The 144179-nt window shown below is 38.2% G+C and overlaps 2 protein-coding genes and 1 pseudogene across 7 annotated transcripts; all 3 read left to right on the forward strand.

Moving 5' to 3' along the window:
- The first annotated feature begins 15618 nt into the window (after positions 1 to 15618).
- Positions 15619 to 85288, forward strand: LOC126754631 (actin-binding LIM protein 3-like). 6 transcript variants are annotated; one of them, XM_050466742.1, is made up of 3 exons: positions 15619 to 15718; positions 16084 to 16792; positions 84655 to 85288. In XM_050466742.1, exons 2-3 carry the CDS (start codon positions 16675 to 16677, stop codon positions 85050 to 85052), a joined length of 516 nt encoding a protein of 171 aa, XP_050322699.1. In that variant the 5' UTR covers positions 15619 to 15718; positions 16084 to 16674; the 3' UTR covers positions 85053 to 85288. The 6 variants fall into 6 exon arrangements, with proteins under 6 accessions (XP_050322699.1, XP_050322702.1, XP_050322703.1 ...); XM_050466745.1 differs by lacking the exon at positions 16084 to 16792 and adding an exon at positions 83788 to 84230; XM_050466746.1 differs by lacking the exon at positions 16084 to 16792 and adding an exon at positions 83936 to 84230.
- A 3853-nt stretch (positions 85289 to 89141) lies between these two features.
- Positions 89142 to 89338, forward strand: LOC126757674 (small nucleolar RNA U3; annotated as a pseudogene).
- A 7427-nt stretch (positions 89339 to 96765) lies between these two features.
- LOC126755726 (ATP-dependent DNA helicase pif1-like) lies at positions 96766 to 98864 on the forward strand. Its single transcript, XM_050468470.1, has 3 exons — positions 96766 to 96850; positions 97424 to 98685; positions 98859 to 98864. Exons 1-3 carry the CDS (start codon positions 96766 to 96768, stop codon positions 98862 to 98864), a joined length of 1353 nt encoding a protein of 450 aa, XP_050324427.1.
- Positions 98865 to 144179: the final 45315 nt, after the last annotated feature.

Below are 144179 nucleotides of genomic sequence, written 5' to 3' on the forward strand. Positions count from 1 at the left end.
TGCGCAATATAATTGCCCCAGAAAGTCGAAAAATCGACTGCTTTCACGCAACATTGGATGATAATGACATCCTTGAGCGAAGTTCGTAGAGCGACTCAAAAATAAAATTAAGGGAATTCAATCAGAATTTAACCAGTGCGATACGTTAACGCACCTAGAACTCCAAAAGGCAAAGGTCGCACTAATCGCATCCACTCAAATGCGCTACTTCAGCCGCGATATCTCATTATTAAGAGAATCAAAACCCATTGATAAAAGGAGTTCAATCTTGGTTCTTAACCCATTCTTGGACACGAAAGGCCTGCTTCGTGCGAATGGTAGGCTTGCTAACTCAAGCCTGACGTACAACGAACGCCACCCTCTAATTATAGCAGAGAAATCCCAACTTGCCACATTACTCCTCAATTATATCCACTTACTCATGCTTCACGCTGATATAGTCCGTCAAGAGTTCTATATTCCCGTCTTAAGCCCCAAATAAAGAAATGGATTTTCATGTGCAAGATCTGCACTATGCATAAGGGGACACAGATTATGGCAGCACTTCCACCGGAACGCTGCAACTTCGCTCTGCCTTTTCACAGTTACAGGTGTCGACTTTGCTGGGCCTTTTCAGATAAAGGCGTCCATGCTAAGGTCCCCCACTCTAATGAAAGGCTATGTGGCTGTCTTTGTCTGTTTTACGACAAAAGCAGTGCACCTAGAGCTGTGTACGAATCTGACAAAGGAGGCTTTTCTCGCGGCATTCGCTCGCTTCGTCGGACGACGCGGCTTCCCATCAAAACTGATGAGCGATAATGGTAAACCTTCATTGGAGCCCAAAGAGCCACTGAAAAGGAGTTTGTGGATTTTATCAAACAAGTCTCACCAGAGATTGTACAAAGGTATGCTCCCCAAGGTATAAACTGGCAATTTATCCCCCCAAGCGCTCCTCATATGGGTGGTTTATAGGAATCAGCAGTAAAAAGCTTTAAATCCCACTTCAAAAAAGTAGCTGGAAACTACAAATTTAATTATGAACAGTTCATTACACTGTTAGTGCGAATTGAAGCCGTTCTCAATTCACGGCCACTCACAACCCTCTCGCAAGATCCCTCTGACTTTACAGCCCTCACACCAGGGCGTTTTCTCAAAGGAGCACCCATTCTGGCCACACCTGAGCCAGGCGTGGGGTCGCTATCCTTATTAAATCAATGGGAGAGAATAAAAGTTCTCCATCACGATTTCAGCCGCCGATGGAAGGAAGAATATATAAAGGACCTTCATAAAAGGTACAGGTGGAAGAGTCCAGAAAAGGCGCCAAAGCTAGGAGATTGTGTCATCATCCATGATGATTGTCTACCCCCTACAGAATGGCGGCTTGGCCGCATAGAAAACCACTCTACGGTTCCGACGGTCATGTACGAGTCGTTGATCTCCGCACTCAAAGCGGTATATTAACAAGACCGCTCGTGAAACTATGTTTTCTACCACACATTGACGAAACCGCAAATAACGAAAAAACCGCCGATACTACCGTAACGCAAATAAAATAACCAAAACCACGACGTAATAAACCAAACTCAACTCAAACGCAAAAAAACTCGTTTAAACTAATACGAAAACTAATGCAATGGTCGATCTACGTGACGACCCATTCATGCCATATAACGTGGCACAATCGCCATATAAATTTTAATGAAACAAATTTATAACCATACTACTCCTTCCACACAGATTACAATGGATGTGGATATGCCAACTGTGCCAACGCCAACGGTGAGGTCAACCATCACCGTGCCGCGCCCTGTGGCAACTCCAGCGCCTCGAACTCCAGCGGCCACCACCACTGCAATTGCACCTCGTAGCGGCACGCGACCACTACCACCGTCCGCAGCACCCGTAGGGGAACCTCAGCGCAGCCGATGTCCCCTGTATCGGCGCCCACACCGGCTACAACACTGTAGCATTTTTCGAAGCATGCAGCCCATGCAGCGGCAGAAAGTAGCTCAGGCTCACGGGCATTGCCTAAACTGCTTGGCAACGGTACACACCTCCCAGGAGTGTACATCGATCACCCTGTGCCAACTGTGCAATAGGCCGCACCATACTATGCTGCACCGCACCCCAAAACGGCCCGTAGGACGACGGCTCGCCACGAGCCGATCACAGCAGCCCAGTCGGCACCGAAGGCTAATAGCCCCACCATCTTCCAGACCGAGGAGAATTGAACCATCTCCGCCGCGCCGGCAGCCTCGTACACCACGCCGCTCCACTGGCCTTAGCAGCGTTGTTGCCAAGCTGCAGCAACTACAGCGACTGCTAGGCTAATATTCGCCTAGGGGGGCCGGGATGGCTAGATGAGTAAGCTCTCTCTTCTGAACACCCGACACTGAACAACCACACGACAACACACCACACTAACGCGGTCCACATATGAAGACACCACACATGCAGACATTCCACAAGAAGACACCACCCACTACTACACACGTATATACACCACACATGCGGACATCACACCACAACTCTACACTACCCAACAATCAAAACCGACCGCTCGAGAGGACGATCTTCCCTTTTTACATCGATCTCGCACCGAGCAAAGGTCCGTCGCAGCATCATTTTTATCTTTTAATTACTACCTTTGTACTTTAATCTATTCCGCATCCGAAATATATTTCGCGGTAATAGAAACCCAAAATCGAGTGTCTATTTTATTAAACATTTGCCGGTTAGATAAAGTGTTGAGTGCCGAGGAAAGTGGTGACAGAAAGGTGCAGAATAAACAGTCGGTGTAAACTGTAACTTGAGTAAAAACTTAGATATCTTGATGAAACTTAGTAAGTAGATCTCCTAATACAAAAGAAATTCGAGTTTGTAGATGTGCGTAATTGGACCATCGCTACGACCACAAATTGTAAAGTGCCATAACTAAGCTGTCGGGGTGATCGACGTGTGTTTGCCGGTGTGCCAAATAAAATAAAAACTATTAGAATTCGGATAATTGACAATTCAAATTTGTATATTTGAGGGTGTGTAATACATGTATGTATGTGTTAATAAATATTATAAATTGTGTGGGTACAAATCCGGGGTTATTTACATATATATATATATATATATATATATATATATATATATATATATATATATAGGATGGAGTCATGTGTAGAAGTTCACGCAAGTGAGGAAAGTTCTCTGATCGCCATTCACTTGGGAGTGGCCAGAAACGATTCTTTTACACATTGCTCAAGCAGCTCACTACTTCCGGTCTTTGACCAAGTATCCTCTGGGTAGCCTAAGAACATCCGTTCGAAGGCGAGCTAAAGTGAGAAGGCGAAACATTCCCTACAAGGGTTGTGCGCTGGGCTTGGGACCCGCCACGTAAAAAAACAATACCAATGAAAATGTTAAAACAGCCTCGGATGAGAGACCCCCCTTTTGATGACGACCATGGCAAACGGAATAAGGACTACGATTTAAGGGCATGCACCTGGAATGTCCGGACCCTTAATTGGGAAGGTGCCGCTGCCCAGCTGGTTGATGTCCTCGCAAAAATAAAGGCTGACATCACCGCCGTCCAAGAAATGCGATGGACGGGACAAGGACAGAGACGAGTAGGTCCTTGTGACATTTACTACAGTGGCCATATAAAGGAGCGCAAGTTTGGTGTTGGATTCGTGGTGGGAGAGAGACTCCGTCGCCGAGTACTATCATTCACTCCGGTGAATGAACGTCTAGCCACAATCCGCATCAAAGCGAGGTTCTTCAACATATCGCTGATTTGCGCCCACGCCCCGACGGAAGAGAAGGACGATGTGACCAAAGATGCCTTCTATGAGCGCTTGGAGCGCGCTTATGAGAGCTGCCCCCGCCACGATGTCAAAATCGTGCTTGGCGACTTTAACGCCAGGGTGGGCAAAGAAGGTATATTTGGCACTACAGTCGGTAAATTCAGCCTCCACGACGAAACATCCCCAAATGGGTTGAGGCTGATTGACTTCGCCGGGGCCCGAAATATGGTTATCTGTGGTACTAGATTCCAGCACAAGAAGATTCATCAAGCTACCTGGCTGTCTCCGGGTCGAAAAACTACCAACCAGATCGATCATGTTGTGATAGATGGAAGACACGTCTCCAGTGTTTTAGATGTGCGTGCGCTCCGAGGTCCTAACATCGACTCGGACCACTATCTTGTTGCAGCTAAGATTCGCACTCGCCTCTGTGCAGCAAAAAACGCACGCCAACAAACACAAGGAAGGTTCGACGTCGAAAAGCTGCAATCACAACAGACAGCCGAACGATTCTCTACTCGGCTTGCACTCCTGCTCTCTGAGAGCACTCGTCAACAACTCGGTATAAGGGAACTGTGGGACGGCATTTCAAACTCCTTACGTACAGCTGCAACCGAAACCATTGGTTTTCGGAAAGTGCAAAAGAACAGCTGGTACGACGAAGAGTGCCGTGTCGCAGCGGAGGGAAAACAGGCTGCCTACCTCGCAACGTTACGACCGACCACTACACGTGCGGGATGGGATAGATACCGAGAGTTGAAGAGGGAAGCGAGACGCATTTGCAGACAGAAGAAGAAAGAGGCCGAAATGCGTGAGTACGAAGAGCTTGATAAGCTGGCCGACAGGGGTAATGCTCGAAAATTCTACGAAAAAATGCGGCGGCTTACAGAAGGTTTCAAGACCGGAGCATACTCTTGTAGGACCCCCAAAGGTGATCTAGTCACTGATGCCCAGAGCATAGTTAAATTATGGAGGGAACACTTCTCCAGCCTGCTGAATGGCAGTGAACGCACAACACCAGGAGAAGGAGAACCCGATTCCCCAATCGATGACGATGGAGCAGACGTTCCATTACCCGACCATGAAGAAGTTCGAATAGCAATTGCCCGCCTCAAGAACAACAAAGCGGCAGGGGCCGACGGACTACCGGCCGAGCTATTCAAACACGGCGGCGAAGAACTTATAGGGAGCATGCATCAGCTTCTTTGTAAAATATGGTCGGACGAGAGCATGCCCAACGATTGGAATTTAAGTGTGCTATGCCCAATCCATAAAAAAGGAGACCCCACAATCTGCGCCAACTACCGTGGGATTAGCCTCCTCAACATCGCATATAAGGTTCTATCGAGCGTATTGTGTGAAAGATTAAAGCCCACCGTCAACAAACTGATTGGACCTTATCAGTGTGGCTTCAGACCTGGAAAATCAACAACCGACCAGATATTCACCATGCGCCAAATCTTGGAAAAGACCCGTGAAAGGAGAATCGACACACACCACCTCTTCGTCGATTTCAAAGCTGCTTTCGACAGCACGAAAAGGAGCTGCCTTTATGCCGCGATGTCTGAATTTGGTATCCCCGCAAAACTAATACGGCTGTGTAAACTGACGTTGAACAACACGAAAAGCTCCGTCAGGATCGGGAAGGACCTCTCCGAGCCGTTCGATACCAAACGAGGTTTCAGACAAGGCGACTCCCTATCGTGCGACTTCTTCAACCTGCTCCTGGAGAAAATAGTTCGAGCTGCAGAACTAAACAGAGAAGGTACCATCTTCTATAAGAGTGTACAGCTGTTGGCGTATGCCGACGATATTGATATCATCGGCCTCAACACCCGCGCCGTTAGTTCTGCTTTCTCTAGGCTGGACAAGGAAGCACAGAAAATGGGTCTGGTAGTGAACGAGGGCAAAACGAAATATCTCCTGTCATCAAACAAACAGTCGTCGCACTCGCGACTTGGCTCTCACGTCACTGTTGACAGTCATAACTTTGAAGTTGTAGATAATTTCGTCTATTTAGGAACCAGCATTAACACCACTAATAATGTCAGCCTGGAAATCCAACGCAGGATTGCTCTTGCCAACAGGTGCTACTTCGGACTGAGTAGGCAATTGAAAAGTAAAGTCCTCTCTCGACGAACAAAAGCAAAACTCTATAAGTCGCTCATAATTCCCGTCCTGCTATATGGTGCAGAGGCTTGGGCGATGACAGCAACCGATGAGTCGACGTTACGAGTTTTCGAGAGAAAAATTCTGCGAAAGATTTATGGTCCTTTGCGCATTGGCCACGGCGAATATCGCATCCGATGGAACGATGAGCTGTACGAGATATATGACGACATTGACATAGTTCAGCGAATTAAAAGACAGCGGCTACGCTGGCTAGGTCATGTTGTCCGGATGGATGAAAACGCTCCAGCTCTGAAAGTATTCGAAGCAGTACCCGCCGGGGGAAGCAGAGGAAGAGGAAGACCTCCACTCCGTTGGAAGGACCAAGTGGAGAAGGACCTGGCTTCGCTTGGAATATCCAATTGGCGCCACGCAGCGAAAAGAAGAAACGACTGGCGCGCTGTTGTTAACTCGGCTATAATCGCGTAAGCGGTGTCTACGCCAATTAAGAAGAAGATATATATATATACAGTAGATTCGCGGTAACAAAAACATCGCCTTGTGTGAACACCGGCTAACATGAACATAATTTTTTTTACACTGACTACTCGGTAGCGTGAACACGGTGAGAAAGCCCTATAACGTGAACAAATTTAAAATGCATTTAAAACGTTATTTTCTTTTCTACATGCATACATACATACATACATAATATGTAATATGTAATATTATGTATGTTAATTATGGGAATCGTTTTTATAAAACGGGGAATACCCGTAAATTATTGCTTATGAGTATACTGGGATGGATCGATGTGGATTGGCATTAAAATTGGTGCGCGTTGCTGACTTTGCATGATCTAATCTAAAGATATTCGTGAAAAGTTGATGTAATAGAAAAATTAAAAGGAGGAGTACAGTGTTGCAAAATCAACAATTTGCGCTATCAACAAAAAAAAGAGAACATTCTAAAATGTGTTAACAGTACATTTTCTAGGCCTGGAAAGCGGAAGACTTTGAAGTGTTCTGAACTTCCTAAAATGAAAAAAGCGCTTTACCGTTGGTTCCTTAAACAGCGACAAAAAAATTACCCTGTCAATGGATTGATAGTTAAAGAAAAAGCTAAATTTTTTCATTCAAAAATTAAAGAAACTCAAAGCGATTTTAATGCGAGTGATGGACGTTTGCAACGCTTTAGGAAGCGTTATGGTGTGCGTTTTATTAAAATAAGTGGAGAAAAGTTATCTTCTAGACCTGAACTTTTGGACCCTTTAATATAATGCAAACGAATCGGGACTATTTTGGAAGCTGCTACCTGACAGAACATACGTATTCTCACAAGAAAAAAATGCTCCTGAAGAAAAACGAAAAAACAGCGTGTCACTTTTCTGGCTTGTACAAACGCAACAGGGGTGCATAAAGTTAAATTTCTTGTTATTGGAAAGGCAAAAAATCCTCGCTCTTTTAAAAATTTTGATTCTCCTATTGACTACAATTGCTCCAAGCCGTCATGGATGACGGCTGCCATTTTTAAACATTGGTTTCACCATTCGTTTGTACCACAGGTTAAAAAATCAGTTTTAGTGTTTTCAAACTTTTACATGTTACTTACTATTGTAGGTCAGGAAATTTTTAAAAGATCAAGGATTGCCCAATAAAGCTCTGCTGTTGATAGACAATGCTCCATCTCATCCTCCCGAAAATAAATTGAGATCAGATGACGAGTTAATAACTGCAATGTTTATGCCACCTAATGTCACTCCACTCATACAGCCAATGGATCAAAATGCCATACGACTTACAAAGCTTTTCTACAGAAACAGTCTTTTGGCATCAATTGTAGCCACAGGAACTGATGTTATTGAAGCCCTAAGGAAATTGACGTTAAGCTATTGGCTATTTAGATTTAGCTTGGCAGCATCTTGAAAAGGAAACAATAGCAAAATGCTGGACGAACATTTTAAGCTCTATAGAAGATGAAAAAGACTGTGATGAGGATATTCCATTAGCTACTTTGAGAGAAAGGATTTGTTTACCAATTAACTGCCAACAAGAACGCGCAATAGAACTGCTTCATTCAATTAATCCAGAGGTTTGAACCTTTTCTTCCATCCAATATGAATGGACTGGAAACGAACGAGGTTTTAACTAGTGATGAAAGTGAAAGCGAGGATAGTAATCTGGAAAGACCACATCCAAGAATAGAGCCTAGTGAAGCAATCAACATTTTTAATAAAGCTTTGGAATGGGCGGAAGATAAAAATATAAGCCCAACAGATATCAGCGTACTTAAACGTCTCCGCGAAAAAGCCGTGCTCAGCAATTTGCAAAAAACGAAAATCAAAAAAAAAATAACCCATTTCTTCCAATAATTTCAATGGGTATTTTTTTCTTAAGAAAACCTAAACATATAAATTACATGTTTTTACAATCTGAAATAAAATAAAAATAAATGAATTTGAGTTAAAACACATGTTTGATTTATTTGAAAAATTTTAAAAATTATACCTTCGAAAACGTGAACAACCTCGCAACCGCGAGTCTACTGTATATATATATAAATAAATTGAATAAAACCTGATGTGGTTAGTTTTTCCCGCGTGGAGTTGATTTTACTGCTGTTGTTGCTGCTAATACTGCTGCTGGTTTATTTTGTTGCTGCTGCTGATTTTTGCGCCTGTATGTCCGTCCGCTATGGTGATTCGGTTTATTGTGTCTTTTCGTTTTGTTGGGTAAATCTCTGTTATGTTGGCGCTGTTGGGTGTTTATTGCATTGTCCTCTAATTCGTATTTAGACGAGTTAGGAGGACAATGCAGGGATGTGTTCATTTGGTATGAACATAAGCACTAACCTAAGGTATAAAGCTGAAATTTGGTACAGAGGATCGCAGTAATAAGGGGCATCTGGAAAAAAAATTTTTTGGAAAAGTGGGCGTGGCCCCGCCCTCAGAAAAGATTAATGCACATATCTCTTAAACAAGTTAAGCTACAACAACCAAATTTGCTGAGTGCAAATTTATAAAAACTTATACTGACAGTATGAAAAAGGATGAAATCGGTGATAAGTCACCTCACTCCCGATAAATCAATAACTCAATACGCTAGAGACATTAAATTTTACCACCGAGATGGTATGAGAGAGCTTAATGGGAACACGTGTGAATATACATAACTGAAATTAAGAGATAATTCTTCTCTTATTTAGGTATGTCTGTATGTCAAAAATGGGTTGAATCAATCCAATACTTCCCTTAGCCCCCATATTCCAAATACAAAAATTTTCGAACTTCAGGATGAAGGGCACCTCAAATACCCCACAGACTTCTTGGGGCATCATTCGTAAACATATATAATTATGCATGTGAAAAGTTGGAATGGATAAGTTCGAATTCCATGTATGTTTTCCTTTCCTAAAGTTAATTTGTCTCATATATATACATATACAATACTCTGGACAAAAATATAAAAATAAATGAGTTCCTATAGTCCCAATCTTCTATTAGTCTCCATATGAGTGTTCCATTAAATAAAGTTGATAGGTCGGATGTACAGTAATTTAATCACAACAGTTATATTCACGTCACCATAAAAATAGGAACAATTATTGGCTATAGCAATATTCTTTTCTAAAGTTAAAGAAAAGGTTAGTTTTGTTAAAGCATAATCCGGTTAATATAAGATATCTATACTCTGAACAGGCTATATTGAATTTAGATTTATTTGTAGAATCCAAAAGGAAAGGTCGGAGACCCTATATAATTTATATATAACTCATATATAAAATTCATGAAAGTGAATTGACGCGTTGACGAACTGGTTTCTCATTTTAAGCTCCTTTTATCTTTAAGAACCTGATCATTTGTGGGAACCGCGAATATCGTTTCACTTTAACATTTACACAAACTGAACGATCAAGTTCTAATAATTAAAGTTTTTTTTAAATTTTGTCGGGTACTCCAGCTTCAGTTCAACCGAAGTCAAAGTCACTTTATAATTTGGAGGTAGACTAATAAGAGATTGTCATGAGTAAAGATATTTTGGCATTTCGCTAAGTTCAGTTTAGGTGGATGTGTATGTGTTACATAAAGGTGTTTTCCTAATTGGGAATTAATTCACTTATCTAACAATTTTGTCCATGCATTTTACCTATTGACAAAACCGATTGATCTCTTTAAGCATATAGTACATTATTCAATGCAGCTTGCTGCGCTTTGCTTAGAAACCGGTATAACAACTGTGCTGCTTATTTTAGGGGCAACAATTGAATTAAATTAATTAACTAATAATTAATGGAGCGTTGTTAAATGAAATAATGCAGACCGCATTACTAACACGCATAGCAAAAGCAGCACAGCTTTATATGTATTGGACAGAAATTGCCACATTCTGGCTTTTATGTTGCGTAGTATTTTTAAAGCAAAATGTTAATTGAATTATATTGACTGGATGCAATTATGTAAATATCCTAATCGACATTGGCGGCTGAAGTGTCAATACTGCAATAAAAACAAATACTTATTTACAATTGGGGTAAATCTAAATGGCTTGATGTATGGTAGAACTACCCGCACAATGGGCGTATGGAGTTCGCAAATTTAATGGCTTGACTTGGCTTCTTCTTCTTCTTAATTGGCGCAGACACCGCTTACGCGATTATAGCCGAGTTAACAACAGCGCGCTAGTCATTTCTTCTTTTTGCTACATGACGCCAATTGGATATTCCAAGCGAAGCCAGGTCCTTCTCCACTTGGTCCTCCCAACGGAGTGGAGGTCATCCTATTCCTCCTCGGCGGGTACTGCGTCGAATACTTTCAGAGCTGGAGTGTTTTCGTCCATCCGAACAACATGACCTAACCAGCGTAGCCGCTGTCTTTTAATTCGCTGAACTATGTAAATGTCGTCGTATATCTCGTACAGCTCATCGTTCCATCGAATGCGATATTCGCCGTGGCCATCGCGCAAAGGACCATAAATCTTTTGCAGAACTTTTCTCTCGAAAACTCGTAACGTCGACTCATCGGTTGCTGTCATCGTCCAAGCCTCTGCACCATATAGCAGGACGGGAATTATGAGTGACTTATAGAGTTTGGCTTTTGTTCGCCGAGAGAGGACTTTACTTTTCAATTGCCTACTCAGTCCGAAGTAGCACCTGTTGGCAAGAGCAATCCTGCGTTGGATTTCCAGGCTGACATTGTTGGCGAAATTATCTACGACTTCAAAGTTGTGACTGTCAAAAGTGACGTGAGAGCCAAGTCGCGAGTGCGACGACTGTTTGCTTGATAACAGGAGATACTTCGTCTTGCCCTCGTTCACTGCCAGACCCATTTTCGGTGCTTCCTTGTCCAGCCTGGAGGAAGCAGAACTAACGGCGCGGGTGTTGAGGCCGATGATATCAATATCATCGGCATACGCCAGCAGCTGTACACTCTTATAGAAGATGGTACCTTCTCTATTTAGTTCTGCAGCTCGAACTATTTTCTCCAGAAGCAAGTTGAAGAAGTCGCATGATAGGGAGTAACCTTGTCTGAAACCTCGTTTGGTATCGAACGGCTCGGAGAGGTCCTTTCCGATCCTGACGGAGCTTTTGGTGTTATTCAACGTCAGTTTACACAGCCGTATTAGTTTTGTGGGGATACCAATTTCAGACATCGCGGCATAAAGGCAGTTCCGTTTTGTGCTGTCGAAAGCAGCTTTGAAATCGTAGAAGAAGTGGTGTGTGTCGATTCTCCTTTCACAGGTTTTTTCCAAGATTTGGCGCATGGTGAATATCTGGTCGGTTATTGATTTTCCATTCAGTTTGTTGACGGTGGGCTTTAATCTTTCACACACTACGCTCGATAGAACCTTATACGCGATGTTGAGGAGGCTAATCCCACGGTAGTTGGCGCAGATTGTGGGGTCTCTTTTTTTATGGACACTTAAATTCCAATCGTTGGGCATGCTTTCGTTTGACCATATTTTACAGAGAAGCTGATGCATGCTCCCTATCAGTTCTTCGCCGCCGTGTTTGAATAGCTCGGCCGGCAATCCGTCGGCTTCTGCCGCTTTGTTGTTCTTCAGGCGAGCAATCGCTATTCGAACTTCTTCATGGTCGGGTAATGAAACGTCTGCTCCATCGTCATCGATTGGGGAATCGGATTCGCCATCTCCTGGCGTTGTGGGTTCACTGCCATTCAGCACGACGACGAAGTGTTCCCTCCATAATTTAAGTATGCTCTGGGCATCGGTGACTAGATCACCTTTGGGGGTTCTACAAGAGTATGCTCCGTAACGTTCCGATTTAGGCAGTCTGTTTTCATTCCGCTGCGATGAGGCACTCCACGTCGTATCAGCTGTTCTTTTGCACTTACCGGAAACCAATTGTTTCGGTTGCAGCTGTACGTAAGAAGTTTGAAATGCCGTCCCACCGTTCACTTATACCGAGTTGTTGACGAGTGCTTTCAGAGAGCAGGAGTGCAAGCCGAGTAGAAAATCGTTCGGCTGTCTGTTGTGATTGCAGCTTCTCGACGTCGAACCTTCCTTGTAATTGTTGACGTGCGTTTTTTGCTGCACAGAGGCGGGCGTGAATCTTGGCTGCAACAAGATAGTGGTCCGAGTCGATGTTAGGACCTCGGAGCGTACGCACGTCTAGAACACTGGAGACGTGTCTTCCGTCTACCACAACACGATCGATCTGGTTGGTGGCTTTTAGATCCAGATACAGCCAGGTAGCTTGATGTATCTTCTTGTGCTGGAATCTAGTAACACTGGTAACCATATTTCGGGCCCCGGCGAAGTCGATCAGCCTCAACCCATGTGGAGATGTTTCGTCGTGGATGCTGAATTTATCGACCGTAGTGCCAAATATACCTTCTTTGCCCACCCTGGCGTTAAAGTCGCCAAGCACGATTTGGACATCGTGGCGGGGGCACCTCTCATAAGCGCGCTCCATACGCTCATAGAAGGCATCTTTGGTCACATCATCCTTCTCTTCCGTTGGGGCGTGGGCGCAAATCAGCGATATGTTGAAGAACCTCTCTTTGATGCGGATTGTGGCTAGACGTTCATTCACCGGAGTTAATGATAGTGCTCGGCGGCGGAGTCTCTCTCCCACCACGAATCCAACGCCAAACTGGCGCTCCTTTATATGGCCACTGCAGTAAATGCCACAAGGACCTACTTGTCTCTGTCCTTGTCCCGTCCATCGCATTTCTTGGACGGCGGTGATGTCAGCCTTTATTTTCGCGAGGACATTAAGCGTCGTAGTCCTTATTTCGTTTGCCGTGGTCGTCATCAAAAAGGGGGATTCTCATCCGAGGCTTGTTGTTCCTTTTCATTGGGGTGTTTCTTACGTGGCGGGTCCCAAACCCAGCGCACATCCCTATGTGGGGGATATTTCGCCCTCTCACTTTAGCTCGCCTTCGAGCAGATGTTCTAAGGCTACCAAGAGGATACTTGGTCAAAGACCGGAAGTTTAGAGCTGCTTGAGCCATGTGTAAAGGATTCGTTCCTGGACACTCCTCCTTCACTTAGTTTAGTGTTCCGTATTTCCATATATTTTTTGTACACATGTATATTAGGCAACCCAGTTACATATGTTCATTTTCATTCATCGGAGGGCAGAAGAGTATCGGCAGCTGCCGGGTATACAATATTTTTTGGACATATTTCAGTAAGAAGACGCAACTTAGGTGAGCGCAGACCAGGTTTCAGAAACCATTTTTTAAAATTCCGTTGACAAATAGTAACTTATCTTCACTTATGAATGTTGCAAAAACTTAAATTTTATCAACATCGAAATTTAAAAATTTACAGTTTAAAATCTATTATTTTTCCATCATACATTATATAGAAGTTTCCATATATATGCCTGACCTAATAATGTTAACAAGTTTGTTTGGATATCAGCAAAGAAATTTTGGCGAAATTAGTGGTAGCTAGTACAGCTGTTTTGTTAGGGTCTGGCAGTGAACGAGGGCAAGACGAAATATCTCCTGTCATCAAACAAACAGTCGTCGCACTCGCGACTTGGCTCTCACGTCGCTGTTGACAGTCATAACTTTGAAGTTGTAGATAATTTCGTCTATCTTGGAACCAGCGTAAGCACCACCAACAATGTCAGCTTAGAAATCCACCCAGAATAACTCTTGACAACAGGTGTTACTTCGGACTGAGTAGGAAATTGAGAAGCAAAGTCCTCTCTCGACAAACAAAAACCAAACTCTATAAGTCACTCATAATTCCCGTCCTGCTATATGGTGCAGAGTCTTGGACGATGTCAACAACGGATAAGTCGACGTTGCGAGTTTTCGAGAGAAAAGTTCTGCGAAAGATTTATGGTCCTTTGCGCGATGGCCACGGCGAATATCGTATTCGATGGAACGATGAGCTGTACGAGATATACGACGACATCGACATAGTTCAGCGAATTAAAAGACAGCGGCTACGCTGGCTAGGTCATGTTGTCCGAATGGACGAAAACACTCCAGCTCTGAAAGTATTCGACGCAGTACCCGCCGGGAGAAGCAGAGGAAGACCTCCACTCCGTTGGAAGGACCAAGTGGAGAAGGACCTGGCTTCGCTTGGAATATCCAATTGGCGCCACGTAGCGAAAAGAAGAAACGACCGCCGCGCTGTTGTTAACTCGGCTATAATCGCGTAAGCGGTGTCTACGCCAATTAAGAAGAAGAAGAAGTACAGCTGTTTAATATTCAACTGATTTGTTCTCAATAAATTTCAGCGAAGCATTTTTACTTAAAGTAGCGATAGTATGTATAGTATATAATATGACATAAATGTCATTGTGCTTGTAGAAACCTCTCTTACATATCTGCATATAAAGTCATTGTCAGGCTATTAATCCTTCGAAATATTTGTAAGAGCATAATTGTACTTATATGTAGTTAGTTAAGAGAATGCGCATACGTGCATAAATATCTATGTATATGTCTTCACACATATTACTTTATATTATGTATTTTGTTAGTGTTAAATATATATACTTATTGGTTAGCAACTGGTCGTTTCTCCACTACACGTGTTGTAATGAAACTCTTTAGTCTGGTTTTCATGTTCTCGTTCTCCTGTTTGCTCTCCCATATAAGAAATTTTTGTTACTCGAACAACATCATGAATGGTATTTACTATAACATATAGCTCTAATATTTACGACACCATATGTGGACAGCTTTATCTTTGTCCATTCTTATATGCATGCGCATTGAGTACACCATGTCGTATGAGTAATGCGAGGAAGTGTGATGAAGCTTTCTTGTCAAAACTCATTGAATATATGAAATTTTGTGGTTCTTGCCGAGTGAAAATGAGAGAGAGAGCTGATGTTAAGCTTTGTTAATATGAAATTAAACCAGCAACTACAAAGTTGGAATGGAAAATAGCAACAAAAATAAGCGCAATAATAATATAATACAGACTGAATATTGTGTGTGAAAAAGACCAGCTGCTTTTTTTTAGAGCTACATGAGAGAAAAACTCAAATACTGCTAACTATTTAGCATAAAACATACATATACACCTTATCTCGGCTCTGTCCTTCACTTCTTCATTCACTCATTGCGTTTACATTCACTGACACCAACCGAATGAACGGGATACTCAAATGGATGCGCAGTCTGGCGTCATTGCGCTGCTCTGTTATGATAACAGTGACGCTTTGTTCGGCAGCTGCGTTGATGAACCGCTCTTTAACGTGTTTAGTGCGTTCACAAACATCATTCCGTCATTGACCGGACAAAATGTCGCACGCGGCCGTGCGTTTCTGCTTTTGGATTAAAAAAGGATATACTAATACAAAATATCAAACTAACGGAAATTGGGAGTTAGTGAAATTAGTGCGTGAGTTAAAAACTGTTCACTACCATATGGCTTAAGTGGACTTTACTTTAAAAATATTAATGTGTAAGAATGCAAGTTGTGTCTTGCTTGACTTTCCAGCAGTGTCACAATATTTTTTATACAAAATTCCGTCTGTGATTGTTTTGCGACACTGCGCATGCTCAAAAAATTCAAAATCCCACTGAAAGCTTTCAAAGTGTTAAAAAAATATTACGCTCGAAAATTTATAGGGAAAATATATAATTCAGATGTCGTTCAAAGTTTTACCAGTTAATATGTAAATTTTTCTTAATTTGTGGAATGCGGAATTAGCAAAAAGTTACTAAAAATAAGAAAACTTATTTCTAATTTTTCTTTGAATATAGAAATACTAAAATGTAAATAATATAAAAAACTGTGATATAAAACTTGATGTTATATTCACGTGTCTAATAAAACTAATAGAAAGGAAGAAAAAGTGTTAACTTAACCTGCACCCAGGTTATAATACCCCACACAAGGAAATTTCTTATAGTTTAGTGAATGAAAGCCATATTAGTGATCAGATGTGAACGTTATATTCGGAGATTGTAGCGCTCTTTTATTTACACGCATGTGTTTTAGTCACGTCCCACGGTATCGAAAGGAATGCAGGACGGCTGTTGACTTAATGACAGGCCGCAACCTACTGATATCACATACATCACGGTTTCTATGTTTCTGCATAGCAGAACTCGTCTTGAATATCCAGGAGCTTCGCAGTTCAAGGGATTAAAAAAGTAACAAACTTAGATATCAAGTCCCGCCTACAGCTCGCAAAAAGCTATATGCTATAGTGGGCCGATCTAAACAATTTTTTCGGAGATTGTAGCGTCTCTTTTATCAAAAATGTGTGAATTTCATGAATATATCTTGTAAAATAAAAAAGTTATCCTACAAGGACTTGAGTTAGATCGGTCAGCTTGTAAGGCAGCTATATGCTTTATTGGTCCGATATAGAAGCAGTTCGGACAAATGAAGAGTTTTCTGATGTAGAAAAGACGTGTGGAAAATTTCAGAATGGTATCTTCAAAAATGCAACTGGAACTGATTTGCGTAAGTACGGCCGGACAGACAGACAGACGGCCATTGCTAATTCGATCGTCATAATGTTCATTTAGGCGTCTACTTTATAGGGTCACCGACGCTTCCTTTTCAGTGTAATAAACATTGCGGCACACTTATTACTACACTCCTTCTGCTCAGAGTATAACTAAAGGTTTTACCTCTAAAACAGTGCTATTAAGAGAACAGTTTTTCAGATTTATTCGAACAAGCAACTGTGCATATCAATGTTCGTCTACATTTTAGCCTTATTATCATTTTTCTACCGATACTATTCAGTAAGAGACCCTTTGAATCTCGGAAATTTCTTAATGAGCCATCTAAAGACCTATTATTCTATCTACTTACATACGTAAGGGAAATTACAAGGTATGAATTTTGAAAGAAATTAAAATTGGTTACTGAAATATCAACTATTGACGTGGTTCGTATGGTTCCCTCTTATGTGCAAACTTATATTTTTCATCCTCCTACAGTTTTCACAGCGTCGTTATTACGACGCTTAGCCTTGAGATATTACATTTCTAATTATAATTTGATATATCTACAAGGTTTTAATGTACAAACATTCTGATGAAAAACAAATTACCGCATGTAATACCACACACTTGTGTGCATAAATAAGATCATAAAAGTTTTTAGTTGGCGTAAATAAAATACTTTTAAAGAAAGTAAAATAAAAGTGCGTAGCATTCTAGAAAAAAATTATAATAAATACAATAATTTAGTAAAAACTATGTATATATGTATATATACACATATACATGTGGTTTTCGAAAAAAATCTATATGTATGTTTCGCTTGTTTCCGTTTAAATAACTGTTTTGTCTATTTTATAAGAAGAGCTCATTATCATTATTTCTGCTAAACAAATTTACGTTAAATTCAGTTACTTATAACAGGTAAAAAATTCCGTACGTAAAAGCAAAATTATTTGAAACTCTTAATAAAAAATATTGTATATTGAAAATCGGTTCAGCCCTCTGCATTTTCTAATAATTTTTAAACAAAAAGAGATATGAATACATATGAAAACCTTTGTAATATACTCTTATGTAGACTTCCGTAGCGATAAATTACAGATATAAGTGTTAATTGAGTGCTTAGTTGTGACACTTAATACGGTTTTGATAAATAACGTTTTAAACGCGTGACAGCGGTCCGAACGGACCTGTTCTTACTTTTTGCCAACAAACGATGGTCACAGAATACTCTTAGCTAATACTAAATATCGAGATAAATTGAGATCAACGCTCGCAACGTTTGTATATATCAGAATTATTCAACTATTGTTTATTAATTTAGCTGTTGACTCAGAAACATTTTCCTATGCAATCTCATCTAGAGATGAAGTATTTGTGGTAAAATTAATATTGTGCTTTCTCTCGCTAATTTGTTATCTATTTACTTACACATACGTGCGATTTTTTATTACAATTTACTTGTCATGTTATCAGTGCGGTATTGTTGCTCTTATCAGCAAGAAAATATAATATTTAATACAGTCAGCAAAGTGTTTAGTTTTTATCTTTCTATTTTGACAATTTGCATTTATCACAATGAGTGCGCCCAATATAGAGTGTGATTACTATTACGAGCAATGTCAGCGGGCTGTGATTAGATAACTAAAAGCGAATGAATCGCAAAATCGGGATAATTGTGGCCAAGTTTCACCAGTTTGTGCCATTTTCAGAGCAATGAATTAAAATATTATAGAAATAAGATAAAAGCAACAAACCCCATTTACTTTGGTTACACCAAAACTATAATATAATTTCTATAATTTCGACTCATGCCAAATTTCGAAAAAATTATAAATTATATAGGGTCTTCGACATTCCATTCTGCGTGTTACAAAGTTTGTGGCAAACTTAATATAATCTGTTAAAGGTGCAATGAACACATATTTATTTGCTAAATTTATATAGAACTTTTAATAATATGTAATACTTTAATATCATTTTGTTAAACGCAAGCGGGATCGGGAGTGAATTGATTACTCATAATCAATAGCATACACTGTAATACACAAAAAGCTATGCTAATACATTGTCGTTGCTTTTCGTTTCAGCTATCGAATTACTATATATTGCATTTCTATGTCAATGGCAGCTGCTGCTTGCCCTCTTGATGGCGATATTTAGAGGTAGCGTTTTTTTCTGGCAATACGTACCTAAAATAGAAACTTACAAAAGTAATAGTAATGGGTTAAAATTACTCTATCTTGTTGCTAAGTGAAATCCTCTCCATATCCTAAACCACTAATGCTACAATAACCAAATTCGCTTAGAGCAAATCCCTTTAGAGTATTTTATGATCATGAACTTGGATTCCGAAACTGGGTTTGTCGTTTTCCATTTTAAGGTATTTCCCTGTTTCTGATCTTTGCAAGTTGCAAGAGTAGTCGTATAAAATGTTCGGTTACACCCAAACTTATTTCCCCTTAATTATTCTTAATATTTGTATTTTTCTGGACTATGACTATGACTTGAGGAAAGTTCGAAGATAACACCTTCCTAGATATTGAGGGAGCGTTGCTTTGAAGTTAAAAACTTTATTGCTAGAGATAATAAAATCATTTCAAAAACATCTTTGAAAAGTAAAATGACTTAGGTATGGTTTAAATTAAAAATAAAGAGCTAGTTTACGTTCGATCGTTTTATAGACTGAAACCTCAGGGGCGCTTGATCTCCTTTTTGCAAAGGCAAAGCTAAGCAAACGTGAACCGGGTAATACTATTACTGCTTTATGGAGTTATATCTAACTTTTTCTTAAACTTATTTAGTGTTTTGTTTTATTTTATATGGGGCCGATACTAAAAGTGTTTGTATGTTTGCAAAATATGCACTTTAAGGCAATACTCGTCTGTGATTTGGCAACTGGTGTTAATGGAAAAGGCTAAAATTTTTCTTAAAATAAAAGATTGTTCTTCTCCAGTAGCTATTTACCTAAGTATAGTCATCCTAGTTTTAAAACCAATTAAGAATTTGTCATAAGTTATCTCGCCGACGTAGTGAAAATTAAAACTGTAGTGAAACCATCTTATTACAGCTTCCAAAGTAGTTTAACCCCTTCGTATTTCCTGAGTTTTACTACGACCTGAGGTCAGCTCATTGTCGCCGTTAAAACTGCTTGGCGTGTGAAAACTTAGCCGAAAATTTCTACTATACAAGGGTTCAGAAACGGTGTAAATTCCCCAACGCTTTCTTTACCATTTTCTCCTATTTAGAATAACTCGTTGCTATGTTATCAGCAAAACGGCTTGTTAAGGGAAGTGTACCGAAATTAACGCAAGGTTGAAATCTGCGGCAAATTTCCTTAATCTTTATAGTTTTCGAAGTTAAAACGCTATTCCAATCATATTTCGTATGAAATCTTCGAACTTCAGCCGCTAAGCTTTCATTGTTTTTGAAATCTTGTTCAATAATGATGATACGTTGTTCTATCGTGTAACGCTTCATTTTTACTAAGTTTAAGCTCATCCGCCATCAAATAGTCTTCTATGAAAACTACTAACCTGAGTAAAATATTTGATCAAAACCAAACAGCATGGGTTTTTCGTATTCTAAGTTGATGCGTGCTCAAAGTATAACATTGAAAAATGTCTTAATAACTCCATTTTGCTATTTGCTTTAAATCACTAAAGAATTAGTGACCTTTATGACAACATACGAACGCACATTATCCAAGATCTCATTGAAGGTTAAAATCTATATGGAGACATCACTCATACATCATTACATGCACAATCTGTCTTTGTAATGTCTGTTATTGTGTAGCAGGCCTCTTTACTCCGAGTGCAAATACAAGGTAAACAGGATTTAACAAAATCCAAAACAAATGGGTTTTTCGGCAAAATCAATTTATTTTATTCAAAAAAGTCTCCTTCTGCTTCAATACAGCTGGCCTCTACGTCTGCATAACGCTTTCCTTTCATGGGCAAATGCTTTTTCCGAAAAGTAAGAAGTCACATGGTGCCATATCAGGTGAATACGGAGAGTGGTTAATGGTTAAAATGTAATTTTTGGTCAAATAATCGTCCTTTGAATGTTGGATTCTGAGCAATTTTTGGTCATCAGTCAATTGTGCGGGAAAAAAAGGTGCACACACCTTTAGTAAGCCCAAACGTTCGGTCAAAATGCAATAAATCGATGTTTTGGAGATATTCAATTCCATTTCCATGATTTTTGATGAATTCACACACAGCTTCGATGGAATTTGCGGTGATCACGGATTTTGATTGGCCCACATGTTGATCGTCATTTATGTCCTTACGATCACTTTGAAAACGTTGAAACCATTTGTGCACTCTGCTACGGGATAGGCAATCATCGCCATCGTTTCATCAATTGAAACGTTTCGGCAAAATTTTTACCAATTTCAAAACTAAATTTAATGTTGGCTCTTTGTTCGAAGCTCATTTTCGCACCGATAACACAAGCATACTAACGCTTAAAACGCAATAAGTCGCTATTGAGAGCGAAAAACCCAGTTTTGCACTGTGGGATAATGAATTGATTTTCCTGCCAGTTGCGCTGCAGACAGCAGGGATAATGGGATGCCCAACTTATTCCAGTGTGAGAGCGTCTCAAAATAAGCGTTTTTTATAACATTTTCCTTTATGGCCAGATCGAACAAAATAAAAATTTTTGGGCATTTTAAATTAAAACACCCAACATTTATTAGGTTTGCAAATTATTATATATTGGACTTCTAATATATGACGAAACTACTTAAATCCTTTTTTATGATTTTATGGTACATTAAAAAAACTGACTTTTGATCTTTCAATACTTAATAAGGTGAATTAAGCCTGTTAGTTCTCAATTATCAAATGTTGTTAATCATTTGTAATCGAAAATTAATTCTATTATGCATCAAATTACAAAACGTTTCATGAAATATATTTAAATTTCGCATTTTCTTTGATTTTCATTGTTTTAAATTTTTATTAGCGATCTTGAACAGCGGCAACAAATTCCTCCATTTACATATTTTTAAACTCTCGCAACAATGTTGCTAAGGAGAGTATTATAGTTTTGTTCACATAACGGTTGTTTGTAAGTCCTAAAACTAAAAGAGTCAGATATAGGGTTATATATACCAAAGTGATCAGGGTGACGAGTAGAGTCGAAATCCGGATGTCTGTCTGTCCGTCCGTCCGTCTGTCCGTCCGTCCGTCTGTCCGTCCGTCCGTGCAAGCTGTAACTTGAGTAAAAATTGAGATATCATGATGAAACTTGGTACACGTATTCCTTGGCTCCATAAGAAGGTTAAGTTCGAAGATGGGCAAAATCGGCCAACTGCCACGCCCACAAAATGGCGGAAACCGAAAACCTATAAAGTGTCATAACTAAGCCATAAATAAAGATATTGAAGTGAAATTTGGCACAAAGGATCGCATTAGGGAGGGGCATATTTGGACGCAGTTTTTTTGGAAAAGTGGGCGTGGCCCCGCCCCCTACTAAGTTTTTTGTACATATCTCAGAAACTACTATAGCTATGTCAACCAAACTCTACAGAGTCGTTTTCTTCAGGCATTTCTATATACAGTTCAGAAATGGAAGAAATCGGATATTAACCACGCCCACCTCCCATACAAAGGTTATGTTGAAAATCACTAAAAGTCCGTTAACCGACTAACAAAAAACGTCAGAAACACTAAATTTTACGGAAGAAATGGCAGAAGAAAGCTGCACCCAGGCTTTTTTTAAAAATTGAAAATGGGCGTGGCCTTGCCCACTTATGGACCAAAAACCATATCTCAGGAACTACTAGACCGATTTCAATGAAATTCGGTATATAATATTTTCTTAACACCCTGATGACACGTACGAAATATGGGTGAAATCGGTTCACAACCACGCCTTCTTCCAATATAACGCTATTTCGAATTCCATCTGATGCCTTCTCTGTATAATATATGTATACATTAAGAACCAATGATGATAGCGGAATAAAACTTTACAAAAATACGGTATTTGAAAAATATATAAATGACGTATAATGAAATCTGGATTATCACTTTATCATGCGAGAGTATAAAATGTTCGGTGACACCCGAACTTAGCCCTTCCTTACTTGTTTTGATAAGATTTCAATCTGGCCGTCGCTCGTTTCCAATTGCTAAACGTCAAAACCTCCCCAATCCAGTCAACTGTCAAAGTTTAGGTTGTTTTGACGTTTAGCAATTGTTCTCTCACTTCCAGTTAGAGAGGAGTTGGACATCTCTTTATCTCTGGCAGACAGCAACGAGGTAACATAGGTAGTCGGTATGTTGATGTTTTTTTATGCCCTAGTGTATTTTTGCCCCACTTGAAATGTATAACATAAATAAAATGTTATAATTACTTTTACTAGCAAACTAGTTAGCGGAAATTTTAAGATAAAGTTGAAATTGTGAAGTTCTCGAGAAATCATGCTTAAAAATAAGGCTTGCCTCGGCATCCAAAAACACCTTCGCTTTGAAATATATTCACTTACATAAAGCTTTTCGTCAAAACGGGGTTGTTTCTGGGCGCCCCAAAAAATTTATTTTTTTTATTTTTATTATTTTGAATGCCTACATTAATTCTATTCTTTTGTGACAGTTTCTTATTAAAATTGCATTCGATAAATTTCTAGTAGTTAACCTGCTTCTTTGCTTGGAACAGATGAATTTCATATCAGAAAAAATGTGTTCACAAAAGAATGTTGAGGGGAAAAATGATAAAACCTTGAGGGAAATTTCTTTAAGTTACGGATAAAATGAGCTTTCTAAGTTCCTCCAGAAATCATTCTTTTATCATTGAATGACATTTCACTTCTAAGAATTATTAATTCTGGCTGGATTTTTAATTCATATTGGTTTACATCACATTTAAACGGGTTTACAAATATATCGATTAAAGGTTGAATTTTTCGGAAGTCCTTAAATCTGTCCTCAAAGTTAAAAAACAGAGTCTCTAATAACTGAGTGTGCGCACGTTTTACACTTAAGACATCAGTACTGTTCATGAGGGAGCAGGCTTGTGGAAAACTTGAATAATCTTCGTCTTTGATCTCAGAAAGCAATAAAAATCAAATAGTTTGAAAATGAGTGACTTCTTTGAATAAATCGTTTTCAACTTGAAAAACCCAATCCTTATACTTCTGCAAAAGGGTATTTTTTTTTTTTCAAAAAACATATTATCTCTCTCAATACCCGCATATTTCTGAAAGTATTTATGGAAGGTATTATAGTGCCTCCTAAAATTATATCCCCGGGTCCCCTTTACACACATATTACACAATAGACATTGCATATTACCAAAGGCATCGGAAATCATAAAGCAATATCTGTCATTCATTTTGAACAAACACATACAGGTAAGCGCACAAATAGTATCATAAAACAATCAAGCGGCGCACGATGTTGCTTCGCTGTTGTTTGTTAATCAACTGACTGCAAATGTTCTTTGTCCCATGGTAGCCACTTTACGCTCGCGGTTACCAATACATCCATACATTTCATTTGCCCATCTCTGTTGTAGATGTTCAAGTGCAAAACCACTGCCTGGAACAATTTGCAGCATCACTCGCAGTTTACGTGTCGGCGAACAAATAAATGCATAATATGCGCTGTGTGCAGCCAATGGTGACATTTTATTGCCACTAATTAGTGTTTTTGTTTGGCCTCTCTGTGTGGAATGACTTTTCTCCCCTTTTTCACTTTTACAACTGTTTTCTGATGAGTACAGTGCTGGTAATTACACAAATGTCTGTGTATATTTATGTTTGTCTGCACTATATTCTTGGTGTGATTTATGGTTTGGTTTATACAGATCACAGGTTCCAAGATTTCCCGATCGTAAGTTTAGATATCTCCATGAATGATTTTTATTAGCACCCTCCGTATAAGATGTTGCATTTGGTGATTGTTCCATGTGTTGCATCCTTAGACAAAGTAGTTGGGACGATGAATCCGCTAAATTTACTACTAAATTATTGGATGACAACGACTATAAAGTTTTCCCTCGGTGTCCCCGATCCCTCTATGACAATACCAGTAAATTGTTGAGGAGAATGAAAACTTGGATGGTTTATGGTCGAACGTGAGATTTGTACGGAATGCCACGTCATATTTAGACAGTGATAGACGCCAGTGGTGAGCACACAAAATGTTAAACGAAACTCACCGCAAGGGTTAAGTGTCGCCAGTAGTAGTAGTTTCTAAATGTCCAAAAATTATACTAAGCTCGAAAAGATCGAAGAGGCGATGAAATTGAATAATGCAGAGAAGCGCCACAAGGAGTATCAGTCAAAATGAGCAACTGACAGCTGCCGCATAGAGACGAAAAGAATAAAAGAGAAGAAGGGTGGATAAAAAATCGAGTCTAATGTATACGTCAAAAGAAGTGAGTGAAGCTTACACGACAATACGTATATTATGCAAAGCGGCTAAAAGCTTGCCGACCGAAGAATACGTACAAGTAGAAAATGGCGAAGTAAAAAAGCAAGAATTTACTGGAAACTCAAAAAGAATGATTAGCATCCAGTTCTTGACAGCTGAACAGTTTAGGGTGTAAATACCGGCTGGCGCCTTTAAGTAGGCAATATTTTGCACTTATAATCTGAGCACGGTTCGAATCAATCAGCTAGCGGATATTAATTTCTCAAAGAAATTGTGTTACAAGTATCCTTTTTTTCTTGTAGAGATTGAAGATAAAAATAGTAGAGTAAAAGAATTGGTTATGTGAGATAGCATTTCGGTTACTTGCGTCGCCATTAGTATCCCGTTTGATATATAACCACAACAGACAGATATACATATGTATATTAAGGTGGAGCGATAATGTATGGAGAAATTTTTTTTTCTGTTTTTTAACGGCATAGCTATGAAAAGTTGCCTTGTAATATATAAAACATACATGCAGAATATCAAACAGCTGGCCTAATGTTTTGAGGTGCCCCAGTACATTCAAACATTTAAATAAAACCAAAAAATGGTATTGTAAGCATTTATTATGAAAAATATTCTCTTATATTACTTAAAATACCATTTAAACATCAAACTGTTTTTTTTTTTGTTTTTTTGTATTGAAATGAGGCATTCGTTGACGTGATAGCAGTCTTGCCCTAATGAAGCCATCTCGTTTATTTTCCCCACAAACTGCATTCGATGCTTCTGTTACCAACTTGATGCAGCGCTCCACAGCTTGGGTGTGGCATGGAAAATCTGTAATATCCTTACATGTACCAAGAACAGACAATGTCTTTCAAGGTTTCATCAAACATATTTAAAGTTAGAGGTGGATCAGTTATATCAGATCATTGCCACATAATAATCTCAGTGTAATCTTAGGCATCGAAGTTGAATGTAGGTACTTTAAACGTTCGAAGTCTTCGAGCTTTCTCAGATCTTGGTTTAACAATTCTTCGATATATTCAACACCGCCTATCATAATTTTTCTGGTTGATCTTTGGTCGAGTAAGAAACTTACTTCCTCCTTGGCAACACAACATCCTTTTAAACAGCAATATTTCCTGATATCTTTGCATTTGCAGCTGCAGATTTTAAATAATGTAAGGGACTCTGTTATAAATGTTCTAACATTTTCTTGGTATTTAATGTTGGTTTGACGGCCTTGATATAGTTTCATTAAGCTCCTATATATGTTGTGGTAGGAACGAACCAATTGTAAGATTCTTTTTACACTTACAGTTGGCAGTGAAGATTTTCGCCATATTTTTAGAACTTCACCCGCTAATCTTTCAGTTATTTCAAGAACTGTTAGCTCCATTGTTGTTTTATCGGGCTTCAATTCATGTTTTATGAAAAGATAACATTTCACCGGATCATTATACGTATGTAAGTGAGAAACAGGAAACTTCTCCGGCAAACCAGAGACAGGACACCTCGTTGTTTGTCGTGCTTTAACTTGAGACATATTTCTACAATCAAGACAAGTAATAAGTACTAACTACAGTTATAAGCTAAGCTACAAGCATCAAATATACATGAAAAATACGATTTACAGTAAATATTCCGATTCCAGCTGTAAAATTTTATGTAACAAATAAAAGGCGACCAAGTGAACTGCTGTAAGCGCGCGACTAAAGAGTATAGGTATCAACTTAAGTTTTTTTTACTTTTTTTACATCAAACCACTTTATTCGACTTCAAACTTAAGACTGTACAGAATTGACAGATCGCAGTCAGTTGCTTACTTAAATCTACCGTTATTTGGATATTGTCGGCCTGGTATTGTGGAAAGTGAGTGCATGGGAAAATTAGCATAACATATGGAATGGGGGAAGTTTTGTGAAATTAGGAATGTGAAATTAAAGTGCATAGCTATGTTATTATAATATGGTTAGATAGTGATATCTATGTTTTAAGGGCATTAATTTTTATCTTACTCTAACAAAGCATCGCCTAGAACATCAAATAACGTTTGTAATATGTTTGCGAATTTATGAGTATTTGGCATAAATTTTCAAAATTTTTAAGTCTATGGGGGCACCTCTAAACATAGCATCAGACTACTGATTTTTCTTGTGTTTAATATTTGCCTAAAACAGCAACTTTCTACAGGTATACCGAAACAGAAATCAAAAATTAATAAAAATCGCTCCATCCTAATGTATGTATAAGACAAGTTAGGCGAGCCATGCTAAAACTCGTGCTAGTTGACAAGCAATAAATATTAAGCAAATGACGTTATAGATTTTTTATTTGGTTAGCGGCTGTCCGAAAGCCAAATTGAAGCAAATTATTTTATATATCTGCACATCCACCTCCGCTGGAGTCTATAGATATGTGTGCATGTGCAATGGCAATGCTTCTTGCATAAGTGAACGTTTAGTGTAGGAGTGTTAGTTTGATTGATCACATTCTTTTATTTGCTGGTTTATTTGTATATTAATCAAAATTGTTGAAGCGTGTTGCTTGACGTCTCGTATGTTGAAAATTTCACAAGTATATACGATATAAACATACATAAAACTGCAGCTAAGTAGCAAAGTTCTTTTAGCTAATGAGGCTGGTTGCTTTCGGAAATATTATTTCGTTATATCTCTGAATACTTTGATAACTCTTGTCTACAAATTTGTATTATAAAAGTATGTAAATACTGCCTTGAACGATGTTTGTTGTAGTACCAACACAATATTTGTATATGATAATAAATTTCCTTAAAAAATTTTTGCCGTTCGTAATAAGCTTTATTAAGTGTCTGAATTTATTTACTGAAATATAATAGAATACAATAAAGGGATTTTTATCTTGATTTCTATCGGTGAGCTATATGCTATAGTTGTCCACTCTGAGCAATTTTTTGAAAATTGTAAGGATGCTTTGGATATTAATCTTTGTCAAATTTAGTAAACATACCCTGTCAAATAAAAAAGTTTGCAATGCGTGTGCGTGATTATTGAGAGTCCTAAGGTGAAAATATATTAAAATTGTAAATCAATAAGTGAAACTTAATTTTTCGGCATGTAAATCTTATAGCACTAAGTTATTAACTTAATATAAGATATCTTAATTTATAACAAAGAAAAAAACTATGCCACCCGCACGTCTACGATGTATAATGTGTTTTTTTCAATTTAGTAGGATTTGATATTAGACGGTCCATTTGAAACTCTTCCACCATGATATTAAACTTTATAAAGACTACTACATTTCATATAATAATCCTCAAGTTTGAAATAAATGTTTATCAAATGTTTATGCAAAGCTAAATTCTTGGTCATAATATTTATTATATGCACCCTTTATGATCTTCAATATCTTAGTTTAGCCTGTATGAAGTTAACTTTAATTATAGAGTCTGCCGTTAAAAATTTAATATTATATATTTACACTCAAGAATTTCATATTATTATTTGCAAATATTGTTATTAAAAATTATCATTTATCGCGTAGAAATATTAATTTGCATATATGTAAGTTAATAATATATGAAGCATATTTATGTGTATGCGTATGGAGAGGTAACGCTTTCTATACTTATTCGAAGTGCATATACATATGTATATTAGTCTAAGTCTTCATTTAATACGATTTAACATGGTTAAGTGTATATTCATACATCTTCATTGCTCTGTGGGCACTTACATTATCACTGGCGACGTAGGTAGTTGATTCTGTGGTACAATGTTTCGACGCCTAAAAGTATTTTAATAAATAAATGATATGTTCTTTACACTGTGGGTGATTTTTGTGCCGCAGCATCTGCACATTGACAACATAATGCATTTAATACACATAAGTATATATAAAGAACGGAATTGTGCGTATGCATGGCTTAGTATATGTTTGTTTTTTTTTTTTAATTTTTTTCTTGTAGCTGTTTGTTTGGCGAATGTCGACGGTGTTGACATTTAAATTTGTGACTGCTAAGTGCCTGTAAATACATATTTATTCATGTGCAGGTGTGTGAGTATGTACAAGCTGGAAGCATTTCGCGGTAGGTGTTCCTTTCGACAATATATTCCGAATAAACCTGCAAAATATGGGATACAAATTTATGCTTTGGTTGAAGCAAAAAACTTGTATACGCTCAACCTTGAAATTTATCCTTGAAAACAGCCAGGTAAAACAGGCTGCCTACCTCGCAACGTTACGATCAACCACTACACGTGCGGGATGGGATAGATACCGAGAGTTGAAGAGGGAAGCGAGACGCATTTGTAGACAGAAGAAGAAAGAGGCCGAAATGCGTGAGTACGAAGAGCTTGATAAGCTGGCCGACATGGGTAATGCTTGGAAATTCTACGAAAAACTGCGGCGGCTTACAGAAGGTTTCAAGACCGGACCATACTCTTGTAGAACCCCCAAAGGTGATCTAGTCACTGATGCCCAGAGCATACTTAAATTATGGAGGGAACACTTCTCCAGCCTGCTGAATGGCAGTGAACGCACAACAACAGGAGAAGGAGAACCCGATTCCCCAATCGATGACGATGGAGCAGACGTTCCATTACCCGACCATGAAGAAGTTCGAATAGCGATTGCCCGCCTGAAGAACAACAAAGCGGCAGGGGCCGACGGATTGCCGGCCGAGCTATTCAAACACGGCTGCGAAGAACTGATAGGGAGCATGCATCAGCTTCTTTGTAAAATATGGTCGGACAAAAGCATGCCCAACGATTGGAATTTAAGTGTGCTATGCCCAATCCATAAGAAAGGTGACCCCACAATCTGTGCCAACTACCGTGGGATTAGCCTCCTCAACATCGCATATAAGGTTCTATCGAGCGTATTGTGTGAAAGATTAAAGCCCACCGTTAACAAACTGATTGGACCTTATCAGTGTGGCTTTAGACCTGGCAAATCAATAAACGACCAGATATTCACCATGCGCCAAATCTTGGAAAAGACCAGTGAAAGGAGAATCGACACACACCACCTCTTCGTCGATTTCAAAGCTGCTTTCGACAGCACGAAAAGGAGCTGCCTTTATGCTGCGATGTCTGAATTTGGTATCCCCGCAAAAATAATACGGCTGTGTAAGCTGACGTTGAGCAACACGAAAAGCTCCGTCAGAATCGGAAAGGACCTCTCCGAGCCGTTCGATACCAAACGAGGTTTCAGACAAGGCAACTCCCTATCGTGCGACTTTTTCAACCTGCTTTTGGAGAAAATAGTCGCAGAACTAAATAGAGAAGGTACCATCTTCTATAAGAGTGTACAGCTGCTGGCGTATGCCGATGATATTGATGACCGATGAGTCGACGTTACGAGTTTTCGAGAGAAAAGTTCTGCGAAAGATTTATGGTCCTTTGCGCATTTGCCACGGCGTATATCGTATTCGATGGATCGATGAGCTGTACGAGATATACGACGGCATTGACATAGTTCAGCGAATTAAAAGACAGCGGCTACGCTGGCTAGGTCATGTTGTCCGGATGGACGAAAACACCCCAGCTCTGAGAGTATTCAACGCAGTACCTGCCGGGGGAAGCAGAGGAAGAGGAAGACCTCCACTCCGTTGGAAGGACCAAGTGGAGAAGGACCTGACTTCGCTTGGAATATCCAATTGGCGCCACGTAGCGAAAAGAAGAAACGACTGGCGCGCTGTTGTTAACTCGGCTATAATCGCGTAAGCAGTGTCTACGCCAATTAAGAAGAAGAAGAAGAAACAGCCTAATGGTCAATTTTTGCAAAGCAATAAAGCTTTCGACGTTGTAGATAGATTAGTGCAGCCTATTTCTAAAAGTAACAGAAACATTACATTCGACAATTGGTTTGCGAGTGTTCCACTGATAATACATTTACAGAAAAATCATAAACTAACATGTACAGGTACTTTACGTAAGAACAAAAAAGAAGTCCCACCAAACTTTTTAACTACGCTAGGAAAAGAAGTTTACAGCACTCAGTTTGCATTCCAGAAAGATATGACGCTTATGTCCTACATGCCTAAACGGTCTAAAGTAGTGCTGGTACTGTCTTCCCTTTATCATGACCAAAACATTGATCCAGATAGTGGTAAAAAACGGAAACCAGAGATCATCACGTTTTATATTTCTACGAAACCTGGCGTCGATGTAGTTGATGAACTCTGTGCTACCTATGATGTATCCCGAAACTCCAAACGTCGGCAGACTGACAGTATTTTATGCAGTCATGAATGTAGCTGCAATAAATAGTGTAATTATTTTTCGTGAAAATAATGACTCAAAAACAAACCGACGTGATTTCCTTAGAAAACTCGGTCTTTCAATGCTTGAAGGACATCTTCGCGTGAGGAAAAATACGGAAAACTTACCGAGAGGCTTACGTAAACGTATTCACGACCAATTTGGTGAAATCGTGACTTACTCTCCGTTCGAAAACATATACTAGATGTAGAGGCTGTCCTTCTGCCAAAGATAAAAAAACTAAGCACACATACAATAATTGTAACAAGCCTATTTGTATGCAACATATTGTCCCACTGTGCCAAAGTTGTGTTGATCACAATAGCGAATAACTGTATACATAAGTTATAAATGAGCTTTGTTTTATATAGTTAATAATAACATAATAAAATAATTATATGTTTAGTACCAAAGTGGTAACTATTTTTGTTTCGTGAGTTTAATTTTTAAGTTATGTTCTCACGATTGATCTCAGAATAAAAAGTTTGGTTTTTTTGTTTGTTTGATTGTATTGTTGATTTTTTAATAAATAAATGTTTAATTATTATGTATATGTATATATAATGTGTATTATTGGCCATATTTAATGTAGCATACTAGTATTGGCATAACATTGATTCAGTGTTCAGCAATGTACACGCGTAAAATACACCTGGCCATAACGGTCAAGTTCTATTTAGTAGCTGCAATGACACCGGGTTAAACGGGGATAATTTGTATTTAAAACACGCCTGCTGTAGAGTCAGTGGCATAAAATTACTGGTAGGAATTTTATAACGTAAAATAATCAAATATTTAAAACTGTTACATACTCACTTTTAATTATGTTAGCAAATATGAGTAGAAGCTTTTTCATGTTTTACCTGTTGAAATATAATTTAAACTACTGTCGCATTGGAAGCAACTTTACAACAAAAATATTAATGTTCCATAATTGTACATTAGATTCGACGTAACTTATTTGGATAATTAGCTTGCCTCTGTATTCGTTGGTTATTAATAAAATGATATTTCTGCGGTAATCGCCTTCCCTTCTCGGTAGTATTCAAATATATTAGAATATAATCGGCAACATAGTTTATTTGTCGATTTTCAAGCCAAGAAATGTATCAAAGAAAATGTTCAATATTCCTCTGATTTTTGTGTCCAGTGGATCCCGGTCATATATATCTTATCAAACCTACATTAACCCTCCACCGCATACAACGCCATATATGGTTTTGGGATTTGTTGCATTTGGCTTTGCACTAGCAAAGTGATGTAGCGGAACAAATTTTTAACGGTAGTTTTCTTTGGACAATTCTTTGTTGATATTTCAGATACTGTTTGATTTTGATAGGTTTTGCTTGTTGTTTTCGTTTATTTTGTGAAGGTGTCTCACATGAGTAACGCTAAGTGTATTTCGCGGTGTTTTGGACACAATTTTTATCATAAAAATTAGGACTTTTCTCGGAGAAAAAATTATTATTCGAAGGAAAAATATAGTGTTCACACAACAAAAATACAAACCGATTGGAAGGTAAGTACTATAGGCACGTTTTTGTGCAAAATCGGCCAAAGCCATATATGGCCTTTCATGCAGTACACACTATTTTTGCAAAAACTGACGAAGCCGTATATGGCCTTTCATGCAATACATACTATTTTTGCGAAAACTGACGAAGCCATATGTGGCCTTTCATGCAGTACATACTATTTTGCCTTTCATGCATTTTAGTAAAATTTTTTCAGAAATGGATGCAAGATTTTTTTATGGAATTTTAAGATATGTAAATGTAGTCGATAATGGGCTTCAAAGCGACGATGATTATATATCCGAATCAGATGAAGAAGTTGTTGGAGCACAAGTTTCTGGCCAGGAAGATGTATATATATCGGAGACCGATGAAAGCAGTTCCGAAGACGTATATGACGAGCCTAGTAGCTCAAACGCAAAACGCGCTAAAAAATCGAAACCACCAAACTGGAAAGAAAATTACTTGCCCCCGTATTTAAGTGAAAACTTTCCATTTCAAGGAGACATGGAGCTTCCAAGTTTATTCGATGAATTAGAGACGCCAGCGGAGTTCTTTCAATTTTTCTTTGACGAAGATTTGATAAACTTTATAGTTGAACAATCGAACATACTTGCGCTGCAAAAAGACATAAATAAGCCGGCAAATATTACTAAGAGCGAAATAGAGCAATTTATAGGTGAGTTCAGCGTAAACACTGTGGAGGAACTTTGAAAATTTGCATTATTGGGATACTACAGTTGGCCAAGAATTTGTACGCACCATCTTGACTTGCAATAGATGGGAAAACATTAAACGCTTTTTGCATTTCAACAACAATGAGGATATGAAATCGCCAGGTGAAGATGGATTTGACAAGCTGTTCAAAGTTCAACCACTTCTAAATAAAATCCGTGAATAGGTGCTGCTCATACCAAAAGAGTAGCAACTGGTTGTGGATGAGCAAATAATTCCCACAAAGTGCCGACATCATCTAAAACAATACATTCCGGCCAAACCGCACAAATGGGGTTTCAAGAATTTTGTTTCAAGTGGAGTTTCAGGATTTAGCTACGATTCTGATATATGTATTTGCTGGAGCACAAAGTGATAAACATCCAGAGGGATCACCGAATCTGGGAATCAGCGGAAATGTTGTTACAAGGCTAGCAATCACTGTACCGAGATATCAAAATTATACAATTTTTTTTGACAACTGGTTTACCAGCCCCGGCCTCCAAGTGCATCTCATGAAAAGTGGTTTATTGTCTTTGGGTACGGTAAGACTTAATCGAGTCCCTAACTGTAAGATGCCGACAGAAAAGGAATTGAAAAAGTTGGGGAGAGGCAGCATGGTGGAGAAGATAACTAAAATCGACGGGGTCAAACTTGGCCTCGTTTCTTGGTTTGACAATAAGGTAGTAAATATTCTTTCAACTTTCGTTGGAAGCCAACCTATATCCACAAAGACACGTTTTAGTAAAAAAGAGAAAAAGTATATTGAAATTCATTCACCACAGTCTGTCGACGTTTACAATAGTTATACAGGCGGCGTAGACTTGCTTAATTCACTACTTGGTCTTTATAGAATTCAGTTACGCAGGTTTGGTACAAAAAGATTTTTTTCCACCTGATTGAGATGTGCCTTGTAAATTCTTGGATCTTGTGGCGCCGTAAGTCAGGGGAATTTATGCCGTTATTTAATTTCAAACTTGCAGTGAGCGAACATCTTTGCAAGGTAGGAAAATCCCGAAAACGAGGGCGTCCAATGGCATCGTTATCAAACTTTTCATCTCCGACAACAAGCAGAGAAGGCACCAAAAAGAGTAAGCGTCAAGACTTTCCTTTGAATTCTATACGTACCGACTGTATTGGACACTTTCCGAAATGGATGAAAAATAGACAACTTTGTCAAAATGACTGCTCATTCCGTTCGTATACTTTTTGTGAGAAATGAAATGTATTCTTGTGCTACAATGACAAATGAAACTGTTTCACACGCTTCCACACTGAGTAAAAGTAATACACTCCAAGCAACTTTGTATGCATAGAGAGCCATATAAGGCGGCTTTTATTTTCTGGTAAAATATGCATTGTAAAATATTTTTTTCTACAAATATATGTAAAAGGATTCAAAATAAACGTATATTATTATATATATATTAGTGGAGTTTTATTTTTTTTCATAAAGAAGATGGCCATGCGGTAGAGGGTTAATTAAATATTAAGATAATAACAATAACATGTCTGTTATATATTCCGAAAGATTTGAAGGAATTCAACTTGAAATAGTTCAATTTGTACGTACATGCTTGTGTGCTTTGATATAAAATACATATATAGAAAATATACATACATATGTATGTAAATTAGTTATATGCAGAGTCGTTTGCCTATTGTAAATATGCGAATCTGTAAGCATACATTCCTTAATATCGGAAATAGCATAATTTTTCTCATTTAACACGGAAGATGCTCAATTCTGCTATTTTCGTGTCCCCTGATGTTAAGCGGTAAAACACGCTAATAATTTTCTGTGGTGAAACACGCTCATCCGAAACAGTAAATATCCCAAAGTTGAAATATTCTCGACATCGTGAACATTCTCTATAAATATACGTTCTCTACTATCGATGGTGAGTTTCGTCCGATAGACCTGCTAACATTAACGAAGCTGTCAGCTCATTATCTATATTGCGACCAATTTTTTGACTTTAAGGAACGTCATCACAACAGCATTTACATATTCTTGACCGATACATAATCACCACGCTTCTCCTTCTTCCTAATTGGCGTAGACACCGCTTACGCGATTATAGCCGAGTTAACAACAGCGCGCAGGTCGTTTCTTCTTTTCGCTACGTGGCGCCAATTGGATATTCCAAGCGAAGTCAGGTCCTTCTCCACTTGGTCCTTCCAACGGAGTGGAGGTCTTCCTCTTCCTCTGCTTCCCCCGGCAGGTACTGCGTTGAATACTCTCAGAGCTGGGGTGTTTTCGTCCATCCGGACAACATGACCTAGCCAGCGTAGCCGCTGTCTTTTTATTCGCTGAACTATATCAATGTCGTCGTGTATCTCGTTCCATCGAATGCGATATTCGCCGTTGCCAATGCGCAAAGGACAATAAATCTTTTGCAGAACTTTTCTCTCGAAAACTCGTAACGTCGACTCATCGGTTGCTGTCATCGTCCAAGCCTCTGCACCATATAACAGGACGGGAATTATGAGCGACTTATAGAGCTTGGCTTTTGTTCGTCGAGAGAGGACTTTACTTTTCAATTGCCTACTCAGTCCGAAGTAGCACCTGTTGGCAAGAGTTATCCTACGTTGGATTTCCAGGCTGACATTGTTGGTGGTTTTTACGCTGGTTCCAAGACAGACGAAATTATCTACGACTTCAAAGTTATGACTGTCAACAGTGACGTGAGTGCCAAGTCGCGAGCGCGACGACTGTTTGTTTGATGACAGGAGATATTTCGGCTTGCCCTCGTTCATTGTCAGACCATTTTCTGTGCTTCCTTGTCCAGCCTAGAGAAAGCAGACCTAACGGCGCGGGTACTCGATAAGTTCTGCAGCTCGAATAATTTTCTCCAGCAGCAGATTGAAGAAGTCGCTTGATAGGAAATCGCCTTGTCTGAAGCCTCGTTTGATATCGAACAGCTCGGGGAGGTCCTTCCCGATCCTGACGGAGCTTTTGGTGTTGCTCAACGTCAGTTCACACAGCCGTATTAGTTTTGCGGGGATTCAGACATCGCGGCATATAGGCAGCGATGTTGAGGAGGCATATCCCGGTAGTTGGCGCAGATTCTGGGGTCTTCTTTTTCATGGACTGGGCAGAGCACTCTTAAATTCCAATCGTTGGGCATGCCTTCATCCGATCATATTTTGCAAAGAAGCTGATGCATGCCCCTTATCAATTCATCGCCGCCGGGTTTGAACAGCTCGACCGGTAATCCATCGGCCCCCGCCACTTTGTTGTTCTTCAGGCGGGTAATTGCTATTCGAACTTCTTCATGGTCCTGCAATGGAACGTCTGCTCCATCGTCGTCGATTTGGGAATCGGGTTCGCCCTCTCCTGGCGTTGTGCGTTCACTGCCATTCAGCAGGCTGGAGAAGTGTTCCGTCCATAATTTAAGTATGCTCTGGGCATCGGTGACTAGATCACGTTTGGGGGTTCAACAAGTGTATGCTCCGGTCTTGAAACCTTCTGTAAGCCGCCGCATTTTTTCAAAGAATTTTCGAGCATTACCCCTGTCGACCAGCTTATCAAGCCTTTCGTACTCACGCATTTCGGCCTCTTTCTTTTTCTGCCTGCAAATGCGTCTCGCTTCCCTCTTCAACTCTCGGTATCCATCTCATTCCGCACGTGTTGTGGTCGATCGTAACGTTGCGAGGTAAGCAGTCTGTTTTCTCTCCGCTGCGACACGGCACTCCACGTCGTACCAGCTGTTCTTTTGCACTTTCCGAAAACAAATTGTGTCGGTTGCAGCTGTATGCAAGGAGTTTGAGATGCCGTCCCACAGTTCCCTTATACCGAGTTGTTGACAAGTGCTCGTTCGGCTGTCTGTTATGATTGCAGCTTCTCGACGTCGAACCTTCCTTGTGTTTGTTGGCGTGCGTTTTTTGCTGCACAGAGGCAGATGCGAATCTTGGCTGCAACCAGATAGTGATCCGACTCGGTGTTAGGACCTCGGAGCGAACGCACGTCTAGAACACTGGAGACGTATATTCCGTCTATCACAACATGATCGATCTGGTTGGTGGCTTTTAGATCCGGAGGCAGCCAGGTAGCTTGATGTATCTTCTTGTGCTGGAATCTAGTACCACAGATAACCATATTTCGGGCCCCGGCGAAGTCGATCCGCCTCAACCCATGTGGAGATGTTTCGTCGTGGAGGCTGAATTTACCGACCGTAGTGCCAAACATGCCTTCTTTGCCCACCCTAGCGTTAAAGTCGCCAAGCACGATTTTGACATCGTGGCGGGGGCAGCTCTCATAAGCGCGCTCCAAGCGCTCATAGAAGGCATCTTTTCTCTAATCGTCCTTCTTAAAAGGAACATTAAAAAATGCATAATATGTCATTCTTTATTAGCTACCTAGGCTGACATCCAAGCTAAAATCGTAATTTTTAAATTGACCAAACCACTTTTAACACTTCGCTGAGTTGGAACATGCTCACAGTAAATTTCTAATACAGCGCAATGACTTTCGGTCGATGTTTTCTTCATATTAAAGTAGCGAAGAAAAGCTCCGCTCAAAACCTTTTTTTTTAAGCCCAAACTTCGACATATTTGAGTGAAAAAAAAATTTATTATTTACGTTTGAATGAATGACATATCCTGAAAAGGACGCACAAGGACTTACTTTTTCAACGCATCAATCGAGTATTGGTACAATGGAGTAATAAACAGGTTACACAATTTCTCAGCCAAATGCGCAAATATGTTCGTAATGGTTTACGCTGAACAGAGTATATATAATAAGTTTGTCGCACCTAAAAAGAAACTTCGGAATCCCTATAAAATATATAGGTATATGATTAGTATAACTACCTGAGTCGATTAAGTCATGTCCATCTGTCGGTCTCAAATTTTCAAATGTACTTTTTCTGCAAAAATCTGGTATTTTTTCGGAACAGCCGATATTGCCACTATAGCATATAACTGGAATACGTTTTCATTTGACTAGACATCTTCACCAAATTTAGCATGGGTTATAGTCCAAGGCAACCGCGCAATCTCAAAAAATTGTTCAGTTAGCGACACTATAACATATAACTCCCAGACAAACTGACCGATCAAAATCAAGTTGTTGTAAGAATTTATGACTTTTATAGCTTCGGAGCAACCGAATTTCTTGATCCTTTGCAATCAAATTTTTATCTTCAAAACAAATATATCTACAACTTTGAAAACCTTTTTCGAATAAAAAATTTTCCGCTTTATATAAGAGGCTTGAATTTTTTATACAAACTTTGCATTAAAAATTTTACGCAGTTAAATTTATGCACCAAATATACTGTACTCATATAACTAGTACATCATGTCGTTTGAGCAACACTGAATATGTTAATCACTTGGACAAATGGTCAGGCCATTTTATGTATAATTTTAATTACGTATAACTTTTAAAATAACGTTTTTGTGAAAAAAATGTTTGAAACTTTTTAGGGAAAATTTTCTTTTTGAATATTATTTCTGGTTAAATTCTTCAATATAAAGTAAAAAATGCTCCCATGCTGTATACAAGGGAAATAAAATATGATTGAGGCTCAGTTTGAATAAAAGAAAAAATTAAATTTAAATAATTTAAAATATTTAATTCATAAAAATTTCGCGGTTGCTTCATCATACCTTTATCTAACTTAGACTTATTGTGCCTTTGGATAAGTTTTCCCTTTGAATTCCGTTAATTAAGTAATAGTTTTCATGGTCCTTAGGTGAGTATGGAGTTTCCACATTGACAAAAGCTGCTTCTCCGATTTCAATCATAATTCCATAGAAAATGTTACAGATAGAAAAGATTAATCCGGACTATATAATAATCATCACATTCGTGTGTTCAACACAAACTTTAGTTCTTTGCTATTTTCCGTTAAATCTTAATACGCAGAATTTTAATACGACCTTTATTCAAAACCACAGATCCACTAAGATGAACTTGACTATGGCGCCTACAGCCATACAACCTGTAAGATCTGTATAGAATTACGCCACTGTTTAAATAATCCATTAGAAATCCACACAGCATTCAGTTCTATGCTCAAATGTACCGAATTTTATTAAGAATTAGAAAGCTCTACAATTTATATTTGCCAGCTTTTGTTGGTTGGGCTCAGTGGATCGGTCGGTCGGTAAGAAATATCACATTTCAATACACAAGTATAAATCTATTGTACTATTTGATGTAATTAGGTATCGTAAATGGTAAATTATAGGAATGGTGCATACCATATTTTAAAGAGATAACAAGTTTTGCTGTAATTAAGAATTAATCAGGGGTGTTGTGGAATCTGATAGTTGTCGGAATCAGAATTGAAACCGATCAAAAAACGTAGTAGGTGTCATGAATTCAGATATCATTGGTTTGATATTCGAAACAGAATTTGTATCGGATTTGGGTGTCACGGAAACCAATTTGATCGGTTTTGCTATTAGAAACAAAGCAAGAAGATAGTCGCTCACAGATTTGAAATGTAAGCTAAGAAATCAAGTCATTTTATTATTTCGAATTAATGTATCTTTATTTCTATAGAGGAAACAAAAGTATAGAACACGAAATGTCTTAATTATTGAGTTTTTGGACAAAAAATTCGGATATTTAAAGATATTAAATTTACAAAACGTAATAAATGTAATTTAACACCCAAATGCGTCCTTATTCATTCGATAAATGGTATCTCTTAAACTCTTTCTTTAATTCAGAACTCATTAAAAACTTTAATAGGATTGCTACCAAACGTATTCATTTACATGTTTTGTCACATTAGTACACAGCTGATTAGAATATTGGTTTTGCGTGTGTTCGAAAAGACGGAAATCCAATCAGATTCTGTGACACCAATGAAAATCAGAATTGGTTTGCAATTCTGTCTTGGATTCCACAACACCCCTGAATAAATGGAAAAATTCTACAGATTATCAAATAAATAAATATATAAAAATAGTTATCTGGATGACTAAAATGATAGAATTTTGTTGTGTGAGAATTAAAAGGACATTTCAAAATTATTGTATCTATATTTCAACGTCCATATCCATAGGTATTAAAAAAATCTCATCTGCGATTTTCAAACTATAAAATAACATGATTTAAGTACTCAAAATATTCAAGATTATTTGTTTTATATATTACGCCTAACGATGCTAAAACAACGAAAATCTTATTAGTAAAAACAAAACTATTAGCGCATTTGAATGACATCCTTTTGCGTGGGGAGATACAGGATTTTATAACGATGATAGCTGAAATGATTAAGCTTTGTTTTAACTCCAATTGAAGTACTACCCAAACTAACTTAGCTGACTCTGTACTAAACGCTAACCAACAATTGTTTATACGACATTTTAACTCGTTCCAACCTTGTGACTTTAGCGCACCCGTAAATTATTTTATAACTTAGAATGAGTGCATGTAAGGACATCTGGAGAGTTATGTATGTGCGATGCCTAGTGACAATTGCAGGCACACACATTTTGGGGTCACTTGTAGAAACATTTGAAAGCTACATAAATGTGCGCTTAGGAGACATAAAAATGGCACGTTGACGCTGAGCATTCCCATGAGCTGAACACCATCACACTGTTGTGGTTTTGACCCTCATAATTTGTAGTTGTATTGCTTGTCCATTTGTCCTTAAGCTTTGCTTTTCGTTGGTCAGAGTACATTTGGTTACTTATTTTAATGGGTTTTTAGCGCTCTGACATTAACTTTTGCTGCTACGCTCTGTTAGTGGATGCCGAGTGTAGACGAGCTAATATTGGAATTAAGATTTGAAAGTAATTAAATTGTTGCGGATTTTATTTTATATGGATTTTACTTTTTGTTATAACTTTTAGTTTCATTACAATTTACGATATATAAAAATTTACTTTAGTTTAAAAGCTTTACAACACAGCTATCGTAATTGACTTCAAATTTAAGGTTTTCATTATATTACATTACATTATTTTAAAGAAATTAAAAGATTTTAAAAACTAAGGTTAGTAATTGAACTTATAAGGTGTTAAATTAATTATATGTTTTATTATTTTAGGGAGAATTAAATTTTAATTTAGCTAAATTCGAATATTAGCGGGAGTTTTAACGAGTTTTCAATTAGAGCGCTAAAAAAGATTTTTTTTAATAAAACAAAAATGATTTGGGATATAAATTAAATTATTCTTGTCAAAGTTCATTCGATGGCATTGTGTATGGAACTTTATTTCTATCGCCTAGCCACCACGGGCACGCTTGCAGAAGTCTACTTGCAATACTCGTAGGATATTCATCAATCGTCGCTGGCTTGTTGGCGAAGCCATTCAGCCAGAAATGGGCATCATCGCTGAAGATGATTTTTCGATGAAAACCCGGATCATTTTCAAGTTGATGCTCAGCCCCGTTCACGAACATACGACGATTCTGATAGTCAAGCAGCTTTAATTCTTGTGTCACAAATATACCTTGAGAACGACGAGTGAGAGACTGATTTGGGTCTTTCTCAGTTGATATACTGGCGGCAGTAATATTCTCGATACCACGGACATTTCTTTATCTCATCCGATCTGACAGGACGGTTATGACGACCATAAATAGGATGAATCCGAATTTTGGTAGTAAATTTTAATAATTTCGACTCGTTGTTGGATCATATATCTTTCCATGATGAAATGACAAATCTTTTTAAAGAGAAATGTCAAAAGAGCGGGGAAAAATATGTTGGTTTTGCTGTCCCTATCGGTCTATTTTTGTAGCATCTCTATAGAAAAGCCTGATATAACGGGTGTTATTTTAGACGTGTAATTCTCACTACGGGAAAATGTTTTTCGTTATGATCTTTCCGAAAATTATTACTAGATTTATGCTTACTGCTCTCTTCCATTTCATTATGAACACTCTTATTCTACTTGGAACAAAGTTTTCAAATTTACTTAGCTTGACTTTTAAATTTCAGGATTTAGCAGTTCTGGTGCTGCAGTCTGGAAACTCACAACTTTATTTTGACATTTTTGTTGTTATACATTCAAAACGTTTTGATATACGATCTTTTTTGTATTACTTACAGTTACTTCAAAATTGCATCTCTTTGAATTAAATCGAAAACATTTTCGAGTGATTATTTTTTAAAACTTTCGATCTGGATTAACTCAACAATAGTAGCTTCATAAAGGGTCAGTGTTTACAAATTGGGGGTATCGAGGTCGTAGATTACTCCAAGACGAATTTTGTGAAGATCTGGAAACTATTGATGGTGTGCATAAAATAATGTTGCCAGATCTTCATGAGAGTTCTGGTGAAATAAAAACAACTACAGGCATAATTCGGACCAGAATACATTCAATATTGAGATCCCACACAATTTGTTGATCACTCAAAAAAGACTCATATTGATTAGTCGGGGAAATGTAGAAACAAAATCGATTCTGACCCAACCGCGCATTTTTATAACAAAATGGTAAGATCTAACCTTTTCAAAATATATCAAATTCATACTAGTACGGATATTCAATAGAAAATAAACACAAGAAAAAACGTTAACTTCGGCTGCATCGATGCTAATATACTCTTCACAGGTGCATTTCTTTTAGTAACTATGTGTTCAGTTTATACAGAAGCTATATGTTATAGTAATCCGATCTGAAAATTTTTTTCGGAGATTGTATTATTAATAAGAAATGCATGTCAAGTTTCATGAACATACAACGTCTTACGCGAAAATTTTCCATACAAGCCCTTGATTCCGATCGTTCGATTTGTATGGCAGCTATATGCTATAGTAATAAACCGATCTGAACAATTTCTTCCGATATAACATTAGTTCTATGAACAATAACTCATACGAAATTTCGTGAAAATATATCGTCAAATGAGGAAGTTTCCCGTGCAAACATCTGATTCCGATCATTCAGTTTGTATGGCAGCTATATGCTATAGTTAACCGATCTGAACAATTTCTTCGGACAACACATCAATATCTTAGAAAATAATCTATACCAAATTTCGTGAATATATCTTCTCAAATGCAAAAGTTTCCTATAGAAGAACTTTTTTCCGATCGTTCAGTTTGTATGGCAGCTATATGCTATAGTAAACTGATCTGAACAATTTCTTCGGACATTACATTGTTGCCCTGGAAAATAAGCTGTGCCAACTTTTGTGAAGCTAGATTGTCAAATGTGAAAGTTTACAAGAACTTGATTCTGATCGTTCAGTTTGTATTACAGCTATATGTTATAGTGGTCAGATATCGGCAGTTCCGACAAATAAGCAGCTTCTTGAAGAGAAAATGATGTTTGCAAAATTTCAAAACGATATCTTAAAAACTGAGAGACTAGTTCGTATATATATGTACAGACGGATAGACAGACAGGCTGATATGGCAAAATCGACACAGCTCAACATACTGCTCATTAATATATCTACTTTAAAGGATCTCCTACGCTTCCTTCTGGGTGTTGCAAACTTCGTGGCAAACTTAATATACCCTGTTCAGGGTATAATTATTTTAAATACATAAAAAAGTACAAAAATACAAGTTAGCATTTGATTTAATACCTCAATTCAAAGCTAAATAGACTCGTTGAAGCATTTCAACGAATCTTACATATATATATTATACATATTTGTATATGAATATATATCGGCAGATTCACTAATGCGGAGACTAAGCCGAAAATGTAGACACCAAAAATGGCAAACTTTCTTTTTTGTGGCAGTGACAAATCGAGAAACTTTTCACATTCAACTTGAACACTTTCGAAGCGACACGAATATTAAGCAAACATATTTACAAACAATCACGAGTACATGTGAATAGTTTTCTGTCAGCAGAGTTTCCTGGACATTGACAAATTCGAGCATCAGCCGAAGTATGTTGTTGATATGTTCAAGTATATTGTCATCACTATGACGTGTGATCTCTATTTCTTTTACATATACTCATACACTTGTTCATTTTCGTCTATGTATTCATTTTCATTCATTTTCTGTATTTATTAATTTTGAGTTCAAGTTTGTATTCAATGCTAACGTAAAAACAGTTGACAAGAAGTAATAAAACCGAAAGGTCCATTTGACAAGAAGCTGAGTGTCAAATATCAGAAGTGGGATGAACAAACTGTACCTATACAAGATGGACTACAATTTACTTAACATGGCGCAGTTGAAACAAGCACTGCAACAACTGAATCTTAAGGCGTGTGGCAACAAAGCGGAGTTAGTGGCCAGACTCCAGGAACTGAGCGGGGATATGGTTAGACCAGTCATAGAGTCCTTGATTCCAGTGGATACAGTAGGTGTCTCCAGGAGAGATGATGGTCAGGAGGAGCCGTCGAGGGGTGACGATAGGGTCAGAACGCAATTGGAAGTGCAGGTCAGTAATCTGTGTAGTGTTGTGGAGTCACTGGCCGCACAGTTGCAGGCTCTTCGTCCACCGATGCCGAATGTTCCAGACGCCGGCACATCTTTACACGCTAGCAACGTACCGTTAAGCGAGGCGCACATTTCACCATGTACATCGTACGCGCTGCCGCCGCAGCCACACATGCGGTCAGCGCCGCCGCCGATATTCTCTTTGTCATAAGGGCAACCGAGCACTCCACTAACACAACAGTATTCATACCAACAGTTTGGTATGCCCGTACAAACAACTTCAACGTTCGCTGCGCAGTCGCATGCAACAACACAATCAGATCATTACGCCAGAGCACACCATCTAACGGGGCCTCTGCGTACATGAACAGAACAGTGCCGTTGCTGTACCCTCCATGTTTGAGAGCGAGTTCATCGGTGGCAAGAGAGAGACGCGTTTATTCACCTAACGAAGTAGCATCAGTGTTGCCAGAGTTCGATCCATGCGACAACATCTATTCATCTGTACAATTCATCGAGAGAGTCGAGCAGCTGAGAAACTTGTATGGTTGGGGGGACGCGTTGCTGATATTCTCCGTTCTCAGTAAGCTCAAGGGTGCAGCAAAACGGTGGGCTGACGCACAGCCTGTGTTCCGCGAATGGCATGAGTTTTTGAGTATATTCCTAACTGATTTCCCTTATGTACGAAATTCCGTCGACGCTCATATTCGGCTAATGAACGCAACAATAGGAAGAGGGGAAAGTGTTATCGAATTTTATTACAAAATGCTCGCAATGGGTCGTCGCGATGGAATCGATGACTGTTCGATAATTTAATATACGATTAATGGGTTGAGTGATGATAACTTGCGCAAGAAATTAAGTGCAATGCGATTTGCAAAATGTGCAGATTTGTTGCAATCAATATTTAATATATCGACAATTAATAAGAGACGCTATAGTATGTAGGTCAAATGAATTTGTTTAAATGCGGGTTCCACAGCAAATGCCAACTGCTGTGGTTGAATCAAATAGAAATGGTATTGGGCCTGTTTGCTATAATTGTAGGGAAAGGGGGCATATCGCCCGAAATTGCAAGAAACCAAGAAATAAATTTAGTAAAGTGAACCGAACTGAGCATGTAAATCAGCTAGTGTGAGACGAGTGCATTGAAGTGACAGAAAACAGTGGTGCATCAGTAAACAAAATTGTTCCTATTAAAAAATGCACAGAACTCCGTAAGGATGTCATTATTATTGGCCGAAAGTATGTCAGCTGCAGTGCGCTCATTGACTTGGGTAGCGGCAGGTCTCTTGTTAAGCGTTCAATTGTAGGGAAGTCTGGTGAAAGTACATCAACATGTTTTGAAAAGCTGATTGGTTTTGCGGGAGGTGAGATAGTTTGCAGGGAAAAGGTGTCGGTGAAAGTAAAATTTGATAAGGTCAGGCGTTTAGTTGATTTATTGGTTATAAACGATGACGCAATGGATTACGATGCCATAATATGTATTGACATACTGTCAAAGTGAAAGGTGGTAATTGAGGGAGGTACGTGTAGGATAATGGTAATTGAAAGAAGTGACATCGACGTAGGGAGTGAGTTGAAGTTTAGGGTTGAGCCAGAACTACTAGAGTTGTTAAATACGTACGCACATTGTTTTGGAGAAAGGCTAATTGAGTTAGGGAAATTGAAGCGGTTCAAAATGGATATCCAGGTAACGTCACCGAGGCCGATTTCGAAAAAGCCGTATGGTATCCCCATTCCAAAACAACGTGTAGTAGAGGGTATTATTGAAGAGTTGCTACTTTTTCTTCTTCTTAATTGGCGTAGACACCGCTTACGCGATTATAGCCGAGTTAACAACAGCGCGCCAGTCGTTTCTTCTTTTCGCTACGTGGCGCCAATTGGATATTCCAAGCGTAGCCAGGTCCTTCTCCACTTGGTCCTTCCAATGGAGTGCAGGTCTTCCTCTTCCTCTGCTTCCCCGGCGGGTACTGCGTCGAATACTTTCAGAGCTGGAGTGTTTTCGTCCATTCGGACAACATGACCTAGCCAGCGTAGCCGCTGTCTTTTAATTCGCTGAACTATGTCAATGTCGTCATATATCTCGTACAGCTCATCGTTCCATCGAATGCGATATTCGCCGTGGCCAACGCGCAAAGGACCATAAATCTTTCGCAGAACTTTTCTCTCGAAAACTCGCAACGTCGACTCATCAGTTGTTGACATCGTCCAAGCCTCTGCACCATATAGCAGGACGGGAATTATGAGCGACTTATAGAGTTTGGTTTTTGTTCGTCGAGAGAGGACTTTACTAAGAGCAATCCTGCGTTGGATTTCCAGGCTGACATTGTTGGTGGTGTTAATACTGGTTCCTAAATAGACGAAATTATCTACAACTTTAAAGTTATGACTGTCAACAGTGACGTGAGTGCCAAGTCGCGAGTGCGACGGCTGTTTGTTTGATGACAGGAGATATTTCGTCTTGCCCTCGTTCACTGCCAGACCCATTTGTTTTGCTTCCTTGTCTAGTCTGGAGAGAGCAGAACTAACGGCGCGGGTGTTAAGGCCGATGATATCAATATCATCAGCATACGCCAGCAGCTGTACACTCTTATAAAAGATGGTACCTTCTCTACTAAGTTCTGCAGCTCGAACTATGCTCCAGAAGCAGGTTGAAAAAGTCACACGATATGGAATCGCCTTGTCTGAAACCTCGTTTGGTATCGAACGGCTCGGAGAGGTCCTTCCCGATTCTGACGGAGCTCTTCGTGTTGCTCAACGTCAGTTTAGACAGCCGTATTAGTTTTGTGGGGATACCAAATTCAGACATCGCGGCATAGAGGCAGTTCCTTTTCGTGCTGTCGAAAGCAGCTTTGAAATCGACGAAGAGGTGGTTTGTGTCGATTCTCCTTTCACGGGTCTTTTCCAAGATTTGGCGCATGGTGAATATCTGGTCGGTTGTTGATTTTCCAGGTCTAAAGCCACACTGAAAAGGTCCAATCAGTTTGTTGACGGTGGGCTTTAATCTTTCACACAATACGCTCGATAGAACCTTATATGCGATGTTGAGGAGGCTAATCCCACGGTAGTTGGCGCAGATTGTGGGGTCTCCTTTTTTATGGATTGGGCATAGCACACTTAAATTCCAATCGTGGGGCATGCTTTCGTTTGACCATATTTTACAAAGAAGCTGATGTATGCTCCCTATCAGTTCTTCGCCGCCGTGTTTGAATAGCCTGGCCGGCAATCCATCGGCCCCGCCGCTTGTTGTTCTTCAGGCGGGTAATTGCTGTTCGAACTTCTTCATGGTCGGGCAATGGAACGTCTGCTCCATCGTCATCGATTGGGGAATCGGATTCGCCTTCTCCTGGTGTTGTACGTTCAAAGCCATTCAGCAGGCTGGAGAAGTGTTCCCTCCATAATTTAAGTATGCTCTGGGCATCGGTGACTAAATCACCTTTGGGAGTTCTACAAGACTATGCTCCGGTCTTGAAACCTTGTGTAAGCCGGCGCATTTTCTCGTAGAATTTTCGAGCATTACCCCTGTCGGCCAGCTTATCACGCTCTTCGTACTCACGCATTTCAGCCTCTTTCTTTTTTTGTCTACAAATGCGTCTCGCTTCCCTTTTCAATTCTCGGTATCTATCCCATCCCGCACGTGTTGTGGTCGATCGTAACGTTGCGAGGTAAGCAGCCTGTTTTCTCTCCGCTGCGACGCGGCACTCCTCGTCGTACCAGTTGTTCTTTTGCACTTTCCGAAAACCAAGAGTTTCGGATGCAGATGTACGTAAGGAGTTTGAAATGCCGACCCACAGTTCCCTTATACCGAGTTGTTGATGAGTGCTCTCAGAGAGCAGGAGTGCAAGCCGAGTAGAAAATCGTTCGGCAGTCTGTTGTGATTGCAGCTTTTCGACGTCGAACCTTCCTTGTGTTTGTTCGCGTGCGTTTTTTGCTGCACAGAGGCGGGTGCGAATCTTAGCTGCAACAAGATAGTGGTCCGAGTCGATGTTAGGACCTCGGAGCGCACGCACATCTAAAACACTGGAGACGTGTTTTCCGTCTATCACAACATGATCGATCTGGTTGGTAGTTTTTCGATCCGGAGACAGCCAGGTAGCTTGATGAATTTTTTTGTGCTGGAATCTAGTACTATAGATAACCATATTTCGGGCCCCGGCGAAGTCGATCAGCCTCAACCCATGTGGGGATGTTTCCTCGTGGAGGCTGAATTTACCGACCGTAGTGCCAAAGATACCTTCTTTGCCCACCCTGGCGTTAAAGTCGCCAAGCACGATTTTGACATCGTGGCGGGGGCACCTCTCATAAGTGCGTTCCAAGCACTCATAAAAGGCATCTTTGGTCACATCGTCCTTCTCATCCGTCGGAGCGTGGGCGCAGATCAGCGATATGTTGAAGAACCTCGCTTTGATGCGGATTGTGGCTAGACGTTCATTCACCGGAGTGAATGATAGTACTCGGCGACGGAGTCTCTCTTTCACCACGAATCCCACACCAAACTTGCGCTCCTTTATATGGCCACTGTATTAAATGTCACAAGGACCTACTCGTCTCTGTCCTTGTCCCGTCCATTGCATTTCTTGGACGGTGGTGATGTCAGCCTTTATTTTCACGAGGACATCAACCAGCTGGGCAGCGGCACCTTCCCAATTAAGGGACCGGACATTCCAGGTGCATGCCCTGATATCGTTGTCCTTATTTCGTTTGCCATGGTCGCCATCAAAAGAGGGGGTTCTCATCCGAGGCTGTTTGTCGTTTTTCATTGGGGTAGGCTTTTTACGTGGCGGGTCCCAAACCCAGCGCACAACCCTATGCAGGGGATGTTTCGCCTTCTCACTTTAGCTCACCTTCGAACGGATGTTCTTAGGCTACCCAGAGGATACTTGGTCAAAGACCGGAAGTCGTGAGCTGCTTGAGTCATATGTAAAAGAATCGTTTCTGGCCACTCCCAAGTGAATGGCGATCAGAGAACTTTCCTCACTTGCGTGAACTTCTACACATGACCCCATCCTCCAAGAAGAGTTGCTACAGCTAGGGATAATTCGCAGGTCTTCCTCATTGTACGCTTCATCAATTGTGTTGGTGCGTAAGCAAAATGGGGAGGACAGATTATGTATCGATTTTCGGGAGCAAAATGCGGTAACAGAGAAACAGTCATGGTTGATGCCCACGGTAGATGGAGTTTTAGCCACGTTGTCAGGCAAGAAATATTTCACGACGTTAGACCTCATGTCATGATACTACCAGGTAGAACTGGAAGAAAGTGCTAAACCTTTCACAGCGTTCGTGACTCATAATGGCCATTACGAGTTCAACCGAATGCCGTTTGGGCTTCGGAATGCGCCATGCGTGTTTCAACGAATGATGTCACAATTAATAGAACCGTTGGGGAATAGAGTGGTGTGTTATGTGGATGAGGTTGTTATAGTGACGGATACAAGGGAAAAGAATGTGAGGTATTTAGAGCAATTTTTGCAAATTATTCAAGAGGAAGGGTTAACGTTGAGGCTTTCGAAATGTTCATTTCTTTGTTATAGCGATTTTTTGGGCCATGTGGTAGACGCGAATGGTATTCAACCGGGGGCTGTGAAAACGGCAGCCATTAGAGAGTATCCGACACCGAGTAGCTAGTTAGATGTTCGACGCTTTTTGGGTTTGACGGGATTTTTCCGCAGATTTGTGCCTGGGTATGCCTTGACCACCAAACCGCTCACCCAGCTTACGAAGAAGAGTGCAGAATTCGTATGGACCACAGCATGTAAAGAAGCATTTCAGCATCTGGTCCGGTCAGTGACAACAGCGCCAGTCCTCACCATATACGACGTCTCGAAAGAGCATGAGCTGCACACTGATGCTTCCAGTGTTGGCGTCGCCGCAATTCTTCTTCAGACAGAAGCCAATGCAAGTTTGCAGCCGATCGCTTACTACAGCAGGACGTGTACAGCCCAAGAAGCGAAATATCATGCCTACGAACTAGAGGTGCTTGCTGTTGTGGAAGCGTGCCAGCGTTTTCGAATGTTCCTGTTAGGAAAGCTCTTCAATGTTGTTACTGATTGCCAAGCAATAACAACTGCAAAACTATCGAAGCCGATGATACCTAGGGTGGCCCGATGGCTCCTTAAGTTACTTGAGTACGATTGCAATATAATACATCGGGCTGGGTCGTCTATGGGTCACGTTGATGCGATGAGTCGGGCACCAATCAAGGTGTCAGAACAAGTAGAAGACGTCGGGGCCAATATATTGATGTTGTCAGTTGATGATTGCCTGGCTACAATGCAAATGCAAAACGACAACCTCAAGCATATTATAGGCGTATTGCAAGGGATTGTGCAGTCCGATCAAAGGTCCAATATAAATTCAGAATACACGTTGAAAAATCACAGATTGTTTCGCAAAACCGGGAAGGGGGAGCCGTTGCTTGTTGTGCCAAAGGGAATGCGTTGGAGAATAGTAAAGATGTGTCATGACGATGTGGGTCATCCGCGAGTGGATGGGACAGTTAAAAAAATTCTGCAACACTCCGTTCCCTCGACTTAGAAACTTTGTATAATCTTTTGTTAAGTCGTGCATCGATTGCTGTTGTAGTCGTGAGCCATCACGAAAGCAATGCGAACTTTATGGGATGGATATCCCGCCTCTGCCGTTTGTAACTATACACCTAGATCATTTAGGTCCGTTTGTCAAGAGTCGACATGGGTATGAATATGTATTAGTCATTGTCGATGCATTGACGAGGTACACAGTTGTCGTGCCGACCCGGTCAACAAAAAAGGAAACCAGTTATTGATGCCTTGAACCAGCTAACACTGTATTTTGCACCGCAACGAATTGTCACGGACCGTGGCATAGCATTCACGTCAGCAGCATTCACAACCTATTGTGAAACCTACAGCATGCAACACATTAAAGTGGCCGTGAGAACACCACGGTCAAATGGGTTAGCGGAGCGGGTTAACCAAGCGGTGCTGGCTTACTTGAAGACGTCCACAAGTGATCCCAAAGACTGGGATGCGCATATTCGTCACCTACAATGGACAATGAACACAAGGGTTAATACCACTACCAAGTTTGCGCCAATAGATCTGGTGTACAATTTTCCATTGCGCGACCTGAGAGGAAATAGGGTGTTGGCCGCATTGCATGATGATAACGAACAATTTCATATGAATGGTCGACGTTCTGAGGCGATTGAAAATATCAAGAAGGCGCGTCTGAAATCATTGCAATAGCGCACTAGAAAGCAACCGGACAAGTTAATGCCTGTGACATCAATACACTTATACTATATATGGTACGTAAGAAATACTTCTACAAGTACAAATATGTTTGCGTATGTTTGTCCATAACTAGGCGTGTTTATGCGCTTAATAATGTGAGTGGCCTCTGAAAATCTTTGAGTATGAGCGCCGAGGTAACAACACAGAGGGACTTAAAAAAGTTTTCTCTCGAAGATGGCTAGCGGCCATTTACAAAAAAAAAACATGTTAAATAACTAGACGAGAAATGTTAAATACATCGATTGTGTATTACAATGCACGAATACAAGTACTTACCACTTTTACCACTTTCCCAAAAATTTTGTATTCGCCCATACTTTTTTTTTAATGTAAATAGAACATAGCATTTTCTTAAATACTGAACACTGAAGTTAGGTAAGGTAAATTACATACAAAACTATAGAAAGTCTATCAAAATAAGGTCGTTAAGCAAGTCATTGCCATCTAACGAGGCCGGAAATAATTAACACTAACGGTCGCAATCAATTAAAGAACAAACAGCCTGAAGGAAAGTCACATGAATTTAGAAGAGTTACACATGCCTAGAAATATGTATCGGGTGATTTTTTAAGAGCTTGATAACTTTTTTTAAAAAAAAAAAAACGCATAAAATTTGCAAAATCTCATCGGTTCTTTATTTGAAACGTTAGATTGGTTCATGACATTTACTTTTTGAAGATAATTTCATTTAAATGTTGACCGCGGCTGCGTCTTAGGTGGTCCATTCGGAAAGTCCAATTTTGGGCAACTTTTTCATTTCCGAGCGTTTCGGCCGGAATAGCCCGAATTTCTTCGGAAATGTTGTCTTCCAAAGCTGGAATAGTTGCTGGCTTATTTCTGTAGACTTTAGACTTGACGTAGCCCTACAAAAAATAGTCTAAAGGCGTTAAATCGCATGATCTTGGTGGCCAACTTACGGGTCCATTTCTTGAGATGAATTGTTCTCCGAAGTTTTCCCTCAAAATGGCCATAGAATCGCGAGCTGTGTGGCATGTAGCGCCATCTTGGTGGAAACCACATGTCAACCAAGTTCAGTTCTTCCATTTTTGGCAACAAAAAGTTTGTTAGCATCGAACGATAGCGATCGCCATTCACCGTAACGTTGCGTCCAACAGCATCTTTGAAAAATACGGTCCAATGATTCCACCAGCGTACAAACCACACCAAACAGTGCATTTTTCGGGATGCATGGGCAGTTGGCCACCAAGATCATGCGATTTAACGCCTTTAGACTATGTGGGGCTACGTCAAGTCTAAAGTCTACAGAAATAAGCCAGCAACTATTCCAGCTTTGGAAGACAACATTTCCGAAGAAATTCGGGCTATTCCGGCCGAAATGCTCGAAAAAGTTGCCCAAAATTGGACTTTCCGAATGGACCACCTAAGACGCAGCCGCGGTCAACATTTAAATGAAATTATCTTCAAAAAGTAAATGTCATGAACCAATCTAACGTTTCAAATAAAGAACCGATGAGATTTTGCAAATTTTATGCGTTTTTTTTTTTAAAAAAGTTATCAAGCTCTTAAAAAATCACCCGATATATGTATATTAGAGTGATCAAAAAAAAAATTTTTTTTTTCGTTTCGTACTCGGAAAAATAGGTTCCTAGACACCTCTAAGAAAGCCTCTCCAAACATGAGTTTTTAATTGTAACGGGAAGGTCCTCCTACATACAGTTTTCTATTTTTTCTTATTATCAGATAGAAAAATTTATATCTCGCTTACAACTACTTGAAAAAATATCTTGTTCCTTAGATTTTGTAGGAAATTGAATGCTCTACAAAACAGGTCTATAATGATTTTTTCGTAAAGTGGCCGGTATCAAAATTTGACAGTCGGCGTTTCACCGCGTACTTTTATGTAAAATCTCATAGAGAGATAGATTGATCTTAGCAGCAATATTTACCAAATTCGCTTTTAACATTAACCTTTCTATGTAAAAGTGTGGAAATGAGCGAACCACGCTTTATCCTTAAGTAAGCAAGCACCAAATAAAATACTGGAATAAAATTATGCACAAATAGTAGCCTTATGATATGGTATCTCCAAGGTAAATTCGCGATAATCAGATGATAATTATTCAAGCCCCCAGATACCTGGCGCTGGATCTCTGCGCCCATCGCTGACTTTTTAACGATTCATTTAAAAGATATTTTTTTTTGAAATTCGTAGTGAGTTTTCCCTGATAATAATGTACCTAATACTTTCTCTACCCCCATATACCCAATATAGGGACTTCAAATTTTCGTTTGCCTTTATATCGTATATATCTGTCAATACGTAAAATTAAGCACACGACTGGTAAAGATTACTTACATCCGTAATACTCGTATAATGTAGAAAATGGGTAAATTTGGTATCCGAATTACCACAGCTAACATATTCTACACATATGATTTTCATTATTTTGTCAGACTTTATGCCGCATATATTGGTCATAGTGTGTGTTCTTCTTCTTCTTAATTGGCGTAGACACCGCTTACGCGATTAAAGCCGAGTTAACGACAGCGCGCCAGTCGTTTCTTCTTTTCGCTACGTAGCGCCAATTGGATATTCCAAGCGTAGCCAGGTCCTTCTCCACCTGGTCCTTCCAACGGAGTGCAGGTCATCCTCTTCCTCTGCTTCCCCCGGCGGGTACTGCGTCGAATACTTTCAGAGCTGGAGTGTTTTCATCCATCCGGACAACATGACCTAGCCAGCGTAGCCGCTGTCTTTTAATTCGCTGAACTATCTCAATGTCGTCGTATATCTCGTACAGCTCATCGTTCCGTCGAATGCGATATGCGCCGTGGCCAATACGCAAAGGACCATGAATATTTCGCAGAATTTTTCTCTCAAAAACTCGTAACGTCGACTCATCGGTTGTTGTCATCGCCCAAGCCTCTGCACCATATAGCAGGACGGGAATAATGAGCGACTTATAGAGTTTGGTTTTTGTTCGTCGAGAGAGGACTTTGCTTCTCAATTGCCTACTCAGTCCGAAGTAGCACCTGCTGGCAAGAATTATCCTGCGTTGGATTTCTGGGCTGGCATTGTTGGTGGTGTTTACGCTGGTTCCAAGATAGACGAAATTATCTACGATTTCAAAGTAATGACGGTCAACAGTGACGTGAGTGCCAAGTCGCGAGTGCGACGACTGTTTGTTTGATGACTGGAGATATTTCGTCTTGCCCTCCTTCAATGCCAGACCCATCTGTTTTGCTTCCTTGTCCAGTCTGAAGAAAGCAGAACTAACGGCGCGGGTGTTGAGGCCGATGATATCAATATCATCGGCATACGCCAGCAGCTGTACACTCTTATAGAAGATGGTACCTTCTCTATTTAGTTCTGCAACTCGAACTTTTTTCTTCAAAAGCAGGTTGCAGAAGTCGCACGATAGGGAATCGCCTTGTCTGAAACCTCGTTTGATATCGAACTGCTCGGAGAGATCCTTCCCGATTCTGACGGAGCTTTTGGTGTTGCTCAACATCAGTTTACACAGCCACATTAGTTTTGCGGGGATACCAAATTCAGACATCGCGGCATAGAGGCAGTTCCTTTTCGTGCTGTCGAAAGCAGCTTTGAAATCGACGAAGAGGTGGTTTGTGTCGATTCTCCTTTCGCGGGTCTTTTCCAAGATTTGGCGCATGGTGAATATCTGGTCGGTTGTTGATTTTCCAGGTCTAAAGCCACACTGATAAGGTCCAATCAGTTTGTTGACGGTGGGCTTTAATCTTTCACACAATACGCTCGATAGAACCTTATATGCGATGTTGAGGAGGCTAATCCCACGGTAGTTGGCGCAGATTGTGGGGTCTCCTTTTTTATGGATTGGGCATAGCACACTTAAATTCCAATCGTGGGGCATGCTTTCGTTTGACCATATTTTACAAAGAAGCTGATGTATGCTCCCTATCAGTTCTTCGCCGCCGTGTTTGAATAGCCTGGCCGGCAATCCATCGGCCCCGCCGCTTGTTGTTCTTCAGGCGGGTAATTGCTGTTCGAACTTCTTCATGGTCGGGCAATGGAACGTCTGCTCCATCGTCATCGATTGGGGAATCGGATTCGCCTTCTCCTGGTGTTGTACGTTCAAAGCCATTCAGCAGGCTGGAGAAGTGTTCCCTCCATAATTTAAGTATGCTCTGGGCATCGGTGACTAAATCACCTTTGGGAGTTCTACAAGACTATGCTCCGGTCTTGAAACCTTGTGTAAGCCGGCGCATTTTCTCGTAGAATTTTCGAGCATTACCCCTGTCGGCCAGCTTATCACGCTCTTCATACTCACGCATTTCAGCCTCTTTCTGTTTCTGTCTGCAAATGCGTCTCGCTTCCCTCTTCAACTCTCGGTATCTATCCTATCCCGCACGTGTTGTGGTCAATCGTAACGTTGCGAGGTAAGCAGTCTGTTTTCTCTCCGCTGCGACACGGCACTCCACGTCGTGCCAGCTGTTCTTTTGCACTTTCCGATAACCAATGGTTTCGATTGCAGCCGTACGTAAGGAGTTTGAAATGCCGTCCCACAGTTCTCTTATACCGAGTTGTTAACGAGTGCTCTCAGGGAGCAGAAGTGCAAGCCGAGTAAAAAATCGTTCGGCTGTCTGTTGTGATTACAGCTTCTCGACGTCAAACCTTCCTTGTGTTTGTTGACGTGCGTTTTTTGCTGCACAGAGGCGGGTGCGTATCTCGACTGCAACAAGATAGTGGTCCGAGTCGATGTTAGGACTTCGGAGCGCACGCACATCTAAAACACTGGAGACGTGTTTTCTGTCTATCACAACATTATCGATCTGGTTTTTGGTTTTTCGATCCGAAGACAGCCATGTAGCTTGATGAATCTTCTTATGCTGGAATCTAGTACTACAGATAACCATATTTCGGGCCCCGGCGAAGCCGATCAGCCTTAACCCCTCTGGGGATGTTTCCTCGTGGAGGCTGAATGTACCGACCGTAGTGCCAAAGATACCTTCTTTGCCCACCCTGACATTAAAGTCGCCAAGCACGATTTTGACATCGTGGGGGGGCAGCTCTCATAAGCGCGCTCCAAGCGCTCATAAAAGGTATCTTTGTTCACATCGTCCTTCTCTTCCGTTTGGGCGTGGGCGCAAATCAGCGATATGTTGAAGAACCTCGCTTTGATGTGGATTGTGGCTAGACGTTCATTCACCGAAGTGAATGATAGTACTCGGCGACGGAGTCTCTCTCCCACCACGAATCCCACACCAAACTTCTTTATACACACCAAGCTCCTTTATATGGCCACTGTAGTAAATGCCACAAGGACCTACTCGTCTCTGTCCTTGTCCCGTCCATCGCATTTCTTGGACGGCGGTGATGTCAGCCTATATTTTCACGAGGACATCAACTAGCTGGGCAGCGTCACCTTCCCAATTAAGGGACCGGACATTCCAGATGCATACCCTCAATTCGTAGCCTTATATCGTTTGCCATGGTCGTCATCAAAAGGGGGTCTCTCTTCTGAGGCTGATTGCTAACTTTCATTGTTGGTGTTTTTCTACGTGGCGGGTCCCAAACCCAGCGCACAACCCTGCGGAGGGGATGTTTCGCCTTCGAATGGCTGTTCTTAGGCTACCCAGAGGATACTTGGTCAAAGACCGGAAGTTGTGAGCTGCTTGGGTCATATGTAAAAGAATCGTTTCTGGCCACTCCCAAGTGAATGACGATCAGAGAACTTTCCTCACTTACGTGAACTTCTACACATGACTCCATCCTCCACATAGTGTGGTTTACCTTCATAAAATTGCTAATGAAGTTCTCCAGTTTACTTGATTAACGCTGTCAGTCTAGACCTTTTCTTAGCACAAAATATTTACTCGATACATTAATTGCTGCTAAATTTGAATACCGGAATGTGAAAGAATCAGATAGAAATTAAAAATGTGTTATATGAGAAGAAGGCGTAGTTGTAGTGAAGAAGAAGATCAGAATAAGGACACCTTTAAAATTTGTTTGAAGTTTGTGGAACAGGTCTCGAGATATGGGTTTTCACTTAAATGTGGGCTGTGCCATTCCCATCCTCAAGTTTTGACACCGGCTACTATACGATCACGGATGCTAAATTTTTTGTCCCTGGGGTATCTAATTAATAATATGTCGCATATTAATTTTAGTAGTTTTTATTTGTACCGTTATATGGGGAGTGGTTGTGGTTATGATTCGATTTTATCCATTTATAGACTATCGGTAGGAGTGTTTAAGAGATTTATTCCCATTGATTTTGATTCTTTTGTCTTAAGTGATTTCGGGGATATGTAAACCTCTTAAAGAACGAAAATTTGAGCCCACTAGTGCCCTTTTCTAACTATAATTTTATACTTTAATTTAGTACTTAGCTATGACACTTCATGAGTTTTTGTTAAAAGAGATCGTAGAGCGTGACAGTGGTCCGATAACACCAATTACGAACTCTTCCATATTTTTTTGATAGTGTATACGTATACGAAGGTTCTGTAATTCGTATTGAACCCATATTAAAGATCCTCAATTCATCTACAATTACCGTAATTGAGTTTGGTGAGAAAAAGTTTTAACAAAGTACATCACTTTTTTGCAAATAAATGCTGTTCGGAAATGAAGTTCGAAGGAAATGAAATTGCATTTATTCTACTCAATTCTTGCCACATAATTTATCTTTAACGGTGAACTATAAAACTAGAATGGCTTTCCACTCAACCAACATCACACACATCACATTTTATTTTGTTTTCTTTGGTTTTTAATTCACCCTTTACGTCAGAGAATGCCTCAACTATTTATGTATATCTTAAAATTGTGTTTCGAAAATCATTAATTTTCGAATGGGGAGAAAAATCTTTCTGAGTTTAATTATGCAATTGGTATATGGAAAGAAAGCAACGTGAACATATTTTTCAATTTGTATGGCGACTGGCGACGAAAAATTGATCACATACGATAATTTCAAGCGAAAATGGTCGTGGTCGAAGGTCGGTGAATCGTCCCAAAGAGTGGCCAAGCCGGAATTGACGGCCAGGAAGGTTTTGATGTGTTTTTGGTGGGATTGGAAGGGAATCATTCACTTTGAGCTGCTCCGATATGACCATTTACTGCGAACTACTGGACCGCTTGAAGCAGGCGATCGACCAGAAGTGTCCAGAATTGGCCAACAGAAAGGGTGTAGTATTCCAGCAGGACAATGCCTGACCACACACTTCGCTGATGACTCGGCAGAAGCTACGGAAGCTTGGATGGGAGGTTTTATCGCATCCGCAGTATAGCCCGGACATAGCGCCAACTGATTACCACCTGTTCCTGTCCATGGCGAACGCCCTTGTTGGTAGAAAGTTGAACTCAAAAGAGGCTTGTAAAAAGTGGCTGTCCGAGTTCTTTGCAAATAAGGAGGCGGCTTCTACGAGCGGGGTATTATGAAGTTATCATCTAGATGGAAACAGATCATCGAACGAAACGGCGCATATTTGAACAAAATCCAACCACTGTAACACTTTTTATAAAGCACTGAATAAAGACCAACAAAGCGGAAGGGGGATATTTGACCTAATATTTATCGGTGTTTAATTTGTACTAAGGAAGTGAAAGGAACACATGGAATTTAAAGTGGTGTTGTTCCCATATATATATTAGGGGTGGTTATTGTCGGATTCGGACTATTTCCACAGCATGAAATGTGAATGGTTAGGTTCCCACATAGGTATATCACAATCGGTTGAAGTTGGTCCAGTAGTTAGGAGATGTACTACTGTGATCAAATTGAAAGGTGAATTTTGTCCATTTTATTTCCTTGAAAGTAATTCCCTCCCTCTGCTTATACTTATGCCAACGAATTTCCCAATCATCATAGCACTTGGAGAAATCCTCCGTCGTTATGGGCATCAGAGCCTTCTTTGATTCAACTTTTATATCCTCAATTGAGTCAAATCGGTGTCCTCGGAGTGGTCATGTGAATTTGCTGAATAGCCAGAAGTTACACGAAGGTAAATCAGGCGAATGCGATGGTTGCAGCAAGATGTTAGTTGAAAATGTGGCGAAATTATCACGAATAACAAATGCAGTGATGGTGCATTATCGCACTTCTTTGTTCAATGATTTCAAACTTGTAAAAATCGAAGAGTTCACTTTAAGAGCCTCACAAAACGACGCGTATCTCAAATACTAATGAATATTTTGACATGAGATTTAGCACAGATGTCACTAACAGTACTACCAACTTAAAATTTCACCTTTCAATTTCATCACGTTGTAGGCTTTCACCTAGGTGTGAGCGACTCCAAACAAAGTGACCATTTTCCATAAAATAATATAATTTGGGTAGGCTAGATTAAGTTTGCTACGAAGTTTTAATACCCAGTAAGAAACGACAGAGACCCTATAAACTTTATAAATGAATGATTAGTATGGCAAGTCCGTCTGCATATATAGCAAGTCTGCCGAGATTAGTTGTTAGTTAGTTGTTGATTCCGATTTTTACGGAAATCAGACTACAACCACGGTTACTTCCCACACAACCCAATTTTAAATTTATCAGATCCTCTCACTTTCCCAAATGCGAATCAAACACTGATGAATGAATCGGGTACTTTATTACCAAATATTGTCCAAATCGCACCAAAACTATTCAGGTCTCCGCATATCGAGTATGTGGATCAATGTTCCAATAATGGACTTTTTATCGAAAATATCGGTCAATCTGTGAGATATACATATTGCGAAAATTGAGAAGGAATACTTTCTTAATAATAGTACACCTGAATGGCAAAAATATGTTAAATCGGATTAATAATTTCTTTAACCCACATACCTAATAGAAAGATTTTTGAAATTCTAGTTTCCCTTATACCGAATACATCGGTTACTTCAATGAAATTGAGAAAACCTGGCAAGTTACAAGACTATGAAATGTTGGGTTACATCCGAACTTAGCGCTTCATTACTTTCTTTGAAAAATAAGCTGAACAAATAATGAAAAATTTTTTGAATATTTGTTTTCATTTGTCTGTCCCTACAACAACACAAGCAAATATGTGCTAAATTATTCGGAGGTTTCAATTTAGTTTCAGCATCAATAAATGATTTAACTCCCATTGTAACGCAAAATTAAAGTTTTTGAGGATTTTAGTTCATCCGAACAAATTTTCTGCTTTCCATTACTCAGCAATAGTACATTGTGCGAAGGGGCAACATTTGAAACAACGCAACAAAATTGAGCACGCAGATCACAGTTTAGTTACTGGCTGATCTATGACAATATTTTTTCTCTAACGGTGGCACACCGTACAAACACACTCATGTGCAAAACAATAACAGTGCCACAAGTGTATTTTATTTTTGTGTGCCAGTATCTGACATACCTCAGACATACTACACTCAAATTAATAGATATCGCGCACTCGTGGGAAGCACTCTCTGTTTACATGAATGGCACATAGTGTAGCCATCCTTACGGATGTTGCTTTATGCAATGTGACTTTGCAGCGTTCGTTGACTATCAAATCATCGGGAATATTGTTGGGCACCGTGCGCAACTGTTGAGAGTGGCCGTCAAATTAATATGTTCGAAAAGTATGCACGCAGGATTGTGCAAGATAATGCGCTACCTAATTTCTTACAGATCAATGAACCCCTCTGCTCATAAAGCACACCAAACGGTGACCATATGAGGATGCAGCGGTATCTGAAAAAGGCTAGACAATCATCATCATTCTAAATGTAATAATTTTTTTATTAATGTACCCCTTCGACCAAAGTGAACAAGTTCATCGCTGAACAAAATTTCCTTACTAAAATCTGGAGCCCTACAAAACCAGTTGCTGCCGAGTATAATAGTTTTGTTAAACGAACGGTTGCAAGTGTCACCTCAAAGGAAGCGAGATAGATATAGGGTTGTATATATATGTACATATACTCTGTGCCCAAAAAATAAGGTGACATTTGAATTTAAACTGCGAGCGTCGAAGGATTTGGAGAATTATTTTCTTTTTAGGTTGGTAGTACTGTCAGTCACATATATGTCAAATTTCATGTCAAATTATTCATTAGTGTTTGAGATACGTGTCGTTTTGTGAGCTGCTAAAAGTGAGTTTTTCGTTTTTTGCGATGTCGAAATTTGTTGAGCAAAGAATTTGCATTAAATTTTGTTTACGGAATCAATTTTCTGCTGCGGATACTTTGAGGACGGCGCAGAAAGCCTTTGGTGATGAGGCTATGTCTAAAACAAATGTTTACAAGTGGTATAGTGAGTTCCAAGCCGGCCGTGAACGTGTCGAAGACGAAGAGCGTCCAGGGCGACCATCAACCTCAACCGACGTAGCTCACGTTCAGCAAATCAAAGATTTGGTGTTGAAAAACCGTCGATTAACAATTAGAGACCTTGCTGATGAAGTTGGCATATCGAAAGGCTCAGCTTATACCATTTTGAAGGATGTTTTGGGCCTCAAGCGCGTCAAATCTCGACTGGTACCGAAAACATTGAATTTTTTGGAAAAAGGCGTCGCGTTGAAGTGTGTGAAACGATGCTTTCCGATTACCAGGGTATCATGAAACGCATTATAACTGGCAATGAGACTTGGATCTATGCTTACGACCCCGAAACAACCGATCAATAGAGCGAATAGGGTGCCAAAAGAAAGCCGAGACCAAAAAAATCGCGCCAAAGTCGCTCAAAAATCAAGGTCATGTTGACTGTTTTCTTCGATTATCGTGGTGTTGTGCATTATGAATTCCTTCCAAACGGTCAAACAGTCAACAAGGAATATTATTTGAACGTTATGTGTTGTTTGCGTAACGCCATCCGCCAAAAAAGGCCGGAACTGTGGAAAGACAATTCTTGGTTTTTACACTACGATAATGCACCATCCCATAATGCCCTCGTAATTCGTGATCATTTCGCCAAAAACTCAACCCATATCGTTCCGCAACCACCGTATTCACCTGATCTGGCGCCGTGCGACTTCTGGCTGTTCACCAAGCTCAAAAGACCGCTCCGGGGACACCGTTTTTATATGATAGAGGAGATTCAAGCCGCAGCGAAGACGGAACTGAAGGCCATCCCGGAAAGTAACTACAACCAGTGTTTCGAAGATTTGAAAATCCGTTGGCATAAGTGCATTGCATCGGAAGGGAATTACTTTGAAGGGGATGAAATTGATTTGGAAGAATAAATAAAGAATTTTTAAAATAAATACAATGTCACCTTATTTTTTGGGCACAGAGTATATAAATGATCAGGATGAAGAGACAAATTGAAGTTCGCGTGACTGTCTGTCTATATGTTCGACCGTGCACGCTGCATGAAACTTGTTATGTGAGCTTCTTTAAAAAAATAAGAGTTCGTAGATGGACGCAATCTGAAACCTGCCACTACTTAAATGATATCAGCATCATAATGTTTCAAGCTACATATATACCCAATATTTGGATCCTAGTTGACTTCTTCTTCTTCTTCTTAATTGGCGTAGACACCGCTTACGCGATTATAGCCGAGTTAACAACAGCGCGCCAGTCGTTTCTCCTCTTCGCTACGTGGCGCCAATTGGATATTCCAAGCGTAGCCAGGTCCTTCTCCACTTGGTCCTTCAAACGGAGTGGAGGTCTTCCTCTTCCTCTGCTTCCCCCGGCGGGTACAGCGTCGAATACTTTCAGAGCTGGAGTGTTTTCGTCCATTCGGACAACATGACCTAGCCAGCGTAGTCGTATATCTCGTACAGCTCATCGTTCCATCGAATGCGATATTCGCAGTGGCCAGTGTTGACAACGTCCAAGCCTCTGCACCATATAGCAGGACGGGAATTATGAGCGACTTATAGAGTTTGGCTTTTGTTCGTCGAGAGAGGACTTTACTTTTCAATTGCCTACGCAGTCCGAAGTAGCACCTGATGGCAAGAGTTATCCTGCGTTGGATTTCTAGGCTGACATTGTTGGTGGTGTTTACGCTGGTTCCAAGATAGACGAACTTATCTACAATTTCATAGTTTTGACTGTCAACAGTGACGTGTGTGCTAAGTCGCGAGTGCGACGACTGTTTGTTTGATGAAAGGAGATATTTCGTCTTGCCCTCGTTCACTGCCAGACCCATTTCTTTTGCTTCCTTGTCCCGCCTGGAGAAAGCAGAACTAACGGCGCAGGTGTTGAGGCCGATGATATCAATATCATCGGCATACGCCAGGAGTTGTACACTCTTATAGAAGAAGGTAACTTCTCTATTTAGTTCTGCAACTCGAACTATTTTCTCCAGAAGCAGGTTGAAAAAGTCGCACGATAGGAAATCGCCTTGTCTGAAACCTCGTTTGGTATCGAACGGCTCGGAGAGGTCCTTCCCGATCCTGACGGAGCTTTTGATGTATCTCAACGTCAGTTTACACAGCCGTATTCGTTTTGCGGGGATACCAAATTCAGGCACCACGGCATAAAGGCAGCTCCTTTTCGTTCTGTCCAAAGTAGCTTTGAAATCGACGAAGAGGTGGTGTGTGTCGATTCTCCTTTCACTGGTCTTTTCCAAGATTTGGCGCATGGTGAATATCTGGTCGTTTATTGATTTGCCAGGTCTAAAGCCACACTGATAAGGTCCAATCAGTTTGTTAACGGTGGGCTTTAATCTTTCACACAATACGCTCGATAGAACCTTATATGCGATGTTGAGGAGGCTAATCCCACGGTAGTTGGCGCAGATTGTGGGGTCACCTTTCTTATGGATTGCGCATAGCACACTTAAATTCCAATCGTTGGGCATGCTTTCGTCCGACCATATTTTACAAAGAAGCTGATGCATGCCCCTTATCAGTTCTTCGCCGCCGTGTTTGAATAGCTCGGCCGGCAATCTGTCGGCCCCTGCTGCTTTGTTGTTCTTCAGGCCGGCAATTGCTATTCGAACTTCCATCGATTGGGGAATCGGGTTCTCCTTCTCCTGGTGTTGTGCGTTCACTGCCATTCAGCAGGCTGGAGAAGTGTTCCCTCCATAATTCAAGTATGCTCTGGGCATCAGTGACTAGATCACCTTTGGGGGTTCTACAAGAGTATGCTCCGGTCTTGAAACCTTGTGTAAGCCGCCGCATTCTTTCGTCGAATTTTCGAGCATTACCCCTGTCGGCCAGCTTATCAAGCTCTTCGTACTCACGCATTTCTGCCTCTTTCTTTTTCTGTCTGCAAATGCGTCTCGCTTCCCTAATGGTTTTGGTTGCATCTGTACGTAAGGAGTTTGAAATGCCGTCCCACAGTTCCCTTATACCGAGTTGCTGACGAGTGCTCTCAGAGAGCAGGAGTGCAAGCCGAGTAGAAAATCGTTCGGCTGTCTGTTGTGATGGCAGCTTCTCGACATCGAACCTTCCTTGTGTTTGTTGGCGAGCGTTTTTTGCTGCACAGAGGCGGGTGCGAATCTTGGCTGCAACAAGATAGTGGTCCGAGTCGATGTTAGGACCTCGGAGCGCACGCACATCTAAAACACTGGAGACGTGTCTTCCGTCTATCACAACATGATCGATCTGGTTGGTAGTTTTTCGATCCGGAGACAGCCAGGTAGCTTGATGAATTTTTTTGTGCTGGAATCTAGTACTACAGATAACCATATTTCGGGCTCCAGCGAAGTCGATCAGCCTCAACCCATTTGGGGATGTTTCCTCGTGGAGGCTGAATTTACTGACCGTAGTGCCAAAGATACCTTCTTTGCCCACCCTGGCGTTGAAGTCGCCAAGCACGATTTTGACATCGTGGCGGGGGCATCTCTCATAAGTGCGTTCCAAGCACTCATAAAAGGCATCTTTGGTCACATCGTCCTTCTCATCCGTCGGAGCGTGGGCGCAGATCAGCGATATGTTGAAGAACCTCGCTTTGATGCGGATTGTGGCTAGACGTTCATTCACCGGAGTGAATGATAGTACTCGGCGACGGAGTCTCTCTTTCACCACGAATCCCACACCAAACTTGCGCTCCTTTATATGGCCACTGTAGTAAATGCCACAAGGACCTACTCGTCTCTGTCCTTGTCCCGTCCATCGCATTTCTTGGACGGCGGTGATGTCAGCCTTTGTTTTTACGAGGACATCAACCAGCTGGGCAGCGGCACCTTCCCAATTAAGGGACCGGACATTCCAGGTGCATACCCTCAATTCGTAGCCTTATATCGTTTGCCATGGTCGTCATCAAAAGGGGTCTCTCTTCCGAGGCTGATTGCTAACTTTCATTGTTGGTGTTTTTTTACGTGGCGGGTCCCAAACCCAGCGCACAACCCTGCGGAGGGGATGTTTCGCCTTCTCACTTTAGCTCACCTTCGAACGGATGTTCTTAGGCTAACCAGAGGATACTTGGTCAAAGACCGGAAGTCGTGAGCTGCTTGAGTCATATGTAAAAGAATCGTTTCTGGCCACTCCCAAGTGAATGGCGATCAGAGAACTTTCCTCACTTGCTTGAACTTCTACACATGACCTCATCCTAGTTGACTTTTTACCGCAAATATCGGTCAATGGATGAGATATATGAATGGAATTCAGGGTTATGAAATTGGGCGAAAACTTGACCTACCCACTTTATCACTAATATCTGGATTTTCGAACATCCGGCTGACTTCACTCTATGCGATTGGTTTTACACTTTAAGGTATTTCATTAGTTTTGATTCCAGCAAGTTGCAAGAGTATAAAATGTTCGGTTGCACCCGAACTTAGCCCTTCCTTACTTGCTTTGGATCTATTTTTGCACGTTGTTGCACAGCAAACCATATCATTACGAATTGACAAAGCAAACTGAGTATAAACCAAGTAACAGCTGTGAAAGCATCAATTCGAAACATTTTGCTACATAGTATTCGACTCAAAAGAATAATTTTCCTAGAGAATGTGTCACCATCTGAAAGTTGGTTCTTCCGCGAATATAAAGCCTACTAACTTTTTTATACTCTGAACAGGGTATATTAAGTTTGTCACGAAGTTGGTAACACCCGGAAGGAAGCGTCGTAGACCCTATAAAGTGTATGTATGTAGTGTATGTATTGAGCTGAGTCGATTTAGCCATGTCCGTCTGCCTGTATATACATATACGAACTCAGTTTTAAAGATATCGTTTTGAAAATTTGCAAACGTCATTTTCTCTTCAAGAAGCTGCTCATTTGTCGGAACGGCCGATATCGGACGACTATAACATATAGCTGCCATACAAACTGAACGATCAGAATCAAGTTCTTGTGTGGAAAACTTTCACATTTGATGAGATATATTCACGAAATTTGGTACAGATTATGTTTTAAGACAACAATGTAATATGCGAAGAAATTGTTCAGATCGGTTAACTATAGCATACAGCTGCCATACAAACTGAATGATCGGAATCAAATACTTGCATGGGAAACTTCCTCATTTGACGATATATTTTCACGAAATTTCGTATGAGTTATTGTTCATAGAACTAATGTAATATCGGAAGAAATTGTTCAGATCGGATTACTATAGCATATAGCTGCCATACAAACCGAACGACCGGAATTAAAGGCTTGTATGGAAAACTTTTGCATTTGACGTGGTATCTTCACGAAATTTGACATGAATTACTATTTAAGGTAATAATGTAATCTCCAAAAAAATTGTTGAGATCGGATTACTATAACATATAGCTTCTGTATAAACTGAACACATAGTTACTAAAAGAAATGCACCTGTTAAGGGTATATTAGCTTCGGTGCAAGATAACCTAACTAAAACTGAAAAATTTTATTATTTTTATTATTTGAATTTTTATATTATGTAAAAAAATATATATGCAAAAGTTAAGAATCTTTTCATTACATGTGAGATTACCATATAACTTTTTCGATAGGACTCATAGTTTCTACGGAAATCGAGATAAACCATTTTTAATTCTTAAAAACTCAGTCACGTTTCTTGCCTGACTTTCGACCTCCGACCACCCCAACAGCCGTAAATTATTTTTCCCTTAATACTTGCTATTTTGTCTCTCGTTTCCGATTAGTTTCAGGCAATTTGATTTTATGCTTTTTTTGTTTTTAAACATTATCTACCCTGATGTAGCGTCCTTCTAAATTTAAAATATTTCAGTTCACATTAATTCACGATATTGTAAGCGAAGAAAGTCATGGAGAAAGCCTGGACATGCCTCCACGCCGATGGCAAAACCGAACATTCACAGCGCCATGGTCATGCTCCGCATTAGGTGGGACCAGCTGGGGGTGATATATTATGAGCTGCAAAAGCCAAGTGAAACCATCACAGGAGATCGATACCGAACGCAATTGATGCGTTTGAGCCGAGCACTATCGTCGCAAAGGTGGTCAAAAAATATTTGGAGATGCTGAAATGGGAGATCTTACCCCACCCGGCGTATTCTCCAGACGTTGCTCCATCTGACTACCACTTGTTCCGATCGATTGCACACGGTCTAGCTAACGAGCACTTCAGTTCTTTTGAAGAAGTCAAAAATTGGATTGATACTTGGATCGACTCGAAAGATGAGGAGTTCTTTCGTCACGGAATGCGCATGCTGCCAGAAAGATGATCAAAAGTAGTAGCTAGCGATGGCCAATATTTTGAATAACATTTTTGTAACCGTTTTTATACAATTAAGCCCTGAATTTACAAAAAAACACGGCGAAAGCACAGTTATAGACATAATACATATATCGGGTGATTTTTTAAGAGCTTGATAACTTTTTAAAAAAAAAAAAACGCATAAAATTTGCAAAATCTCATCGGTTCTTTATTTGAAACGTTAGATTGGTTCATGACATTTACTTTTTGAAGATAATTTCATTTAAATGTTGACCGCGGCTGCGTCTTAGGTGGTCCATTCGGAAAGTCCAATTTTGGGCAACTTTTTCGAGCATTTCGGCCGGAATAGCCCGAATTTCTTCGGAAATGTTGTCTTCCAAAGCTGGAATAGTTGCTGGCTTATTTCTGTAGACTTTAGACTTGACGTAGCCCCACAAAAAATAGTCTAAAGGCGTTAAATCGCATGATCTTGGTGGCCAACTTACGGGTCCATTTCTTGAGATGAATTGTTCTCCGAAGTTTTCCCTCAAAATGGCCATAGAATCGCGAGCTGTGTGGCATGTAGCGCCATCTTGTTGAAACCACATGTCAACCAAGTTCAGTTCTTCCATTTTTGGTAACAAAAAGTTTGTTAGCATCGAACGATAGCGATCGCCATTCACCGTAACGTTGCGTCCAACAGCATCTTTGAAAAAATACGGTCCAATGATTCAGCGTACAAACCACACCAAACAGTGCATTTTTCGGGATGCATGGGCAGTTCTTGAACGGCTTCTGGTTGCTCTTCACCCCAAATGCGGCAATTTTGCTTATTTACGTAGCCATTCAACCAGAAATGAGCCTCATCGCTGAACAAAATTTGTCGATAAAAAAGCGGATTTTCTGCCAACTTTTCTAGGGCCCATTCACTGAAAATTCCACGTTGTGGCAGATCGTTCGGCTTCAGTTCTTGCACGAGCTGTATTTTATACGGTTTTACACCAAGATCTTTGCGTAAAATCTTCCATGTGGTCGAATAACACAAACCCAATTGCTGCGAACGGCGACGAATCGACATTTCACGGTCTTCAGCCACACTCTCAGAAACAGACGCAATCCTAACCTCAAAAAAATCACCCGATATATATTATACATGTGTATAATTGTATATGCTTTAGCTTTTATGTAAATATGTGCACGTGTTAACAAGGTGTTTCCTTTCCGTTTATTTTCAGTGCTATTAAGCAGTGTTACCAACTCTCAAAAATATATATCCCTAAATTTGTGTCAAAAACCCCTAAAATCGCCTTAATTATTGAGTTGTCCCCTAAAAAATATTTACAGTAGACGCTCTACAAAGTTTCGCTTTCGGGAGTAGCGTAACTTTTAAAAACGGACTTTTAGAGGTTTGGTTAAGAGATTTGTAACCAATAGCCAATGATAATGTGCATTTCCTCTCAATTTCTTTGAGTGTATGATATAGAGTGGGGAACTAATTTGAGGGGAAGGAAACTTTTAAAAACGTAACTTTATAGAGCGTCTACTGTAAATATAAATGCATATTGATGTAGAAATAATATGTTGTAATATGTTTCAAAAGTCATTTTATTGGATGGATTAAATGTTGTATGTTTACAGCCAGCTGCGTCACAGTCATTATACACTTCAAAACAAAAACCAGCTGAAGAAGAGGTATTCGTCCATATTTTATTGCTTAATTGGTTCCACTCAGACTCGATGTCATTTTTTTTACCATATAAATGAGTTCGCTGAATGTATATCGGGTTTGACTTGAGATGTAGCAACTCTTGGCTGCAAATCAGCAACAGTTTTCAACAATGATAAATTATCCGGAAGCCTTTTCTGAATCTTCTTGGCCAGAGAACATAAAAAGGTCTTGCATCGTTCCCTGACATCCAACAGATCCTTTTCCTCAAGTTCTTGAGATATGGTATGAAAATCAAAACCAAAATACATTGAAGCTGTATCCATCAGATATTCCTGGAAATTATATTCTACCAGTTCAGAGTCCACCAATTTTTCCAATTGTGAAGGAACAACAAGTCTTTTAAGCAAATTTTTGTATAACAAAAACAAATCCTCAAACAATTTGACAGGTTCAGCATGGTTACTTTGAAAAAGTAAGTTTAATTGCGTCACATGTTTTAATTCGGTAAGTAAAAAAGTCAATAACGCTTTAAAAGGAAGCCTCCGCATGATATCACAAAGCTGTTCTGCCATGTAACATTTGTCATCAGATTTTGCAATAGAAAAAAGCAGCTTTAATTCCTCCCACTGCTCCAATATTTTGTTGATAGCTTGATAACGAGCGAGCCAGCGAGTTCCGCTAAGTCCTTGGATTTTTTTCAGCCGCCTTTTCCGCGTATAAATGCAAAGAGTGGCAAACACATTTGACAACAATTAAATCAGGCAGTTCTCTTTTAAAAATAGCAGTCACCGAGTTATGTTTACCAACCATAACGTTTGCTCCATCAATGCCGATTCCGATCAAATTTTCAATTTTTATGCCATCCTCTTTCAGTTGATTGACAATTGCTTCATGCACACTTTTTGCATCACATTCAATTATCTGTATTATTCGATAAAAAATTGTAACAACTTGCTTTGCCTTGTGTGAGGGAAAGCGAATCATAATGCATAACACTTTTTGTGTTGAAAGATCAGTACTTTCATCTACTATAATGAAGTACGGAAAATCTCCTATACCTTCAATCAAAGCTTCGAGCATTGATGGACCAAATACATTTTTTATTAACATTGAACACTTAGTTCGATGAATTTTTAAGTTCTTTAGACCATCTGATGAAGGATCTAATTGAGGGAGTATACTAATTAAATGATCTACAGTCAACAACAGTGCTCGGCGATAACGGCAGCGATTTTCAACTCGGCAATTTTCATGCTTTCTGACAAGACAGGTTTATATACTTCAGAAATAGATTTACATGCCTTTGCTGATTTTTCCCAGGCTGTGGCTTTTTTATGTTTTTTAGTTTTAGCGTGATTAACCAGGTCTTTTTTGTGGGCTTTTAAAACTACACGGCAATATTTACAGGTCGCCGATGACTCACTGTTAATATCTGGTGCAAGCCAATATGCAATAAAAACATAAATTATAAATTATTTTATTGAATTATCAATTGAATGACACATGCATAGTTGGGAAATATAATCGCAACATGCTTTGATTTTGGTGAAGAGAAAGGAAAACATTCAATCATGGCAACACCAGCATCACTCAATTAATATCTAAAAAGACCAAAGCAGCCAAAGCATAAAATGATTTGAAAAAAAACAATACATTTTTATAAAATTAAATACTGTCTCTATTCAGACTAATAACTTTGATGCTCATCATATACGATGTGAATCTTATTAAATCAACTTTTTTAAAATGGCGTGCTCAGAATCTCATCACACATCTATCGATGCAACTGTGTCCGAGATGCCAAGTTTAAGCAGCGATGCACATCAAAACTCAGCGTTGGCCAACGTTAAGCAACGTTGAGTTAGTCTGAACAGAACCATTGTTCAAGTATGCATTATGTCTAAACCCGAAATAAATTTTGAAAAAGTCATAACATGTCAAATATCACCAACACCGCTGACCAGCTCACCCACTCCAACAACTACCTGTATACCTAACTAAATAAAAAACAAAACCTTTTTTAATTTTATTGAAGAACGAGTACTGCCGTACAGCAGTAGTTAGATGACGCCTATGGTACTCTAATAAAAAATCATAAATATTGAATTGAATTATTTGTCTCGATCATTTATAAATTAAATTAAACATGCAATGAAGTCTATTTACCTTTTAGGTCTGGATCTGTTTCCCAAATCTTCGTGTACTTCTGACTGTACGTTTTTTTATTTTTATTGTCCTTCGGCATCTTTAACAAATTTATTTTCGACACACAATACAAACCAAAATTGAAATAACAACTGTCGTAAGAGTATTCTTAACCTATTTTTTTGCGGTATCCTATCTGACATAAGCTAATGTCAAACATACCAACACACGCCGCCATATGCACAGGTTTTAAAATAACCGCCAGTGGCGCCAGTATTGCCGCCAGTCACCACAGAGTGGTTGTAGAATTACGAACTAGATGTCGTCATGAGTCGGTAGGTCGAAAAATAAATATTAATGTCTCTGTTGGCTACATTGGTTTACACCACAGGCATTTGTATATTTATCTTATAAAACAAAAAATAATAATGTTATCAATTTAAAAATATTAAAGAGTCAAAAAATCCCTGAAAATACCCCTGAAAATTTTAAACCCCTAAAAAAATCCCATCTCACTTATTTACCCCCTAAATCTGGGGGAAAAGCCGTAAGTTGGGAACACTGCTATTAAGGTAATTGACATGCTTCAAGGGGCAAATGAATACTTTGTGTTTAAATGAGTTAAGCATCCACCCCCTCTACTCGGGAAAAACTGGCCCATCCTAGTAAAACACAGCTAATATACCACAGCCGATGACATCATAACACATCCATTACTACATTACTACTTACATTACATGGAGGATGGGGTCATGTGTAGAAGTTCACGCAAGTGAGGAAAGTTCTCTGATTGCCATTCACTTGGGAGTGGCCAGAAACGATTCTTTTACATATGACTCAAGCAGCTCACGACTTCCGGTCTTTGACCAAGTATCCTCTGGTTAGCCTAAGAACATCCGTTCGAAGGTGAGCTAAAGTGAGAAGGCGAAACATCCCCTGCATAGGGTTGTGCGCTGGGTTTGGGACCCGCCACGTAAAAAGCCTACCCCAATGAACAGTAACAACCAGCCTCGGATGAGAGACCCCCCTTCTGATGACGACCACGGCAAACGAAATAAGGACTACGATTTAAGGGCATGCACCTGGAATGTCCGGTCCCTTAATTGGGAAGGTGCCGCTGCCCAGCTGGTTGATGTCCACATCCATTACCACAGAACAGAATTCACCACACTTCTACATCAACCCACTAAATTTAAAGGATGATCCGCTGAGCAGGTTCAATACATTCGTTTACGCAATTCGTCAGATACACTTCGCACATCTATATTCGCTTACACACTGCGCCGCGTCGACCTACAAATACGCCACATCTCAATACAATTCGACCGCAGAGTTCTCACGCGCTACAAATAAATTTCGTTTTTCCAACCAGTTCCTGCCAGCATAAATTTATTTATTTATTTATTTATTTATAAAACGTGAAACAATAATACAATTACTTTTCCACGAAAAAAGGAGCACTGGCTGCCAGGACCTTCGGCTCGCTGATGTAAATATAAAATGTATAGTTATTGCTTAATTAAGTCTTAGGTGTAAAAGTTAATAAAATGTTCTGTAGCTAATAGAAAAGTATTAAGAACAAAATAAATAATAAGTAATGGGAAGTTTATAAACATAATCATATTTGTGGTTTTAATCCTGTTTGTACTAAGAATGCTGAAATTTTTGTTACGTTTTCGGAGGAACTCGTTTGTAACAGAGCAGACGGTATTTGGTCGTCGAAGATATTTTTTCTAATTGCTGCGAAATGTGGGCAGTCGTCAAGTAAATGATAGGCTGTTAAAGCTAACGACGGGCAGTGTTGGCAAACTGGTGGACTAGAACGATTTAGAAGGTGCGCATGTGTGGCAATTGTGTGTCCTAGGCGTAATCGGATAAATGCTTTGATGTCGTTGCACCGGCAGCTGGAGGGATAGCTTGGTTTTATCCTGTTCAGGTTATTCGCAGTATATTGGTGCTGGATAGATCTATACAAGTCTTTTTTCATAATATAGTCAAAAGTTATTAGTGGTTCTTTTGCTGCGAGTTTAGCCCGTTCGTTTGCCAGATTGTTTCCTTTTATGCCTGCATGTCCTGGAACCCACATTAGTTTTAAGCGATTGTTATTCTCGATTAATTTGCTCCGAATACAGGAAATTAAGTAGGACTTGTTGTTTGTATTTATTACCGAGTGTATGGTAGACTTGCTATCAATGCAGATAACTGCTTTAAAACTAGATTTTACGACGAAGATGATTGCGTTGAAGATAGCGACAGCTTCAGCTGTGAAAACCGAGGCGTAGCTGGGAAGTATTCCTGCTGTAATTGTTCTTCCCTCGGAGTCAACGACGGCGAATGTTGTGCTAATGTCGGTTTTTGAACCATCTGTGAAAACGAATCTCCAGTCTGGGAGCAGTGGAGTTGTGTATTCCGCGAAAAGGCGTTGAAATACTGTGGGGGAGGTACCACTTTTTCCGTATTTCTCCAAGTTTAGCATGAAACATGATTTATTTATCATCCAAGGCGGAGAAGATACTTTTTGACGGAGAGAAGGGAATGTGATATCAAGCTCTCTGGTGTATTCGATGCAGAGGAATATTGACGACTTACGACTTGGAGACTTTTTCCGTTGCAGCTCGGATAACACTGTTTCGTAAAGAATATTATTGTAACAAAGAAACAGCGTCGGTATGAGTTTTTTTAGGTTAAGTGTAAATCTTTCTTCGATTGTGGGTAGCCTCGCTTCCACAAGTATGAATTGTGTTGGCGATGTAGGAAAAGCGCGAAGACTTCTGCGCACAGCCATGTGGTATGGGGAATACAGTAACTTGATGACACTTTTCGCGCAGTTGCCATAGATGGGTAGGCCATAGTCTATCTTCGATAATATAAGAGCTCTGGTTACATTTATTAGTGTTGACGAGTTAATTAAGCAGTGTTTGGATGATAGATATTTAATAATGTTAAGCCTAGCAGCCAGCTGCTTTCTTAAATATAAACAATGTTTTTTGAAAGTTAATTTTTTATCAAAAATTAAACCTAGAAACTTAAGTTTATTAGCGTTTACAACTGGAATATTGTTATAAACTAATGTAAAGTAATTACATTTGTGTTTGCGGCAAACATGGAAATTCTTACATTTGTTTAAAGATACGTTGGCTCCAGATGATTCGGACCATATACTTAAATCAGCTAATATATTAGTAAAATCTTGTTTAACAAGGTTTAGGTCATTTAGTTTAGAGACCAATAATGAATCATCAGCATAGCATATATAAAAAATATTTTTATACTTATCAATTATGTGACAAACTTCATTGAATGCAGCGGTAAAAAAAATGACAGATAGCGGGGAACCTTGGGGAATACCATTATGTAAAGAGAAATAATTAGAAAAGGTGTTATTTACTTTGGAAACAAATCTGCGATTAGTGGGAAAAGACTGGATAATTTTAAGGATTTTTCCACCAAGGTTCCATTTTACCAACTGACGTAGAACTACATGAGCTCTCACGCGGTCAAAGGCTTTCTCGAAGTCTATACTTAGCACAGAAAGGTGGTTTCTATTGGAAAGAGCAGTAGAAGCATAGCTTTCGAAGAGGAGCAAGGCATCAATGGTGCCATGCCCCTCTTTAAAAGCCACTTGCTGCGGACTAATGGAGTTATTGTTTATTGCATACCACGAAATACGATGAGCTATAATTTTTTCGAAAAGTTTACCTAAACAGCTAAGCAGTGAAATGGGTCTGAAACCTGATGCTTCTGTTGCAGGACTACTTGACTTAGGAATGGGGATAATAATAGCGTTTTTCCAGGTTTGGCGGTAAATACCTTTATTTAGAATGTTGTTGTATAACTTAATTAATCTGGCCATCAAACATGAAGGTAGATGTTGCAACATGGGGTACGATATTCTGTCGGCACCCGGGGTTTTGCCTGAGAAAGAGGATAGTGTAGACTGTAGTTCAATATGTTCTATATTGCAATCTGTGATGTTTGACAAAGTATAAGGGGAAGTACTGAGATATTTGTTTTTGTCTGAAATGAAAGTGGCATGAAAGTTTGAGTCCTGCGAGTATTCTGACCAGTATGCTGCGAAGTAATTAGATAGCTGTTTTGCGTTGACGATAGTCCCATTAGCATTACTTATGGAGATCAACTGGGATTGCGGGTATATTCCAGATAATTTTTTAATATCGGACAATGCTTTTTTCGGGCTTGATTTATGGTTGATAGATTCCGAGAAATTATTTAAGCTGTCCCTTTTAGATTGTTTTGCTTTCCTACGAAACATCGCGTTAGCCTTTTTATACATAACTAGCTGACCCGGCAGCCGTTGTCCTGCCTGAAATTATGTGTTTTGAAATGAAAAGAAAGTTGAATTTATATTGTGTTGAAAATCATTTATTTTCTATTTTTCCAAATTTTTTCAATGTAACGAAGCTTGATAAACAATATTTTTTGGTTTCTGTTTCGGTGCGTAAATGTACAGAGAGAGTACGGAATGCGTTGAAACTGATATGGAAAATTGTAGAATTTTTGAAAACTGAAAAGGTTTGAACTGAAATGGCAAATCGTTGGAGCTCAGAGGAATTCGTAGAGTCAAGCATTCTGCCCCATTCTATAAGATAGCTACGTTACAATCAGTCGGGTTGCATTACACAGTTTCGGTGCTTGAAGATTGCGAAACATAATAACGACAGATCCAACTTTGAGACGCAAATAATGCGGTGTCATACCAAGCCTCTCCAAAGCACTTAGAAATTCCACTTGATAATTCGCGGCTTCGTCTCATTGTCAAGACGATCGATCGATTTGTATGCGCGCGTGTCTCCCGGAATTTGACTTTAAATCTTCCAGTTTAAGTCAACAACATCGGTATTTTTGGCAGCTAAAATTGTGCGTGCACTCAAGAAATCGTAGTTACGATAATTTGGCCAATGTCCGAATATTCTTTATGAGTTTATCTTTCATGAATTGATAAACGGCAGATGGAATTGATATTAAACCACCGGAAGTATCAAGCAGAATTGACTCATTTGCAATTCTTAGCGCAGACGATGTAAAATGTCTTCGACAATGTAATTTTTGTTCGTATACCATAATTGAAGCGGATTTGAAGGTTGATATGTCGAAATGATCTTCCCGAAAAGTGTGCGAACTTCATTTGCACCGCATCGTACATATTTTGCTGGCTTGCTTCTAAAATTGTACACACCGTACGCGCGCTCTAGAAAGCAACTAATAGCCTCTATACCCTTCACTGCTTCTCTCTATTCTAATGCTTTTTGATAAACTATATTTTTAGTTTTATGTTCTGGCGCATAAATAAATAATGTTGATGGTTTTCCGACACGGGAATAGGCGACATATAATTGGCCATGTGCAAAACATGGATTTTCTAGGTTGATGCCACATACACTTAGTGACTGCCCTTGCGATTTATTTATTGACATTGCTAATGCAAGCCGCACTGGAAACTGTAAACGTTTAAAGCTGAATGGTATGTCGTTCGGTATCATAGGGATGCGTGGGATTAAAACATCTTCGCCTTTGTACTTCCCTTTCAAAATTGTGGCTTCGATGACGTTGTTCAATAATTTCTTCACCGCAAGCCGGGTACCATTACACAGACGTGGCGGGTTTGTGTTCCGTAACATAATAATTACTGATCCGATTTTTAATTGCAGATTATGAGGTGGTAAGCCGGGCAATTCCAGCGAATTTAAAAATTCTGTTGGATAATTGACAACTTCATCTTCATTAGTAATGGAATCAACTGATTTGTAATTCTTCAATTCGCCAGCTATTTTCTCTTGAATATGAAAATTCATTTCATTCACATCAACATTTTTTGCGGCCAATATAACACGTTCGCTTAACCAAATGTGATTTACGTAATTTTGAGCAATGTTTGGGAAAACCATCTCCATGAGTTCGGTTTTTGATTCACAAAAGTTACAAAAATTGGTAGGGAATGTAATGTATCCAGATGATGTATCAACAGCAATAATACCATTACCAATATCGAGCAGTTGTTTGGAAAACACTTCTTCAGACTGGTCTTCCTGTAATTCGACTCTCATGTTTATACTTAATTTAAGTGTTTTAATGTATTTCCATAAAATGGACGACTTCAAACAGGCATTCAGTTCATCAGCTGGCGTTGAGCGTGGAACAACTGGCAATATTTGTCGAAAATCACCTGCCAATAGTATCATTGCACCACCAAACCGGTTTTTGTTATTTCGTAAATCTTGCATCGAGCGATCTAATGCCTCCAAAGATTTTTTGTGTGCCATCGTACATTCATCCCAAATGATCAGTCTTGTTTGCTGCAGCACTTTGGCCATCGCAGAATTCCTCGAAAGGTTGCAAGTTGGAGTTTCATTAATTTGAAGGTTTAACGGCAGTTTGAGAGCTGTCTGAGCTGTTCGACCGCCTTCCAACAATGTAGCTGCAATACCTGATGAAGCTAGGGCTAGTGCAATTCCATTTTGCGACCGAATTGTTGCCAAAATCAATGATAACAAAAAAGTTTTCCCAGTTCCACCGGGAGCATCTTAAAAATAAAATCCGCCAGTTCCATCGTTCACTACTTTCATGAGCGTATCGTAAGCATATTTTTGTTGTTGATTTAAAAGGGGAATTGTTCTATCAACCATTTCTCGTAATGTTTCGGAATCGTATTGGGCTTCGCGTCTGAATTCTTGATCAAATGAGTCGAACATTGGACGATTGGATCCTATCATTCCTATTTGAATTAATACTTTGTTGGTAAGCATCAAGCACATGTCCTCAATTAAAATTAATGCTTCATTGTGAATTTCTTCGTTCATTTGCAAATCTGCATTCGATGTTCTAAGACGCATCTGATGCAATATATCTTCCGCCATATGATCTTTGTATTTATGCCATAAATCAGTCGGTGCTGATGGGAAGCATGTAGACAAAATTATAGAAAATAATGTTCGTATTTGTTTAGCATTTGACGAAATCACAGCATCTTCAAGAGTCTGGTCCCAATGAGTGTCATTCTCTAACAATCCCAAATGTTGACAGGCTTCTCTGTATGTGTCACACAATACACCATTAACAGTTCGCAGATGTTGGAATGATGTTGGACCACGAACTAACAATAAACGCAAATAAAAACACTCGTCTTGACTGGGATGGACTGCATAAATACGGCCTAGTGCATCGGTGGAAAATACTTGTGGGTAATCTGAAACTGGCTGTCCTCGTTTTCGTCGTTGAAATTTTTTAGATGATTGATTCCAGATATAATATCTTGGCATTTCGGAATAAAGTAGCGTTCTGGCAAAATCATCATTCTAGCACATTTCAAAGAAGCTGGTTAATGTTGTCGATGGTGGCCTGTCAACTCGTTGTAATACGTTTGCATCTGTAAAATACACCCGTTGACCATTTTCCAAATGTACGACCAAGTGAACAACAGTAGGATGTCGTTCATGTATTGGAAACGAAAATATACGCCACATGCCTTCGTTACTACTAACATAGCGGCCCATTTGATATTGAGTGACTTCATCATTTGAATTTTCGGCAGCAACTCCGAAGACAGCCATGTCACTACCTTTGTTCACGTACTTGCAAATATATTTAATAGATTTTACGGAATGGCAAAATTCGACGTTTATGTGTGCTTTATATGCCTTGCAGAGTAATGGCGAAAACGGAACAACCCAACGATTATCAACTTCAATGTCCTGTCGATTTACTTTGACTATTGTTGACTTTCCATTGTCATCAATGGATCGGCGGCGATAAAGTGCACAGTAGCCTTCCATGGCAGTTTTAGGTAGCAGGCTTTACCAAGTATTGGAGCACTTTGTAAACACATCTACACAACACTGGCTCAACATATTTTGCATCAGCTATATGGTTGAAAAACTAAATAAAGTTGTTTGCCATTATACTTATATACCTTGAAAGTAGGCATAAAATTGTCTCCAATAACTTTTGTTGCGCCAAATGATGTCTTTTGAAAGCAATTATTGTATTGCTGGATATGAGTCAAAAAATGATTAGAATCTGGCCCATTTCCGGAAACCAATGAATGTAGTGGCTCTGGTGGTGGTACCAATGGCGTCAATTTGACTTGGCCGCTGGCGCAACACAATCCAGGGGCTTCATTTCTGAATTTCAATGCATTGCAATGTGGACATACAATATTCATTGGTCCAATAGCAACAATTTGCTCTGAACTGTAATCAATTGCCACATTATAGCAGAATGCAGCTCTGTGGGGATTAAACACAACATTTCTTTGTTGATTTTGATTTCTTTGTAGTTCATTCCTTTGATTTGTTCTTATATTTCTTTGACTTGCCGTATTTCGAATTCTGCGGCCTAAGTTTGTACGTCTGGTGGGTGGCATTGTTAAAAACGAAAATCCAACTGAAAATAAAATGATCTCATATTTTTTCTGTTTAACCATGTATACCAAATTGTAATATTGTGTAGTCAGCAAAAGTTACCAAAAATCGATATAAGGTGAATTTAACTTACCGTGATTAATAAACACTTACTAGCAAACAAAAAACTTCTTAGTCTTTAAAACGAACTTTATCAAAAACTTAATAAAATTTACATGAAAACAGATTACCACAATTTTTGTTTTTTTTTTTTAATTGAATGACGCTGACATTTAAATTGAATTACGTTTACATTCGTTACGCGCGTTTTTTAAAATATGCAAAATGAAATGTATATTTTTCAATCTTTCTGAGAGATTTTCTTAATATTTTTTTCCATAAGAACCTTGTACAGAGTATTAGAAAACAACAAAAAAAAAAAATCAGCTAAATCGGTTCAGCCATTCACGCATGATGCCGTGACAACGCTTCCTTTGTTCTAGGTGAAATTATGTGTTTTGAAATGAAAAAAAGTTGAATTTACGTTGAGTTAAAAATCATTTATTTTCGATTTTTCTAAATTTTTTTCAATGTAACGCAGTTTGATAAGCAACATTTTTTGGTTTCTATTCCGGTGCGTAAATGTACAGAGAAGATGGTTTTCCAACTCGGGAAAACGCCACGTATAATTGGCGCGCACCCATGCAATCGTAGTTACGATAATTTGGCCAATTTGGCATAAACATTCGTGATGAGTTCATATTTCGTTGAAGTGAACACTTGAACCGAAATTTGCCTATTTCCAATTCTTAACGAATATGATGTAAAATGTCTTCGGCAATGTACTTTTGTTCGTGTTCCATAATTGACGCGGATTTGAAGGCTGATATGTCGAAATAACCATCGCGAAAAGTGTGCGCAATGACTCAAATCAAACTGAACGACGTACATTTATTAATAGCAACCGAAGGTATTAGCAATCGTAGTTTTTCGGGTGCATTATGTAAATTCGTCCTAAGGAATTAGTTGAGAACACACCTGGATGTCAATCTATTGGTTGGCCTTGCTTTATGCGTACCTATTTCTTCGGCGATGCATTCCATGCATAATATCAAGGCATTTCCAAATAGAGCAATGTTCTCACAAACGAATCACTGACGCAAGTTGAGAAAAAACTCGTCAATGTCAATGTCAATGTTGTTGGAAGTGTTTCCGCTGGCTGTACTGTATTCTCTGGGTTGAAAAACACTCTTTAGCCATTCTGCAAATGAACTGCGAAACGCACAACAGTCGGAAAAGTCGATTTCACCAAACTACAATATCAAACATTGGCATGAGTTTTGAATGCTAATTAGACAATAGTGGCGACTATGGTACGATCAATATGTTGTCGACTTCGATATTCACTACTCTAAGTTGAATGGTAAATGTCCTGCCATTGCCGTCTGATGAGCTACGACGATAGAATGGATATCCATCATTTCTTGTTTGAGATTCCGAAAGAAAAGCACTTGGATAGTGTTTCGTGCATTTATTGCAAGTGGGATTGTGGTGTCCGCAAGGTCCATGCACCATATTGGTTTTCATCACTTCGTAGAATAATGGATCTTTCTCTGCATGAGGAATTTCCGCAGAAATGATTTCATCAATTTGATCTGGTGTAACCACCATCCACCATTCAAAGAAGAATGTGTGCGTGACTTTATCTGGTAGCTCGAACCGATCAAAAGTAAGTAGCACAACTCCAGTGAATTGTGAAACTCCTTCCACAGTTTTCGAAAATTTGTACACTCCGACTACGCCTTGGTTACTCATATTTTCAATTATTTCTTTTTCACTGACATTGTTTAGGCAGGGTGCATAGATTGTACCTTTTACGCTATTAAGATTGTCATGATATTGTGCAACAATTTCGCACACACCATGTAGCTTTTTAGTTGAAATGAACCTTTGGGCAATTTGGTTGTTTTTCACAAGCAGTAGCAGATTGCCAGCACGTAATTCCGAAATCGAAATAATTTCTTTACTAATAGCTTCTAATGCTTTATGTACGGCGAAACAAGAATAATTAGAGATAGGTTTCGTTGAATCGGAAGCACTAATAATAATAAATTTAGGGTTTTCTTTCCTAGACTGAGGCAAGTCGAGAAAATTAAGGGGCGTGTATGAGGGTTTCTTTCTTTTTGGATGGGATTCCTTGGCAAGCAAAGCGAACCTGTTATTCCCGAGGTTGGGTGGCCCGGGGGCCATGATTATTATATCTACACACTCGATTCACTTGTTTAGAAAACACTTGTAGGAAAAACGATATGCGGTATAATAATAAAACAAAGATTTACTAAGTAAACACGTGCACGTAAGACGGATGTGTACTGTGCGAAATACGCAAAAGATAAGCCGAAACACGTCTACACAGAGCGAGCTTTAGTCGACGACTCCATCATCAATTACACCTGCCGAATTTATTTAGATATATTTAAACATTTCATTGTATTTTAAATATATCAACCATTAAAGCAAATTGTTAACAAAATCACCCAGACATTTTTATTTTGCATTTTTGATCGTGGGTGTGAAAGAGTTGGAATACCCTAACAAACTGAGAGGTTTATTCACTTTGTGAGCCAATAAAATGTCGGCGCCTAAAAATTTATTACGAAAAGTGTGCATATACGAATGCCAAAAACAGAACAAATTTGAAAAGCAAAAAAGTGCTAAGCTCTGGTGAACCACAAATAGCCTTAAAAATATATTGTGTATATAACGGAGTAATGGTTTTAAAAACAGTCTGAAATAAATAGTGACATAGTAATTGTGTTGCATTAAAAGCAGTGTTACGTCTTTCATAACATCCTAAAATCGCGAAAATTTTTTAAAAATCTTTTATAAGACGATAATTTTTTTTATTAAATTGTGGCTTTTCCAGAAGTCGTGAAGAAATCATTTGACTACACTCTATTCGATAGTTATTAACCTTGCAACTGAGTTTCTATGCTTTAAAAAGAATTAGTGCGATAGGCTGACAGAAGTGTTATACGGTAGAAGGTTAATCATTTTGTACTTTCACGTATTAGTGCAGGATAACATATTGGACACGGCTTCCATTTAGGGCCAAAGGAAACAAAGAAACTCACACAAAACCTGTGAAAAAATAGTGCACTTGCGTACGTTAAAGCTAACCATTTCTCCACATACAAGTCAACTTACAAACAGACACAAACATGGAACTACATTCTCACGCTTCCGAATGTCATGATTTATCATCATGAGGACATACATGATGGCCGCAAACCGTGGAGAATGGGCGAATATGATGATGCCTGCTTCGAGGCGTCGCAAAGAAAATGAATCACCGAAATATGGTTACAAGTAAGTCACAATAAATTAATAGTATTTAGGGGACAGGAAGTATGCTTATATACTGTGAGCACTTATATTATTCTCGATGATTCTAACCTGAAATGTAGCGTACTTATAAGCGGCTAATTAAATATTAAATCTCTAAAATACATCTAAAATGTAGATATATGTTATTGAAAATAAAACTATTGACATTATGGTAGTTAGCATAGGCTTTGGTGCCAAAAAGTCATCAAATTACCGAAGGGTAGACAATAATTCTATAAAAAGGTATACTTTTAGGATATATTTATATCATACCTTTAGGCATTTTATTCCCAAATATCTAATTTAAGCTCTATTCCAATTTCATTTAACCACATATAGTTAATTCAAAAACTTTCTTAATATTTCAAAATTCTCCACCCTCTCTTACATTCCATTCGAAAAACAGCCTCGGCCGCTCAATGCCCTATCGTTCGACCGCTCGCCATAATGTGCTACTACCACAGCACTCATCAGCAAGCTCTACTTTACCGTCCGGTTCTTATACGTCCTATGGGCATACATCGACAACAACAACACCATACTATGAATCACACCGTCTCAGCAGCAGCCAGGCCGCGAATTTGCCAAGCGCAAGCACCAGCGCCGCTTCCACAGCCAGTCCGCCGCAATTTCACACAAACGCTGCCGCAACGGCGTTGCATAGACTGCCGCCACACTACAGCAGCCACCATCACGTTGCCCATGCGACTCTCACCTTATACGCCGCTCACCAATGCCGTGGACAAGCACACTCACATATTCGTGTATAAGGGGCGAAAACGAAAACGGCTCGTAAGCGCCTAATTGCGAACCATGTTGGCGAAATTAGGGCTGATCTAAATTTTTGGTAGATCTATATATTCAGTTCGTATAAATATTATAAGTATGTACATATATACATAGGACACTTCACCAATAATAATAATAACCCTTTCAATAACAACGAATATTTTTAACGCAGCATCGTGAGGATCCAATATTATTCGATTAAGCCAAATATTACTGAACAAATAATAATAAATCTTGTAAAGAAATCATAGTTTTTGGTACTTGAGTTGATGGCAGTGACTATTCCTAAAGATATCACTAGAAACAACTGATGAGCAATCATCGGTAAATATATATAATATCTTTCACAGTTTTATTTCTTCTATCAGCTTTATGTAAGAGCAAATGTGAAAACGTATCCGGCCGAAGAGAACGGAAAATATTTTGCTTGCTCTTTCTACCCACGTTGTTTGATAAAACAACCGTCAGTTCGGATTAAGGTTAGTTAACATGGTAAAAATACCTTGGTTTACATACAGCAAGAAAAGAGCAGACCTCTTATTAAGAACGTTAAGGAAAAATCAAAGAGCCGAGTATCGATAACAACCTCAAGCCCTTAGTTCGTCCACAAATTTGACTCAGGACAACACTTAAATCAATCGTCCAACATTATCAAATGATGGATTTAATTTTCAAAATTGTCACACACAAAATAAAGGATTTCTCCCAATCAGCAACGTAAAAGCCACCTGAAAAATTTCACAAGAGTTTTTGAGACACGGATTACTGTAATTGGGATGCGCGATTAAAAAATAAAAAATCACCAATTGCCTGTTTCGAAAAGTAAAGTTCAACCGACAAATTAAAACGCGTGCGTACGATTTCACGGTTCAATTACAAGAGAGTGCTTTATTTCGTTTTATGCAATCGCTTAGCCTAAATCTTAAACTAGCGGCTTAATCTAGTGGTAGTGGTGTTACAAAAGGGGTAAGTAATTATCTTTAGTTAAACATTGTACTAGCTTATGTTAAGATAAGTATTAAAGTAAGTAATAGATTAATATTAAGAATGCATCAATAAGGTAAGTTTTTTACGTAATAGAGTTTCATAATTTAATTTTTATAATTCAATATTCAGTATTTCACAATTCATTTGATTAATCTTGTTTTAGATATAAATCTGTCGCTTGACGCAACACCGGCCACCTTGACAGGATCAGATTCCTTCAACCCCCATTGGAATCAAGGCCAGTTTGTGGATGGGACGCTTAATTGTGTCCGTCTTGGTCGCTACGTCTGCGACTCGCACCTTACCGTCTTGCCCTTCGACGGTTGCGACGACGCGCCCTAGTACCCACTGCTGCGGTGGCACGTTGTCCTCGTAGACGAGAACGAGGTCGTTGAGCTGCATGTTACGTTTGGGGTGCAGCCACTTGTTGCGTTTGGGGTGCAGCCACTTGTTGCGTTCCTGAAGGCCCGTCAGGTATACTTTGGACCACTGTCGCCAGAACTGTTGCTTGAGACAGCAAACAAGTTGCCATCTCTCGCAACAACGAACTGGGTCCACTGGCACCTTCTCTGGAGGTAATGCTCGCAGGGTGCATCCTATCAGTAGATGCGCCGGTGTTAACGCCTCGCCGTCGTTGGGGTCTTGACTCAGGAGTACTAGGAAACGAGAGTTGAGGATGGCCTCCACTTCGGCCAACAGTGTTGCTAGGTCCACTGCTGTGAGTAGCGCGTTGCCGATTACGCGAACGATATGGTGTTTGGCGGACTTCACCGCGGCTTCCCATAATCCGCCGAAGTGCGGCGCCCTGGGTGGTATAAAGGTGAAACTGCACCCTTTGTCTGCTGCGAATTTCTTCAATTCTGGACACATTGCTAGAAACGCCTCCTTCAGCTCGCGCAGCTTGCGATCGGCGCCAACGAAATTGGTGGCGTTGTCGCTGAATATCTCAGTCGGCATTCCTCGGCGTCCAATGAACCTTTTTAGGGCGAGAATAAATGAATTAGAAGATAGGTCCGAAACTAATTCTAAATGTACTGCTTTGGAAATAAAGCAAACTAAAACTGCAATATATGTTTTTACGGGTGGTCGACCGCGTATTTTTAGAGATGTGTTTATCGGACCACAAAAATATACGCCACATATAAGAAAGGGCTGTAGTGCTCGAAGTCTTTCGACTGGCAAATTTCCCATTATTTGGTTTTGCAACTTCGGCTTAAAATGAAAACAATGTATACAGTTTCTTATGGTTCTACTGCAAGCTTTTCGGGCATTAATTAGCCATATGCGTTCTCGAAGAAGTGCAAACAACGCTTTAGCCCCAGCGTGGTGATTTCGAATGTGCAGGAACCGTAAATACGTTATAACGAAGTGCGAACTTTTTTGAAGTTATACTTTTTATACGAGTTCGGAAAAGATTGCGTTAAATTCATAAATGCGCAACCTCTACCAACAACACAATGTTGCCATGCTTATGCTATTGTTGTTTTTGTAGAACAATGTTTCAATTTTTGGTTGGTGACATATTCAATAAAAATAAATTTTGTTGGGATTCGAACCTACGTTCTCGTCGTAACTTTTCAAGCGCTTACCATCAACACTACCATTGACACTTGTATTGCGTTGTCCTAATTATGGTTTGGTTATGCATGAAAGAAATATACAATGGATCGCCGATTGTTATCTCTTTCCTTGCTGCTGCGCATACGTATGTTTGTATGCTTGTGTATTAGGATCTGTTTTAGGCCCTCTTTTATGGAATCTAGTTTATGATGGGGTGCTAAGAATTCCACAGCCTAAAAACGTTAAGCTAATCGCATACGCGGACGACCTTATAGTGGTAGCAGTAGGTAAACAACTTGATGACCTACAAAATAAATGTAATGAATGCATAAATGGCCTACGCCAATGGTTTGCTTCCAAAAGATTGGAACTGGCCGAGCACAAAACAGAGGTATTGCTCATAAGCACCAGGAAAATTGAGGAAAAAATAACTCTCACCATAGGAGAGTGCGTAATTACTTCACAACCACAGTTGAAGTATCTAGGGGTAATATTGGACGCCAAACTGAAATTCAAGCAGCACTTGGCAAACATAGCAAATAAAGCAAACAAGATTTACAACGCGTTATAAAGAATGATGGCAAATAGAGGCTGTGTGCGCTCCAGCCGCCGACTTCTAATCGCAACAGCTATAAGCTCAGTTATCCTATATGCAGCTCCAGTATGGATCCAGGCACTAAACATAAAAGCGTATGCCAAAACAATAAATGCGGTCCATAGACTCACAGCAATAAGGGTAACAAGTGCTTTCCGAACGGTGACGAGGGTGACGAGCTCACAAGATTATATGAGCTATCAGCGCCAATTACAGAAACCCAAAAGAGAGAAGAGAGAAAGAAGAGCATAACTATATGGCAGCAACGGTGGCAAACCTCAACTAAAGGACGGTGGACCCACAGACTTATACCTGACATCCATACGTGGATAAGTAGACGACATGGGGACCTGGATTTCCACCTGACCCAAATATTAAGCGGGCATGGGTGCTTCAGAGGCTATCTATACAAATTTCAAAATGACGTCAGTCCGTATTGTTCGATGTGTGCGGAGTCCATAGAAGACTCTGAACACGTGTTTTTCCATTGTCCTCGGTTTCGAAACATAAGAAAAAGGTTAGAAACCTCACTAGGTGGTAGCCTAACGGTGGAAAATTTGACTGCATTTATGTGTCAGTCCTCTGACAAATGGATAGCTGTTCGCGAAGCGGCAACTTCCATCATGACTACATTAAGACAGTTACAGCAGAGTAGGCGTTAGTCCGTCCGTGTTATAGAGGAGACTTAAATGTCTTGTCACTCCCATGAAGTAATACCTTACCTGGTGGTTCCGTGGGAGTGTCTTGAGTTGGGAGTAGGTTAGGTTTAGCGGATTAAAGTTCCGCACTCCGGCTTTCGATGCTTCCTCCTACTATAAAAAAAAAAAAAAAAAAAAAAAAAAAATGCTTGTGTATTATTGAAGTTATACTTATTTTTCTTTCGTTTGTCTTCATGCCTGCGAATTCTCAACTATTTTGTGTGACTTTTGTTTGAAATACTCTGCGTTGGCCTTTGAAAAATTAAGACTATACTTCACAGCATCATTTCTGTAGTTAGTCTTCATTTACATTGTTTGGAAATCGACCCGCGATGACGAGGTATGTCGTTTTATCTGACAGTGTGAGGTTTATGAACTTCATTTCTAATATTGTGTTGTGGCATATTAGAAATGATGTTTCTTCGAAAATCGCGAGCGAATTCTTTGAATTTCTGAACGCGCACATGCGTATACATTCATATGAGCATTGCAGATACACAAGATAGGATAGAAAGATGTATGCCTTTTAACATCGTATACTATACTAATAAATATTTTTCGTACTAATAGAAGTTAAATTTATCACATCAATATTATGTAAATGTATGTATATTAGGTATAATCTGATAAATTTAATTTCTATTAGTAAGAAAAATATTTATTAGTATAGTATACGATGTTAAAATGCAAAAATTAAAGACTAAGTCCGTCGAGATTTGAACCTGCGTTCACATTGTGACTTTTGATGTGCTTACCGCCAACACCACTATTGACACTTTCATGCCATTGTCTTAAGTATGGTTTGGTTATGCATGTAAGAAATATACGATGGTTCAAATAATTTTGTTTAAGTATAGAAATATGCTTTTGTAGAACATTTGCTTTCGCAAACATACAGACAAATGTGCAAGCGACATAATATATGTATGATTGTTTCGCATTTTGCTTCTACGCCGGTCAAATTTCTATACAAAAATCGACTGAAATGCATGAGAAAATAAAATGGACAACTAGGGCAAATAATTCTGAAAACATTTATTGATAATTAAATATAAATGAAAACACATGTAAATTTACTTAAATTTATTAAAAAACTTATTTAAATTTATTAAGAAACTTATTTAAATTTATTGAAAAACTGCAAAGAAAAATAAAAAGAAAATTCATTTTACTTTGGCCCAGTTTTGTGAGCAATACAAATGCAAAGCCAATAATGAATACAAGAAATTGACTAAACACCATGATATAAGATATACAAATTATAATATGACAACCCAATTCGAAGAGTACAAAAGAGGGATGGTTACGCTGCATATTCCCTTCCGCAACGAAGAGACAGAACTACTTTCCGAGTCAAAATTCCTTCATTTAGACTTTGCTTTATAAAATGTGCATAATGAATTTAAATGTTTTAGTTTTCTTTCATACAAAATGATATGCATTTCTGAATATCACTAAGAAGTATAACTTCTTCCGCGCGTAGGGACTCCACGCACCGTTTGTTTTAATAAAAGCGAAAATTTGGCATCGTATGGGAGAGGTGCATTTAATAGGCGACTTCCTACTCGGATTAATGTGAACGACAGCGACTTATCCAAGTACTCATGCAAAAACGGGTTGAGTTTTTGCAAGTTTGCGGGTAGGGTGGTACCTTTATGCAATTTTTGAATAACATCCGAAAATTCCGAATGTTGGACCACCGGTGCAATTTTTAGAAAACTCAAGTTTAGCTCTTCGGAGTCAGATCCTGTCCCATGGAGGATTTTGATGGTCGTCTTATCCATCGTAATATGTATGCGACCACACGAAGCAATTTTTTATGGGAAGAAAATTTTTCAGTAAGGTCCAATATTGAATTTTTCTCACCATTTTTCTTCTTCTCTAATGCTTCGTCTTCTGGTGAGAGCTGGAAGTCCAATTGGACTAATGCAGGGTCTTCTAGGAGGAACTGTGGACCGCCAAACCATATCGAATTACTCAATTCGTCGACGTTACAACCCCGAGACAATTAATCCGCAGGATTTTATTTTGTTGGCACATGCCGCCAATGTACTTTGTCTGTCAACTCTTGGATTTCGGACACTCTGTTTGCGACGAAGGTTTGTAGTGAGGATGGATGTGTTTCAATCCAATGTAAAACGATTTCAGAGTCTCTCCAAAATGTAATATTTTCGAAGTTTCGACTCAACATAAGCGCTACTCTTGACCATAATTTAGAAAGAAGATGAGCTGCTGAGAGCTCGAGGCGCGGGAGAGACTTGGTCTTCAGCGGAGCCACTCTAGACTTTGCATTAAGCAGCATACATTTAATACCACTAGTAGATTGGTTTCGTATATATATGCAGCATTCGTACGCCCCTATTGAGGCGTCGGAGAAGCCATGTATTTGGCAGATGGCACTCGACTCAACGTTTACGTAACGAGGAATGCTTATCGATGAGAGCTGCATTAGGTTGGACTTAAAGTTCTGCCAGCTAGTGTCAAGGCGCAATGGAATCGACTCATCCCAATCTAATTTTTGGATTCAAAGCAATCAATCCCAATCTTGCAATAAGATTTTTGCTTCGGTAACTAGTGGGGCTAGCAATCCAAGAGGATTAAAAAGGCGAGCAGAAACTGACAATATGTTTTGTTTAGTAGCTCGCAGATCAATAAAATTGTCATCTAAAACAAATCGAAAAAAAATCCTCTTTCGGCAACCAATGGATTCCTAACATTTTAGTGGAACTTTTGTCATTGAAGCTTAATGACTTTTCAGTGCAATCACTGTCGAAAAATTTAGGGTGGTTCGAAAACCATTTCGTTAATGTGAAACCGGCCGAGTTTAATTTTTGAATTACCTCACTTCTCTAAAGATCTAGAGACTCAAAATTTTCGGACCCTGTTAATAAATCGACACCATAAAAGTCTCTTTTGATGGCCAATGAACTGAGTGGATATTTTATTGTATTGTCAACACTGAGCATTTGCAAACACCGTGTTGCGAGAAATGGAGCAGGCGCAGTGCCGTATGTTACGGTGTTAAGACGAAATATTTGTATATGCTCTGAAGGATGCCCTCTCCATACTGTCACAGACAGTTTTAACAAGTGAAAGGCATTCGTTCGTTAACAAGCAAACGGAGTAGTCGCAAGAAGACGTTGGAAAATAAATTTAATTTTCTTTTGAATATTTTTGTATTCGTACAATAATAAATTTGAAATATTTTTGTAATCGTTTGATAACGATTTAAAATAAACAATTTTGGACATTCTTGATATCAAATAAACAACTTGGACATTCTTGACATCTCTGAAGTGGGATACCAAAATCCGAATTATACGAATTTGTGAAAAAAAACGTTTTGGGAAATGATTTTGCAAACGATGAGAGCGCCGGCGTAACTAGCGAACAAACGGCGTAACTATCGAACAAACGAAGAAGAGAGGAAGGAAATATTTGTAACGCAGTGAGAAATTATCAAATCTAACGAGTACTGTAAGCACTTCAATGCCAACGAGAAACGTAAATCCTCAACGGGCAAGGAATGAACGTAATTCAGTGCAAGCGATTTTATATGTTTAACGAGTAGTGCAAGCACTTCAATGTCAACGGCGAAACGTAAATTCTCAACGGGCAAAGAGTGAACGTAAGTCAGTGCAAACGGTTTTATATGTTTTAAGAGAATATCGCAAAGACAGGCAGCAGAGAGTTGTCCATGGCAACGGAAAAAAAAGGTTTCAACGAATAAAAGGGAACAACACGAATACAACGAGTAATCGAAGAACTGCGTTTGAGAATTTTGAAAAAAGCTGTAGACAGAATTGTCAGCAGCATATTTTTCAATTTTTTGGAAGTCGACGAATAAAGTTCAAACAGTACGGAAACGACGGCAAATGAAATGTATGCTATGCAGAAACAAATGGACGAGATGCTCGAATTAGATGGCGACGAAGGAGACGACGAATCGTCCTTGCAGGACGAAAGGTCAGGAGAGGCCGAGCTGTCACAGACAGTTTTAACAAGTGAAAGGCATTCGTTCGTTAACAAGCAAACAGAGCAGTCGCAAGCAGGCGTTGGAAACTAAATTTAATTTTCTTTTGAAATTTTTGTATTCGTACAATAATAAATTTGAAATACTTTTTGTATTCGTTTGATAACGATTTAAAATAAACAATTTTGGACATTCTTGATATCAAATAAACAAGTTGGACATTCTTGACAATACAATAAGTTGACAATTTCTGTCTTCTTCATGCATAATTATTTGACGGTACATTTTAGTAATGTCCGCTGTTAGTGCGTACTTATGTAAGCGAAAACGAAGAAAAGTTGAATATCATTATTCTTGGATGGTTGGACCTACCATCAAAAGTTCATTCAACGCTATTTGAGTTGAAGATCGACTCGAAGCATCAAAGACAACACGTAATTTGGTTGTTGTGCTCTCGGGCCTTAAAACGCATTGATGCGGAATGAAGTAGTGTTTCTCACTCGGGATCTTATTATTCGTTGGGCTCATGTGGCACAGTGCTCTATATCTTATATATAAAAATGAAACCGTTTTCGTTGTCACGGCATCACGCGTGAATGGCTGAACCGATTTGGCTGATTTTTTTTTTGTTGTATTTGCTACTATTAGGAGAAGGTTCTTATGTAAGAAAAAATTACGAAAGTTGCCGGAAAACCCCTAAAAACAGCCCTTTTCTTTTTCTCATACAAACGTTTTATTTTGTATATACATACATACATACATACATATGTAAGTAAAAATATTTGTTTGTGTGTTAGTAACGCTAACGCTCGAGAACGGCGGAACCAATCCTCATGAAATCAGAAGTTGTGCGCTGTGGATCTGGAAAGGGTTAGATATAAAAAAACCATATACTTTTCATAAGGAAAAGTCGAAAAATTGGAAAATTTCAAAAAGTGACTTTTCATACAATTATTTTTTGTTTTGTTTTTCAATATTTTGATTTGTAAATTATTTGAATCGTTAAATTTCGGTCGCTTGCTTTTTTATTCCGGCTATTTAATAGAAAAATTATTGAAAATTATTCAGTGAAAACTTTATGTGTGTTTCAACCGAAGTGATCAATTACAGATAGAAATTTGTTACGAAGCAACGAAGACATAGCGCTAATATCGGTCGGCGTTCTTTTTGCCATCAACGTATGTATGGCAGCCCAAGACACATGAACTACGTGAGACTCCCAGCATGCGATGACAGATGTGTGGAATTATGGATCGCTGTCAATCAGCAAGCGATCATCACGATAATACAGCAAGACTTTTCCAACAACAGCTACGATGTTTGATGGACTTTATCTTGAAGCAACGTATGTACATATATACAAGTATGGTGCAGTCAGATGCAGGATGTACTCTGTTGAGTTGCAAAAAAGAGGTTTGCCGCACGCACACATTCTTCTTTGAATGGTGGATGGTGGTTACACCAGATCAAATTGATGAAATCATTTCTGCGGAAATTCCTCATGCAGAGAAAGATCCATTATTCTACGAAGTGATGAAAACCAATATGGTGCATGGACCTTGCGGACACCACAATCCCACTTGCAATAAATGCACGAAACACTATCCAAGTGCTTTTCTTTCGGAATCTCAAACAAGAAATGATGGATATCCACTCTATCGTCGTAGCTCATCAGACGGCAATGGCAGGACATTTACCATTCAACTTAGAGTAGTGAATATCGAAGTCGACAACATATTGATCGTACCATAGTCGCCACTATTGTCTAATTAACATTCAAAACTCATGTCAATGTTTGATATTGTAGTTTGGTGAAATCGACTTTTCCGACTGTTGTGCGTTTCGCAGTTCATTTGCAGAATGGCTAAAGAGTGTTTTTCAACCCAGAGAATACAGTACAGCCAGCGGAAACACTTCCAACAACATTGACATTGACATTGACGAGTTTTTTCTCAACTTGCGTCAGTGATTCGTTTGTGAGAACATTGCTCTATTTGGAAATGCCTTGATATTATGCATGGAATGCATCGCCGAAGAAATAGGTACGCATAAAGCAAGGCCAACCAATAGATTGACATCCAGGTGTGTTCTCAACTAATTCCTTAGGACGAATTTACATAATGCACCCGAAAAACTACGATTGCTAATACCTTCGGTTGCTATTAATAAATGTACGTCGTTCAGTTTGATTTGAGTCATTGCGCACACTGTTTCGCGATGGTTATTTCGACATATCAGCCTTCAAATCCGCGTCAATTATGGAACACGAACAAAAGTACATTGCCGAAGACATTTTACATCATATTCGTTAAGAATTGGAAATAGGCAAATTTCGGTTCAAGTGTTCACTTCAACGAAATATGAACTCATCACGAATGTTTATGCCAAATTGGCCAAATTATCGTAACTACGATTGCATGGGTGCGCGCCAATTATACGTGGCGTTTTCCCGAGTTGGAAAACCATCTTCTCTGTACATTTACGCACCGGAATAGAAACCAAAAAATGTTGCTTATCAAACTGCGTTACATTGAAAAAAATTTAGAAAAATCGAAAATAAATGATTTTTAACTCAACGTAAATTCAACTTTTTTTCATTTCAAAACACATAATTTCACCTAGAACAAAGCAAGCGTTGTCACGGCATCACACGTGAATGGCTGAACCGATTTAGCTGATTTTTTTTTTTGTAGTTTTCTAATACTCTTTACAAGGTTCTTATGGAAAAAAATATTAAGAAAATCTCTCAGAAAGATTGAAAAATATACATTTCATTTTGCATATTTTAAAAAACGCGCGTAACGAATGTAAACGTAATTCAATTTAAATGTCAGCGTCATTCAATTAAAAAAAAAACAAAAATTGTGGTAATCTGTTTTCATGTAAATTTTATTAAGTTTTTGATAAAGTTCGTTTTAAAGACTAAGAAGTTTTTTGTTTGCTAGTAAGTGTTTATTAATCACGGTAAGTTAAATTCACCTTATATCGATTTTTGGTAACTTTTGCTGACTACACAATATTACAATTTGGTATACATGGTTAAACAGAAAAAATATGAGATCATTTTATTTTCAGTTGGATTTTCGTTTTTAACAATGCCACCCACCAGACGTACAAACTTAGGCCGCAGAATTCGAAATACGGCAAGTCAAAGAAATATAAGAACAAATCAAAGGAATGAACTACAAAGAAATCAAAATCAACAAAGAAATGTTGCGTTTAATCCCCACAGAGCTGCATTCTGCTATAATGTGGCAATTGATTACAGTTCAGAGCAAATTGTTGCTATTGGACCAATGAATATTGTATGTCCACATTGCAATGCATTGAAATTCAGAAATGAAGCCCCTGGATTGTGTTGCGCCAGCGGCCAAGTCAAATTGACGCCATTGGTACCACCACCAGAGCCACTACATTCATTGGTTTCCGGAAATGGGCCAGATTCTAATCATTTTTTGACTCATATCCAGCAATACAATAATTGCTTTCAAAAGATATAAAGCATCATTTGGCGCAACAAAAAGTTATTGGAGACAATTTTATGCCTACTTTCAAGGTATATAAGTATAATGGCAAACAACTTTATTTAGTTTTTCAACCATATAGCTGATGCAAAATATGTTGAGCCAGTGTTGTGTAGATGTGTTTACAAAGTGCTCCAATACTTGGTAAAGCCTGCTACCTAAAACTGCCATGGAAGGCTACTGTGCACTTTATCGCCGCCGATCCATTGATGACAATGGAAAGTCAACAATAGTCAAAGTAAATCGACAGGACATTGAAGTTGATAATCGTTGGGTTGTTCCGTTTTCGCCATTACTCTGCAAGGCATATAAAGCACACATAAACGTCGAATTTTGCCATTCCGTAAAATCTATTAAATATATTTGCAAGTACGTGAACAAAGGTAGTGACATGGCTGTCTTCGGAGTTGCTGCCGAAAATTCAAATGATGAAGTCACTCAATATCAAATGGGCCGCTATGTTAGTAGTAACGAAGGCATGTGGCGTATATTTTCGTTTCTAATACATGAACGACATCCTACTGTTGTTCACTTGGTCGTACATTTGGAAAATGGTCAACGGGTGTATTTTACAGATGCAAACGTATTACAACGAGTTGACAGGCCACCATCGACAACATTAACCAGCTTCTTTGAAATGTGCTAGAATGATGATTTTGCCAGAACGCTACTTTATTCCGAAATGCCAAGATATTATATCTGGAATCAATCATCTAAAAAATTTCAACGACGAAAACGAGGACAGCCAGTTTCAGATTACCCACAAGTATTTTCCACCGATGCACTAGGCCGTATTTATGCAGTCCATCCCAGTCAAGACGAGTGTTTTTATTTGCGTTTATTGTTAGTTCGTGGTCCAACATCATTCCAACATCTGCGAACTGTTAATGGTGTATTGTGTGACACATACAGAGAAGCCTGTCAACATTTGGGATTGTTAGAGAATGACACTCATTGGGACCAGACTCTTGAAGATGCTGTGATTTCGTCAAATGCTAAACAAATACGAACATTATTTTCTATAATTTTATCTACATGCTTCCCATCAGCACCGACTGATTTATGGCATAAATACAAAGATCATATGGCGGAAGATATATTGCATCAGATGCGTCTTAGAACATCGAATGCAGATTTGCAAATGAACGAAGAAATTCACAATGAAGCATTAATTTTAATTGAGGACATGTGCTTGATGCTTACCAACAAAGTATTAATTCAAATAGGAATGATAGGATCCAATCGTCCAATGTTCGACTCATTTGATCAAGAATTCAGACGCGAAGCCCAATACGATTCCGAAACATTACGAGAAATGGTTGATAGAACAGTTCTCCTTTTAAATCAACAACAAAAATATGCTTACGATACGCTCATGAAAGTAGTGAACGATGGAACTGGCGGATTTTATTTTTTAGATGCTCCCGGTGGAACTGGGAAAACTTTTTTGTTATCATTGATTTTGGCAACAATTCGGTCGCAAAATGGAATTGCACTAGCCCTAGCTTCATCAGGTATTGCAGCTACATTGTTGGAAGGCGGTCGAACAGCTCAGTCAGCTCTCAAACTGCCGTTAAACCTTCAAATTAATGAAACTCCAACTTGCAACCTTTCGAGGAATTCTGCGATGGCCAAAGTGCTGCAGCAAACAAGACTGATCATTTGGGATGAATGTACGATGGCACACAAAAAATCTTTGGAGGCATTAGATCGCTCGATGCAAGATTTACGAAATAACAAAAACCGGTTTGGTGGTGCAATGATACTATTGGCAGGTGATTTTCGACAAATATTGCCAGTTGTTCCACGCTCAACGCCAGCTGATGAACTGAATGCCTGTTTGAAGTCGTCCATTTTATGGAAATACATTAAAACACTTAAATTAAGTATAAACATGAGAGTCGAATTACAGGAAGACCAGTCTGGAAAAGTGTTTTCCAAACAACTGCTCGATATTGGTAATGGTATTATTGCTGTTGATACATCATCTGGATACATTACATTCCCTACCAATTTTTGTAACTTTTGTGAATCAAAGACCGAACTCATGGAGATGGTTTTCCCAAACATTGCTCAAAATTACGTAAATCACATTTGGTTAAGCGAACGTGTTATATTGGCCGCAAAAAATGTTGATGTGAATGAAATGAATTTTCATATTCAAGAGAAAATAGCTGGCGAATTGAAGAATTACAAATCAGTTGATTCCATTACTAATGAAGATGAAGTTGTCAATTATCCAACAGAATTTTTAAATTCGCTGGAATTGCCCGGCTTACCACCTCATAATCTGCAATTAAAAATCGGATCAGTAATTATTATGTTACGGAACATAAACCCGCCACGTCTGTGTAATGGTACCCGGCTTGCGGTGAAGAAATTATTGAACAACGTCATCGAAGCCACAATTTTGAAAGGGAAGTACAAAGGCGAAGATGTTTTAATCCCACGCATCCCTATGATACCGAACGACATACCATTCAGCTTTAAACGTTTACAGTTTCCAGTGCGGCTTGCATTTGCAATGTCAATAAATAAATCGCAAGGGCAGTCACTAAGTGTATGTGGCATCAACCTAGAAAATCCATGTTTTGCACATGGCCAATTATATGTCGCCTATTCCCGTGTCGGAAAACCATCAACATTATTTATTTATGCGCCAGAACATAAAACTAAAAATATAGTTTATCAAAAAGCATTAGAATAGAGAGAAGCAGTGAAGGGTATAGAGGCTATTAGTTGCTTTCTAGAGCGCGCGTACGGTGTGTACAATTTTAGAAGCAAGCCAGCAAAATATGTACGATGCGGTGCAAATGAAGTTCGCACACTTTTCGGGAAGATCATTTCGACATATCAACCTTCAAATCCGCTTCAATTATGGTATACGAACAAAAATTACATTGTCGAAGACATTTTACATCGTCTGCGCTAAGAATTGCAAATGAGTCAATTCTGCTTGATACTTCCGGTGGTTTAATATCAATTCCATCTGCCGTTTATCAATTCATGAAAGATAAACTCATAAAGAATATTCGGACATTGGCCAAATTATCGTAACTACGATTTCTTGAGTGCACGCACAATTTTAGCTGCCAAAAATACCGATGTTGTTGACTTAAACTGGAAGATTTAAAGTCAAATTCCGGGAGACACGCGCGCATACAAATCGATCGATCGTCTTGACAATGAGACGAAGCCGCGAATTATCAAGTGGAATTTCTAAGTGCTTTGGAGAGGCTTGGTATGACACCGCATTATTTGCGTCTCAAAGTTGGATCTGTCGTTATTATGTTTCGCAATCTTCAAGCACCGAAACTGTGTAATGCAACCCGACTGATTGTAACGTAGCTATCTTATAGAATGGGGCAGAATGCTTGACTCTACGAATTCCTCTGAGCTCCAACGATTTGCCATTTCAGTTCAAACCTTTTCAGTTTTCAAAGAGTTCTACAATTTTCCATGTCAGTTTCAACGCATTCCGTTTCCAGTGAAAATTTCATTTGAGATGAGAATCAATAGGACACAAGGATAGTCGCTAGAAGTGTGTGGCATAAATTTAAAAATGCCATGTTTTTCACACGGCCAAATATACGTGACGTGCTCATGAGTTGGAAAACCATCTTCTCTGTACATTTACGCACCGAAACAGAAACCAAAAAATATTGTTTATCAAGCTTCGTTACATTGAAAAAATTTGGAAAAATAGAAAATAAATGATTTTCAACACAATATAAATTCAACTTTCTTTTCAATTCAAAACACATAATTTCAGGCAGGACAACGGCTGCCGGGTCAGCTAGTTCATTCATAAATTCCAGATACATTTTACGAATGTAAGAACACCGCACTCGCGTACACTCGTTGTAGCTGACAGTCAAACAATTAAAATATAGAACTATATTAAAATATATGAAAATATGACAGTTTATGCATTTTTTTATAAAACGTTCTCAAACACTGCGTACTCGCTATTTTACGTTGTTCACTCGCTGACGATTGCTTGACTGTGCCCTTTTGGTTGCTGCCACTTGCTTCATTTCATCTGACACTTGTTGGGCAACAGAGTTGCCATTGCTTACAGTCGGCTTTCCTGACGCAATGTGGCGCCCTCGCCCATGATGATCTCATCTTTGTCATCTATGTCGTCTGGATCATCTGGTGGTACAATGCACCAAGTTTTAAGTTGATCTGATGCAAATACGGCTTTGTATTGACCTTGTGTTCGTTCGGCATGAGGTAAGCCTTCAATTACATAACGATCATTTGGCAGGACTTTGGTGATGATGAACGGTCCTCTGAAACGTGGTTCTAATTTACGTGATGTACCGGAGCTTATTATAGTGTACAACCTGTGGTTTTATTCGGGATAGTATTAATGCTCCATTGAATTTGACGTAATTTGTTGTCCCATCGTCTTTCGTCATCAGTAGAAGGTAATAGCATGGATAGGATAACGCGGTTAGCTCGTTCAACGTGTCCGTTAGCGCGTGGCGTCCACACTGCGTTGAGAATATGTTTGTCGTTGTTTTCATTGCAAAATTTTTGGAACGCTTTTGAAGTGAAGGCCATTCCTCGGTCGGATATGATACTTTCAGGCATTCCCAGATTGCTCGTGATCTCTAGCAATACCGGGTTTACATGGTTTGTTGCGGTACTCTTGACTGCTCGTAGGAATGTGAATTTGGTAAATGAATCTACAATTACCAATACATGCTCGTTGCGTTTTGAACTTTTTGGGAACGGACCCAAATGATCAATATGTATTGTCGTAAACGGTATTGGTTTAACGTTGTCGTTGTGATATCGACCCTCATGTCGTCCGCCAGGGATTTTATTTAAAGCACAACCCACACATGAGTTGATGTAGCTCTTTACGTAATTGCACATTCGAGGAAACCAGAAGAGATTGAGAATTCGTTTTATTGTTTTGTCAACGCCTATATGACCTGCCTTATCGTGGCATTCTTGGAGTATTTGGAACCTTAACTGCTTCGGAACAATCCGTAGTAGTCTGTTGTCGTATTTTCGATAAAAGCGCCCCAGTTCAACAACGTAGTCGGGATATTCTAGTTTCACCTCATTCTGTATTTCGTTAACTATGTTTCTTATTTTCTCGTCTTGTAGCTGAACACTAAAACAACCAATCTGTCCGTCGATAATTATCTTGGAGATTTTGGGGTCAGCGGTATCTACTTCGTGTGCCTCTTCGTAAGGTGCACGGCTCAACGCATCGACATGGGCCATACGAGCTCCTGGTCGATGTTGAATTTCAATGTCGAATTCTTGGTTTCTCAACCACTGTCGGGCAATACGTGGAATGAGCTCTCGTTTCTCCATGGTTATTCGTAAAGCGTTGCAATCGGTGATAACTTTGATCTTCTTTCCGTATACGTAGTATTTGAATCTTTCCAATGATTCCACAATCGCTAATGCTTCGAGTTCATAGCTATGGAAACGTTTTCCTTTGTCTGTAGTAGAGCATTCAGGAGTTAGCTGATGTCCCAAATATGTTATTGTTTGCGTGAACAACTCACATTTTTTAACGTTCAATGTGAATCCACAAGTGCGTAGTACTTGGAGTATACGATAAAGCTTTGTATACATTTTGTCAAAAGAATTGCTGCCAATTAGGATGTCATCCATATAATGCAGCATGTCGCCCGTCTCCACTCGTCTTTGGAATTCTGCCATGAGTCTATTAAGCACAGCTGGTGCATTCTTTAGACCAAACGACATGCGTTTGAACTCATATAGGCCGTCCGTTGTGATAAAAGCAGTGTATTTCGGACTATCGGGTGCCATTTCGATCTGATAGTAGCCACTATTCAAATCGAGTGACGAAAAGTATCGGAAACGTTTTGGTTCATGTAACCGTTCTTCAATATTCGGGACTGGAAAATTTTCTTTCTTTGTCATCTTATTAATTCGTCGGTAATCGATACATAACCGATCACTTCCATTCTGCTTCTTGACTAAGATCACGGGACTTGCGTATTCGGATGTCGATTTCGTGATAATATCACGCTCAAGTAATTCTTCAATCATCTTGTTGACAATATCAAGCTTCGGTTCTGGGATACGATAAGGCGCTTGAAATATGGTGCGATTGCTCTCAAGTTCGATGCTAGCTTGAACTACGTCAGTTTTGCCAATATTTTTCAGCCCACTGGAGAAAACATCAGCATAGCTTGCCAGAAGACTTTGGACCTTATTTCGTTCTGCTTCATTGCTGAAATTAGACAGAAGTTTGGAAAAATTGCTTTCAGTTATTACCGTCGTCTGTACTGCTGGTCTGCTTCCGAATATTTTGCGACCATTTTCGACTTTCAGCATAATGTTTGCATTGATGATAATACATATCTTGACCTATTAAAACGTCTTGTTCTAGTAAGTCGTCATCAGCGATGTAGGCTTGCGTCTCGATGTTGATTCCGTAGATGGTGATGTCTATGGTAATAGCCTCCGTGAACTTACGCACCCCTCCGCAAATGCCTTTTACTTGTAAGTAGCATTTTACGGCTTTATCGTCGATGCGTTTGGCTACTGACCTACGAATGATGCTGCATTGGCTGCCGGTGTCGATGAATGCGATATACGATTGCGCTTTTATGTAGACTAATTTCTTGAAACATTCGTCAAGGTTGGTTGCACCAAGTCTTCGTAACGCTACTGTCGTCTTCTCACAATTTCCTCCGTATGGATGAACTTTGTTACACGTTGTACAGCGGTGTCGTTTCTACGGCAATGGACATTTGTTGGAGAAATGTTCAGGGCGTTGCGAATGTAGCATTTCAATTGTGCTTTAAATTCATCATTTTGTTTCGATGACTCAGCATATTTTTCGTTATTGTTGTCTCGCCTGCTTGGTTGATATTCTTGTGGCTCACTTAGCCCTCCGCGATTAATGAAATAATCCTCGATGGCGTCTCTCACCTGTTTCATTATTGTAAACTTCATTGCTGAAATGCTTTATTGGAGTTCTCTATGTTTTAATCCAGCTTTTGCAAAGCGTATAATGGCTGCCTCACTCTGTTTGTAACGTATACCTAGTGCCGCCACTCGAAAACAATATTCGTTTACGATTTCTTTTGGCTTCCTCGTTGCATTGGCCATCACGAAATGAATTTCCGCCTCGTCTCGGTCTGTACCAAATTCGTGTCGTAACGCATTAGCAAAATTTTCCCAAGTTGTGTGTAATGTGGGTGATGCATCCAACCACATATGTACGTGCAACTCCTCTTAGTCGTGTATAAATAGCCAACAATAAAAATCTCTCGTCCCATGTATATGCTTCAACTACTCGATCGACTCTCTCAATAAATTGTATTAACGTAATGCTTGCGTTATTCGTTGAATCAAATTTCGGCAGGGTATTTGCAAGTTCTTTTACTGACGCATGTCGCATATTCCGGTTCGTTTAAATATTCCCGTTCGCAGAAATAATTCCATTGCTTTGAATGCGTGTTGTAACGTTGTTGTTAGTTGCCACCGTGCTGTCGTCGTTCGTTGAAATAGCGTCAGTGGCATGACTTTGAACGCCTGCGCCGCCGTTGACTGCGACTGCGCTATCATTGCTAGCTGCGTTTTGTACCGTTTGTACCTCTTGCGTGCTGGCTGTACCAGTGCCGTTATTTTGTGCTTGTAGTAGCTGTACCATCACTTCGCGTAACTGCTCCATTTCCTTCTGCAGTTGTGTCACCGTTGATATCTCGGATGACTCCTCCGTAACGTTGATTTCTTGGATGTCCACCTCGTCGGACTCCTCATATGCGCTAAGACGTTGTAACAACTGATCTCGCGTGCCAGTCGTCGCTAATTGTCTTTCCCGTAGCAACCTCTTTAGTTGTTCCACCTTCAAACCACTAATTTTCGCCATCGTATCGTTTTTATGTATCGTTTATATGTACATATATATTTGCAGGTGCCTGTAGCCCTTCACCAACGCACATGTACTTACATATATACATATGTAGACGTGTAGGGGTTTATCATCCCACTTCTGAACTGTAAGAACACCGTACTCGCGTATACTCGTTGTAGCTGACAGTCAAACAATTAAAATATAGAACTTTATTAAAATATATGAAAATATGACAGTTTATGCATTTTTTTATAAAACGTTCTCAAACACTGCGTACTCGCCATTTTACGTTGTTCACTCACTGACGGTTGCTTTTTGACTGTGCCCTTTTGGCTGCTGCCACTTGCTTCATTTCATCTGACACTTGTTGGGCAACAGAGTTGCCATCGCTTCCACGAAGTTCTGGATCTGTTAATGTTTTTCTTTCCAGGGCCTGAAACCGCCGAACTGGGGTATCATAGGAGTGACCGAGTAACTTACGGTCGGTTTTAAAAGGCATTCTGACTTGAAGCCGTCCTGAAGGCAATACTTTTGTTGTATTTACGAAAAAGCTTTCACACTCTTGTTCCTCTTGTGTGAATTTAATGCCATTTAAATCTGAAGGTAATTCTTCAAGAGCCCAAAATTTTTGGACTTCTGAATCTATTGACGTAAAGTCTTCTTCAGCTTGGCATAGTGTGCTATGTAATTTGGGAGGAGAACTTATATTACTGGCGTATTTGCCAGACACAATCCATCCTAAAAGGGTTTTCTGAAGTGTTGGTTGGTTAGGACCATTTTTAATTTGGCCAGCAGCTAAAAGATCGAAAAATGTTTCAGCACCCAAAAGGATATCCACTTTTTTAGGTTTGTGGAATTCTGGGTCCGCCAATTCAATATTGTGCGGTGTTTTCCAGCCACTTGTTGTTATGAATTCCGCCGAAAATTCATAATTATTTAGCCGCGACTTGACAAATGCGCTTAGTTTCGACCCCACTTTTGTATTGGAATCCGCAACTTCTGTCCTCCGTCACAAAGTTGACCTGGGAGCCTGAGTCCAGCAAAGCTCTCGTAGGCAGGTAATCTTCACAGCTGGTCCTTACTAAAATTACTGCTGTTGCCAACATTACCCGATCCAGCATACTCGCTGTATGCATGGCATGTGTGGTGGATAGTTGCGGATGAGGTGCAGCGGGGAAAGAGACTGGATACTGGTGCAACAGTGTGTGATGCGATCGATTGCACACATGACATCGATCCGCTCTGCACTTAGAGACCGTGTGCCCCTTACGCAAACAATTTATGCATAAGGGCACCGATTTCACGAACTCGAACCTCTGCTGCACCGGAAGCACCTTGAAATTGCTTACAAAATATTGCGCAATAATCATAACCAACAAAAATAGTACGAACATTATATTGGCGCACAATTCTGTGGCAGTCAAATTCTCAAAATTAACAGTAAAACAAAAACTACAAGTGCGGTGATCTTTTTCTAACGGCAATTTAATACTTTGCTTGGCAGTTTGTTGTTTCTAGTACAATTTCTTGGTTCAAGTTTTTTCACTCTTCTTCAAAATCATAAATGCGTGAAGGACCGTGAAAGTCACCCGCAATTTTTGTTGCTCTTTTCAATATGCAACTTTTTCTTAAGTGCTCTTCTAAAGCAATTACTACACGCTTTCATTTCCTTTTTAAGGCAACTATTTGCAGCAGTCAATATCTTTCTTCAGTTATAAGCAACAAATGGTAAATGCAATTGTGGTTTTATGCTGTAGAAATTGTATATAATTACTTTTATTGGACTAAACAATCAACAGTTCATATTTTCGAGCTTCAAATTTATGAAATATATGGCACTAAAAAAACACAGATATGCAATTGATTATAAATCTATCACAAGGTCCCAAAATTTTTAGTTTCAGTTATATCTGATAGCATAAGTTAAAAATTTTGGACATATTTATACACTTTTATGTGTAAAATTTGGGGTAGTGACTCAAACTCAAATTACTCAATTTCAAGTTTTTTTGATCATACGTTGGTTTGCATTTTATATGACAATATGGAGTAAAGTCATTCGAACGTTTGAAAATAATGAATACCAATATAGCGATGGGTCAATTTTTCGCCGAATTTTATCCATTTTGGGTTCAAACATACACCGTTATTAGCAAACTACACTCTCCTTATTTCTTTTACGTAATTTCCACCTTCGACGATATCATATGTGAAATAAAGTCAACTGGATGTGTGAAAATATTTATATTTGGTATATGAGGCTATGAAAATTACTGACCCGATTCGACTCATTTCTGATACAAGGAAACATGTTTCCCCGAATTTCACAGTTTGAACGCTGTTTTTCACAAAATCAGCCGTACTTTCTGGAGTCCACCAACTTTACGTCGCCACACCCATTTTTGTTTCAACTTTTCAGCCCACAGGAGAAATGCAAGAGGTTTCCATCCAAAGACAAGAGTTTGAATCGTCAATTTGTGTGGCAGATATGCGCAAGAGTTGCCCGATTTCGGCGGTTCCAGCAAATTACCAGCTTCTTAAAGAGGAAAGGACGTATGCAAAATTTCATCAATATTATAAAAAGTCAAGAACGAATTCGTATATATGTGTACAAACAAACAGAAGGGCATGTCTTAATTGACACAGCTCGTCGCGCGGATCATTTATATATGAGCATAGACCATATTATCATAACAACGATTATACGAGTATAGGTATTACAAACATCATGGCAAATTTAATATACTCTGATAGGTTTATAACACGTTCGCGGACGCAAAAAGTTTTAGGGAGCTGCAAAAATATACAAGCAATTATTTTTGAAACTAGTTGTAATATCCTAAATCTAATTAGACATATATTATAAGAGTAGTCAGAACATCGTATTTTAATCGTTACATACAATGAATGCTATAGCATCCACGACGATATAGATAATATTTTTCAACCAGAATGACGTGAGAAAATTTGTAAATACACGGAGAAAATATAAAATAATATGAAAGTATCTAATGAACCAATTGGTCATTATTTTGAAATGTGTATTAATTACAAAAACTTAAGATTGTAAAAAATTAAATGAATAAAAATTGGCTTTAAAATTTGAATGCTATAGCATTCACGTCATTTTGCATCAGTATGAAAATGAATGCTATAGCATTCACGTCCGCGAATGTGTTAATAACAGCCACCGTTATCAATGAAAGCTGCAATGACTGTGAAAATTTTACGACATTTTAAAATTTGAATGTCCCTTTTATCAGCTAATTTCCTAACATTACTTGTTCTTGCAATACGACGCATATGAATTTTATAAAATAAGTTGCATAAACAGAGGCGCTTTACATTTCTAACTTTATTTGTGGATGTGCAAAGGCTTTACAAGTAATTGCAACTCATTCGCAGGAAAATTTCGTGGCCGGCCACATTGTTGTTTATTTTCGATAATTAAGCTGTTTTATTATAATCTTGCAACCAGGTGCTACATAGTAGTATAGCTTTGTTCGCCTAACGGTTATGTAGGGTTACACTACGTGGTATGTGGATTCCTTAGTACAAAAAAAAATCGAGTTCGTAGAGGGGTGTAATCTGACCACTGCTACGCCCACAAATCACCATTAACGAAAAACATATAACTAAGCACTCAATTAAGATATAAAACTGTAATTTGGTACAGAGGATCCCAGTAGCAAGGGGCACCTGTGAGTAAAAATTTTTGAAAAAGTAGATGTGGTCTCCTAACCCATTTAAGCCATAACAACCAAATTTTCAGAGTAAAAATCTGTTAAGATCTTCTACCGACAGTGTGAAAATGGTTGAAATCGGATGCAAACCCGGTTCACTCCCCATATAACGGTACTGTTCAAAATTACTAAAAGCGCGATAAATCAATAACTAAATGCGCCAGAGACTCAAAAAATGTCGCCGGAATTATGACAAGGGTTTATAGGAACCAGGGTAAAAATTGGACGATGGGCGCCCACTTTTTGTTAAATCTTATATCTAGGCACCCGAGCAACCGGTTTCGACAAAATTTGGTATGTGATATTTTTTTCGCACTCTTCTGTCCCATTGTAAAAATGAAAATCAGACAACAAACACGCCTACTTCTCATATAGCATAGTTTTAGATTCTATTTGATTCGTTTAGTTTCCAATACAGAATTAATATCATGGGATAAAACTTTGCACAAATAATGTCTTTAGTGTGTGCCATCCTATGATCAAAAATTGTTTAAATTGAATAAAAACTGTTCCCGCCCAAAAGAACCGAATAATATGTTATATATGTATATAATTGAAAATCAGCGATAATCTTCTCTGACAAAGATATGTCTGTACGTCAAAAATAGGTTGAATTGGACCAATACTTCCCTTAGCTCCCATATATGTACTTAATATAAAGATTTTCGAACTTCTAGGTGACTTTATGTCAGTTATCTCAATAAAAATAAAAGAGCGTGTATTGTTCATATTAGTATATTCTTGTGCCGGGCGAATTGGGCGAAAACTTGACCTAGCACTCATATAACTAACATTAGAATTTTCGAATATCCGACTGAATTTACTTTATATAATTGGTGTTTGTATGTGAGGCACCCCAATAAAACCCAGAGAAAATTTTTTAGTATGTGGCATGAAAATAGTATAGATAAAATCGGGTCGATACTACCCAAACTCCCATAACTACAATGTAAACTGATTTTCGCTTTTCTAAGAGACCTTAAGTGTCTGTCAGTGTATGAGTTATACACAGTATATTTATTTATAAAATTGCTTTTAATTCGATATTCTCGTTGACCTCTTCTTAGCTTTGATTTTTGGAAGTTGCAAGAGTATTAAATGTTCGGTTGGACCCGAACAAAGCCCTTCCTTATTTTTTTTTTTCTTTTCTTAAGGTTCCAATACTGGGCCCAAATATTCGTAACCACTATATTAATTGCTGCTTGATTTGTGTACTGGAAAGTGAACGAATAAAGTATAATTTGAAGTTGTGTTATATGGGAAGTGGTCGTGATTGTTGTCACGCGTAAATTTCGGCGAAAACTTGGCTTAGCCCCTATTTAACTAATATCAGGATTTTCGAACATCTGGCTGAATTTACTATATTTGATTGGTTAACTGGCTTTGCTTCTTTCATGTTGCAAGAGTTTAAAATGTTCGGTTCCACCCTTCCTTACTTGTTTGCCATAAATTTTACTTCCTGAAATATAATAAAATTAATTTGTGGAAACTGGTTAGCCAGTGCAACTGAATGTATTTTGTTGCTTTTGTTACCCTTAATGGTATTACTTACCATATAATTTGTACAAAATCATAAAACAGAATTTATCGTTACACACAACCTCACATATACATAACTAATAATTTAACTCGGTACGACTATTATGGGCAGTACATATGTTTTTAATGAAAAGAGTGCCTGTGCTATATTTAAATAAATAACCACATATTTGAAATAATTTCAAGTACATATGTATATAAAACTCAAACTACGACAAAATCAGACTCAATGAAATTATAAATTTTTAAACCTAAATAATTATTAATATGCCAAATATTTTAATTTATAAAATGTATATCTAACTGATCCTCATGGAACCGAACGTAGGATATCCCATAAAATTTATACAAAAGTATGTATTAAGGTGGGCCAAAAAAAAATTTTTATTTTTTGTTTTCTTAGTTACCATGAAAATCTCATCCGACATGACTAAAAACAAGTTCTGGTAAGACCTGAGCTCTTAATATTAATATTAAGAGGTGTCTCATCGACATTTTCGATTTCCCATATAAATAACACAGGAAATTTGTTTTTTTTGTTTGGAGTTTTAATGTACACAAACAAATAATCGGTCAGCGAGAATCAACACTTATTCTTATAGGAAATTTAACGATCTACAAAAAAGGTCTAGAACATTTTTTGGCTGAGTCAACTCATTCAAAGTTATTCGTAGTTAAAGTCCAGCAAAAAATTATAAAAAATGATTTCCACAATTTTTCATCTTATATTACAAATTGGTGGCTAAGAAACATAACAAATCATATTTTTTCGATTTATCTCATTTTTATTTAATTAATTTATAAAAGAAATTCATGCAATCTTGTCATGCTGAACTTAATTGTTAATTTTCATTACTATTTTTGTATTTTACCGATTAATTCATTGTAATTATCGATCTTAGCGACACCTATATGGCAATATAAGTAAATATTATTCAAGGTTACGTCAATCTCAACCGAACGGCATGGCATCACATATGAAACAACAACAATACTCACTTGCTTTGTGTTGTACGCAGAATGTTAATCACTTTGAAATCTGAGAAAAATACACACAATGTTGAAACATTTTTTTTTGATACACTCAGTGCATTCGGAACACTTACGTTCTGTATGTCTTGTTAGTTTGACAGTCATCCATAGAAAGAACGAATGACAGGCAAAAACGATCAACATGCGATGCCAATGTTTTTTATTAATTGTAAACATCCGCCAGTTGTTTCGTTTTTTGTTTTTTTTTTTTGCACAACGTGCAATGATACACACATTAAATTTCTTATGTGCACCCTCCAAACAGACCCCAATCACCCCTGAAAATTTCATTGAAATCGGGCAAGCCGTCTAGGAGGAGTATGCGAACAGGAAGTTTTGCCACTTAATTTTATATATATAGATAAGTGTTGATTCTCGCTTACCGATTATTTGTTTGTGTACATTAAAACTCCAAACAAAAAAAAACAAAATTTCCTGTGTTATTTATATGGGAAATCGAAAATTTCGATGAGGCACCTCTTAATATTAATATTAAGAGCTCAGGTCTTACCAGAACTTGTTTTTAGTCATGTCGGATGAGATTTTCATGGTAACAAAGAAAAAAAAATAAAAAATTTTTTTTGGCCCACCTTAATATGTATATACATAAATCATGAGTGTGATGTGCTTCAATTTAGTCATGTCCGTATATACATACACGTACTGGTCCCTCATTTTTTGAGTTTGAATTTTTTTAAATAAGCTGCAAATTTGTCGGAAGCGCCGCTCTCAGACCACTATAGCATATAGCTGCCCTATGGATAGGATAAGACTCTTTAAAAATGATCTCTCCTGTGACATAAACTCCACGTTATTATAACGTAAAATAAATTATTGCGCAGAGCTTAGAGCACAACTATGTTGAAATGTCTCTAAAGGAACAAAATAAATGTTGAGGGTCTCTTATTCACTTTGTCACCCCGTTTACTAAGTTAATTTTTACTTGCAGTGATATTCGGTACTAAGGAATACATGAATTCGCTGGTCATTAACGAACTGTCTAATAATTTTATACGTATGATTTTACATTCTCATATTCGTTAAGATCTCCGAGAAATATCATGGAATGAGAAACTTAGAAATAATTAATTACAGTAACTTGAAGAGAGGTGGTCTCCACGTGCACTTCCTTAACACATGTAATCTCTGCCCACTTTATCAATATAATATTAACTACTGTGTTTACCCAAAAGCAACCTTCGAAGCATTTTATACTAGGGTGTTGTTCAAACAGTTTACTTTGATTTGCGTTTGTGTTTTGCCGTAAAGTCACTTAATTAAGCTTTTATGGCCTTCAACGCAATTAAAGTCGCAGAGACCTCATCAGTGTACATCAAACAAAAGGGAGATTTTCATAGCTTCAGTCCTACCGTAATTTTTCTGGAACAGTATTACAATTAAACCAAAAGGTATTAAAATAATTCTTCCGCTTCACTTAAGGGCAGAGCCTCCTACTCCTACTTGGTTGGTCTCAAATCTCCACTTTCATACACAATTGTCTCAACTACACTTAGATATATGAGTGCATACCGTGACGAGTGGCAATGCCGACCCGTATTTTTATACTCTCGCAACAATGTTGCTAAGGAGAGTATTATAGTTTTGTTCACATAACGGTTGTTTGTAAGTCCTAAAACTAAAAGAGTCAGATATAGGGTTATGTATACCAAAGTGATCAGGGCGACGAGTAGAGTCGAAATCCGGATGTCTGTCTGTCCGTCCGTCCGTCCGTGCAAGCTGTAACTTGAGTAAAAATTGAGATATCATGATGAAACTTGGTACACGTATTCCTTGGCTCCATAAGAAGGTTAAGTTCGAAGATGGGCAAAATCGGCACACTGCCACGCCCACAAAATGGCGGAAACCGAAAAGCTATAAAGTGTCATAACTAAGCCATAAATAAAGATATTAAAGTGAAATTTGGCACAAAGAATCGCATTAGGGAGGGGCATATTTGGACGCAATTTTTTTGGAAAAGTGGGCGTGGCCCCGCCCCCTACTAAGTTTTTTGTACATATCTCATACAGTTCAAAAATGGAAGAAATCGGATAATAATCACGCCCATCTCCCATACAAAGGTTTTGTTGAAAATCACTAAAAGTGCGTTAACCGACTAACAAAAAACGTCAGAAACACTAAATTTTACGGAAGAAATTGCAGAAGGAAGCTGCACCCAGGCTTTTTTTTTAAATTGAAAATGGGCGTGGCCTCGCCCACTTATGGACCAAAAACCATATCTCAGGAACTACCAGACCGATTTCAATGAAATTCGGTATATAATATTTTCTTAACACCCTGATGATATGTACGAAATATGTGAAATCGGTTCATAACCACGCCTTCTTCCAATATAACGCTATTTTGAATTCCATCTGATGCCTTTTCTGTATAATACGAGTATATACATTAGGAACCAATGATGATAGCGAAATAAAACTTAAAAAAAATACGGTATTTGAAAAATATGTAAATGACGTATAATGAAATCTCGATTATCACTTTATCATGCGAGAGTATAAAATGTTCGGTGACACCCGAACTTAGCCCTTCCTTACTTGTTTATAAATGTTTTTATCCACTGGCTATTGATCTTGGTAGTATTTACTGTTGCGTTCAACGTTTAATTGAAATACGATTGGCGGTGTAATTGACCTCAGTCAAATTGTCCGCCACTACTGTGGATGTAAGTATGTGTGTGCGCAACCGCACTCCAGTGTCAGCCGATAATAGCCAATAATATTAAAGTGGAGGCACACTTAATTTCCGCCCGCATTTACTCATAACAAGAATGATAATTTATAAATGCTTAATTTATTTATAGTTGTGAAATAATAATTGGCTTATTAAAGATTTCAATGAAATTGTAAGTCTTTAGTCGAACAGCGTAGACCAATGGCAAGAAATAATAAATGTTAACTTCCAAATGAAGATTAAATGCTTCTGAGAAATGTTCATTAACGCGAATAATATTGCGAACTGATGTCTTCAGGCTGCTTTTGCCATGGCGAGCGAATTTTTCAAGTGTCACGTTCTACCAATTTGTTTTGTTGCGACCGATGTTTGCTATCGAAGATTTCCACAATTGTAATTAGTAACACGTGTGGGTTATTGGAAAGATGAAGGGTTGGAATATAAACCACTTCTTTAATTTACGTTAATCAATTGATGACAATTCAGTGGAATTTAAAGGAATTTAAATCTTATCAGTGATATTTACATACAAAATGACCGATCGAACTTAAGTCCTTGTACGGAAAAATATTTTAATTGCCACGATATATTCACACAATTTAATATGAATTAATATCTAGGACAATTCTTATGTATAAGAAATATTCCTCTGAATGGTATTATAGCTTCGATAGAACCGAAGTTAACAGGTTTTCTATCTTTTTAAACTTTTGTCACATGTAGGTACAGAGTAACGATTGTGTATACCATATCACCTAAAACTAAGCGAAACAGATATTGGACAATACATATAAAAGTTAGGATGACGAGACGAGTTGAAATCCGAGTGAAAAGTGCGATAAATCAATGAGTAGATACGCCAGAGACATTACGTTTTGCCCCCGATATGATATGATAGACTTTTATGGAACGGAGGTCAACATTTTACGCTGGGCGGTGGCCACTTTTAGATGAAAACGCATATCTCTAGACCCTCCAGACCTATTTTAAACCAAATTGGGCATGTGGAATTCTTCTGACATTTTTATTTCATAGTACGAAAATGGGCGAAACCAGACTACAGATACGCCTACTATAACACAATTTTAAATTCCATCTGATTTTTTCGGATTTGATTGTGTGAGATATATAACTAAAATACAGAGAGAATGGGTTGAATCTTGTAAGTACTCCTTTAGCACTCGTATACCTATTCTAAAGATTTTCTTACTTCCGGGTGAAATTACATTGAATATAACAGCTAATATGTGATTTATCTTAATAAAATTGAGAGAACGTGCTATTCTTTTAACGGTGCATATTTGAGGTTATAATGAATAAATTCGGATGAAAAATCGCCCTAAACCCCATATACATAACTAACAGGATTTATGTACCTGAAAGTACTACTTCCCTCTCCTTGCAAGTTGAAAGAGTATGAAATGTTCGGTTTACTTTTACTTAGCTTTTCCTTACTTGTTAATAAATTGAGGTCGTCTATCTCTAGCTATGCCACTGTGTTCACTCAAACTCATTTTCTTGATAAAGAAAGAAGATTGACGTGTAACTAGAACTTAAAGTTGTGTAGTCCAACTTTATAAAAAGAATTTTTTTGAAACTCACTTAGAAACCATAAAAAAGCGGCTTATCTTAAAAAAAATCATTTACAAGAGTTTAAGAATAGAAGAATTTGTTTACATAGAAATTATTAAGCATATCCACAAACATACGTGTGAGTCGACAAAACTATGAGGAATAGTGGCGATCTGCTCAATCCTAAGAATGCTGCTTGCCTCAAATTTAGTATTTCTAGTCAAATTTTGTCACCGAAATCGTTCGCATGTTGGAAAGGACATGCTGTGCTTCAGTTTAATCAAAAACACAGGCCTACGAGTAGTAAAAGGCCTTCAAAGACGGTCGAGAGATCGTTGAAGACATGCTTAGTTCTGGACGAGAAGTGAAGGATATGTGGCTTGATACTTTGGTTATGAAACGCGATCTTGCTCGAGCCGTCCCTATAAAGCTGAATTTTTTTCAAAAAGAGTACAAACGAGTAGACAGTAACATGTTCAAGGGGAGCATTATAACTGCCGATAAGCTATGTGTTTATGAGTTTGAGATGCAAACAATCACCACCCAAAAGGCGCACACAAATCAATTTGATGCTCATTGTTTTTTCGATATTTGTTGTTTTGTGCATCATAAATTTGTTAAGGAATGACAGATAGTCAAATGGAGTTTTATTTGACAAAAACTGCCGGCATTGTGAAAAAACAATTAATGGATTTTGCAAGAAGATAATGCACCATCGCATCGAGCCGCGATTGTGACTGAAGTTAAAGTGAAAAAAGCAATGACTGCCGCTCCGTGGAACCCGTTTTTAGTCAATTGAAGCGATAAAACAAAACTCGTGCTATAAAAAGCGTTTCGGGAACTGGAAAAATCGTTAGCATAAGTCATCATGTCTGTTGGAGATTAATTTTATGGCGACAAAATAAATACTTTGGGATACTTTTTGTCACAATGTGTACCACATGTATCGTATATCTCTTAAAATAGTTTTTATGCTTACACTATTTGCTTTCCTCTTTCGTGAAGTTTTCCAACACTACTTGCAATCGCGTGTAAATGCCTGAAATATCTGTTGGTTGAATCTCCTTTGCAATCCAAAGCATTCTGGAGAATAGTATTTTGAAGACAACTTTTTGATCTAGAAAGATATGCATTTTATATAAATGTGAGTTTGTTTAATGTATTTATATACACTTTTTGAATTTAATTAAAAACTTAAACAATTTAAAAGCGTTAAATTGTTTTTGTAATTCTATTACACTGCACTTCCACTGGGCTATGAATTTTATATGATATTAAATTTATGAACATATGGAATTTTAAATGTATATATGGGTATGTATAGTATATATACATATACTCGTAAGAATATGTTTTCTCATGTCACGTACACTCTCATGCATATAAGAATGTATATTTTTAAGAACTTTTGAAAATTGCTTTTGCAAAATATAAAATTCAATTTTCGAAACCTTAAGCACAGAGCTTTGACAAAGTAAGGAATGTAGTTATTAAGTGTGCAGTTTCTATTTCATATATTGACATACGTACATACTATAATATTTATACTTTATTATTATATTTAGTGGCGTAAGGAGCTTTTCCACGGATGCATCCAAGCTCAAGTGAAAGGTTACGTAGAGTCAAGCAGCAGTGGCAGTTATTAAGAGAGCAGCAGATGTACTTCTCCGAAATGCGGCATCTTTTAGGGAGTTATGCATCCACTCCGACATTGAGCTCAAAGCTAGATAAGGAGTGTTTGACCTCACTACCGATAACAATAAGTTGCTTCCAAATTAAACTTGTCGGGTTGTGTGATAGACTTTTTTCTATAAAATCGCGTATGCGGAAAATGTTTTACGGATCATTCTAAATAATTTTGCTTAAAAAATTTGTGACTAGAAACCAATTTTAGACGCAGAGTCTCTTAAGCGAATTTGTTCGAAATGAACCTAAGAAGATTTCCTGAACACGCGATTATTCCATTTTTTTTTTGGCTTCTGAGAAACGATCAGCTCTCCTGGTCACCACAAAATCGTAGGTTATTGCATAGTATTGTGGAGTTGCAAAAACTTATGGACCCAAAGTGGAACGTAAAACTCTAAGCTAGACTCACATCGCTACAATAATAGGCTTACTAACTGTACATTGCTCCATTGGCACTTACGTGGTAATGCTAAAGATTGTCAAAGGAAGATCATCTAAACACTTCCTCCTCCACTTTTCAGCTTTCACCAGACTAAGACTAAGGTTGGAGCATTTTGTCGATATGTGACGATGGATTTGGTTCGGGGCATCATAACGATTTACCTCTCCAAGTAAAATTAATCGTGGCTTCATGAGAAATCAGCATATTTATCTAAGCTAATCTAGCCTTTATATTTCCGTATTTTTAAATTTTGTATATCATAAATGGTCATGGACTCAAATCTAAAATAATTTGAGTCCTCGTTGCAACCTTTTCTCAGGCAATCTTCCCATCACAAAAAGAGGCAGTGCATTTGCATTTCTCACTAAAATTATTGTGTTGGTGGATTATTGTTTAGCTGTTATGTGCCAAATTAATATATTCTTTCCCAAATAAGAAATTAAAACATTAGTTAAATTATAAAATAAAATCTAGTATTACCCCAAAGGCGCTATAAATTCTAACCGCATATGAAACTGAGAGTTGAAATTTCATTTAACAGAAATGAAAATATAATCAAAATGAAATAAAATAGTCACTGCAGTTGAGCAGATAAAAGTAAATGGAGAAAAGTGGCAATAAATTGGCACATCAGCGTGCGCTTGGAGATAATATTGTAAACCAGTGACATTTGAGCCGAAGTGTAACGCAATATTTTTTATCCAAGTGTACTTTGTTGCTTTTCATTCGATATACTTGTATATTTATATACTTGTATGTAGATACCAAATAAAAATATTGTCCTATATAAATTTAAGTATAATAAGATAGTTTTATTAGCATAACATTATTGATAGTTTTGATAAGATATACATACTTATCCCTTTGTATGTCAACTCTATCCTGTAGTATACTATCTAACTGAACGATCTCGTAATCTACAGTAGACGCACTACTCCAATTTTCAAGAGATCTTTCTCAAGAATAAGAAAACACCATTGGCTCCCCAATATAAAGCCAAAAAAATGGATTTTACAATCAGCTTTCAGTCGATGATATTTTTGTCGCTTTGATTTCGCTCATTGTATGGAACGAGCAAAACAAATGCGACAACTTGTGTCGGACAATTTTTTGCATATTCTCTTACACAACATTCTCATAGTCTTGTACGTATCATTTACGTGATGCACAGAAACTTTTGAATTACCTAATCTTTATCATTATTCACCCTTTTCAAAACAAATTCTATTTTATTTTTATTTTTCATATTTTATACAATAAAAAAATATTAAAAAATTTGAAATTTCCGAAAAGAATTTCTGAATGAATGAAATGCGTAGCCGCGAACAATTATGATCAAGAACACCCACCGTCATGCCTTCATTTTACCACGACGTCCGCTCACCTACAAAAACTGGGTTGGGTCTAAGAAACAACCAGCAACCCTTTCCTGTTTATGTACTGGTATGTTCCCTCACAACCTTGCGAAATATAGCTATTACTTTCTTTTGAAGTGTTCGCATATGGCGAAAGTACTTTCTGTAAAACTTGTTACTAATTTTCATCAGAATTACTCTCCTGTGGGTGCATTTTACGAAATTAATTCATCAACTAAAGGTATGAGTAAAAGAGCTCCGCTGCTGACCGCATCCATTATTATCGCAATATGTCTGCTAACTCCTCCATTACTTCTCACATTTTTATACTGCCATAGAGTTGGTGACCTCTAGGTTCGTATCATTTCACCCATTCTTTTCTCTTGCACGTTTCTACTCAATTTTGTTTATCGTATTACTCTGCTTTCGGTCCTCCGCAATTTATTAGTTGTTAGTTGTAGTAGTTAGGCGTGAACGCCGGTTATTATGGTGTACCACATAGTAAATAGCGACAAACACCCACACACACACCCATAAACAAACACGCGCAAGTATATACACACGACCGCAGTTGGTTTAACGGCATTCAGCTGCTCCACCCAAATGATAACAACAAAAAATTAAACAGACAATTCTGACAGGCTAGCAAAGTTACAAGATCGGCAAGGTTGAAAACTATTTACAACAACAGCAATTAAATATATTCCAGAAGAATGGCAACACTAAACATTGTTGCTGACTGAGCTGGATATATACATAAGTACTTGTATGTATGTGTATGTACCAGCATATTGTTTTTGTTTTAATTTCAGTGTGTGCATATTTTTTTCTAATTGCCTGTTGTTTTGCTCTTGCAATTGTCTGTCCTCAAGTTTCACGCAGTTTTTCATCAAAATATTTCTATTATTTTTGATTTGCTGCTTTCGTAAAGCGATTAATTGCAAATGTGAAACGACTGCTTGGGGACAAAAAGTCTCGTTAATATTTGCATATACAAAAAACCGTCTTTAAAAGCCGCAAGTGGCCGAAAGGGGGTGCGTTTATGAGAAAGGAGTAGTTGAAGTGAAAGTGTCGCTTTTGCTTTCACTTTTTTCATTCTCGCCTCTTACTTACCATGAAATATACTTTCAGCTTTCTCACGTCCTTTGTGTCGTCCGCGGCGACGCTTTAAACTGAATTTGCTGTCGCGTATTTTTTGTTAAACCGGAAAGTAATTTGCGGAAATGTCTCTAAGCGGATGCGTCGACTGTCGCGTAGTTCGGGTATGCATATACGACGTGTTGCTTCAGTCTCATATGTGAGTGTAAGTTTGTCTGAACAGATAGTGAAAAATAACTTATAAAAATTTAAAGATCAAAGAAAATAAAAATTAAATTGAAAATGTGAAAGCAACAATCTAGTAGGAAAACATCCGAGAAAAATAAATAAAAACAGTAATATTGCCGTAAAATTCATTAAAAAAACATAAATTTTTAATGACTGAATTTTAAAATGTTTATTATCTAATGATTATGCACATATATCGGGTGATTTTTTAAGAGCTTGATAACTTTTTTAAAAAAAAACGCATAAAATTTGCAAAATCTCATCGGTTCTTTATTTGAAACGTTAGATTGGTTCATGACATTTACTTTTTGAAGATAATTTCATTTAAATGTTGACCGCGGCTGCGTCTTAGGTGGTCCATTCGGAAAGTCCAATTTTGGGCAACTTTTTCGAGCATTTCGGCCGGAATAGCCCGAATTTCTTCGGAAATGTTGTCTTCCAAAGCTGGAATAGTTGCTGGCTTATTTCTGTAGACTTTAGACTTGACGTAGCCCCACAAAAAATAGTCTAAAGGCGTTAAATCGCATGATCTTGGTGGCCAACTTACGGGTCCATTTCTTGAGATGAAATGTTCTCCGAAGTTTTCCCTCAAAATGGCCATAGAATCAAGCTGTGTGGCATGTAGCGCCATCTTGTTGAAACCACATGTCAACCAAGTTCAGTTCTTCCATTTTTGGCAACAAAAAGTTTGTTAGCATCTTGGTTGACATGTGGTTTCAACAAGATGGCGCTACATGCCACACAGCTCGCGATTCTATGGCCATTTTGAGGGAAAACTTCGGAGAACAATTCATCTCAAGAAATGGACCCGTAAGTTGGCCACCAAGATCATGCGATTTAACGCCTTTAGACTATTTTTTGTGGGGCTACGTCAAGTCTAAAGTCTACAGAAATAAGCCAGCAACTATTCCAGCTTTGGAAGACAACATTTCCGAAGAAATTCGGGCTATTCCGGCCGAAATGCTCGAAAAAGTTGCCCAAAATTGGACTTTCCGAATGGACCACCTAAGACGCAGCCGCGGTCAACATTTAAATGAAATTATCTTCAAAAAGTAAATGTCATGAACCAATCTAACGTTTCAAATAAAGAACCGATGAGATTTTGCAAATTTTATGCGTTTTTTTTTAAAAAAAGTTATCAAGCTCTTAAAAAATCACCCGATAATTCTTTTTCAAAAACAAAGCCAACATGCAATTACAGAACACCGTGAAGAAATCGAAATAAACTCAAATAAATGTAAAAACCGCTTTGTATCTTTCATTGTATAAATTTCAACGTTGAAATCAACCTAATTAAGGGGTTACATGGATTTAATCAAGCAAACAAACGGCATATTTTTAATATTTTTTTTTCGAATAGAAACAAACATTATTTTTACAATTTTTTAATGTTCAAAAGATACATATTTTACAAAGACTAACTGAAATTTTCAAAGGCAAGTGTTCAAAACTCAGTCATTACGACATCATTTCCTTCTTAGAGTGCACTTGTCAATCATCTGAAATAAAAATAAAAAATACGTACTTTAATCAAAAGCATACTGAACTGAGTCTAATAAAATATAATAAAAGTTTAATTTCGGCTGACGTTTTCACAAAAAATTAAAATTTTGCTGAAATTGTCTCGACTTTTTTTACTTTTAAACGATTGATTTAAAAAAAAACTCCTTCATTCAACACCTTATAAATTATAGCTCGAAGACCTAAAATTTCATTAGCGGCCTTTACACGGTCACACATGCTCGCGAACATGGCATGATGCAAAAGTTTGACGTTTTCGTTTACACGGTCATTAGGCCGGGTCGATTTGTGGGGAGGCAAAAGAATCGTCCATTGCTCTATGAAAATCATATTCTAGGGATCAAAATAAGATACTTTGCCGAAGGAACCATACCTCTGAAACGAATTTTGATGTCCCCCAATTTGGGTCGAACTTTTGGGTAGGGGCAAATTTTGAAAAATCCCACTTTGACCCATTTAGAGTGCTCCAATCGAGTCCAAATGCATGACCAACCCCACTAACTTTGGATGGCCGATCCACCCATGCCAGTGGCACACCCCTTGGAACTCCCCTGGGGGGTTCCCCATACAATCATTTCAAAAAATCACCATTTTTGGTGATTTACATGAAAAAATCAGCTAAATTGCTATGTTTTTTCTTTATTTTTATTTATTTACTAGCTGACCCCGCAGCCGTTGCCCTGCGTGAAATTATGTGTTTTGAAATGAAAAAAAGTTGAAATTATATTCTGTCGAAAATGATTTATTTACGATTTTTCTACATTTTTTTTATTTAGCGCAACTTAATAAACATAACTTTTTGATTTCTGTTCTGGTGCGTAAATATATAGAGAAGATGGGTTTCCAACTCGTCAACACACCACATATATGTATCTGGCCGTGTGAAAAACATAGCATTTCCCGATTTCCTTGTGTCCTGTTGATTGTCAACGCAAGGGCAATTTTCCCTGGAAATTGAAAACGTTTGAACTGAAATGGCTGTCCCTTGTATTCGATAACTACGTCATAATCATTCGGGTTCCATTACACAGTTTCGGCGCATGAAGATTGTGAAACATAATAATGACAGATCCATCTTTAAGACGCAAATCATGCTCGGGCAGGCTTGGTATGGTATTTGGAAATTCCACTGGATAATTTACGGTTTCGTCTTCCTTGTCAAGACGATCGATCGATTTATATGAGCGCAAACCTCCCGGAACTTGACTTTGAATCTTCCAGTTTAAATCATTAGCATCGGTAATTTTGGCAGCTAAAATTGCTCGTGCACTCAAGCTATCGCAGTTACGATAATTTGGCCAATGTTCGGATAAACATTCGTGATGAGTTCATCTTCCGTTGAAGTGAATTGACAAAAGGGAGGTGAAATTGATATCAAACCACTCGAAGTATCAACCGAAATTTGCCCATTTCCAATTCTTAGCGAATACAATGTAAAATGTCATCGGCAATGTCATTTTTTCGTATCCCATAATTAACGCGAATTTAAAGGCTGATATGTCGAAATGGTCTTCGCAAAAAGAATGCGAACTTAAGTGGCATGCGAAGTACTATCGCATTGTCCTTCGTCTGTTTCCAGTGATTATCATGTTCCAGCAAATGCTACTGCTGGCATGCTTCTCAAAATGTTGCACACACTGTACCATTCACAATACGCGATGACTTAAATGAAGTTGAACCGCGAGACGCAAAACAGTCGGAAAACTTTCATGAATTGCAAAAGTAAATATCCTACAAAGCGCTTTATTGCAGTTCACATATCGACCCATTTGATACTGCTGATCTCATATCGTTCAAGGCCAATAACCGCCATGTTGCTTTCCTTGGTGACGTACTTGCAAACGTATTTGATCGATTACACCAATCTGCAATATTTAACATTGACATGAGTTTTGAATGTGAATTAAACAAGAGGGGCGAATATGGTACGACCCATGTGTTGTCAACTTCGATGTGTTGTTAACGTCGATATTCACGCTTCTAAATGCTAAATGTTCTGCCATTGTCGTCTGGTGAGTGACGCCGACACAGTTAATATCCATCATTTCCCATTCCCGTTTCCGAAAGAAAAGCACATGAGTAGTGTTTCGTGCATTTATTGTCAAACATACAAACCAAAGTGGGATTGTAAGGTTCGCAAGGTCAATGAATCATATTGGTTTTCACCACTTCGTATAATTCTGGATCTATCTCTGAATCAGGAATTTCCGCTGAAATGATTTCATCAATTTGATCTGGTGTAATCACCATCCGCATCCAAAGAAGAATGTGTGCGTGCGGCAAACCTCTTTTTTGCTACTCAACAAAACACATTCAGCATCTAACAGCATCATATATACCATAGGTTGCTTCAAGATAAAGACCATCAAACATCGCAGCTATTGTTTAAAAGTCGTGCTGTGATATCGTTACGATCGCTAGCTGATTGACCGCGATCCATAATTCCGCACGTATGTCATCGCATTTTGGGAGTACTTCTTGCCTTTCTTTGGGCTGCCATACGTTGATGGCAAAAAGAACGCCGACCAATATTAGCGCCACCTCTTCGTGGCTTCGTAACAAATTTCAATCTGTAATTGATCACATCGTCTCAAACATACATAAAGTTTTCACTGAATAATTTTCAATAATTTTTCCTTTGGACAGCCGGAATAAAAAAGTAAGCGACCGCAATTGAACGATTCAAATAATTTACAAATCAAAATATTGAAAAACAAAACAATTAAAAATTGAAAAAAATGTGTATGGAAAATGTTACTATTTGGAATTGTCCAATTTTCCGACTTCTCCTCATTAAAAGTATAAGGTATTTTGTTTCTAAACCTTTCCCGATCCACAACAAACAACCTTTAAAAATTTTATTAAGATTGGTTCAACCGTTCTCTTAGTGTTACTAACAAACAAACATTCATATTTATTGTAACGTTTGTATGGGGAAGAGAAAAGGGCTGTTTTTAGGGGTTTTCCGGAAACTATTCGAATTTTTCTCGCCGTAAAAACCATCCTTGAACTTCAACAAACATTTAAGAAAAAGAATTGGCCAAATCGGTTCAGGCGTTATTGAGTTATGCGCGTACATACATTTTTGCTATTCATTTTTATTTATATAGATTTATAATAATATCTAGTTTTTCTCTTAAGAAATTTATTTAGTCAGAACATATGTAAATGAAAAAAATTAATTTAAGTGATGATCTTAAACTAACAATAGACAATTGTGTTTGCCCTTGAGATCGCAAATGATCCTAAACTAACAATAGACAATTATGTTTGCCCTGAAGATCGCAAATGATCTTAAACTAACAATAGACAATTGTGTTTGCCCTTGAAAACACTTATGCTTAAGATATGTGTACATACTGTCGGTATGTACAGTAGATTAGTGTTAAGATGTGTGTATGCACTCAGCATGTGGTGCATACATAAATTAGGATAAGGAATGCTATAAATAAAGGAGCTCTGGGCAACCAGAGCTGAGTTCTATTTAACAACCGAAACCCAACGCATCTTACTTTACAATTACCATTTCATTCTTATTACCTCAAAAAGTTTACAATGAATCCACCATCCTCTACACCGCAAGATGAAGCAACTACATCAACAACTATCGAAAACCCAACGAGTCATATACCCAAGCATGATATTACTGTTTATGGTGTGTCTACTGATTTGACTGATCTTAATTTACCAACCCATCTGGATATCTTGAGATATTATTTTTACTTAAGCGAACGTGCTAAAACAGAACAAAAAAAGTTTTCTCATAAATCATTCACTATTCAAGTACAAGATAAGTTGGTTGGAATTTGGGAAAAACTTGGTATGGAAATAATGCTGAAAAAAAGTGTATGTAATAAATTGAATAAATTGCTTGACAAGTATCAAGAGCAAATCAAGAGAAGAAACAACACCCAACAATTTACAGAGTATGTAAAATCTCTGGAAACAATTTTTTACATTGAAACATGTAAATGCGATTTGAAGGCAGCTGCATGTGCATGCGACTGGGTTCCCGAACGCCTCAAAGGGTTCATGCACGATCAACATAATCAGAGAAGACTACCAATGAATGCATTTATGATGGAAACTGAAGAGCAAAGAGCAACGTCTATGTCATCAATGCCAACATACCAAGATCCCGATGATTCAACATAAGTACCGCCACCGGTTCATGAAGATATGGATAGAAGAACAAGTTCGCAATACACAGAGAGATACGATTGTTATACTCTCGCAACAAAGTTGCTAAGGAGAGTATTATAGTTTTGTTCACATAACGGTTGTTTGTAAGTCCTAAAACTAAAAGAGTCAGATATAGGATTATATATACCAAAGTGATCAGGGTGACGAGTAGAGTTTAAATCCGGATGTCTGTCTGTCCGTCCGTCCGTCCGTCCGTGCAAGTTGTAACATAAGTAAAAATTGAGGTATCATGATGAAACTTGGTACACGTATTTCTTGGCTCCATAAGAAGGTTAAGTTCGAAGATGGGCAAAATCGGCCAACTGCCACGCCCACAAAATGGCGAAAACCGAAAACCTATAAAGTGTCATAACTAAGCCATAAATTAAGATATTAAAGTGAAATTTGGCACAAAGGATGACATTAGAGAGGGGCATATTTGGACGAAATTTTTTTTTTAAAGTGGGCGTGGCCCCGCCCCCTACTAAGTTTTTTGTACATATCTCGGAAACTACTATAGCTATGTCAACCAAACTCTGTAGAGTCATTTCCTTTAAACATTGCCACAGACAGTTCAAAATGGAAGAAATAATAAATAAATAATAATAACCACGCCCACCTCCCATATAAAGGTTATAATGAAAATCACTAAAAGTGCGTTAACCGACTAACAAAACACGTCAGGAACACTAAATTTTACTGAAGAAATGGCAGAAGGAAGCTGCACCCAGGCTTTTTTAAAAATTGAAAATGGGCGTGGCCTCGCCCACTTATGGACCAAAAACCATATCTCAGAAACTACTAGGCCCATTTCAGTAAAATTCGGTGTATAATATTTTCTTACCACCCTGATGACATATACGAAATTTGGGTGAAATCGGTTCACAACCACGCCTTCTTCCAATATAACGCTATTTTGAATTCCATCTGATGCCTTCTCTGTATAATATATACATTAGGAACCAACGACGATAGCGGAATAAAACTTTACACAAATACGGTATTTGAAAAATATAGTCATATACCAATACTCCCACTACCAACAACATACACTTCCTTCTTCATTCTTTCTTTACCTGTCTTACTTATCCTCTCATATCTCTTTTTCTCATTTCATAGTTTCCATACTTGCTAATTGATCTTTCCTTAAACTAAATTCTCTCTTTCTCTTAAATAATAACAACAACAATAAACATTTGCACTCATTAGTTTTAAGCTCACATACATTATGTTAACTTCCTAGCTGTAAGGATTGGTAATTGTAATTAATTAATAAAGTTACATTCGAAAATAAAAAGTTAAATTTTTATTTTTATGTAAAGTAGTTAAATACTTAAAAAAAAAAGAAAAAAAACGAGATTTTCAGTGCGAAAAGTGCTATGAATAATAAAAAAATACACACATAAAATTTAAAAATAAAAACATGTGAAGACTTTTAAAGAACACCTCAATTTATACAAATTATAAACATTTCTGAATACTCAAAGTGCGTAAAAGCAACAAAAATAGAGATATTCAACGAAATTAAATAAAGAGTGAAGTTAATTTATTGTATTACAAAAAAATAAGTAAAAAGATAATTATAAAAGTTAAGGTCACCTTCAAATTGTATAAAGGTCACCTCAAGGACAAGTGAAAGAAGTTATGCGATAGCGGTTCCAATAAGACAAAAATTAAAAACATTTACATCAAGGATACTTGAAAGAAGTGAAGTGAAGCGAAAGCGGTTCTAATAAGAAAAATTTTACAACAACATTTTCTCTTTGGGGAATAGCTAGAAGGTCACCTTGAAGAAGGAAAAAAGCCGTTTTGGACAGACCAGAACATTCGACTACAAAAAACATCATTACTACAGGTATTTATAAAAACAACATTTCAACAACAAAATTGCATATCCAACTGCAACAACTACACGCCAACAAGAAGAAGGAAAAGCAGCTGTAATATAAATACTGCAACAACACTGCACCGGAGTACTTTTGATAACACTGTACAAAAACTCACAGTCAAAATGGACAACTTAGATATTAATACTAAATTTAAACTTATTTCTACAAATCTTTCTAGCATACTACCATATGATGGCAATGAAAATTCTTTGTTAGGATTTATAGAACGAATTGATTCTATGATCCCTATTTTAGAGTCCTTCCCAGTAGATTTTAAAATTTTACTAATGGGAAATATAAAAGATAAAATCGTTGGCAATGCAAGACAATAATTAGTAATCAATGGTAATGTTGATACTTGGCCTTTGATTAAAAAAGTATTAATTGATAACCACGGAGAAAAAAATTCGGTTGATGAATTAATCGATAAAATAAGGTCTTGTCGTTGCGATTCAACAATAGAAAATTTTTATAATAAACTTAATATTTTACTATGTCGTTTAAATAATGCATTAAATTTTAGTGAAAATAAGATAAATGGAATTAATTGTGAAAGTAATGGTAGAATAGCTCTCAATTCTTTCAAATACGGTTTACCAGAGCCAGTTAAAAGTATAATAGTTAGTCGAAATCCTAAGGATTTAAAAGATGCGTATGATATTATAAAATCAAATGGGTATTTAAAATATAATAATCGATTAAATTTTTGTACTAATTCTAATAAATATGAACAAAAAAATAGCAAAATAAATAGATATTCGAAAGCAGATCAGTTTTACGACCATAGTAATAGTACTGGACAAAATTACAAATACAAAAACTGTGGTGAATCATACAACAATAACGTTAGCAGGGGACATTACTACAACAATAACACCAATAATGAACGACTTCAACAGCAGTATGGACAGCAGAATGATAATAACTTATACCCAAACCCTTCGGTATAGTCGAGGTTTACATCTAATACTCGAAATATTGGACGAAAATGTTTTTCACAAAATCAATATCAATTTGGTACAAGTAATAATACTTCTCCGAATAATGATATTCCAGGCCAATCATCGGCCGAACCAATGGAAATTGGAAATTTTCAATTAGTAGCCGAAGAAAACGACCCTATATAATTGTAAACACGCATATAAGAAAATTAAGATTCATTGTAGATACAGGAGCGGAATTTAGTGTAATAAATCCGAAGTTATGTAGACCCCAATATGCAGTAAAACCAACAATAAGGTCATTAAAAGTTTTGGGAAGATGTATTTTAACAAAAAATCATGTACCACTTTTTAAAGAATTCAATAAAACTAACTATTTTGTGAATTTTATAGAATACCTCTTTCACAATTATTTTGACGGCATTGTAGGGAATAATATTTTATTTGATTTAAATACAATAATTGATTACAAAAATAGGAAAATAACAACAGACGGTGCAACAATGCCTATATACTTCAGTGTAGAAGAAGGAAATTCTCTAGAAGACTATATAAGAAATCAAAGCTTACAGGTACTTAGTTGCGAAGAGGAAATAGAAGCAAACTCAGTAGTAAAGTTTGCCAAACATTTAAACCTAAAAGATGAGGAAATTTTAAGGACGGTTTTAAATAACTATCAGGACATTTTCTACAAAGAAGGAGAAAATTTGCCTTTTACCACGGAAATTAAACATAGAATAATAACGAAAAGCGATACTCCAATTTACAGTCGACTTTATAGATATCCAGTGGTACATCGCGCAGAGGTAGATAGGCAGATAAAAGATATGTTAGCGCAAGAAATAATCGTTCCGAGTAATAGTCCCTACAATTCGCCATTATGGGTTGTACCCAAAAGGCTGATAAAAACGGAAAACCACAATGGCGTGTAGTTATTGATTATCGAAAACTTAATGAGCAAACAATAGATGATAAGTTCCCAATTCCAAATATGCAGGACATATTTGACAAATTGGGAAAATGTTGTTATTTTAGCACCATCGATCTGGCGAAGGGATTTCACCAGATTGAGGTACACCCTAATGATAGAGCCAAAACAGCTTTTTCAACGGCAGATGGTCATTATGAATTCACAAGAATGCCGTTTGGTCTCAAAACAGCACCTGCAACATTTCAGAGGCTCATTAACTATGTTTTAAGAGAACATATAAACAAGATTTGTGTCGTATATTTAGATGACATTTTAATATTTTCTACAAGCTTTGAAGAACATATTCTTTCCATTAAAAAGGTTTTCAATACCTTACGTGCTTCTAATTTAAAAATTCAATTTAACAAATGCCAATTCGCTAAATTATCAACAAAATTTTTGGGACATGTCGTGTCCAGAGAAGGTATAAAGCCGGATCCCTCAAAGATAAAATCTATCGAAAATATGAAACCGCCAACTAGTATTAAAGAAATAAAACAATTCCAAGGCATGACAGGATATTACCGTAAATTTATACGGTGGTGAGATTCTTAAAGAAAAATGCTGTTTTAGATTTTCAAAATATTGATTTTTTAAACTCTTTTAATAACTTGAAAAAACTTATAACCAGTGAACCTGTCTTACAACCGCCAGATTTTAATAAGAAATTCATACTCACCACCGATGCTTCGCAATTCGCTGTTGGCTCTGTTTTGAGTCAAAATAGTCACCCAATATGCTACGCTTCTCGTACCTTGTCGGATCATGAAATTCGTTACTCTACTATTGAGAAAGAAGCCTTAGCCATGGTATGGTCTGTGAAACATTTCCGAACTTATTTATATGGTCGAAAGTTCATAATACAAACTGACCATAAGCCTTTAACTTGGTTGCAAACTGACCATAAGCCTTTAACTTACCTTATTTTGATGTTACTTTAAGCATAATATTAAAGAACCTAATATGAAGCTACAAAGGTGGAAAATTCTACTAAATGAATATGATTTTGAAATTACGTATATTAAAGGAAAGGATAATACTGTTTGCTGATACTTTAAGCAAAGATGCTGTTGGACGCAACGTTACGGTGAATGGCGATCGCTATCGTTCGATGCTAAAAATGGAAGAACTGAACTTGTACACAGCTCGCAATGTAAATATGATTACTGTATTATGTTGTATCGTTACCTTATTTTGATGTTACTTGAATAAGCAATCCTGTTGTATTTTTGAATTTGTATTATGCTTTATTTTAATATTACTCGAATAAGCAACCCTGATGTAATTTTGAATTTGTATCATAACTTATTTTAATGTTATCCGAATAAGCAACCCTGATGTAATTTCGAATTTGTATCATAACTTATTTTAATGTTATCCGAATAAGCAACCCTGATTTAATTTTTAAAAACTTGTAACTGGCGACATGAAAGGAGAAAAATAAAGCAGTTCAGTTCGGACGCAACCACGAAACGAATCGGTCTTCCTACAAAAACTCAGAAGTGGGATTCGGGCACAGTAACTAAGTACAGTTTTATCAAAATTTTTTTTAAAAAAATGGAGTGCGTCGATACAAACGTATATACGGCAGCCCAGTTGCGTGAGTGGTTGAAGCGGTTGGGGCTCCCGACTCATGGCAACAAAAGTGCCCTGGCAATAAGGTTGGGCGATGTGCCTGCAGTTGAGCGTGGCGATTGTCCTAGTTTCGCCGGCGACGAGGTTGAATCGGTGGGCATTGATGAGTCACCTTTGGAGGAGGCAGCGGAACGTGATTTAAAGACGCGGAATGAGCTCCTGACCAAAGAAGTCGAGCAGTTAAAGCGAATGGTCGTGCAACTTAGATCAAGCAATGCAGTAGGCGGCGCCACTGATGTGGCAGAAAAAGACGATTCATCAAACAAACAAATAATAGTGGCGGCGCTTCGAACGACAGCGGCGCATTGAACAACGACAGCGGCGCATTGAACAACGACAGCGGCGGATTGAACAACGGCAGCGGCGCTTTGAACGACGGCAGCGCTTTCAACGACAACAGTACTTTAAACGACAATGACGCTTTGAACAGCAACGGCGCTGTAGGTACAGTAACAAACGAACGTAATAAAGATAGCGCTGCGGTAAGGAGTGTCGGTGCTGTGCCTTTGGAGATGTTAAAAGATCTGTTACCAGAATACGAAGGTGGGCCGAATTTTAACGTTTGGATTCAACAATTAAGAAGTGCTGGGAAAGTTTTTAATCTCGATCATGGCGCGCTGCGCGCTATAATGATAAGCAAACTAAAAGGTAGTGCAAGAGTGTGGCTGCATGCGAGGCCTCTGTTTATCACAGAAAATATAGACAGCCTTGTTGCAGAAATGCAAGCGGTGTTTGCACCAACACACAACAAGTTGTTGCTGCGAAAACAGTTTGAAGCGCGCAGGTGGTCGGTTGGTGAAGGCTTCCAAAAGTACTACAATGAAAAGGTTTCACTGTCAGGTCCGTTGAATATGGATGAATGCGAGTTGATTGACCATATTATCGAGGGTATGCCGGACGAGCAGTTACGGACTCAGGCATATATCCAATGCTACACTACAAAAGTGCAGCTTCTGCAGGCGTTCGGGAGAGTTGAATTGAAACGTGACTCGATGCAGATGCCTCGCACTAGTGTCAGATGTTTCAACTGCAACTTATTTGGACACATGGCCGTGGCATGTCGGAAACCGAAGCGAGAGGTTGGAGCGTGTTATGGGTGTGGCAGCATGGAGCATAAAGTCGCTACGTGTCCAACGAGGATTCAAAACAACCGTGCAGATGAGAGCCCATACGTAAGATATTTAAAGTTTATTGTGAGTAATAATACTGAATGTATGTTATCTTTAGAATGCCTCATAGACTCAGGGAGTCCAATAAATTTTGCAAAACGATCATCCTTACCAGATAATATTGAATTTAATGATAATTTCTCAGTTTGTATTCCATATTTTGGGTTAAATAAAAGTAAATTAGATGTGTTTGGTGAATTTTATTGTAATGTTTGTTTTGAAAATAAATTTGTCAATATAAATTTGATCGTAGTGGCCGATGAGACTATGGGGTATGACGTAGTTTTGGGTAGAGACTTTTTCAAAGCAAGTAATTTAATTTTGATATGCAAGGATGAGATCAAAGAGAATACATTAATTAAGTTGAAAAAGAGTGTTGATGATAACAGTGTTGAATATGAAAGTGTAAACGATGAAGGTAAACATAAAGTGGGAGGGTTCAAAAAAGATTGTAATAAAAATTGTAAAGTAGAAAAGTGTATAGTTACGTTAAATGAAACAAATGATAGAAAAACAAAAGTGGGTGATATAAATAAAACTGAGTGTATTGTTGACGAAACAAATGATAGGAAAATGATAGTTGATGCAAATAAAAATAAAACGTTAACTGATGTGAATAAAAGAAAAGAGATAATTGATCGGAAAAATAATTTGAGTGATAATCGTTGTAAAACAAATATGGTTACAAATTGTATTGTTTATGAAATTAAAAAATTGGGTGATAAGAAATTAGATCAAATTAATGAAATGAAAAGTAATAGTGAAAATAATGAAAATTCTAGGAATATAAAATGGTTAATGCTTATTGATTTTGATAAGGGGAAAGAACTAAGTTTGAATGTGGGAAAAAATATATCACATTCAATTTGTACAAAATTAAATAAAATATTTACAAAAATGTATGTACAGGCCGAACGTCCTGATGAACCATTGGTTAAGTGTAACATGAGACTCGTATTAGAAAACATAAAACCTTTTCATTATTCCCCGCGGCGATTATCGTATGCAGAAAAGGGGAGTTGCAAAAGTTGATAGATGAGTATTTAGCAAGGGGATATATCAAACCAAGTGAGTCCGAATATGCGTCGCCGATTGTATTAGTAAAAAAAAAAACGGGAGATCTTAGAATGTGTGTAGATTACCGGACGCTGAATAAAGTAACCGCGAAAGATAATTATCCGATTCCATTAATTGATGACTTGTTAGATCGACTTGCGAAAAAGAAAATATTCACAAAGCTTGATCTTAAGAATGGTTTTTTTCATGTTTATATGCATCCAGAGTCACAGAGATATATGTCTTTTGTGACTCCGTTGGGCCAGTTTGAATTCGCGAGAATGCCTTTTGGACTTAAAAATGCACCATCGATGTTTCAAAGGTTTATTCACAAAATATTTGCAGAAATGATAAGAGAAGGAGAAATTATAGTGTATTCAGACGATATCATGATTGCAACAGAAAACTTAGAGAACCATTTCCAAATTCTAGAAAAAGTATTAAATAAGATAACTCAAAATAAACTTGAACTAAGGTTAGACAAGTGTGAATTTCTACAAACAAACGTGAATTATTTGGGTTATATTGTTGACGGTGAAGGAATAAGGGCGGGTGACAAAGGACTAGAAGCGATAAAAAATTTTCCGGTGCCAAAAAACGTTCATACAGTACAAAGTTTCATAGGTTTATGTTCGTATTTCAGGAGATTTGTGAAAGATTTTTCTGTTCTAGCAAAGCCTCTGTTCGACTTGACAAAAAAGGAAAAGATATTTTCGTTTGGGGCAAAAGAATTAGAATGCTTTAAGCTTTTGAAATCTAAACTGCTAGGCGCCCCGGTACATGCGCTGTATGACCCGAATGATTACACCGAGTTACATTGTGATGCAAGTTCGATAGGATTAGGGGCTATTTTATTGCAAAGGAAAGAAGATGGAAAGATGCACCCAATTTTTTATTTTTCGAAAAGAACTACAGAAGCAGAGTCACGATATCACAGCTTCGAGTTGGAAGCTTTAGCAATAGTTAGCGCTTTGAAACGATTTCGTGTGCACCTTCAAGGAAAACCCTTCAAGATCATAACAGATTGTAATTCACTTGCACTTACATTGAATAAAAAAGAACTTAACCCTAGAATAGCACGATGGGCTTTAGAGTTACGAAACTTCAATTATACGCTGGAGCATCGAGCGGGAAAACACATGCAGCATGTTGATGCTCTAAGTCGGTCCAGTAATATTCTAGTAGTAGAAAGAAATAGCTTTGAGGAAAATTTGATTATATGCCAAGGAAGAGACGAGAATTTAAAAAAGTGGAAAAAGCTATTAGAAGAAAAAGAACATAAATTATTTGAGATGAGAAATGGGGTTTTGTATGGAAAAAAAATTGATGGCAGAGTTTTATTTTGTGTTCCACAAGATATGGAGGGTAATGTAATTTACAAATATCATGACGAGGTTGGCCATGTTGGAATAGATAAAGTAGTAGAATTAATATCGAAAAGCTATTGGTTCCCTAAGTTGAGAGAAAAGGTTGATAGACACATAAAAAATTGCTTGAAATGTATTGTATTCTCTTCCAAAAGTGGGGCGCAGGAGGGTTTTTTACACAGCATTCCAAAAGGAAGAATTCCCTTTGAAGTTGTTCACATTGACCACTTCGGTCCGATTGATAACTCATTAAAAACGAAACACATTTTTGTCGTCATTGATGCATTTACAAAGTTTGTCAGACTTTACCCTACCAAAACAACAAATACTAGAGAAGCGATTCAAGCGTTGCAAAGTTATTTCCGGATTTATAGTCGTCCTAAATGCATTGTGTCTGATAGAGGAAGTTGTTTTACATCTGGTGAATTTAAAGAATTTTTAGAACAAAACTCGGTTCAGCATATTAAGATCGCTACCGGTTCTCCACAGGCAAATGGTCAGGTAGAGCGGGTAAATAGGAGTTTGGGACCAATGATATCAAAAATGTTAAATACAGATAAACGATACAACTTGAATGCGGTAATAGAAAGTATAGAGCATGCTTTTAATAACACGATACATAGGACAACCGGGGAGCACCCGAGCGTAATGTTGTTCGGTGTAAATCAAAGAGGTGAAATTGTTGATTCGCTAAAAGAAAACTTAAGAGAAGTTGAAAAATCATGTGAAAATCGAACTTTGCAGGATATTCGTGAGAAGGCAAGTGTAAAACAAGAACAGTTGCAACAGTATAATACAAACTTTGTTAATAAAAAAAGGCGAGCGCCAAGAAAATATGTAAAGGGAATTTATGTGGTTATAAAAAATTTCGATTCTCACATAGGGGTGTCTAAAAAACTGATTCCTAAATTTAAGGGACCGTATTGTATTGAAAAAGTTTTACGAAACGATCGTTACTTACTTAGAGATGTCGACGGTTTTCAACATTCTCGAGTCCCATACCACGGGGTATGGGCAGTTGGAAATATAAAACCATGGTTCAAAGGACGCGAAGTCTACTCAGTCACTTGAGATCAGGTGATCTCATGATCAGGACGGCCGAATTGTAGCAATGTAAATATGATTACTGTATTATGTTGTATCGTTACCTTATTTTGATGTTACTTGAATAAGCAATCCTGTTGTATTTTTGAATTTGTATTATGCTTTATTTTAATATTACTCGAATAAGCAACCCTGATGTAATTTTGAATTTGTATCATAACTTATTTTAATGTTATCCGAATAAGCAACCCTGATTTAATTTTCAAAAACTTGTAACTGGCGACATGAAAGGAGAAAAATAAAGCAGTTCAGTTCGGACGCAACCACGAAACGAATCGGTCTTCCTACATACTTTGTTTCAAATAATGAAAATTTCTTAGATAGAGATATATACAATAATTTAGGAAATAGTAAAATTGAAAGTAAAAAAGTAGCATACCATAATCCTACGTCAATAGATGCAACTGTACACAGCGCGTTAGAAGATAATTTAAAATATATATTTATAACGGAAAGGAGTATCAATTGCTATAAGAACCAAATATACTTGAAATATGGCCAAGAGGAAAAATATATTTAAAAATCGTAAACAAAAAGTGTCAAACTCACATTACAGTGACTCAACATTCTGACCTAAAGAGTATTTTACAGAAATGTCTCATAAACAAGGGTGTTATATGTACTTTTTGTGAAAATAATGAACTTTTTGTGAAAATAATGAACTTTTTGTAAAATTCCAATATTTGTATGTAAATTTCTTTGAAAATAGCAATCTTAAACTATATAAATCAAATATTAAATTAAATGAAATTACCGGTAAGAATGAAATATTAAAAATCATAGAAAATGAGCATCTCCGTAATAATCACAGGGGTATACAAGAAGTTTTCCTTGAATTGAAAAATAAATACTTTTATCCTAAATTATATAAACTAATAACTTACGTAATAAATAATTGCTCAATTTGCCAAATATCTAAATTCGATAGAAAACCAGTTAAAATGCCATATCAAATTACAGAAACGCCCACTCATTTTAATGACATAGTACATGTAGACATTTGGTTTCCAAGCAGAAATGTAATGTACCTTACAACAATCGATAAATTTTCTAAGTATGCCACTTTTCATAAGATTAATGATAGAAATTGGATAGCAATTTTAGCAGCTATAAACGAGTGAATTCAATATTTAGGTAAAATGAATAAAATTGTGTTTGACAACGATAGGTGTATTCTACACAGTGCAGTACGTTTGTTTTTAAAGGAACAAAATATTCAAATGCATACTACTACAGCGTATTTGAAAACTGGAAACTCAGACGTAGAACGACTACATGGAACTTTAAATGAACATCTAAGATTAATGGAGGCCGACAAAGAAAATAAAGATTTAACTTTAGAAGAAAAACTTTTTAAAATTTTCAACTGCTATAATAATACAATATAATAAAAAATTTTGATAAAGAGTCCATTGAAGAGCTAAGTAAATTATACGAAAAACAGAAAGTTGAAAGGATTGAGAAATTGAATAAAAATAGAGATAATGAACAAAAGGAATTGGTAAATAATATTGTGCTTAATAGGCAAATCCCTAAAAATAAACCTAAATACAAAAAACTGATTGAATATAATAGAAATGGAAATTATGTTACCGACATTTCAAACAATCGCAAAACAAAATATTATAAGACACAATTAAAAAGACGATATAAGTTTCAAGAATAAGTAATTACTAATTTAAAAATATTAAGAAATATTTATTTTATTTATTAAGTAAAAATTTAATTTTAATTTGCGAGGCCGCAATTGTCTTAAGGGGGGAGGAGTCATATACCAATACTCCCACTACCAACAACATACACTTCCTTCTTCATTCTTTCTTTACCTGTCTTACTTATCCTCTCATATCTCTTTTTCTCATTTCATAATTTCCATACTTGCTAATTGATCTTTCCTTAAACTAAATTCTCTCTTTCTCTTAAATAATAACAACAACAATAAACATTTGCACTCATTAGTTTTAAGCTCACATACATTATGTTAACTTCCTAGCTGTAAGGATTGGAAATTGCAATTAATTAATAAAGTTACATTCGAAAAGAACGGACTTGTTATTATATGTAAATGACGGATAATGAAATCTCGATTATCACTTTATCATGCGAGAGTATAAAATGTTCGGTGACACCCGAACTTAGCCCTTTCTTACTTATTTTAACTTTGCCTTGGTATGTGACAGATTTGGTGTGCCTGACAGAGTAGCATCAGCATTGGGAACCGCTCTTTTGCTAGATTTTAAAATTAAAGATAAGCATGGGAAACCTCTCATCATGGATTAGTCGAAAGTTTGCAGAGAAAAAGAGAAATACAGACAAGAGGTGCTTCGCAAACGGTTAGATGATACCAATTTGTTAACGTTTTCATTCGATGGCAGAAAAGATGATACTTTAACGATAGATAAAATTGATGAGAAGTATCATACTAGGATGGTAAAAGAACCTCATCTTGTTATTTTGAGAGAACCCAATTCTGAATTGAGTGGTTACGTAAGACTGGAACACGAACCCGCTGAATACAAACAACCAAATTAAAAGGTTTTTTCAACGATAAAAATATATCACTGGATACATTAATTGGAATATGTACTGACGGTGAGCCAACAAACACTGGCCCACACGGTGGAATTATACGACGATTCGAATTGCTGTTAAAAAGACCATTGCATTGGTTTGTTTGCCTTCCACACTTCAACGAACTTCCGTTTCGGCATTTGTTTGAAGCTTTGGATAAATCAACCAGCACTGGACCAAGATCGGCAACCGGAAAACTGAGCCGTCAAATCGAAACTTGTGAAACTCTTCCGGTAAGTTATTGGTATCACTCATTTATTATAATTGTCAACCATTTTTAATTATTTTATTATTATATATTTTTATGTGGTGGACGGCTTCCAGAAAATTGAGTTGCAAAATATGCTCCCTGCACCAGAAAAAAAAGGATTTTCGAATTACTTATACGACATGGCCCATGCAATTTCTAGCGGTGTGGTTCCGGTGGATCTGGCTAACATCAAAACAATGAAAATTGTACATTATCGGTGGCTCACCAAGGCCGCTAGATTATTGCGATTATATGTGACAACGGAAAATCCAGATGCAAATTTAAGAATCCTTGTTGAATTTTTAATTAAATGTTATGTACCAATGTACTTCAATATCAATTATTACAGCTCTGTCGTGTACGGCAGTGCATTATTTTTCAAGTTCATTGGTTGGTCACGATTTCTAAAACCTCGCTTACGCAAAATTGTCAATCAAGTATTTAATGATAATTCATATTATGCGCATACGGAAAATATCTTGTTATCAATGTTGTTTGATGATAGGAAAGAAAAGCGCGACAGTGCCATCAAGAAAATTCTACGCTATCGAACCGATGTTGACGAGCCAATGGAACTTAGAGTTTATAAAAAACCAGATATAAACTTTAATTGCACAAGTTATACGGAAATGATCAATTTAAATGATATAAATATCGTATTTGAACCACCATTCACGCGAAGCATTCCGTACGATACCTTGAAAGAATATTTATATCAAGATGATCCACCGTTTAATGATCCAAAAATTCCATCACACATACAAGGAACGGAACGACATGTTCAATTGCTAGCTAGCGTTTCCACACGGGTTATACCGGAAAATGTAGAGGCTGTTATGGCGACGACATTAGAGAGCCGTGCGAAATTGCCCAGACTTGAAAGTAAAAAAGACTTCAAACAATAATTTTTATTAATTTCTTTTCTATAACTCACTTAAACTAATTTTTTTCATTTACATATGTTCTGACTAAATAAATTTCTTAAGAGAAAAAATAGATATTATTATAAATAAATAAAAATAAAGAAAAAAGAAGTAGTTTAGCCGATTTTTTCATGTGAATCACCAAAAATGGTGATTTTTTGAAATGATTGTATGGGGAACCCCCCAGGGGAGTTCCAGGGGGTGTGCCACTAGCATGGGTGGATCGGCCGTCCAAAGTTAGTGGGGGTCGGTCATACATTTGGACTCGATTGGAGCACTCTAAATGGGTCAAAGTGGGATTTTTCAAAATGTGCCCCTACCCAATGGTTCGACCCAAATTGGGGGACATCAAAATTCGTTTTAGAGGTATGGTTCCTTCGGCAAAGTATCTTATTTTGATCCCTAGAATATGATCGTTTAAATGAGTTAAGCTTCCCCCCACTCTACCCGGGAAAAACTGGCGCACCCTAGGAAGATTTCACAACACACCACATCCGATGGCATCATACACTCACATCACATCCCACACAACACCAACACAACTCACCACACAACTCAACAAAAAGGATGGACATCGGGATTGGAGGTTCAATTCGCACGTTAACAATTCGTTCGACACACTGCGCACCTCAATATATGTATGTACGTTGTTCGATACCCGTTCCGCGCGATACAGTTTTAACCAGAGTTCGTAAAACCATCAAAATACGCTCTTGCTCTGAAGAGTAATATTCCGCAAGAGAACATCATTTCAAATATTCAGGAGCGCAAGCATAACTAACATTCTCATCACAAAAAACTCCTCACGTATTTGGCTCACTCATATATTAGCATGAGCGAGCATTTTTAAAAGATAACTATTTGCCTAACGCATCATCTTTATTTTTATCGCTCTGAGTGTTCAAGTGATGCGAAAAATAAAACTCATCTTATTTACTTTTCATTAGTATTGTCTCTTATTTAAAGAAAAAAAGCAAAAACATATACATATGTATCTATATAAATAAAAATGAATCGTCAAACTGTATGTACGCGCATAACTCAATAACGCCTGTACCAATTTGGCCAATTATTTTTCTTAAATGTTCGTTGAAGTTCAAAGATGCTCTTTCCTTTTCCCCATACAAACGTTATATAAAAACAAGTAAGGAAGGGCTAAGTTCGGATGTCACCGAACATTTTATACTCTCGCATGATAAAGTGATAATCGAGATTTCATTATACGTCATTTACATATTTTTCAAATACCGTATTTTTTTAAAGTTTTATTCCGCTATCATCATTGGTTCCTAATGTATATACTCGTATTATACAGAAAAGGCATCAGATGGAATTCAAAATAGCGTTATATTGGAAGAAGGCGTGGTTATGAACCGATTTCACCCATATTTCGTACATATCATCAGGGTGTTAAGAAAATATTATATACCGAATTTCATTGAAATCGGTCTAGTAGTTCCTGAGATATGGTTTTTGGTCCATAAGTGGGCGAGGCCACGCCCATTTTCAATTTAAAAAAAAAAGCCTGGGTGCAGCTTCCTTCTGCAATTTCTTCCGTAAAATTTAGTGTTTCTGACGTTTTTGTTAGTCGGTTAACGCACTTTTAGTGATTTTCAACAAAACCTTTGTATGGGAGATGGGCGTGATTATTATCCGATTTCTTCCATTTTTGAACTGTATGAGATATGTACAAAAAACTTAGTAGGGGGCGGGGCCACGCCCACTTTTCCAAAAAAATTGCGTCCAAATATGCCCCTCCCTAATGCGATTCTTTGTGCCAAATTTCACTTTAATATCTTTATTTATGGCTTAGTTATGACACTTTATAGCTTTTCGGTTTCCGCCATTTTGTGGGCGTGGCAGTGTGCCGATTTTGCCCATCTTCGAACTTAACCTTCTTATGGAGCCAAGGAATACGTGTACCAAGTTTCATCATGATATCTCAATTTTTACTCAAGTTACAGCTTGCACGGACGGACGGACGGACAGACAGACATCCGGATTTTGACTCTACTCGTCGCCCTGATCACTTTGGTATACATAACCCTATATCTGACTCTTTTAGTTTTAGGACTTACAAACAACCGTTATGTGAACAAAACTATAATACTCTCCTTAGCAACATTGTTGCGAGAGTATAAAAAAATGAATGTTTGTTTGTTAGTAACACTAAGAGAACGGTTGAACCAATCTTGATGAAATTTTTAAAGGTTGTTTGTTGTGGATCGGGAAAGGTTTAGAAACAAAATACCTTATACTTTTCATGAGGAGAAGTCGGAAAATTGGACAACTCCAAAAAGTAACATTTTCCATGTACATTTTTTTCAATTTTTGTTTGTTTTGTTTTATCAATATTTTGATTTGTTAATTATTTGAATCGTTCAATTTCGGTCGCTTGCTTTTTTATTCCGGCTATGCATAGGAAAAATTATTGAAAATTATTCAGTGAAAACTTTATGTGTGTTTCAGACGAAGTGATCAATTACAGATTGAAATTTGTTACGAAGCCACGAAGAGGTGGCGCTAATATTGGTCGGCGTTCTTTTTGCCATCAACGTATGGCAGCCCAAAGAAAGGCAAGAAGTACTCCCAAAATGCGATGACATACGTGCGGAATTATGGATCGCGGTCAATCAGCTAGCGATCGTAACGATATCACAGCACGACTTTTTAAACAGTAGCTGCGATGTTTGACGGTCTTTATCTTGAAGCAACCTATGGTATATGTGGTGCTATTAGATGCTGAATATATTCTCTTGAGTAGCAAAAAAAAGGTTTGCCGCACGCACACATTCTTCTTTGGATGCGGATGGTGATTACATCAGATCAAATTGATGAAATCGTTTCAGCGGAAATTCCTGATTCAGAGATAGATCCAGAATTATACGAAGTGGTGAAAACCAATATGGTTCATGCACCTAGCGAACCTTACAATCCCACTTTGATTTGTATGTCTGACAATAAATGCACGAAACACTACTCATGTGCTTTTCTTTCGGAAACGGAAATGGGAAATGATGGATGGATGGATGATGGATATTCACTATATCGGCGTCGGTCAACAGACGACAATGGCAGAACATTTAGCATTTAGAGGCGTGAATATCGACGTTAACAACACATCGAAGTTGACAACACATGGATCGTACCATATTCACCACTTCAGTCTAATTCACATTCAAAACTCATGTCAATGTTGAATATTGCAGATTGGTGAAATCGATCAAATACGTTTGCAAGTACGTCACCAAAGAAAGCAACATAGCAGTTGGCCTTGAACGATATGAGATCAGCAGTATCAAATGGGTAGATATGTGAACCGCAATAAAGCGCTTTGTAGGATATTTTCTTTTGCTATTCATGAAAGTTTTCTGACCGTTGTGAGTCACGCGGTTCCACTTCATTTAAGTCATTGCGTATTGTGAATGGTACAGTGTGTGCAACATTTTGAGAAGCATGCCAGCAGTAGCATTTGCTGGAACATGATAATCACTGGAAACAGACGAAGGGCAATGCGATAGTACTTCGCATGCCACTGAAGTTCGCATACTTTTCGCGAAGATCGTTTTGACATATCAGCCTTCAAATTCGCGTTAATTATGGGATACGAAAAAATTACATTGCCGATGACATTTTACATTGTATTCGCTAAGAATTGGAAATGGGCAAATTTCGGTTGATACTTCCAGTGGTTTGATATCAATTTCACCCCCTTTTGTCAATTCACTTCAACGGAAGATGAACTCATCACGAATGTTTATCCGGACATTCGCCAAATTATCATAAATGCTTGCTTGAGTGCACGCGCAATTTTAGCTGCCAAAAATACCGATGTTAATGACTTAAACTGGAAGATTCAAAGTCAAATTCCGGGAGGCTTGCGCTCATATAAATCGATCGATCGTCTTGACAAGGAAGACGAAACCGTAAATTATCCAGTGGACTTTCCAAATTCTTTGGAGAGGCTTGGTATGCCCCAGGATCATTTGCGTCTTAAAGTTGGATCTGTCATTATTATGTTTCACAATCTTCATGCGCCAAAACTGAGTAATGGAGCCCGGCTGATTATGACGCAGTTATCGAATACAAGGGACAGCCTTCGAACGTATTCAATTTCCAGGGAAAATTGCCTTTGCGTTGACAATCAACAGGACACAAGGAAATCGGGAAATGCTATGTTTTTCACACGGCCAGATATACATAGGTGGCGTGTTGACGAGTTGGAAACCCATCTTCTCTGTATATTTACGCACCAGAACAGAAATCAAAAAATTATGTTTATTAAACTGCGCTACATTTAAAGAAATGTAAAAAATCGAAAATAAATCATCTTCGACACAACATAATTTCAACTTTTTTTCATTTCAAAACACATAATTTCACGCAGGACAACGGTTGCGGGGTCAGCTAGTTTACATATAAAGAATAGACACTCAAATTTTTATTTAGTTATTTTCCGTATTTGTACATACAACGTGCATAAGTAAGTACTTATTTATTGAAACAAACAAAACATGTATATATTTCAATAAAAAAAGAACACAAATAATTCAATAAATAAAGTTGATAATTTTTTGATGAAAAAATACCTGAAGAAAAATTCATATTATTAAAAAGTTCTTCATTTAACCTTAAAAAACCAAATTATTGATATTTTGTGCGTTGAGCCTGGAACGATGCTTAGTTAAAATTAACGAAAGAGCACTAAAGGCACGTTCCACTGAAGTCTGACTACATGGAACAGATAGAACTACTTCGGCTAATTTGGCTAAAGCTGCCCATTTTTAACTTATAAAATTTTAAGCTAACAAAACTGCAAAGCGTCTTAATCCAAAATGACAATTGAAAAAACGCCGAGTATGGAAAAACCGATGACAAAAAAAAAACAATCATTGTATAGAGAAATTCTCTTAAAGAACAGTATTTTTGCATCGTCTTCCTGATTAATTACCTACTCACAATACAACTTAAATTAACGGT

Source organism: Bactrocera neohumeralis, chromosome 4 (assembly GCF_024586455.1).
Source record: "Bactrocera neohumeralis isolate Rockhampton chromosome 4, APGP_CSIRO_Bneo_wtdbg2-racon-allhic-juicebox.fasta_v2, whole genome shotgun sequence".
NCBI lineage: Eukaryota > Metazoa > Arthropoda > Insecta > Diptera > Tephritidae > Bactrocera > Bactrocera neohumeralis.

Bases quoted from the DNA above. Each gene is read 5' to 3' on its own strand.
- LOC126754631 (XM_050466742.1), top strand. From the start codon at position 16,675: ATGCTTTATTGGTCCGATATAGAAGCAGTTCGGACAAATGAAGAGTTT. The intron at 16,793-84,654 runs GTAAGTACGGCC...TTCGAAAAACAG, and splicing joins TGCAACTGGAACTGATTTGC to CCTCGGCCGCTCAATGCCCT.
- LOC126755726 (XM_050468470.1), top strand. From the start codon at position 96,766: ATGGCTGTCTTCGGAGTTGCTGCCGAAAATTCAAATGATGAAGTCACT. The intron at 96,851-97,423 runs GCATGTGGCGTA...GCTTCCCATCAG, and splicing joins CTATGTTAGTAGTAACGAAG to CACCGACTGATTTATGGCAT.